The sequence below is a fragment of the Macaca mulatta genome, chromosome 12, assembly GCF_049350105.2.
Source record: "Macaca mulatta isolate MMU2019108-1 chromosome 12, T2T-MMU8v2.0, whole genome shotgun sequence".
NCBI lineage: Eukaryota > Metazoa > Chordata > Mammalia > Primates > Cercopithecidae > Macaca > Macaca mulatta.
The window spans coordinates 75,309,403-75,453,581 of NC_133417.1; the positions used below are offsets into that span (position 1 = coordinate 75,309,403).

General features: G+C 41.2%; 2 protein-coding genes and 1 long non-coding RNA gene across 3 annotated transcripts; all 3 read left to right on the top strand.

Moving 5' to 3' along the window:
• The first annotated feature begins 24,175 nt into the window (after positions 1–24,175).
• On the top strand, positions 24,176–28,826 carry LOC144333400 (myosin-IIIb-like). Its single transcript, XM_077957183.1, has 4 exons — positions 24,176–24,350; positions 24,858–24,962; positions 27,373–27,456; positions 28,277–28,826. Exons 2-4 carry the CDS (start codon positions 24,939–24,941, stop codon positions 28,481–28,483), a joined length of 315 nt encoding a protein of 104 aa, XP_077813309.1. The 5' UTR covers positions 24,176–24,350; positions 24,858–24,938; the 3' UTR covers positions 28,484–28,826.
• Positions 28,827–32,875: 4,049 nt separating this feature from the next.
• On the top strand, positions 32,876–108,474 carry MYO3B (myosin IIIB). The gene is made up of 10 exons (XM_077957182.1): positions 32,876–32,974; positions 33,677–33,791; positions 42,326–42,452; positions 43,529–45,005; positions 46,501–46,654; positions 47,830–47,918; positions 49,928–50,057; positions 87,381–87,460; positions 104,952–105,029; positions 108,142–108,474. Exons 4-10 carry the CDS (start codon positions 44,874–44,876, stop codon positions 108,451–108,453), a joined length of 975 nt encoding a protein of 324 aa, XP_077813308.1. The 5' UTR covers positions 32,876–32,974; positions 33,677–33,791; positions 42,326–42,452; positions 43,529–44,873; the 3' UTR covers positions 108,454–108,474.
• Positions 108,475–140,092: 31,618 nt separating this feature from the next.
• On the top strand, positions 140,093–141,276 carry LOC144333401 (uncharacterized). Its single transcript, XR_013402021.1, has 2 exons — positions 140,093–140,206; positions 141,151–141,276. It is a non-coding gene; the product is annotated as an uncharacterized LOC144333401 (long non-coding RNA).
• Positions 141,277–144,179: the final 2,903 nt, after the last annotated feature.

Sequence of the window (144,179 nt, forward strand, 5' to 3'; positions counted from 1 at the left end):
GGGATTGTGGGTCTCCAAGAATAGGGGTGGCCTTCTCCATAGTATGCAAATTCCCTCTATATTGCTTAATTTATACATTTGAGCTACTGGGCAAAGGCAGTAGTTATTCAGGAGCAAGTTCTAAGCCTGTGCGCATAAAAGCTGTCAGTTCTATTTTCACTTCTCCTTGTCTTTGCATACCCTATCTCCTCTGCCCTTGTCATCTTATTCCACCTGGTAATGAAAATAAATGAGCAAGAGTGGTCAGAAAAGTAAAAGAATAACTCAGAGATGTAGCATCACTACAGGCAATGAAACAGAATGTTTCAAGAAACCAGGGTAATAGTGGTCATTAGTGACCTCTTGAACAGAGAGGTTGAATACAATGAGAATTAAAAAGTGAACACAGAATCGGCAACTTAATGGCCTTTAGGGTCCTTTGAGAGAGGTTTTAGTTGGGTAGTGAAGATAAGAGATTTTTATGTTCACAGAGATTTAGCTACAGGCCCATCTATTAAATTTAAGTTTACCTAAGGTTCCGTTGGTAACCTCTTCTCTTTTCTTTCAACACTCTTGACTTGTCTTCAAGTTCCAGGGCTACAGTCATCATCTTTCCCTTTCCACTTCATTACTTCAGACTGTATTCTTCCTAAATGAAATCACTCCCTACCTCTAATCTACTCTCTAATGTGGTGCCAGTTTATTTTCTAAAGCAAATATCTAATTGTGTTATATCCTTGTTCATGAACCTTAGTTTAATGTGGCTGAGAAAGCCCAAACTTACCAGCAAGACCTAGGTTCTGAAAAGATGTTCCAGACAGACTCTCACCCCCATCTCTATTATAACTGCATTGTTCTGTTCTACTCATATCCCTAGATGAGCCTTGCATTTTATACCAATGAACTTCCTCAAAAGGCTACTGTACCCTCCACTTGGAATGCCTCTTCCCTGCATTTCCTGTCAATACCCCTTTTGTTCTTTAAGACCCAAGGATCATCTCTCATGTGAAACTCTTGCTCCTAGTTAGAATTATTTACTTCGTCTGAGCTATTCTGGTGCTTATACTTTTCAGCCTTAAATTATTATTATTTATGTCCATGTCTATTCTACTACTTCTTTCTAAATCCCATGAAAGCAAATGTCTCATTCCGGGCATTGTTTTCCCCAAGCATTTGCTGTAGCACCATTCACAGTAAATACCTAGTAAGTTTTTGAATGAATCAATGAAATCAATCTCATCTGATTCTCTAAATCTTTCATACATGTAAGTGTGGTATTACCCCAGAAGCTGATAAGTTTCTTGTGGATGAATATAATGTCTTTTGTTTGATTTGCACTCTCTTAGCCCCAACCCCAGTCCTGGTATAGTCCTGAGCATGTAATGATCATGCACTGTGGAACGGATTGTTCATTTCTGTTAGAGGATGGCTGGGTACTATCTATTCTTTCTTCTTGTAGGGAGAAGAATGCATACAAATGAGAACTGTGGATTTAATTCAGGGAAGGGTGGCAAGTAGGATCACGGGAAGAAATACAATTCATGTGTCCCTAGGCATTTAAGCCTGGACTAAGAAGCAGACCATGACTGTTTGTCAAAATGGAAATTGATTTTCGAATCAAAGAAATGAGCCAGACATTAAAAAAATTACCCAAAGGCATGAACTTGAAAATGCCAAAGTTCTTTGCTTTGGCTGAATTGCCAGACCCCAGAAATTCCCTTCCACTCAGAACTTTGAAAGTTCTGATCAGGACATCTGCTATCAAACAGAAATTTGTCCTCAGTGGTAGGAATCACACTGAGAGAAAGTAGCTAACTAATGAGCACAGTATTATTCAAATCTAACTCAAGGAGCCATTGCATGTTAACATTTCCTTGTTGCTGTGGTTTGAATGTGTCTCCTCCAAAATTCAGGTGTTGCCTTTGTGATAGTATTAAGAGGTGGGTTCTTTAAGAGGTCGTTAGGTCATGAGAGCCTCTCCATGGTAAATGAGATTAAGGATTAAGTACCTGATAAACAGGCTTGAAAGGGAGGCAGTTAGTATCTTCTTGCCTTTTGGCCTTCCACCCTGTGAAAACACAGCATTCCTCCCCTCTGAAGGAGCCATCTTGGAAGTAGAGAGCAGCCCTCACCAGACAACTGAACCTGCTGGAGGCTTGATCTTGGAATTCTCAGCCATCAGAACTGTGAGAAACTACGTATCTATTCTTTATAAATCACCCAGTCTTAGGTCATCTGACAGAGCAGTGCAAAATGGAGTAAGACACTTACATAGCACGCATACTGCTAATTATCAATAGGTGTACCACAGCTGTCTTCCTCCAGTGGACTGACTTACTGTATACCCAGCAACTAGTACAGCGTCTGGCCCAGGGAGCTGGCATTTATCAAGTGTTCACTGTGTACCAAACACTACACATGAATTATCTCATTTATTCCCCACAATAACCTTTCTGACCATTTTAGGTGTGATCTCCCAGGGACCACACCTTTTCCAGCTCTTTGAACTAAAGGGTGGCATTTGAACATAGACTAACAATCTGATAAGTTAGTTGCTAGGGCTGTGCAATGAAGTAATGGCTCATGTTTATCTGTTCCCTGACTGTGTCACATGGGTGGAGTTGCCTGGAGAAATATCTGGTTAATTGCAAGGTGCTTTTTATAAAGACTCAACCAAATAAAAAGAAAGCCAGGAGGAGGGAGAAGGTGATGACTCGGGGCCACCAGTTAACAATCCTAAAGACTGCCTTAGTTCTCAGACACAAAATTGACATCTTCTTGGCTGCCACCATGTCCAGCAGAGGGCTTCCTCATCCCCATTCTTTGTCAAATGCCGTATGACAGTTTGAAAGTGTCGCTTAAACATAAGAAGGAGGTGCCAATAACAAGAATAAAACAGCCACCTCAGTCAGTGTGCCTTCAGTGACTTTTTCTTGGAGATACCTCTCTTTACCTTGAACCTGTGCCCTATCTTGACCTGCTGCTTGGCTCTGGCCTGGTTCACTTGGCCCTTCTAACTTCATCTCATTTGTTTAGCACTTTTACATCTCTCTCCTTTTCCTCCTGCCAGACTGATTCTGCCTGTTGTCTATAGTATAGTCTCCTTTCCTCTGTTCCTCCTCACGGTGGCTCTCCACTTGTCCCCAGACAAGCAGGGCTTGAGGATATAGAATTTTTGTTGCCACATCTCCTTCCCTAAGAACATAGTCAGTTAGTCTGGGCTTTTCTAACTATTTCATATTGACCAAGGGATTAGTGTTAGAGGGTAAAGAGGTTCCTGGTTGACAGGTTTCACTCAGGCTGCAACCCTGGGGCATCACAGGGTTACACATTGCAGCTCTCTGCCTTAGTGGGGGTCTCTGATCCTGGGCCTTGTTTTTGCATAGGGACTCTCTCCAGCCACACTGGTGCATACTTCTTAACTCTAGAGGTAGATTCTGTCCCATTTGCTCAGAGATTTGATATTTTGACTTCAAACCACCCTATATGTTTTCTTTCGTCACCTTCTTTACTTTCTTTTAATGTTCTCTGGGTGAGAAAAGTAGATGTTCTTTATCCCCAAGTTTCCTGCCCAGTCTCAGGCTTCAGGAAATGCAGCATTCTTTCCTTTCCATTTCTATCCTATATTCACTTGAGCTCACTCTGGGCCATTGGTGCTGACAGCTTTGTCTAAAGATCAGGCTGACTTGCTTATCTTTCAAACCTTGCCCCAGGATCTCTGGCAAGATGGCAGCTGCCCTGTTGTCCAGTAGCCCTGTGGTCTCTTGTTTTTTACACAGACTCTGTTCCCATTACTCATTTCAAAGGGAGACTCAGCTTCCTGTTCTAAAACTCTCCATCCCACATTCTCGGGGCTTTTTGTTTTTTAGCAAATACTGACTGTTCTCCTCTGATTGATAACCATAGACCTGCGTAACTGAGTAATGCACTCCCAGTTCTCATTTACCTGTTTCAAGGGAGGACCCCACTTCCCCACCCCAAGTGTGAAGTTAGCATGCAATTTCAGTTCTCACCAGTGAAACTTTAAAATAGCATCAAATGTGATATTCAGACTTCAGGAAAGACTTCAGGAAAACTGAAATGCAGTTAAATATTCCAGCAAACAGGGGGGTGATGTTTCACAGAAATACCATGCACAACATCAGGTTTCTGAATCTGCCTTCTTTTGAGGCATTAGTCATTTTGGGAAAATGTCTGTTTGTCATAGTCTTGTCTTGCAGAATGGAAATTTTCTTCCGAGACAGAGTACTGTGGGCTCTGATATTTAACCTATAATTAGTGTATCCTCTGGAAGATTTTCTCCCCTTGATGTAGAGGCCTCTTTGTCAGTCAGCCTTCTGTTTGACGATGATAGCAACCACAGGGCAGCACAGTGAATCACAGGGCAGGGAAACGCTTGCTCAGATCCAAAATGTTTAGATCTTCTGTAGCAACGGGAACACGTAACAATTCAAGAAGCAGGCCTACAAAAAAATAGCAGGCAGTATAAAAGACAGAATATTTATAAAGAAATGAGAAGAGACATAAATCCTGAGTTTTGATCTAGTTTTGCCCCAGTGTATGGAATAAAATTGCTCACCCTCATGCTTTTCTTACCCAGTTCACTAGTATTTTTAGTTTTTGCCTTTTCAGCTGCTCTCTATCAAGTGTTTTATTCATTGGCAAACAACAGTCAGAGGCTCTTGACAAATAGCTCCCCCTTGCAGGCACCGGGTTTTTTGTTACGAAATGGCAGTTTACAGGCACAGAGTAGCTGTGTTCCCAGACAGCACTATTGTCTGGGAACGGAAAGTGCACAGACACCACCAGCTCGAGAGCCCGACCTTGCTTCTTGCTAAGAAATGTCTCCTTTTTGCCTGTTTTTGGCAGAAGCCAGACTGGGAGATTGCTGCAAATGGCTGCAACAACCTGTGTTTAATGTGGTGACACTAATAGATTCTGAGAATTAATCTTCAGCCAAGAAAGCATGATGGAAGGTACTAGAATTTCAAATTAGGTAGTGGATTGATTTCCTTCAAGGCTGAAATTTGCTTCCTTTATCTTCTGGTGGACTTTTCTATCATATTCAAACCACCCACCATAGCCTTATTTCAGAGTCTCTTGTATATATCTCATGGTATAAATAAATTGTTATTCTGTTGTTTTGTCTTTTAGCACAGAGAAAGCATATCTAAATCCAAATTTAAAGAAAAGATTTAAAAAATCCAGGAATGAATGAAAGAAAGAATTACTTATGATTTGGGGGAAAAGTAGTTTATCTCAATCTAGTCCTTGCTACTTTTTTTCTAGAATTAAGGACTCTGGAAAGAACTGAGCTCAGGAAAATGTCTCCCCAGGTTGAAACACTGTCTTTTGCAGAAACAATAGCCCACCAGAGTGTCTCAGATGTGGCAATAATTAAGGGTTCTTCCAGTCTCCCCTCAGTCCACTGAGTTGAGGACTCTGGTGTCCATTCGAAAATCATGCGACTAATTGCTTACAACAGAACTTCCAAGGATATCATTTGTGGGGCCCAAATAAAAGACAAAGCTCTCTGTGGCTGAGTAAGTTTGGAAACGTGGGCTCGAACAGAATTAAACTTTTTTTTACCCCAGCTCTTGTAAGAACCTTTAATAGGCTTGTGTGCATTATGAAACTCCAAACTTACTTGGTTTAGAGAATCACCAAAGTTTTCCAACCTCTTTTGACTAGGAAACTAGTTTCTTTTTTTGATGGACTGCTTTGTGTGTCTAGTGCTTCCCCTAATTCACCTCACATTGGCTGGCCCCCAGTCCCATACAGAGTTTAACATTGTGTGCATCCTTTTGTAAAAACTGTTCAGTCTCTGGCTGGGGGAAGACTGTCTTCATTTGGAATTTGCAATTCCTGGCTTAATGAGCAATGCCTGAAATGAATAAGTATATTAAAACTCCTTAATTTTACTTGTTTGTTCTCCAAATCACGTTAAAGGATCCTCTCTTGCTTTATAAAAGGACATGGAGGCTATCAGGAGTTTTAGGAATCCCAGCTGTCAGTTTCATTTTCATCCACTAAATCTCTGCTGACCAGGGATAGAAATGACAAGCTGACAAACTTAAACAGTAAGCATTTTGGTCAACAAACTACAAAGTCTTAAGCAATCACAATTATACCCTAGTTAAAGCTGGTGAAGGGACTAAAGGCAATAATTGTTCTTAGACATTCAAAGGAAGCAGCTTAGGCGGTGAAGGTCAGTATTCTGGTAGCCTCCTGACTTACTGGCTTTGCAGCTTGCCTAGTCTTGCTTCTTGCATTGCCGATCTGTCCGCAGTATGACTTCTGCCTTTGCTCCCCCAGTTTAGTTCAATTTCGTTCTAAAACTTCTCCCAAGACTTACCTAGCTCAGTTTGCACCAGCTCCAGGAAGTCTTCCCTGACTACAGTTCTTCCCTCTGGCCCCGAAGTATTGTTTTGTACATTGTACCTTTGCCATTTTTAACAACACGGAGCAGAGCAGGAAGGGTCCTCCTGTAGGAGTTGAGGAATTGACCTCATCACTGTCAGGACTTGATCCCGTTTCCTTACCTCTTAAAAGAGGGGCTAGAATCAAAAAATCTCAGTCTCTGAAGCCCTATGCTTTTGTGCTATTATTTCTTACCCTAAAGATACAAGCAAACATATAGCTTTTGCTGTTCCATGTGTTTCTCTTGTCCTTCCACCTTTCCAATTAGATTGTAGATCGTTGAGGAAAAGGGTCATAGTTTTTAATTAATTTATGTATTTCGGCTAATTCTGGTGCTGTGTAATAAACATTTGCTGAGTAAATGATCTGATGCTATGCCCTGGTATCTAGTAATGCAGGACTTTCTATCTGTTCTTAAGGAATAACTTTCCTCTATTTATCTGTAAAATAATAATTCCATTTCAGACTGGCTCTTTGCTCCCCATGAGAAAAAAATATATAGAGGAGTATTTTAGAATAAAGCTATACCTTCAAGTTCTTTATGCCCTTTCCCTAAAAATCCTCCAATGCAATTGGAGAGTCACCACTCTGCTTAGCATTCTTCCTCTTTACACTCAGGTTCAGTTTTGCTGATCCTGTGGCATGATGGTGTATGGGAGACACACCCGACAGCAATAATTTAACTTAAGAATATCCTGAGGATGACCCTGTATGGCAGTTGCACCTGAGTATGTGTTTGGAGTTCAGAGCATGCCCAACCCAGAGATCAATTCCTTGTCTGTGAGGAACATCTGAGCTCTGGGCCCTTCCTGTGGGACATCATCATACAAGGGAGTGAGGTTCTTTGTTTCGGGTTAAATGAAGGTTGCCAGGTGGAGGTTGTTAGGAGGAGGGAGTGAAGGGAAAATGCTATATAAACTGCATGCTTTTTGCATGCAGTGGTGGTTCTTCTGTCAACACACGGCTACTGCATCATCCCTGTATATCCTCCTAATAAAACCCAATGTCTCACTCATTGGTTTTGGGTCTCTCCTTCAGCCTCTTGAACCTGGTGCCATCCCTACTGAAGTTAATAGGGGTTTATCATGACAGACATTCAACCCACTTCAGTCTTTCTTACTTGGATGGAGAACTAACAAAGCCTTTTTTTTTTTTTGGTGACAGGGTCTCACTCTGTTGCCAGGCTGGAGTGTAGTGGTGTGGTCAGAGCTCACTGCAATCTCAAACTCCTGGGCTCAAGTGATCCTCCTGCCTCAGCCTCCTGAGTAGCTGGGACTACAGGTGTGCTCCGCTAATTTTTAAGTTCTTTTTAGTAGAGATGAGGTCTCACTATGTTGCTCTGGCTTGTCTTGAACTCCTGGGCTCAAGCAATCCTCCTACCTTAGGTTCCCAAAGTGTTGGGATTATGAGCATGAGCTACCATGCCTGGCCAACAGATCCTCTTGATCATTGCTTCCAGAAAGTAGAATGCTTACTATCTTCATTTTTTGGATCTTCAAGCAATAACAGATTTACTTGCTAGTTTCTTTGTCTAATTCTCTGACTTCATTGTTCACTCATTTCTTTTTTTTTTTTTTTTGAGACGGAGTCTCGCTCTTTCGCCCAGGCTGGAGTGCAGTGGCCAGATCTCAGCTCACTGCAAGCTCCGCCTCCTGGGTTCACGCCATTCTCCTGCCTCAGCCTCCCGAGTAGCTGGGACTACAGGCGCCCGCCACCTCGCCCGGCTAATTTTTTGTATTTTTTAGTAGAGACGGGGTTTCACCATGTTAGCCAGGATGGTCTCAATCTCCTGACCTCATGATCTGCCCGTCTCGGCCTCCCAAAGTGCTGGGATTACAGGTCACTCATTTCTTTTATTCCTCCATAATCTAGAGAGGGACCCTCTCCAACATATCAAATGATCTTGTGATCTTGTTGGAAGCCTTGCTTCTCCAGTGGATGCTAACATTGTGAAACAAGCTATACCACCTTTAATGGCATCCCTAGACGCCAGTGGAGACATATTTTCATAAGGCTGGATGGAGTATGGGTTTCCCAGTCTTTCTCAATCCCTGTTCAAGGAGCTTTACTCACTGAAGCACCCAAAGGACCTTGTTTTCAGGCCTCACCTGGAACACTGCCCTGAGGTACTTATCTTAAGGAGGAAGGTAGAGGCAGCTCCAGCTCACTTTCCCCTTCACATGCTATGAATTTTTTATTAATTTCCTCCTCCCACCTTCAGCCTCTGCCCCTGTGTTTACTAATTTGAAGTGTTGCCACCAGTCAATGGGCTATTGAGGGACCCCTGGTCCTTTTGTTCATTCTTTCTTTTCTTTTCTTTTCTTTCTTTTTTTTTTTTTCCTGAGACGGAGTCTCGCTCTGTCGCCCAGGCTGGAGTGCAGTGGCCGGATCTCAGCTCACTGCAAGCTCTGCCTCCCGGGTTTACGCCATTCTCCTGCCTCAGCCTCCCAAGTAGCTGGGACTACAGGCGCCCAGCTAGTTTTTTTTAATATCTTTTAGTAGAGATGGGGTTTCACCATGTTAGCCAGGATGGTCTCGATCTCCTGACCTCGTGATCCACCCGTCTCAGCCTCCCAAAGTGCTGGGATTATAGGCTTGAGCCACCGCGCCCGGCCTCATTCTTTCTTTTCAACAAGCATTTCCTAGTAGTCAGATGATGCTTCAACAATTAACACAGGAAGAAAGAAAAAAAAAATGTGGGGGATGGGTGGTGGGGTGAATATTATGTGAGGAAATAGGAAATTTCTCTTCCCAGTATGTTTGGGAAATACTTCAATACTGTATGCCTATTTGGTGATGAGAAACAGACATGATGTGACTTATTAAAAAATCACTGAGCAGGCTTAGCTTCAGATCCAGCAGTTCCCGGACTCCCGTCCTACCTGTCCCCTCTGAGGTTCCTGGGGGTGTGCAAAACTACCAGGTGCATCTTCAGTAGGAACTCTCAGAGGACATAGGGGCTAAGTTTACCTTAGGAGTTTTTATACACTATTCCTAATGCTAGGAGGACTGGGCCATGCACCTATGTTACTGACAGTATAACTACCTCTCGGATTTCCTCTTTTTTCAGGAAACATGGTTATTAGCATTTTTGCATAATATCAAAGCGTATTAACTTTGATAGTTACATATAGAGATGAATATACAAGGAATCAAGGGAAGATTGCTGATGTAAAGACATGAACATAGTCTTTTTAAAGCATATGCACTGATTTTTGATTTTTTACAGAAAAATAATAGATTATACCAAAGGCCCTGAACCTATAAAAGTCAAATGATGTATTTCTTCCCATGGCAAGGCAGAGGTGGTATTTATAGTCCTGCAAGCAGCCGAATGGAGATAATTTAGGTTCTGTTGGCTTTTCTGGCTGAAAGCTCCAGTTCCAATAGATAGGGAATCCCCTGAATCAATTCTAAAACAGACTGGGAAATTTACCGAACATCTTTTCAGGACTAGAAGGTAAGGGATATGAAAGTGTTTTGAACTGAAAACTGCAAAGGCTAAAGCTTTTTTTGTAAATTTAACTGTTGTGGATTGTTTCAAGAACTCCGCTTAAATGTTCTAAAAAGATGTTCAAGGTGAGGCTGAACTTTTTTACCATTTGTCAGTGAATTTCATTAAAAATATGTTGTATGTTAGATGTTGCTGGCATGCCACTATTGAGTAAACTAAAGACGTTTATTTCATGGAGTGGGCAGAATGGCATCCATTTATCCTAAGCCTCCAATGTGGGCTAAAGACTGATAGCTTAAAAGGGTGGATGTTAAAATTTCTTCCTCTCTCCAAGGGCAGCTATGCAGAATAGAAATGTGATGGCAACTGGAGGGGTATTCGTCAGATTCAATTTCACTAGAAATTTCCCTGTGTCAAAATCATCTTGAATAACACAGAAGGTGCAGCAAAATGTACTAAATCATTGTTTGCTTTGAAAAGGATTTTGAATCTAAAACAGAAAGTAGTTATGCCGGTATGATTTTAACCAATTAACCACAGAAGAGTTTAAATGCAACCCAATTTTTACCATTTTGAATGGACTTTTTGTTCCCTGTTTGTATAATTCTATCCCAATTCATCTGAATTGTACTGTAGTCACTTCCTGTTCTGTGGTGCTTCTGGTTCTTCAGAAGACATTAGAAATCAAGCGCCAAACTTTATGTGAAGGTTTCTTTATGATTAGTTTCTCTCCTTTTAACTCCTAAATGCCTTTTCCCTACCATTAAACAAGCGACATTTCATCTATTAGGATTTAATTGAGGTGGTAGTATTTAATTCTATATATTTCTAAAAGAAAGTGTATTTTTTATATATATATATATATATATATATATATATATACACACACATACACACACACACACACACACACACAAATCAACTTGACTCCACTGAAAATATTTTTCTGTAATGAAAATGCAGGTAGAAAATTGTCTGAGCAGTCTATATTTTCAGTGTTTTGAGTACTTCAAATTGATGGTAAAAATTGTGTTTTCAACTTTGCTTAAAACAAACTAAGACAGATTTCTGATGTTTTAATTAATTCAACTAATAGAGAATTACTATTTTTTCTATTTTCCAGTACATATTAATAAAGGAGCTGTGTATCATTAACCAATGATCAGGTTTTATAAATGAGCTTTTACCTTCTCTCTCTCCCCCATATTCATAGGTGAACAGGGTGTCTAAGATTGTACTTTGGATTGTTTGTTGGTTTTTGCAAACAGGTGTCTTATTAAGGATTTTGAAAGGCGACCTTCCGTCACACATCTCCTTGACCACCCATTTATTAAAGGAGTACATGGAAAGGTTTTGTTTCTGCAAAACCAACTGGCCAAGGTTCTCCAAGACCAGAAGCATCTAAATCCTGTTACCAAAACCAGGTACTGTACTCTCTTTCTTCTTTCTCCCTGTGGTTGTTTATAAAAATGTCATGTCATGTGTTTTGACTTGCCCAGCATTATTACTGGTAATTATCACATCCCTGCATTTTTAAGAGTTTTATTTACATGCCATTAAGTACTCCATGCCCAGTGGATGAGAGCAGGAGAGCTTCAGAAACAAACTGCCCATTTGTGCTCTTATGGCCAATTTCTCTCAAGTGGCTGAAATCTTACTCTGCCCTGGTGTTCAGTTAGCTCTAGTTAAAAAATCAACAAATATATATATTTACATTTAACAGAAATTTGGATTTTTTTTTTTTTTAACCAATAAGGGTAACTGTGGGAAAGCAACCATGGCTGACATTGTGTGAAACATCTTTACTTGGCTGTGGTAGACTGAAGAGCAGTCATGTAGGCTGTAAAGTGAGTTTTGGAAAGATTCTGAGCTAAACACTGGAGGCTGTTTCTCTGATGTGCTCTGAGACCATTTTCTCTTTAGTTCCAAACTCCTTAGGGTCGATTTAGTATTTTTAAGTAAGATTTTTCAGGTATTGTTTATTCTATCTAAAGCAGCCGTGATTCCTACCCTACCTCATCCTCCTTTTTTTTTTTTTTTAGAAGGTAGATTTTTATAAAAATGTTTATTTTCAGGGGCAAGTGCTTTAAACAGTATTTCTTGGTGAATTGCTAAGAAATAGATCTTTGATTTCTGTCCAGAGGGTGGCAGAATTTCTCTTTAAAAAAATTAAATGCAAATAAACCTGCTTCCTAGGCTCAGCAATTATTTGGTTTTATGAAACCATCCAGGATGTAGATAAGCTCCAGTCCATTATTATTAAAAGAACATTTGAAGCACTGGAGGTGAAGAAAATAAAATATCATAAGTTGCAAGTTCCGGAAATACTCACGTATTCTGCAGAAAGCTGTTTAGTAATCAAAAAGCCAAACACTGGCCTCAGAACTCTTGGAGCTGGAGGCGGAGTTTCAAGGTGACTATATTTTGCTGATTTTTCTTCCCTTTTGGATAGCTCAGAGTGGATTTTTTTTCCTACTTGTTTCCTTTTTCCACTGCCATTTCTGTTTCTATGGCCTCCCTACAGAGTAGAGAAATGCAGAGAAATTCTTGTGACTTGGGGTCTTTTTGAAGCAGTAGGAACTTGTGTTTAAACCCCAGGGAGCTGAAATCTCTTGTTTTGTTCCTTTACAGCAGCCACCACCCCTACCAGCCACCTACACACACACACACACACACACACACACACACACACACACACACACACACAGCACCACCACCACCAAAAATGAAGACGAAGTAAAAGAAAATACAAACTAAGCAAAAAACAAACCCAACATTTAAAGGGTATGAGTCAAATTCAACATCTCCTCCTTGTCTCCCTGTTCTGGGATTTGCCACGGAATGATTTCTAAGACTTCATTTGCCAAATTATCTGGATTTTCACATTTGCCTGACTTTCCCTGTCTAGATCTATGCTCTCTCTCTCTTTTATTCTTTTTGAAGAAAAAAGGTGCGGTGGCTCATGCCTGTCATCCCAGCACTTTGGGAGGCTGAGGTGGGCAAATCATGAGGTCAGGAATTTGAGATCAGCCTGACCAACATGGTGAAACCCTGTCTCTACTAAAAATACAAAAAATTATCTGGGCATAGTGGTGGGGGCCTGTAATCCCAGCTACTCGGGAGGCTGAGGCAGGAGAATAATCACTTGAACCCGGGAGGAAGAGCTTGCAGTGAGCTGGATCACGCCACTGCACTCCAGCCTGGGCGACAGAGTGAGACTCTCTCAAAAAAAAAAAAAACAAACAAACCAAAATCTTTCTCCTTTTACCATAGAAAATTGTAGCACCAGCCTCTCTCATCCCCTTTCTCTAATTTCTCTTTATCTTTGTTAACTCCTTTGATGTCAGAAGCCTCATGTAGTGGCAAAGGCTTCTCACAGGGTCTTTGTAATCTCGAGTTTCACTCAGTGGTTTGTGTTTCTTTGAACTATCATTAAAAAAAAAATACAACCTCACAAATAGGTATCAACACTTTAAACAATCACTTCCTTAGGATGTAGGAAAATTAATTCCAAAGGAAACACAGTGTACGTAATTGACACTTAACCTGCCACCTCTCTTGTACTATTACTTCCTCTTGCAACTGGCAAAGAGCTGGCTACGTAGATGTTTTTCAGCCCACCAGGAAAAACCCTCAAATACCATTCCATGCTGATAAATCAATATATTTAAAGTTGTGATTTTTCAAGTTAAAGCAGACAAAAAAAAAAACAAAACAAAACACACACACAGAAAAATTGAGGTGAGTGTATAGATGATTGAGGCCAAATTACCCACTCATCATTTTTCTACACAGTTATGGCCACCGGGCAGGCAGTGCAATGTGGTGGTTAAAACCACTGGCTTGGCAGGGTGTGGTGGCTCACACCTGTAATCCCAGCACTTTGGGAGGCTGAGGTAGGAGGATCACTTGAACCTAGGAGTTTGAGACCAGGCTGGTCACTGTAGCAAGACCTCATCTCTACTAAAAAGTTAAATAAATAATAAAAAGTAAAAGAAAAATTAGCCATGCATGGTAGCACATGCCCGTAGTCCCAGGAGGCTGACGTGGGAGGATCACTTGAGCCCAGGAGTGTGAAGGTGTAGCAAACTGTGATTGCACCACTGCACTCCACACTGGACAACAGATAAAGACCTGTCTGAAAGAAAGGAAAGGAAAGGAGAAAGGGGAAAGGGGAAAGGGGGAAGGGGGGAGGGGAAAGGGGAAAGGGGAAAGGGGGGAGGGAAGGAAGGGAGGAAGGGAGGGAGGAAGGGAGGAAGGGAGGAAGGGAGGGAAGGAACCTATTCCTCTGCCAGGTTTGGGTCTCAGGCCAGCCACTAACTGGATATGTTTTTAATCTTTCTCTTCCAAAGTTTCTTCTATAAAATGGGGATTATTTTGAGGGTTAAGTGAGTCAATACATGTAAAATGCTTAGAATAGGGCACCTTCCATAAATGTTAGTAGTAGAAGTAGTGTATAAGGCCTATTTAATTCTGAGTCTTTCATTTCTTTTTAACACTAACTACCTCTTGCTCATAATCTGTGCAAATTCATCTTTTTACTTACTGTAAAAGATCATGAAAATAAATAGTACTGAGGTGCTGAATGTTAAAAATATCCCATTTTATCTCTTATTCAATATCTAATTTAATCATTCAAGAGGCATTTATACCTGTGTATGTGTCAGGCCCTGTGCTGAACAGAGGGATTACAAAGGCAAATCAGATGCAGTTCCTGATAAAGAGCTAATCTGGTGTGTGATAGAGACAAGAATCAGGTGAGAACAGTTCAACATGAAAAGTACCTAGATAAAGGAATGCCTGGGATACCTCCCAGAGCACCTGGGAAAGACACCTAAGTCAGTCTGGGGTTGGGATGGTGGGGGAAGATGCCCTGGAGCTTCTGGGAAGATGATCCTTGAACTGTCCTGAAGAACAAATCGAAGATAGTCAAGGAAAGGGGGTTATTCGGGGTAGAGGGGAAAGAATGACCGATGAGCAAAGGGCAAGGCACAAGGGCTAGAGAGAGCTTGGGGAATCTGGTGAACAATTAGTTGACATGGCTGGAGCTTGGCGTGGGGTAGGTGGGAGGCAGAGACAAGGTAGACAGCAGCCAGGTCATAATGGGCCTAAGGAGGTTGAATTTGTTTCTTAGGTGCTAGGGAGCTATTGATGAGTTCTAGAAAGTTGTTCTGATTGCAGTATGGAGAATGAAGCAGGGCAAGGCTGCAACTAAGGAGGCTAGTGAGCAGATCATAGTAATTACAAATGGCAGAAGATATTAAAATAATGGTATTGTCAGGACTTAGTGATGGACTGATTGAGGGAGATTAGGGAAAGAGAGAAGTGTGATGGGGCCTCCCCAGACTGGGCTGCCTCCCTGGCCTGGTTCACAATACAGTCACATAGAAATTGCAAGACACGTCTTCATAGTCTATCAAATGCAATGCTGAGTACTTCCAGATATTACACTAGGCTTCCAGCTTTCTGCCCGAAAGAGAGTTCTTCAACGGTCTAACCAGTCCTGGGCCCTCCAGCTGGAGCAACTCTTTTGGATTTGAGAGCTGATACAGAGTAATGAAATGTATAACCTACAGGGAAAACTTTCTTACTATTCCTGCAAAGGTAAGGAATATTCTGTCCACTTTAGTACTTTTCCCAGGGGAGAGAGAAGTTGGTAGTTTCAGCGGGGCTGCAGGGAAGAATGCGAGTTCTTAAAGGATTGGGGAACACTTGGACAGGTGAAGGGGAAGGATATATATAGAGAGGGAGACATTGAAGACAGAAGAGAGAGGAAACAATGGAGGAAGCAAGAGGGAGTGGGTCAGGGGCCTAAGAGGAAAGTTCACCTTAGAAAGAGAGAAACGCTAAGTTGGGAAAGACACAGAAAGGTTAGATAAAAGTACTCAGAAAACTTAAGTGAGGAGAGGAGGCATTGTGAGGAAATTCATGTTGAATGGCCTTTATCTTTCAAAAAAAAAAAAAAACAAACTTAGCAAGGTTTCAGAGTTGGGAGTGGAATGTGTACTCCAGGGAAGTGTCAAATCTTTGAGATAGTCACTATGAGGAATATGATAAAGGGTCAATTAAAGATAGACATCATGATTGCTTAATAGCATAGAAACCCCAGGTGGAACATAACTGAACAGCATCCTATTGTAGTGAAGTTAATCCGTCTCTAAGATAATGCATGTAGAGCATTCAGGACAGCATTTGGCACTAGAAACTCTCAGAAAATGTACCATCACCACTGCCGCCTTTCTCATCTGTCATCTTGATTAACTCTTAGCAGCAAGGAGTTAGGAGTAGAGAAAGCAGACATTATGGTCTATGGTCTTCTTCAGGCTGGAGACTGACTTCAGTGGACATGATGAGTGGGTAAGGAAGCAAGGGAATCGAGGTTAGTAGAAGAGTGGCCTTGGGATCTTTGGGGGTAGGGAAGAAAGTGACACCAGACTGGCTTATTGACTTTGAGACTGATCTAGTTCGGGGACTGGCTATTACAACAAAGATGAAGAGCAGATTCAGTGAGGGGATGATGAGGAAAGGGATTGTAGAACTGAGACCCTAGGAACTTTTGATAGATAATTAGGAACTAGGGGTAGCTGAACTTGTGGGCAACTTCAGTGGAATAGAAAGAAATGTTTTTTAAGTGTTGACAAGTTGAGGAACTCTTAGATCAGAATGTGGGAAGAGTTAACAAAGTGATTGGTGGGACATGGGGAAACCAAAGACTGATACCAGGGGAAAGGATAGAGAGAAAGGAAAATTGGGGATCACTTGCCGAAAAGGATGATATCAGAGTGTGATGTGAACTTTTAAAAGGGATTAAAAGAGATTGGTTAGGGAGAGCAATGGTTGGGAAAAGACAGAGGGGAGCAAGGAGAATACACAATACCCCTACTCTGTCACAGTGAGGGGGTGGAAGGTAGTGCTGGGAGAAGAGTATTACAGGAAGTGATCCATCTCAGTTATGGCACATATTCAACAGTATTCAAGAGCAAGGCTAAGGATCATGGAGGGCTTGTTCACATAGAGCAGAAGCTGTACTGGGCATGGAGAGCTTGAGTTTGTTAGGCCCCTGTCTCACCTTTCCTGGTGTAACCATTCAGGCTTTTCTGAGTGCTTTTTTGGAAAGCCGGGATGTGATTCATCCCTATTTCACTATATATACATACATACATACATATACATATATATACACACGCACACATACATATACATACACATACACACCCCCCCACACACACTATAGATATAGATACAGGACAGCAGAGGCACCTGTGGAGAAGTGACATTGTACTATTTGAGATTTGATAGATACCATTACCTGATGCTGATTACAGTGTATGTATGACACCATTGGAATTTAAGTTTTTCCAGTAAATTATAATTGTGCCAACACATATATTTGATTCAGGTACAATAGAGCGGTTATGAATCCAAGTCTTACTCTTTTAAAGGAGGTTAAGAAGCCCTAAAACTATGTGAACAATGAGTTGAGGGTACATTGTTACTTAATCTGTTGGGGGTGTTTTTAAACTATTTGGTCATTTCCTTTATATCAGCACCTATTTCCTTGATCTGCAAAAAGGCTTCTTCCCCAAACCAGTTTCCCTGAATTCATTAGTATCATCTGGTATGTCATCATACTGTTAAGGTTCAGAGAAGTAGATTGAAAACATGCTTTTTATCACTTTACAAGGGTTATTGGGAGAAGAGTGAAACCACTCTGGAATGTGAGTGGAGGCAGGGAAAGGACGCGGTTGTCTCTGCCACTACCATGAACTCAATCGTGAACCTCAGTAAAATTACAAGATCCAGCCTGCGGTGCCCCTGCAGGTGGCTTGGTACTAGCTGAAACCACAGATGTTAAACCCTAAATGCCAAGGGTCTGTTCTAAGTATTACTTGGTAGAAGAATTGAGTTGCTGGGGTTTGGGTTTTTTTTCTGCTCTGTTTAATGGATTGTAATTCTGCCCTTGCAATTTGCCTGAGGCTGATTAAAACAATGACTTCAGCTTTTGATTTCTTTTCAACCTGCAGCAATGACCTTTAAAAACAGATTTCTCACTATTTAACTGCCGAGTTTTCCCCAGTAATCCTTGCTCACTCTCTCCCTCTTCTACCTTCAAATGTGTGCATGCATGCAATCACATACACACACACACACACACACACACAAAACACCACATATTATATACACTAATGGGTTCTTGGGTTCTTATGTAAATGAATAACTCCAGAAAGATTACTTCGTAAAGTGCTGAAGAAGCTTGACACATAGGAGGTTAAAGATCCTTTTACCTTCCTAACAGAAGAAATAAATCTACACCTTGCTATAATTAGTATCTGCTATCTATGTATACCTATATCTATCTATCTACAAATGAGCAAATAAGTTCGTTAATATTAATTTTATGCTGGTGTTACTGATTCTTGCTGCTTAGAGAAGTTGGGTATATCAAATACTGTTTAATATGATGAATGATAAGATGATGATTTATTGGGATTCTGGCCAAAACTGTGCTTAGATGAAAAATGGACAGATACTAGAATAAGTTCCACCCAAACAATTATCCTATTTTAAAATCTATGCATGGTATTGTTTGATAGATAGAGCCTTAAGTTCAGGGACAAGATACAGCTCACGTAGTTAAGGGTATCCAGCTGGTATCTCTGTCCATATTTGACTCTCAGTAGAATAACGTCACTCCTCAATGGTGTGCTATTGTTTTTCTCATTCTAGGTCCATTATTATAGAGTTATAGTAAAATAAAAGTTTCTCTTTCATTGTCTCTGTTATCAAAGGGTGTATTGAATGGAAATAAAGATTTAGAAGAAATAGTCAACATCACTGACCTTCGTGTAGTAACAGTACTCCGTTCTCAGTTTTGAGTAATGTTTTCATTCTTTTATGGAATCCATTGGATGTAGTGATAAGGGAGTGATCCCTGGGTTCTCTCTATGGCCATAGAGGCTTTTGTCCTAGATTCTTGAGGACTGACATCTTCAAGCCTGCACCTTTTCTTCCTCATAGCTGGGGAGTGAAGTGAAGAACATATCCTGTCTCACCTACATGAAGTTCTTGCAGCCCTGTTTGTACCTACCTCCATGGAAGCCTCCAATTCCACAGGTGTAATTGGCAGACAGAAAGAGGCTAATTGATTAATGAGTCACTTTTGGGCAAAATATGTTAGTCAATATAGTTCATAGGACTAGCAGCTCAAACAAAGAAGCTAGCAGGCCCAGTGATGGGATATTAGAGAGGATTGACACAGAAATGGTTTTAACCATAATGCAGATATAGAGATTAAACTACAGTGAAAGCTACAACACTTTAGGAGTTTATTTCTTGAGAATAATTCCTCTAGTATTTGAACCAGTTTGGTGCCCTCTGAAGCTCCTTTCCCACTCACTGGCTGGGCCAAAGATTTGAACAAAGACCCTCATCCTCTACCTCATCTATGCTCACTGTTGTCTTAGGGGAACTCCCAGCCTCTACCTCTGGCTCTGTCTTTCCCGTTCTTCCGATTCTATTCTTACGCTGCACCCATTTCCTTGGACTTGATGGTACAGGATTGCCCTCATTCCCACCCTACTTGATCCGTGGATTCAGGCACCAGTTTCCCCTTTACCTGATCCCTGAAACCTAAGACCAGTCCTGCTCTCCACACTCTCCCGCTCCACTGCCTCACCGAAAGCAAACTCCAGGAACCAGTCCAAGCCAAGACTTTCCCTTTAAACTCCAACTTGCAAACTCTGTTTGTCTAAGAAGCCAGCCTTGGCAGCCAACATACTTATAGACTCATAACAACAAGTAGGAAATCTGGGAAGAGCAATATAAACTTTACTGGAATTTGAAAACATCTGAGCCATTAAAACTACAGTGCCTTACCACATACTTTTGATTTAGTAGAATGTTTTTTGCTATTTATCCATTCATTTATCTATGTCTTCATTCCTCTGAGCTTTGGAATACTCAATCCAAGTAGCTTTTAGTTGGACATCTGTAATTTTCACATTAAACGAGGAATTCTTCAGCAAAAATTGATAATAGATGCTATTCTCAAGTGGCGCACTAGGTGGAGCATGTGAATTTAAAGGAAATTAAGATCTATAGTTACTAATGACACAAATCACTTAATAAAATTGAAAAAAATTAAACCAAATTTATTTTTATTAATTTCAACTAAAAATAGAGAAATATAAAACAATGTAACACTTTTGTAAGCTTATGTAAAGTCTAGGATAATGTTTTTAAAGGAGATAAAAATTGAAATAAATAATGCTTTTTCTCTACAATAGACCCTCCAGACCCCATAGCCAGAGGAGGAAAGTTAAGCAGGCAGCAGTTTCCAAATAACACTAGCTGGGGAAAGCAAAAATAGTGTTACACATACATATTTTTTTTTCTGGTTGAGAGAATGAAGTGGTCTTTATCAGAGTAGAGAAGTCTTGCCTCTACATCCACTTCTAGATTGCCTATTTCACTTTTAGGAGCAAGTATTTCTAAAGAATGTGATCGCCTGTAAGTAAGGAAAGAGGCAGTTAAAATATTTTAAAAGTTATTTTTTGTTAATACAATATTATTGGAGAAGATTTTTTATAGGAGTCAAGCTCAGATTTACAGACAACATCTGCATGATTCTTGGAAGTTATATCTGTGAGACAGATTGGCATAGCATACAGTCTGCTTCAGGCTCAGAAGATACCAGTTTTGATCCTAGTGATATTGCGTTGTGTATATTCACACTGAAAATTAAAACTTTCTACTAGACTGCATCTGTTTGTGAGACTGCAAGGAAGGTTTTGTCCACGCTTCCATTTTTAGTTGGCTATAACAATGTCATCCAATGTGAAGGTTGGTACTCCTGAAGGAGCTCAGGCTGCCATTAAGTCCAGGTCAGGTTACTGAAGGAAAAAAAAACCCTGGAAAACTCACCACTGGTTCAGTGGTATTTTGAACTCTGACTTCTTTCCCCAATCTGCCTGTTACAATTTACTTCTCAGAGTCTTAAGATAGCTACTCCATGCATTCCTTCCAGGGTATTTGGTTATCTTCAATGAGGAGACAAGAGTGGAGAGTGCTTACTCCATCTTGACCAGAATCAGATCTGAGGAAATTTTTTAATTATTGATTTTCTTTTCTTTTCTTTTCTTTTTTTTTTTTTTTTTTTGAGACGAAGTCTTGCTCTGTCGCCAGGCTGTCATGCAGTGGCTTGATCTCGGCTCACTGAAACATCCATCTCCCGGGTTCAAGCAATTCTCCTGCCTCAGCCTCCTGAGTAGCTGGGGCTATAGGCGCAAGCCACCATGCCCAGCTAATTTTTGTACTTTTAGTAGAGATGGGGTTTCACCATGTTGGCCAGGATGGTCTCAATCTCTTGACTTTGCGATCCGCCCGCCTAGGCCTCCCAAAGTGCTGGGATTACAGGCGTGAACCACCACGCCCGGCCAATATTTTGTTTTTTGAGTAACTTCAAGCAAAATTATTCTTAGGTTTTATGTGAAGGGGATTTTGATCAGAAATATGTTTCCTCCTGCTGTTTTATTTAACAAAATGGCTAGCTAGAGGCAGGCAGCAGCTCTTGAGTTTTTGTAAAAATCTGTATTACAAACCAATTTGATTTTTCTTTGCCATCACCAATATGTAAAGACACAGATAAATAATTATGTTTAATAATTTTAAAATGCTTAGGTTATAAATTTGATTTGATTAAATAAAAATTAAGCTTCATTCTACTTTGGACCTTTATATGAATTAGCAGCAAAACTGGTTCTAGGACTGGAGATGACTAATAGCATGCTTCAAATATCCCTTTTCAAATTTATCAGTGATGGAGATTGAAAAGTAAGATTTACTGTAATAGGCTAGAAAGAGAGAAATCAGTTTTATCTGGCCATTTCTATTTCATTATAAACTCAAGACTCAATATGAAGAGCTGATAAGTTTGCTTCTTCCTCTTTACCTACTTCTGTGAAATGCACGCCAAAGGGTGGGGTGTGCATCAAGATTCCATGACTTCTAGCTGGTACTTACCATAAAACTTTCAGTCAACACCAGCTTCTAGGATCTAGCTAGATGGTGGGTGATATCCTCATAAGCTGTGATGATGATGGGCATAAAAGTGACAGAGAAGAACCAAGAAGTTATGCTTCTGGGCTAGTGAATTTACAGTATGTAGGAGGACAGTTTATGTATGATTTTGTTTAGTCAGTGATATTTGGAGTAATGTGTGTAGTTATGCAAATCGATTCCAAATTTTAACAAGGATGTAAGAATAATAATTAGCACATGTTTTCAACTTTATTGCATTTTTATATCCATGACTATATGTGCTTTCATAGCTACCTGGGAGATAGACAGATCAGTCATGAGTAATTCTATTTACAGATGAAGAAAACTGATATACTGGCTGTTAAGGGATTTGCTGAGTGTCTCATACCACAATGCTCGCAACTCTGAAACTAGGGTCCAGAGCTCTTCTAGCCAACGTGATCCCCCCCCATAGGACTGAGTAAATAAATAGGTACATATTCATAAAGCATAATACTACCCAGTGATTAAAGTGACTGAACTAGGTAGGTAGGTAAGTGGGTAAGGTAGACAGGTAGATAGATAGATAAATAGACTTTACAAATCATCATGTTTAATGAAAAAAGTAAGCTTACATTATAAAACCTAAGTATGATATCATTTTTATAACTAAACATACAGAACCTGTATATTGCTGATGGGTACGTATATGCCTCTGACTAATATTTGAAAATAGACTGGAAGGAAACCCATCAGATAGTGGTCACCTCATGAGAGAGGAGTGGGATGGGACAAGGGTCACAAAGGGATTTCAAATAAATAAGAAAAATCATAAACAATGATCAATTATTTGTTGTTTACTATATTAATCTCTGGAAGTGTTATGTAGGTTAAAAACTATCACAAAAGTTGGGGGTGGTACTGGTAGATAGAGCAAGGGGACCTCAAGGGAAGTAAGGCATTTAAGGCTGTACCCCAGTGAGAACCTGACACTGAGCAGAAATCAGAGGTGTTTATTCTGGAAGTGCTGTCTTTGGCATTTAAGAAAAGCAAATACGTGTATTAGGTGAGCCCATTTGGTAACACTCCTCACTCTGGCAGAAAATAGACCTGAACTATGGAGATCACTTTATCCCAACAGTTCTACAGTGGCAGGAGAAGCTTGCAGACCTGGACCGGACTTCCTGTCCCTGTCGCTGACGTCTCTGAACATATCATGTGATAAGATTGTGAATGAGCCATCCTTGCTGCCCACTTTCTGCTACATTATTTGCTGTCTTAATGCTTAAACTCTCTTGATAAATTTCTAGGCATGAGAGGATGCATACCAGAAGACCTTATCATGTGGAAGATGCTGAAAAATACTGCCTTGAGGATGATTTGGTCAATCTAGAGGTTCTGGATGAGGTACTAAATATTTAGTAGACAATTCTCATTGCAGACATTTGTTTCATGTGGTCTGACCTTTCTGTTGTAGAGCATGTCCTCCTCAGGTCATTTGAAAATGTAGTGGTTTGTGTAGCCATGGGATGAAGCTCAGGGAGCATTCAGTCACTGTGACCATGATCCTGTGCTATGTTTATTTAGATAGCCCCTAGAATCATGAAGAGAAAAGGATTTGGATTTTTCCAATAAAGCTCTTTATAGTGTAGCCTTAATGGTGGGTTATATCAGCTGAAAATATTTTGTTTGATAAAATTTGACAAAATATTTCAATTAACCCTTAAGAAGTTGTTTGTTCTTCATAAGAAAGAGCTTCATTTAGGGAAATCATGAAGTTAATATAGCTTGAATTCTAAATTTGAAGTCTCTGATAATCCCTACTTAAAATATGCATGTTTAATAGTGCTGTTAATTGCACTGGACCTGTTTATGCTGAGTCTAACTCTGGGGATTCTTACTTTCAATGTCTAAATCACTAAAGTGTAATAAAAAGTGTTTAATTCTGTATTTATGCCACCTAGGTTTTTAGTGCAGTGCTTTGAGAAATTAACTTACCGTTTTGTCTGTGCTCTATCAGTAGGAACAGCCCATTAAATAAAATTTTAAATAAAACATTTTGACTGGTTGAGATTAGTTCTTTTCACAATAACAAGTAAAATCTTTCTTGGATATCTCAGTGTCTTTTAGCAAGTCCTAAGTAGGCCTAATTCTTTCAATGTATTCCTATTTTTTCTTTCAAGGCAAATATTGGCATTGTTTTAATGAATTAGGATCGTTAGGGTCATTGTATGATTTAAATGAACTACTTTCATCTTTTAAAGAAAGATGTTCTTGGAAGAATAAATTTGTTGTCATTTTTAGAATCTATCCCTTGATTGGAAATAATATTTACTCTCAATACCATTTATCCTCTTCTTAGGATACAATTATCCATCAGTTGCAGAAACGTTATGCAGACTTGCTAATTTACACATATGTTGGAGACATCTTAATTGCCTTAAACCCCTTCCAGAATCTAAGCATATACTCTCCACAGGTAAGAGATGTTTTAAGAGCATACTGCTCCTTCATAGGAAATTAAAACTCACAAGGGCAAATGAAAAGAAATAAAAAGTAAGAATAAAATTATGCTACCCTAGATGCATATACTCCAAACTGCAGATAGTAATGTAATACAAATAGAATTTTTACATCTTGAGGATACCTTTTTAAAGCAAACTATAACAATCTTTATTGAGTGCTTACTGCATGTTGGACACTGGGTTACCTCACTTTTCACACCCTGTGGGACAGGTACTGTTGTTAAACCTAGTTGGCAGACGAGGATACTTAGCATAGAGTGGCTCCCTCTTACTAGCTCACGAAGCAGTAAGTACAGAAGTGAAATTTGAACTCAGGCCTGCAGGCTCCAGAACCTGTACCCTACAGTCTTCCTAATGCAACAAGTCCCCTAATAAGTGACAGAGTCTTGGTTTCATGGGCAATAGGTAGTGGAGTATTAGATGGTCCAGGGGAAAGTTTCCTTTAATTATTTTTCCTTCAGTTTTCCAGACTTTATCATGGGGTGAAACGTGCCTCTAATCCCCCCCACATATTTGCATCAGCAGATGCTGCTTACCAGTGCATGGTTACTCTCAGCAAAGACCAGGTAAGAACTCACCTTCCTTTCCTGTGGAGTCACACGGTTAAGACATGTTCTGTCTTCCTCGTCAGCTCCTAAGTCTTCCTGAAACCTTTCCATTCTGGTTGCTGGTGCCGACCCAAAGAGACAGATGAAATGGCAGCTCTGTGGAACTTGTGCATAGATAAAGCCATAGCATCAGGAGAATGTGAAAATGCTTTTCAAGAAACATAAAGCATTCACATCAAGAGCACTCATTTTCTCTGATAAGATATAATAAAAATGTTTCTAATATGAATATGATGAGAACAGAGCAAACACAACCTGATTACACGGCAATGATTGTAATAAAAATAGCATATAGAATGGCATAAGTGAAATTCTTTCCTATTAAGGTCTTAGAATTTTCATGATTCTGTCTTTTTTGTATGAAATATTGCACAGAGGTTGACAGCGACCATGCACCACACCATTTAGCTGCTGAAAAATTGTGACAGATTGGGTAGAGAATGAACAAACCTAAACTCAATGCTAAGCACAGGCTCATCCATTTTACCTTTCTAGCCTTCTAATTCACAGTGCTGATATATCTAACCTTTCATCCCTCCTTTACTTTCAATAGGTGTATTTTTCTTTGTTTCTTTATTCTGTTTGAAATAGAAGTAGTCTAATTTGGCAAGCAAATTTCCTGAGAGTATCACTGTGTGGATTTCCTAAGACCTGGGAAGTCCCAGCTTTGGGGTTTGTTGAGTAATAGATGACATTATAAGAGTGTAGATTACAAAATGGAATACATGGATTCACTGTAGCTTAGAAACTTAGCTCCTCCAAATTCTTGTTGTTCCATTGTACAGATGTACCATAATGTATTTAATCAGTCCAAGATTTACAAGTCCCAGAGACTTGTAAAATGTCGATAGATTTCATAGGGAGGAAGTAAATGGAGAGAAATATATATTGTTTTTAAGTTAAAAAGTCACCTCACTGCGTTGTCTTTTTTGACACCATTTCTGACACCAAATGTTGTATTTTTTCCAACACCAACCAATTCTCCAAGCCCAGCTGGGTGCCCGACGATTCAGTTCAATTCTGACACTACCTGGAGTTAGCACAGACTCCACAGATTAAGTGATTAGTGCTACAAGAAGGTTCCCACTTGAGATGCCAGCTGCAAATGGAGTACCTAGGCTTCTCACACTTCTGCCTGGCCGAATACCAGTCCAGGGGTTCTTGTGACTCTCTTTAGGTTTGATGATTCACTAGGAATGACTCAAGGAACTAAGGAAAACACTTTACTTACATTTACCAGTTTATTATGAAGGGTATAACTAAGGAACAGCCAAATAAAAGAGACATATGGGGCAGGGTATATGGGGGAAGGAAGGGGATGTGGCATACAGAGCTTCCATGCCTTTTCTGGGCACATCCCCCTCCCAGCACCTCGATGTGTTCACCAACTCAGAAGCTCTCTGAATCTCGTTGTTCAAGAATTTGTATAACTTAATCTTAAATTCCCCTCTTCTTTCTAGAAGTTGGGAGGTAGGGCTGAAAGTTCCCACACTCTAATCACATGTTTGGTCTTTCTAATGACCGGTCTGAAGCTATCTAGGGGCCTCACCTTGAACCACCACCTTGTTAGGAATAAACTGAGGTATGGTTGAAAGGGGCTCCTTGTGAATAACAAAAGATACTCCTACCACTGCTGGAAATTCCAAAGGTTTTAGGAGCTCAGTGCCAGGAACCAGGGACAATGCCCAATATCTAATTTTTATTATATCACATCCACTAATTTCCTTTATACATAAAGAGTTCCCTGAAATGAATGATAAAAATATCAACAATACAATAAAATATGGGCAAACAATATGGACAGGTCACGTAAAAAAAAGCCTCTTAAGCAAATGGAAGGAGGCCTCATTCGTAATTTTTAAAATGCAGAATAAAGCCACACTGAGATACCATTTTTTAAACCTATTAGATTGTCAAAAATCTAACATCCTGTTGGTGAGGCTACAGGAGAGCAGGCACTTTCATATATTGGAATAGTCCCCAGGAAAGCAATTTGGTAATATGTATCAAACTTACAAATGTATTTACCTTTTGATCCAACATCCCCATTTCTAGGAATTTCTCCTGCAGATGAACCTGCATAAAAATATGAATTATGTATAAGGTTATTCATTGTAATATTATTTATAATTACAAGGAAAAAACTCAAATATCCCAAGATGGACTGATTAAACAGATTATGGTACATCTGTACAATGGAACAACAAGTAGCTATACAAAAGGTTGAAGAAGGTCTCTTAAATAGGAAGATTCCTAAGATCTATTTCTCAGTGAAAAATTAAGGTGTACAGTAGCGGATGTTATATGAAGCACGCAAGTTGCTTCTGTGCTATAAATTCTTCACTTGACGGTCCATTTTCTGTGCCAGTGCATTGTCATCAGTGGAGAGAGTGGCTCTGGGAAGACAGAGAGTGCTCACCTGATTGTTCAGCATTTGACTTTCTTGGGAAAGGTATGGACTAATCTGCTTTATGTATTGTGGCGAGAAGTTCCTACAGAGTAACTGCATATTTTATAAATGATGGAAGTACTGTTTTTTTTTTTTTTTTATTGAGGCTTACATAAAGACATTCCATCTTTGTTATGTTTGCCTCCTGATAGCAAGGCCTCTTAAGATGTCAGCATGCTATCCTTCTTTCACACCGGGAGGAGAATAATGCCAGCGCAAATTTACTAGATTATTGGCAATTAATTTTCATGTTTTCAATGTAATAGAAACATTCAGCCATTAAGTAGTAAGAGTGGTTAAGCACTAGGAACAGGATCAGGGAAGCCACTATAGTGATTAAAAGGACGGAAAATAGAAGCCTTTGAGCAAAAGTTGAGGGAAATGAAAATTTTCAGCTTGGTGAAATCGATATTGAAAGAATGACTTCAAAAATAGTCTAGTAGTTACACTCTGAATTAGTGTACTAGGTGACTAAGAATGTATGGAATTTTTATACATAAGGTTTATAGACTATTATGATAAATGCCAGAAAAGTTGCGGGATCTATTTAAAAATCTTTCTAAACTGGTTAGGCGTTTTATCTGTCAAGGGTTTTAAATGAAATATAGCTGGATTTTAAAAACTGCTGTACTAATCTAGCCAAATCTGATTCATATGCAGATCTGGGGGGTTGCTCATATGAGAAAATGATGCTGGTGGTTGATGCTAACGTCTCTTTATAAAAGGGCAATGTGGATTTGGGTGGGCAAGGGATGGGTGCCCGGCAACTTTGCTGGAGTAATGTTTCTGGAGTCTCTTCTTGACTGTTCTCTGTTTGGCACAGGCCAATAATCAGACCCTGAGAGAGAAAATTCTACAAGTCAACTCCCTAGTGGAAGCCTTTGGGAACGCATGCACTGCCATCAATGACAACTCCAGCCGTTTTGGAAAATATCTGGAAATGATGTTCACACCAACTGGAGTTGTGATGGGGGCAAGAATCTCTGAATATCTCCTTGAAAAATCCAGAGTGATAAAACAGGCAGCGTAGGTGCACTACTTTGTCACTGTGTTTTTGCCCTGCAGTAAAAACCGGGGGGCGGGGGGGGCTTTGGGAATTTTAACAGTTAAGTTTTCATCCTTGTTCTTAACATTCCCCTACCCTCCCAAGGGCAAAGAATGATTTAAGCAAAGGATCAGTGGTAGATTTTAACCTGAAAGAAATTAATGGAAAGGGTACAAAGGGCTGGGGTAGGTGTGCTTTGGGGATGGGTATGCTTGTTTCTCCTGAGCTGGTTGTGTCAGGTAGAATTTAGCAGCATTGCAGACATTTTTTAAGACCCTGAGGCCCCTTAAAATTGAAATTGTTTGTTAAAAAAAAAAAAAAAAAAAAAGACACCAAGAATATTTCACACGTTAATTTTGTCCTTAGATTGAGGCAGAGAAAACAATTATTCTGTTTTTAAGGAAAGCATTTGGTAATAGAAATCAATAGCACAGACTTTGATCTGGGTTCAAATGCAGGTTCTGATACTCACTGTGTGACTTTGGGCATTTCACTGACCACCTCTGTGCCTCATCTGTGAAATGGAAATGCTACTAGTGCTGACCTCATGGGTTTGTTGTGAGGATTAACATGTTCATTTATATAAAATTACTTAAAAGAATGCCTAGTGTGGTACATCCTATCAGAGTATTAGCTACTCTTCCTATTATAATAATATAACCACTAGTGTGGTACATGCTATCAGAGTGTTAGCTACTCTTCCTGTTATAATAATAACTCTTCCTGGGGAACATCACACACTGAGGCCTGTCGTGGGGTGGGGGGTCGGGAACGGGGGGGAGGGATGGCATTAGGAGATATACCTAATGTAAATGACGAGTTAATGGGTGCAGCACACCAACATGGCACATGTATACATATGTAACAAACCTGCATGTTGTGCACATGTACTCTAGAACATAAAGTATAATAAAAAATAACAATATCTTCCTTTAATAATAATAGCTATTATAATTATTAATATTAGTAGCTATTATTATTATTGTAGGACACCAGAGCTTCTCAGGAGCATGGTTCCGCACTTCAATATTAATGCATTATTGAATCCCTGCTGTTTGCCAGTGCTGTGCTTTGTGTTGGCTTGTAAGAGTAAACTAAATACAAAAGATTCTTGTATTCACGGGGCTTGGAGTATGCGGTATACAAGGAAGGAGTAGGGGAGAATCATAGGCATTAAACAAGTAAACTTAAATGTAGAACAATTGTAATAAGCACCAGAAAGCAAAGTAGGTGCTATTAAGGTGAAACGAGAGAAGGGAAGGACACATAACCTAGTCTAGGGAGAAAGAAGGTCTCCCTGTATGTGAGATCACAGGATCACTAGGAGTTAGGCAACGAGGTGGGGACCAGAGTAAGGAGGAAAAGTGGCAAAGATAAGGCTGAGACCAAATCATGCAGAGCTTTGAAACCAGGATGAGGATTTCAAACTTTTTTCTAACGGCGATAGGAAGCCACTTAACGTTTTCAAGCAGGGGAGTCACCAAACCAACTTGCATTTTGAAATGATCACACTAGCTTCAATGGGGAATGGATTGGAGGAGATGCAAGGATTGTGTTGATATGATTAGGATGCTGTTGCCAAATTCATGTGAGAGAGAACGCTGGCCTAGACTAAGGTGGTGGCAGTGGAGATGGAGAGAAGTTGAGGAGTCTGAAAGATACTGTGCAAGTAGAATTTACAGGAATTGTTCTGGGCTGAGAACCCAAGCATCTTCCTCTATCAGGTACTTGCAGTTTCCTCACACAGTAGGGATTGGCATGAACATTAAACAAATGAAAGATAGAGTCAGAGTCATTTATGCTTCCCTGTGGCTTTCTGATTAATTTTTATGAGGTCCCCTGCTTCTGTCTCCCCAGCTTAGGATTGTTTTAAAATTTAGGGAGCTACCTCTGACAGAATGGAAAGCATAGTGTTCTGTGTTCAAATGTAAAGTGGTCTTTTACCAAGATAGTGTGAGGAGAGTTCTCGGTCACTTAATGTGATATGTTGCTTGTTAATGTAAATATTCATATACCTTACTTTCCTCATATGCAACATGGGCATAATAATGTCAACCTCACAAGGCTCTTACAAGAATTAAGTGAGAGGAAGAGAAGATGGGGCCTGTGCCAGTCCTGTTCATCCAACTGTTGGGGTTCACCCCCTTCTGGGCACACTGTAAGGTTCCTGTGTGGCTGGGTGTGGTCACATAACTGGTTCTGGCAAGTGGGCATGTAACGGCAACCCTCCAGAGTCTGGCAAAGTGTAAGGCGGGGACTGCTCTGCCAGCCACGGCTCATGAGTGACTGCAGTGAGCACAGCCCCACCACTGACCTGCCATGGACAGGTACTCTGAGCAAGAACTAAACCTGTGTTGAGTTAAGCTACTAAGATCTTGGGGTGTTTATTACTATAACAAAACCTAGCCAATCTTGACAGATAAAGGGATGGAAATCAAACTGAATTGATGCTAGCGATGGATATCAGCAGGAAAAGCTTGGAAGAATTGAGAACTAGATGGATCTGTAGAAAAACTGTAGGAAGGTAAGACTGAGATAGGTCAGCCAAAGCCTGCACATGTAACAGAGATTAAAGAACAAGTGACATTCATCTCAGGCCTTTCGGTTCCTGTCTCAGTGAAGGGTGCCACCATCACTAGATGCTCACGCTAGAAATCTAGGAGGCAGTCTCTAGGTTTCTTTCCCTCACCATCCTCATTCAGTCTATTAGGACGTTCTTTTGGTTGTTTCTCCAGAATATATATAATATTTAAGCTTACTCTTATTTTCCATCACCACTACCATTACCCTATCTGAGCTATTATGCTTTCTCACCGGGACCCCCTGACTGGTTTCCCTGTAGCGATCTTGGCTTCTTATAATGACACTCAGAGAACATGAATCCCTTTAGTCCTGTATCCCTGGTACCTGGCGCAGTGCCTACCATGACTGGCAATTAAGATGTTTATTCATTGAATAGTCACATTTTTCTATTTATATGTATATCCTATAACATCATGTTGTACATCTTAAATATACACAATAAAATGTATTTTAAAAAAATAAAAATAGGGGCTGGGCACAGTGGCTCATGTCTGTAATCCCAGCACTTTGGGAGGTCAAGGCAGCCTCGGCAACATAGTGAGACTGTCTCTACAAACACAAAAACATTAGCGGGGGATGGTGGTGCCTATAGTCATGGCTGCTTGGGAGGCGGAGGAGCAAGAATTGCTTGAGCTCAGAAATTTGAGGCTGTAGTGAGCTACGATCACACCACTGCATTCCAGCCTGGACAACAGAGTGAGACCCTGTCTCTTAACTAAATTTATTAGTTAAGAAGTCACAGAAGAGCTTTGACAGGATAAACAATCAAAGGAAGATGAGGATACCCAGGAGAGGCTGAACAGAATGAGGGCCATGCCACAAAGGGGGATAAGGGGAGAAGAAAGACAAGATTTCTTCCATGGAGCTAGGTTGACCAAAGAAAAGATTTGCCAAAATCCAAGGGTATCTGCAGAAGAGACTGTTCTCCTCCAGAGGAAAGAAGGGGATGTGGAGCAGTGCTTTTCAAACTCTCTGTGCTAAAGGATCAGTTTTGTTTGTTTGTTTGTTTGTTTTAAATATCCCACCCATTTTGAACTAATACCTTTGTAAAATGCAGTGAAAATTAATTATCAGAAAAATTATCATGCTCTTGGATGTCATGGCAATGTCACTTGCTATAAAATGTCTAGGCATGTACTTTCCAGTTCCTTCTCTTGTTATAAACTGACAGCTGTCCACAGACTATGCTCAGAGCTGACAGCAGTCCACAGACTATGCTCAGAGTAGCACCTATCTGAAAGGACCCTGGCCAGGGTAGCCTAAAAGAGGTGGATGGCAGGAGACCAGACTAATGAATGACATGTTGAGTAGTATTTTTAAGAATACCAGCTTGGGAGAGTGAAGACTTCAGTTCTGGACCAATCCTGCTCCCTAAACTGCTGTGAGACTTGCAGGCCGCTTTCTGTCTAGGGCTCCAGTAAAGTAGAGGATTTGGCTGATGTCTGTAAGCTGGACCTCACTGTCTCTGAAGCAACATGTGGTACAAACAGAAGGCAGTAGGCATTTGGGCTGCAATAGAAAGATTTCAACATACACAACCTGAGCTGTTTCCTGTAAATGTCCCATTCTTTGAAACCTTTTGCTTGTAGTAAAGTGTGTTTAATAATGCAACATTATGACAGTTACTATACTAATCCTATCACTGTTCTGTAAGTGGGATTTATAATATTTAATTGCCTGAAAATACAAATTTGCCGTGGGATAATTTTTTGCACAGAAAGAAGATGGTGTAAAATAATTGGGATGGGGAAGCCAGAATACATTATTACTAAAGTCTCTTTTTTTTTTTTTCAGGGGAGAGAAAAATTTTCACATATTTTACTATATTTATGCTGGTCTTCATCACCAAAAGAAGCTTTCTGACTTCAGACTTCCTGAAGAAAAACCTCCTAGGTAAGTGTCAGGGGGGTTGGTTGTTAATTTTTGATGAATGTCCATTTAGCAGTTGACAAACTTGGAAGTAAATGGAGCTGTTTTCCTAACTGGAAACTCACAGTGTATTTAACTAAAGTGCCCAGGATGAGGTGGCAGGAACTATCTCACCATTTTCATTGTCTAGAAAGTTCAAAAACTCAACTGCACAGGGTTTATTTTTTCTCAGCCATTTGCATCATTTGGCAAGCTGAAGTGGGAGGATCACTTGAAGCCCAGAGTTTGAGACCAGCCAGGGCAACATAGCGAGACCCTGTCTCACTGTGTTTTTTTTTTTTTTTAAGTAGCTACTCAGGAGGCTGAGGTGTGAGGACTGCTTGAGCCTGGGAGGTCGAGGCTGCAGTGAGCCAAGTTTGTGCCACTGCACTCCAGCCTGGGTGACAGAGCAAGACCCTGTCTAAAACAAATAAATAAAATAAAATAAAATTAGCTGGGTGTGGTGGCATACACCTGTAGTCGAAGCTACTCAGGAGGCTGAGGCAGGAGGATCACTAGAGCCCAGGAGTTCAAGGCTGCAGTGAGCTATGATCATACCAGTGTACTTCAGGCTGGGCAACAAAGTGAGATCCCATCTTTAAACAAACAACAGACAAAAAATGGAAATGCCTGCACCACTTTCCAAGTCAATGCTCATTCTGTTTGGTCATGCTCCCCTTCATTTAGGTACATAGCTGATGAAACTGGAAGGGTGATGCACGACATAACTTCCAAGGAGTCTTACAGAAGACAATTCGAAGCAATTCAGCATTGCTTCAGGATTATAGGGTTCACGGACAAAGTAAGTGATCAAGAGAGAAACTCAAGTGGCAATATTCTTATATGAATGTGAGTAAAGATGTGGATATTTCTCACTTGGGACAAGTATTTCTCACTTGCTTTCAAATGCCATGTTGGTCGTGTTATAAGGTCTTGCTACTCAAAGTGAGGTCCCAGGACCAGAAACATTGTTATCACCTGAGAGCTTCTTAGAAATGCAGACCCTGAGGTCTATCCAGGGATGACTGAATCAGAATACAACCATTTTAACAAGAAGCCCAGAGGAACATCAAACTAGGAGAGCACTGTTGTGAGGACCATGTGTTGATAAATTGTTATCATTGTCATCAATTCATTACACATGTAATAACAAACACCAAAACAATACTGTGGTTTGTTTTTGTGTTTGTTTTCTGATTTAGGGTTGTTCCAACCATTAAAGTGAATGGGGGGTAGGAGTACAGGAACATGTAGATTACGTCCAAGTCACAGAAATATATTTATGCAAGTAGCTCCTTAGGTAACAAGACAAATTAATTAAAATCCTTTCAACTTTCTTGCAGTTACTTCCTTCTCCATGGTACACAGTTGCACATTATTAACTATAGCTCTAAGTACTGTACTACCTTTTTTTTTTTTTTCTTTTGAGACAATGTTGCTGTGTCACCCAGGCTGGAGTACAGTGGCGGGATCTCAGCTCACTGCAACCTCTGCCTCCTGGGTTCAAGTGATTCTCCTGCTTCAGCCTCCTGAGTAGCTGGGATTACAGGTGTGTGCCACCACACCCGGCTAATTTTTGTATTTTTAGTAGAGACAGGGTTTCACCATGTTGGCCAAGCTGGTCTTGAACTCATGACCTCAAGTGATTCTCCCGCCTCGGCCTCCCAAAGTGCTGGGATTACAGGCATGAGCCACCATGCCCGGCCAATACTGTACTACTCTTATCATCCTTGATACATCCTAGATACAGGCTGTTTGTATTAAATATATGCTAGGGGCCGGGCGCGGTGGCTCAAGCCTGTAATCCCAGCACTTTGGGAGGCCGAGACGGGCGGATCACGAGGTCAGGAGATCGAGACCATCCTGGCTAACACGGTGAAACCCCGTCTCTACTAAAAAATACAAAAAACTAGCCGGGCGCGGTGGCGGGCGCCTGTAGTCCCAACTACTCAGGAGGCTGAGGCAGGAGAATGGCATGAACCCGGGAGGCGGAGCTTGCAGTGAGCTGAGATCCGGCCACTGCACTCCAGCCTGGGCGGCAGAGTGAGACTCCGTCTCAAAAAAAAATAAAAAAAATAAAAAAAATAAAAAAAAAATAAATATATGCTAGGGGTGACAGACAATATTTATAACCCTGGGCTCAAATATTATTCTGTGATACATTATGTCATAGTTTCTGGGCTTCATGCCATCAATTTTGTAAAATATATAGATTCTTTTGCTTTTCCAACAAAGGGGGTGAATGATTAGGAGGTAGGTGAGAGTGTTAAATCTTAAGGGATTAGATTAAAAGACACTCCAGTTACCCTGGGATGGCCACTCCAGATAAAGGATTACTTCTGTGTAATGCAGTGTGATGGCTAGCCCTTCCCTCCCCTGCATGGTTGATTTTAGTCATAATAGCACCCTTTTTTTTTCTGTCTAGCCAGCTGTTAATTTTCTCTGTCAGCCTCCCACAGACCTTAAACTGACAGACAGTGGAAAATCCCAAAGGTCAGATAAAAATATAAATATATCTTCCTTGGCTCCTTAGAGGGGAGCAATTAAACAGGTACCAGCATTGTTAAAGGACCTTTGTGGTTATTAACTTATAGAACAGGCTTTTTAAAAATCAAAGATGCATCCCCAGAAGAGTTAAAGCATGGTAGGAATGGCAGTGGAGCAATTTAAAGTCACCTGTGTCATGCCAAAGTATGCAGGGTCACATGTCCTTAAAAGGGTACAGGAACCATAGAGAAGTCAAGGTTAATAATCATTAATAGAGTTAATGTTTTGTTTTGAGTACAAATATAGTTATAGAATACCGTGAAGAGATTGATCCTAGCTGAACCCATTTATGCCTAGTGTTCCATTATTGGAACGCTAACCATGTGGTAGTTATTTATACCCTACTGTTCAAGGTCATCACCAAGGTCTGATTGCAAAAATTCAAAAAATTGCAACCTCAGGCTTAGGTGGGTTAAAAGAAAGTATATAATGGTGCTGTTCTAATAACAGCAATGTACTGATAATAATAATAAAACAGATGCTATCTGTTTCAGGATAAACAACATTGAAAACTGTTAAAATCTGTTTTAGTACAACAACACTAAAGCATTAAAAACAGAAGAAATTTAGAATGTTAAGTATATGTCCTTGAAGTAAGCCATCCCTAGCCTCTCTGGGAAAAAAGGTGCAATAGAAATAAATGAATGACTGTATGAATAAACATGAAAAGAAAAACATGTAAAAGATGGTGAACATTTTTAATTTGTGCCTGGTCTGTACTGTTAAATGAATAACCAGAATGTAACGGTGTCATGTGTGTATATTTTCACCATGTCCCACATTAATTCATACAGGAAATAAACCAATTTATATCAGCTGCAACCTTAGAAATGAAAGGAAGAAGCTGTATCTTATCTCTCTGACTCTGAATTCTGTAGTTCTATCTCTGCAGACAACCTGTTTTGCTGAGTTAACTCAGTTCACTTTATGTTTATAAATTCAAAGTAGTATGACTAAATTCAGAAAGATCCAGTTGAATGTAGTCAGGAAACAGATGCCAAATGCTGATGTAACAGAACTTTCTTTTAGGTTTTTCTGGCAGACATTTCTAGATAAAGCGTAAATGAACTGGTCAATTCAATCAAAATTATGGTTCTTCTCCTTTCTTATAATGTCACTAGTTCCCTGCAGGAATCCCTTAATTTTTTCTCAAACCCTTAAAGCAAAATTATGAGTAGCAAACCTTCGTGTGGAGTCAGGAGCATGAATTTTAAATCTGGGACACCAGCCAAAGTATCTGAAAGAACACTTGACCCTGAGTTTATTGTAAAGAAATTGCCCTGGTGGAGGAGTCTTCCACTAATGATGATGACTTCTTGTGGAGGGTTGGGGGATTATCCCTAAGACCTTATTGTGAAGATTGTGCTTTTCAACTCTTATTTCTGGAGCCAAACCATACAATTATATACTTGTCTTGCTGGTAGTAATTAACATATTCAATCAATAGGGTTTTAGAGATGTTTCTATTTAATGCTACATGAAAACTTTTTGGGCAGATGATCTATGTGATGGTCAAAACTGGACGTACACTATAGATCCCCGTTGGAGAGGTTAGGGAGAAGCCTTTGAGATCGGCACAAAATTTCTTCCCTTTCTTCAAAATAGATTATGAATTGAGAGAGTACTGCTCTGAAGGATTACATGTGAAAATATGACTTGGGAGTCTTGAGGATTTCTAATGTCTTGATGACAGACAATAGGATACCATTGGCTTTTAAGATGCCAGATGTTGTAGAGCCTCTGCAAAGGAGACCGAGAAGTGTTGGAACAGAGCCTGTAGATAGGCCCTTCAGCTGGTCCTGATGCAGTGCTTAGGGAAGAACTGATGAAAAACTGAAGAAACTTACAAAAAAGAAAGAAAGGAAAGAGAGACTGGGAAGGGAAGTAAATTCCTAGGGATATACCAGAGAAACAACTACCAGAGATGCTTATGAGCCAGGCCAAGGGGGATTTCCTTAGAGTAGCACCAGGCTAACAGAGAAAACTAAGTTTCCTCTCAACTTTTCAATTAGCCTCAACTCTGTCAAGAGAATATCTACATCAGTAAAAGAAGTGTCTTACGAGACAAGATAAGAAAATATCAGATATCCTGCAGTGGGGCTTTGATGGAGAAACGCTCTCTCTTCCCCACTTTTGCTGATTGGTAGTGAAATAGTTTATACTCATCAACAATAAATTGAGAAACCCAGTTGGAGGACTTGGTCTTCTTGAATGAAGCTATTCCACTTTATAATATAGAAAGTTGGAAAGTGGTAGAAATAAAAAGAGATAGCAGCATAGCAAAAGTCTGCAGAAAAGGCAGAGATGCCAGGAAAAGCTCTGTAGCTGGAGATGAAGCAAGAGAAAATGGACAAGGTAAAGAAGGTGAAAAAACCTTCCCTGGCTCTCTGTGGGGAGACAATAAGAAAAATTTGATCGAAAAGGTTTAGGACAGGAAGAGTAATCCCACAGGTGGACATACAACTGATTGAATTTTGCCATGAGTGTACATGATGTTTTGACCTGAACGCAGAGGCTCCTAGATCAGAAAGGGAGAACTAATTAACCCAAGGTTATAGGACTGATGGAGTCAAGTGGGTGGAATAGCCCAAAAATATAAACTCCTTGATAAGGTGAGCATTGGTTACCCCTCTGTAGTTCTCACTAAATCAAGGAAGGAGACCCAATCGATCATTAATTTCAGTGATTCACACAGTGTTTGAACCTAAATGTTTTTGCTCAGGGTCATAGATAGTTTTTCACTTTAAATGGTTGTCTAGGCACTATGCTGAAGAGGATATTGCCAGAGAAGCAACAGGGCAAGATGCTGGTTTCAAGGGTATAGCCTTTGACAGTCATTTTCTTTTCTTTTTTTTTTTTTTTTTTTTTTGAGACGGAGTCTCGCTCTGTCGCCCAGGCTGGAGTGCAGTGGCCGGATCTCAGCTCACTGCAAGCTCCGCCTCCCGGGTTCACGCCATTCTCCTGCCTCAGCCTCCCGAGTAGCTGGGACTACAGGCGCCCGCCACCTCGCCCAGCTAGTTTTTTTGTATTTTTAGTAGAGACGGGGTTTCACCATGTTAGCCAGGATGGTCTCGATCTCCTGACCTTGTGATCCGCCCGTCTCGGCCTCCCAAAGTGCTGGGATTACAGGCTTGAGCCACCGCGCCCGGCCTGACAGTCATTTTCTATGGTGATTATCTCAGTGGTGAAATGCCTGGAAGTCTTATTTTGGGAGGTTTCAGAGCTTGTACTGTAATACATGAAGAAAGAGAGAGAGAAAGAGTCTTTGTGTGATGCGTGTTTTAATTACAGGAAATACATTTATTTTTTCTAAGAGTACTGAGAGTTTCAGATAACCTCTTGAGATAACTGGGTATAGAAACAGCTGATGTAGAACTCACTGCAAGAGTCTCTGTTTTACCCCCGGGATCTGCCTCTGTGGGAAGTTGCTCAGTGTAGTGAGCAAGCCTCACACTGTATTGATCTAAGTAATGAGGTGCTGTCATGTTAAATCCAAGCAAGTCCCAGAAAACCTATTTAGTAGGTGTTCTCCTTAGCCACTCTTAAGTTGGGTGATTAAACAATGATTCTTAGAGTAAAAAACATGACATATTGCCTTTGATTTAGAAGTTGGAAGAATAACATTTATCCATTGTAGAAGCCTAGTTTAAAATCTTCATTTGTCTTTGTAGCATTATCAGGTATCCAGCAGATGTCACTATTATAGTCTGTGTTCCTCTTTTTGGCCTTACTGAGTAATGTTTACAGGAAGTTGTAATCTGTGAGGCAATGCTTTATCAGTGGTCTAGTGACTGTTCCTATTCCTTTGCTGCTATGTAGAGTACTAAATCAAGTTACCTACCTGAATATTTTTGTGAAAGTACTTTTCTCTAAGCATAAAATGCAAAATTTTCCTATTTCATTGTTTCACATATAGAAAATGTAAGTTTTTAAATAAGTAAATATACCCTTTAATTTTTTTTTTTTACTATTAATGATACATATGTATTCAACTTTCAATATAAAAATAGAGCTTAGATAATCAGAACTGTTTTTACTCACATTTCTGACACCAAATATGTGGGGTTTTCTCCCCCATACCAACAAATTCTCTGGCACCAGCTGAGTGTCCTACAATCCACTCAATTCTGACACTATCTACCTGGAGTTAGCATCAGATCCCACAAGCTAAGGGCTCAGTCCCACAAGACTACCCTGACTCCAAATACCTATGCTACTGTCTTCTATACTTCTGACTGACTGACTATAAATTGAGAGTCCCCACAACTCCCTCCTCAGGTTTGATAATTTGCTAGAACAGTTTATAGAACGCAGGAAAACACTTTACTTACCATTACTGTTTTATTATAAAGGATACAACTCTGCTGGGCACGGTGGCTTATGGCTGTAATCCCAGCACTTTGGGAGGCCAAGGTGGGCAGATCACCTGAGGTCAGGAGTTCAAGACCAGCCTGACCAACATGGTGAAACCCCATCTCTACTAAAAATACAAAAATTTATCCGGGCATGGTGGCAGGTGCCTGTAATCCTAGCTACTCGGGAGGCTAAGGCAGGAGAATCGCTTGAACCCAGGAGGCAGAAGTTGTAGGAGGTTCCATTACATTCACATGATTGGTTAATCATTGGCCATTGGGAATTAACTCGATGTCTAGTCCCTCTGTGCTCCCAGAGACTGGGCTGAGGGGGACCCAAAAGTTCGAACTCTCTAATCACATGATTGGTTCCTCTGGCAACCAGCTCTCCATCCTAAAGTTAACTAGAGGTCCACCAAGAGTCACCTGCTTGGCTGGGCGCGGTGGCTCAAGCCTGTAATCCCAGCACTTTGGGAGGCTGAGACAGGCGGATCACGAGGTCAGGAGATTGAGACCATCCTGGCTAACACGGTGAAACCCCGTCTCTACTAAAAAATACAAAAAAACTAGCCGGGCGAGGTGGAGGGCGCCTGTAGTCCCAGCTACTCGGGAGGCTGAGGCAGGAGAATGGCGTAAACCTGGGAGGCGGAGTTTGCAGTGAGCTGAGATCTGGCCACTGCACTCCAGCCTGGGCGACAGAGCGAGACTCCGTCTCAAAAAAAAAAAAAAAAAAAAAAAAAAAAAGTCACCTGCTTAGTATAAACTCAGGTATGGATGAGAGGGGCTTGTTGTAAATAACAAAAAGACTCCTAACATTCCTATCACTCACTTTCAAGGGTTTTGGATGCTTTTGTGTCAGCAACTGGGGGCAAAGAACAAATACAATTGTCCCTCGGTATATGTGATGGATTAGTTCCAGGAGCCTCCAATTCATATACCAAAATCCAAGCATACTCGAGTCCTGCAGTCAGCCCTGCAGAACCCACATGTATGAAAAGTCAGCCCTCTGTATATGTGGGTTTCACATCTTGTGAATACTGTAGTTTTGATCCATGTTTGGTTGAAAAATATCTATGTATAGGAGGACCTGTGCAGTTCCAACCTGTATTGTTCAAAAGTCAATTGTTGGCCGGGCACGGTGGCTCATGCCTGTAATCCCAGTACGTTGGGAGGCCAAGGCAGGTGGATCATCTGAAGTCAGGAGTTCGAGACCAGCCTGACCAACATGGAGAAACCCCGTCTCTACTAAAACTAAAAAATTAATTGGGCATCGTGGCACATCTACTCAGCTACTCAGGAGGCTGAGGCAGGAGAATCACTTGAACCTGGGAGGCAGAGGTTGCGGTGAGCCGAGGTAGCACCATTGCACTCCAGTCTGGGCAACAAGAGCGAAACTCCATCTCAAAAAAACCAAAAAACAAAACAAAACAAAAAAAAGTCAATTGTTGGCCAGGCACGATGGCTCACGCCTGTAATCCCAGCACTTTGGGAGGCTGAGGCGGGTGGATCACCTGAGGTCAGGAGTTCAAGACCAGCCTGGCCAACATGTCGAAACTCCATCTCTACTAAAAAATACCAAAAAGAGCTGGGTGTGGTGGTGCGTGTCTATAATCCCAGCTACCCGAGAGGCTGAGGCAGGAGAGTCGCTTGAACCTGGGAGGCAGGAGTTGCAGTGAGCCGAGATTGCGCCACTGCACTCCAGCCTGGGTGACAGAGCAAGACTCTATCTCAAAAAAAGGTTAGTTATATATATTTCTTGTTATATAAAAATATAATTTCATATACAATTATCACAGATAATTTCTAGTGACTCTCAAAATATTTCCTGACTTCATAACTATATAGTCCATCATTTAACTTTAAAATATTCTAGGAGCCATGAATGAATGTCTTCCCAACTGCTTCATAAAAGCGATATTCCAAAGAGGTTAAGGAAACAGCTCCGCTCTTGCTCTGAACAAAAGATCATACCTGAATTTGGGAGCTGGTATTAGTTAGGGTAAAAGGCTAAAAGTGGCTTAAAGAACAAAGAAGATTAGTTATCTCTTATAACTGTTTCCAGATAAGAGGGTCAGGTTGCAGGACAACTCCCTTTATGCAATTGTTGGTCTAAGGCATCCTCATCAGTGGCATGGTTAAGGCTGGGTTGCTGGGAGTTCCAGCCAGCAATAATGAGAAGGAAAGTATAGAGGAGGTGTGCTCATGCCCATAAGGCCTGGGCCCAGAAGTGACCCACATCATTCTGCTTGCTTCATTGTTAAAATGTGGTTATATGATGACCTCTAACTGCAAAGGAGTTTGGGAAATTTGGCTGTGTGTCCAGGAAAAGAGGGAGAATGGACTTTGGTAAACAACTGGTAGTTTCCACTACAGGTCTAGTGGTTCATTAGTTTGATTGGCAATGACCTTCATATATGGTTCTTGATGTCCTTTTCAGGAGGTGCACTCAGTGTACAGAATTTTGGCCGGGATTTTGAATATTGGGAACATTGAGTTTGCAGCTATTTCCTCTCAACATCAGACTGATAAAAGTGAGGTGCCCGATGCTGAAGCTTTGCAAAATGGTAATTATTTGATATTTGTGGGCTGTGTTGCTGCCAAAGCACATGCTTCTTTAGGCTCTGTAAAATATAATGCAGCGTTTGCTAGTCTTTTTTTTTTTTTTTTGAGACGGAGTCTTGCTCTGTCACCCAGGCTAGAGTGCAGTGGCACGATCTCCGCTCACTGCAACCTCTGCCTCCTGGGTTCAAGCATTTCTTTGCCTCAGCCTCCAGAGCAGCTGGGATTACAGGCACCTGCCACCACGCCTGGCTAATTTTTGTATTTTTAGTAGAGACGGGGTTTCACCATGTTGACCAGGCTGCTCTTGAACTCCTGACCTCATGATCCACCCCCCCCCACCATCGGCCTCCCAAAGTGTTGGGATTCGCCCAGCCTGCTGGTCCTTCTAACAGCTCTGGATGTTTTCATGAACTAGTATTTCCCCAAGGATGTCCTGTGGAACACCAGTGTTCCTTCCATAAGCTGCAAGAGTTCTATAGAAAATAATTCTATGGCAGGTAATTTTGGGTATTGGTTTTTAACCTTAGTTGTTTTTGAAAAAATCATCTACAAACTGAAAAAAATACAGGAGGTTGGGCCCATTCTGAATCCACTATATCAGCATATACAGGAGAAGAAAGCAGGCACCTGTTTATTTTTAAAGTTCCACAGGTAATTATGGTGGCACAAGGAGTGAGAATCCTCAATTATGAAAAACAAACAAACTGATTTAAATGAAGTAAAAACCTTTTTTGTGTTAAACTGTAGGACATTTTAGGGCCTTTACTATAAGAGTATATTTTGTGACTGTCTAAGGGTAAAATACAGTCTGCAGCTATTTCCCCAATTTATTTGGCAAAAGACCACCTCCTCTTCCTTTTTTTTTTCGTCAAGCATCTATGAAGTAAGAGCTTTCAGAACAGTTTGGGAGATACTGTGTCAGTCTGGAAGCTTCTTGGAGTTAGGGACCTAGCCTGTTTATCTTTGAGTGAAAAGTACCAAAATGGAGTCTGGCACATAGTGGATGTTAATAAATGCTGACAGACTGAATGAACGAAGGTCTGGCTACATTCTGTGTTATCCTTACTCTTTGTTTCAGCTGCCTCTGTTCTGTGCATCAGCCCCGAAGAGCTCCAGGAGGCCCTCACCTCCCACTGTGTGGTCACCCGGGGCGAGACCATCATCCGTGCCAATACCGTAGACAGGGCTGCGGACGTTCGAGACGCCATGTCCAAAGCCCTGTATGGGAGGCTCTTCAGCTGGATTGTGAATCGCATTAATACACTCCTGCAGCCAGACAAAAACATATGGCAAGTTCCTCGGAGAGCAGAGGGCTCAGGAGAGCTGCCATTGACCCCGCCGTCCCTTAGCGTTTGCAAAAGGAAGCATTTGGTCCTCTCTGGGATTTTCTTTCTTTTTTTTGTGGAGTCAGAGTATCACTCTGTCGCCCAGGCCGGAGTGCAGTGGCAAGATCTCCGCTCGCTGCAACCTCCACCTCCGGGGTTCAAGCAATTCAACTGCCTCCGCCTCTGAGTAGCTGGGATTACAGGCGCGTGCCACCACGCCCGGCTAATTTAGGCCTTCTCTTTTAGAAGACACAATGAGATCCAGGAGAGTTGAAGCGTTTGAACCCGAGAGGCAAATGACTGAAGGAGCCACTAAAGTGTAGTATTTGAGAGAACAGTCTTGGCTGGGAGCTGGACAAACTGGGTTCGCACCCAAACTCTACAACTTAACCCATTTATGCCTGAGGTGGCAATTTTTTGAATTTTTTCAATCAGACCTTGGCGATGACCTTGAGCAGTAGGATGTGAATAACTCCCATATGCTTGGCGTTCCAATAATGGTTTTAATCAGCTTCATGTTCTAAGTCAGTTTTCTCACCTGTAAAATGAGGAATATAATATCCTCTTCATAGTGTTGTTTTTAGAATCAAAGAGACATTTTATGAAAAATTTTAAAGCACACTATCTTACATTATTATTCCTACTTCTTCGACTACTTTTCCTTGCTCTTTCCTTAAACATAGTGGTTTCCCATATTGTGGAGGAGTTCACCACATCCAATTCTGAAGAGTACTCTTCCAGTTACCTTTGTGGGTAGATAGGTGGGAGAATAAATAAGCAACAGCTTCAACCCCTTCAAACAAAAGGACTTTTAAACATCTATTTTATATATGGAGTTCCTGAGTAAGATTCTAAAGGATTCTACTGCTTAAAAAAAAGAAGTTGGAAATGCTGTTCAAAGTCCGAAAGAACAAATAGTTTAAGACACAAACTGCTTCTTTTCTTAGGGGTGGCAGGATGCTGCTTTCCATGAGTGGCTGAATTGGGTACTTGAGTTGATAAACACTTGGGCACATATATTCTCATCATCTTGAGGTGGGTGTTTCCTCCTCTAAATAGTTTTGTTCTTCTCTCTCACGCAGTAGTGCAGAAGATGGGATGAATGTGGGGATCTTGGATATCTTTGGATTCGAGAATTTTCAGAGAAATTCATTTGAGCAGCTCTGCATAAACATCGCCAATGAGCAAATCCAGTACTATTTCAATCAGCACGTTTTTGCTCTTGAGCAGGTAATAGTGAACTCTGAGGTAACTAAATTTGATGGGGAAAAGGTGTCTCCAAGCTGCTCACAATTTGTAGCAGAAACCCTGTAGACTAACTGGCAAAAGACCCTAGAGAGAAAACAGGGTAAGGCAGTCCTGGCTAAATAGTCTAAATTTATCTGAAAAAGGTCTTGATTTCTGTGGAAAGGTACATTTCCTCACTTGAGTGGAGCTGGTGATAAGTCACTCATTTAAATCTTGCGTCAAAACTCTTTTGTGCATATTGCTCAAAATGCTGTATCTCTTCTACTTTATTTAACTAAAAATATTTATAGTTGTGTTCAAAATGATACAGATGACCTGGAATTCGGGACATAGGTTCTTAACTGCTATACTAGCCCTCGCTATCCCCTATCTGCTATGTACCAGATCCCTCAGTAACTGGAGAGGTATCTCCAGAGAAGAGTAGGATGTGTTCTTGTTTTTCTAGAAATGGAAATTGTCCCTCTGTGAGTTTAATAATAAATTGTGAAGACAGAGTGAGAAACTAGTGGACCCAAGGGATGGAGCTCTTTTCCTGGGGCAGCAGCCTACATAGCAGTCTGCTCAGCCCCAACCTTTACTTAAACCCTAAGACTCTCTTCTGTGTGAAGTAGTTGCAATAATGAAACATTCTGGCTAAGCCTCTTGGATGCAGGGATAATTGTTTTAGTGCAGGCATGAGGACACACAAACTAAACTGTGATTAGATACACACAAAGACATTTCGTGAAAATACCAGCATTGCTTTTATCTCTGAAGCTGGATAAATCTGTGTAGCACTCCTCTCCCATCCACTCTTGTTTCGGTCCAGGTTCCTTCCACTTATTTCCCTGGCAATCTGGAGTGTTTTTTTTTTTTTTTTTTTTTTTTTTTTTTTTTTGAGACGGAGTCTTGCTCTGTCGCCCAGCCCAGGCTGGAGTGCAGTGGCGCGATCTCGGCTCACTGCAAGCTCCGCCTCCTGGGTTCACGCCATTCTCCTGCCTCAGCCTCCCGAGTAGCTGGGACTACAGGCGCCCACAACCGCGCCCGGCTAATTTTTTGTATTTTTAGTAGAGACGGGGTTTCACCGTGGTCTCGATCTCCTGACCTTGTGATCCGCCAACCCTAGATGATTCCCTTATAGAATTCCTTGCAGAAGAGAATTCTGTTTTCTTGGTTTAAACCACATTTCTCACTAAAAAAATTTTTTTTCAGCTTTACTTCCTTGTACATTAGTTTCTAAATGATAAGTTACCAAGTCCACGTTTGATAGAGAGATTTTACTGGGTTTAGCTGCCTGCCAGAGGCCACTTGAAGTCAGATTTAAATGCACAGCTTTAATGGTGTTATATGCAGAAGATTCCTTTACTATACACATAAAACATATCCTGCTTTCCACATGCATTCAGTGTTGCTAGACCCAGAAAGTCCACGTCAAAGTATCCTGGTGGTACCAAGGCTGGTTTTGGGCTGGAGAGAATCACAATCCATTTCCCTCCAGATGGAATATCAGAATGAAGGCATTGATGCTATACCTGTGGAATATGAGGACAACCGCCCGCTCTTGGACATGTTCCTCCAGAAACCCCTGGGACTACTTGCACTTTTGGATGAGGAAAGTCGGTTTCCCCAAGCAACTGACCAGACCCTGGTTGGTAGGTACCTTCTGAGAAAAAGGCATATACACTTAGAACAAAACTTGGTTCGTGTCATCAATTGAGTGTACTTTAATGAATTTACCTTACATATTTTGTCTATGTGGTGGGTTGTAAGAATATAGGCCTTCTTTTTAATTGAATTGAAATGTAGTCGTAGAATTTGAATCTTAAAGCAAACCCATCATTATTCCTAACCCTTCCCACTTTCCTATTCCTGCCAACATGATTAGCATTACCCCATGTTGATTTCATTTTTACGCCTTCCTCTCTCTTCTTTCCTATAGCCAATGTTTGCTTCCCATCCTTTGTGTGCCCCCCTCTCATGTCTTCCCCTGGACTCACATCCACGTCTAATTTGATTTCGTGTAGAAGCCCTTTCCAGTCTCCTTGGCTTCCAGGCTCCTACCTTCCCCATCTACCCTGGATATCGCAGCTAGTTTAGTCTTTCTAAAGCCACCTTCTCATTAGGTTGCTGTTATCTTCGGGATGAATACAGGGCATCTCCTTCTGATGTCAAAGGCCCTCTATTCTGTACCCTATTCCTCTTGAATCTTCAGTGTTTTTCACAACCTTTGTTCCTCACTTAGATTGTGAGGTGCTTGGGGCAATGAAGCCTCAGTCTTTACGTGCTTTTAGCGCTTAACAGTTTCTCACACCTAGTAGGCTTTCAACCACAATAGCAAAGATTGTGTGTTAAAGGAGGAATAAAAAGTTTCAAGCCTTTTCCCCAGAGGGAAAATTGATTTGTGGCAGAGATTCACCTTTATGAGTTGAAATTGTAACCCTCAGTGGCTTTCTTTTATATATAACATTGTCACAAGTTGCCCAGATGAGTTTAAACCAGGGTCATCTGCCTTCCATGGGATACCTTTATGGTTCTAAAACTAACTGGCAGGGCCTCTGGTGTCATCAATGTCCATGCTAGGAGTTCTTAGAAAGAGCAGGAGAACATACGACCTTAGAGCACAGGCTGACACTAAAGACAACGCTACACAGCTAAGCAAGGATGTGACAAATGCCCATCGTATCGGTGATCTTTCTCCACCCTTGTTAATATCAAGGCCTTATTCTGAAAGCCCTTATTCTGAGTCACTCATGGCTCAAGGAACAAGTTTTTGTTTGAAAGAGAGAATAATTCACATTGTAACTCTCCAACATAAAAATCCACACAGATAAATTTGAAGATAATCTACGGTGCAAATACTTCTGGAGGCCCAAAGGAGTGGAGCTGTGCTTTGGCATTCAGCATTATGCTGGAAAGGTGAGAGCAGTGTGATAGTTACTAGACCTGAATTTGACAAAGGGTAAGTGTCTGTATTACCCTGTCTGTGCTGCTCATGAAATTGCTTACAGATTTCTTTCCCCTTTTAATTCTTCCTGAATACCTAATCATAATTCTTAAAGTTTCTCAGTGGTGCCACTCACAGAAAGTTGCCCCTGGCATAGAAGCAATTTCTTACTGGGGTGGCCCACAGAGTTGCCATCTGCTTCTCACCTGAGGTTTGGCCTAGAACTGACAGCTCTCCAGAGAGGAAACATATTACAGCTTTTTGCGGTGTTTAGTGGTAAATGTTCACATTCTAAAGTCATTTGGAGACATGTAGGTAATGGAGGAAGGTTAATATCACAGTGGGACTCAATTTTTAGTACTTTAATTATATGTCTAAGGGCCCCAAAATGCCCAGATGAAAAGAAAAAAATCCACGTTATTATCCAGATGTTAAGCTTTTACAACTTAACTGAAATTTCCACTTTTCATACATTATGCCTCAGTCTGAATTTCAAGTTCCTGAAGCAGATTAGTGACTGATTCAGGAAATTCCCTATCTTATAACCACAAGCTCCTTGCTTATGTTACTCCCAAAGGAGCCATTTGAATTATGGCTGATTCGTTCCTCTGGGGTCTGATGAGCTGTAGGTCCAGAAAATTGGTAGGAGTTCAATAAAAGGCATTTTTGATTATTTTATTGATTTAAGATGTATTGAAATTGTCTTTCATATTCATATCATGCCGTTGTAACTGATTTTCCTGACTGGATGTTGGGAAATTCTAGTACAAGGGAAGGGGATTGTTTTTCTCTCCAAATAGTACTTTATGGTGTCTATTTTGGATCTTTGTTAGAAATTGCAATTCCGTTTTTGACCTACCTCAGCATATTAATGTCCTCCTCAGAGTCTGAAATACTGGCATCTACCCTGATTCCCCTCCTCATTCCTCTTTTTTGCCTCCCATTCCTGTCCTTCTCTTCTCACCTCTCTCTGTCCTTTTATACCTATGTCCTACCCACCCCTCTTCTTGACTCGTTCTTTTCCTTTCCTGATTTTAGGGGAAAAACTTTTTTTTCCCCCTGGTCTCTGTGTCCTTTGCTGCATCATTTGCCATTCAAAGCTTATTTGTAGAGAAGGAATTCTCTGAGGGTGGTCCTTACAATTTATATGAACTGGATCCCCTCTGTTCTGAAAACCAAGAACTACTCAGCATCCTTGAGTGATCACTCAGATCGCATGAGGACCTACGGAGGCAGTGAGAGTGCTTAAAGTAGTTGTGAGCATAGAAGCAAACTGCCTGAGTTTTGATACCTACCTACCACCTGTGAAATGTGTGACCAGGAGCACATTCCTCAACCTCTTCCTAAGTCTCTGCCTGTCTACCAGTAAAATGGAGATAATAACAGTGTTTAGCTCATAAGATGGATGCTTTGCACATGGCATCTAATATATTTTAATAATTATTCTGATGTGATTTATCTTCAAAAAGCAACTAGACAGGCCAGTGCGGTGGCTCACGCCTGTAATCCCAGCACTTTAGGAGGCTGAGGCAGGTGGATCATGAGGTCAGGAGGTCAAGACCATCCTGGCTAACACAGTGAAACCCCATCTCTGCTAAAAATACAAAAAATTAGCTGGGCGTGGTGGCACATACCTGTGGTCCCAGCTACTCAGGAGGCTGAGGCAGGAGAATCGCTTGAACCTGGGAGGCAGAGGTTGAAGTAAGCCGAGATCATGCCACTGCACTCCAGCCTGGGTGACAGAGCAAGACTCCATCAAAAAAAAAAAAAAAAAAAAACAAACTAGACAATAAGTTAAGATAAACTGGTCTGTCAAAAATCCTAATTTTTCCCTTTATCTGGTGCTGTGCATATAAAAGCGTGGCTATGTCAAGATTAGTTCTATATAGAGGTCAATTAATGACTGGCTAAACAATTTGCCAGAGTCACCAATGATGGACAGCTGACTTGGCTAATTTGCCGTTTGCTATTCATGTTACAGGTATTATATGATGCTTCTGGGGTTCTTGAGAAGAATAGAGACACTCTCCCTGCTGATGTGGTTGTGGTCCTGAGGACGTCAGAAAACAAGCTTCTTCAGCAGCTCTTCTCAATCCCTCTGACCAAAACAGGTACCTGAGAACCCTCTGATAGCCCTTCTCCCGAAGCTTTTGCAAGACCAGGTGGAATTTTTCAGTTAGTGTCTGAATACTGCTAGGGCTGCACCACTAACGTTGAATTTCTTTAAGCAGAAGTAAGGGTCAAAATTCAAGAAAAGGAAAGTGATTGTTTCTTTTGTAATTTAATTATGCAGCATCAGTGTGTACACAGACATGTGTGCACGCACACATAAACATACATACACTATCCATAACATGAACTCTTAGACTTTCTCGTCCTTCTTTTCATTCTTCCCTTTATAAAGCCATACGATATCATTAATTCATGCTAAGCACTCTAGGATAGTCTCAGTTTACCAAGACTTATCAGGAAGATTATTTCTATTTGTGTGTGATTCCAAGTGAAAAAAGGAGTATGCTGAATCAGAGGTCAGGGGATCCTCAAAGATCACCTTGGTCCAATTTCTACCCAGTTATGACCCCACCCCACCTCTCTCCTAACCAACTTGAAACAGGTCCATCACTGGCCTATGTATGTGGCCTTCGCCTACTTACAGTTACCTTCTCTTTAGTTGCTGTAGTCCTCATGCCAAAAAAGCAGGAAACTAGGGCCAAAGAACAGAACTTCCAGGTCTTAACTGTTTTTCCAAATGGATTCTAATTGAGTCAGCCTTTTAGAATGTACCTGGGATTCTGCTGCTTTTAGCTGGGTGGCCAACTCAGCCTTCTCACAGCTCTACTCTCAAAGGCTTTGTGTTTTTAGGCTAGGTCTGGAAATAGCAGTGGGCATGCTTTTAAGAAAAAAAGGAAGAGAAACCTCTTTATCACTGTTCATTGTTCACTATTTCCTCTTCTTTTCTTCCCACATCCCTCTTAACTGGTTGCCAGATCTGATTTTTAGCAACTTGCAGAGGAATGAAAAGCCTGGCTAAGAAAAAAAAAAAAAAAAGCCACACTCTACAGCCTTTGCTTCATCTTAACTTGGAAGGAAAGTTGAAATCCGGCTGTTTCTTCAGACATGCTCCTGTAAACAGAACTAGTAGCAGTGCCCATCGGAAGCCTGCCCTACAGCTTCCATTCCATGCCTTCCTTGGGGCAGCCAGGATTTAATTCAGTATGGACTCCCGGGAGCTCGGGGCAGGTGTGGAAAGGGCTGGCTGGTGTTTCCTTACCAGAGACCCAGGGATGTAGATTCCTCATCAGGCGACTTCAGCACAGAGGTGAAGAGACAACCGTTATTGATAGGGGACATACTCTCTGGGAGAAAAATCTATCCAAATAACTCTTCAGCTGGCATTTACATCCTCCCACAAATATTAATAACGGCTTGTCAAATCTGTTCACAACTTTGGAATTTCCGATTTTTCAACCTTTGGCAAAATAAAAACCATTTAACAGCCTGGACCACTAGGTGGCGCTATGGAGAAAGTAAGGCCCTGCAGCCAGTCTCTTCTCCCCTGATTCACCCAATTGTGGGAGGAACAGGAACAAAGAGATAACCTCCGCTGCTGCTGCTTTTTCACTCCCTCCGGAAGAGCTTTCCTCTTGTCTTGTAACTGTTAATGAATCTTGTTTTGAAACTACACTCCACACCACTTGATAGAAACGGAAGTGAAGAATAAGACTAGAAACAAACGTGATGCCCCAATAGGCTTCCCAGTATTCCTGAGGTATATATATGCGTAGTAATTTCCTTTGAGATCCTAAGCTTGAGTATAGCTTAGGATTCTCCACATTTTGAGTATAACTAAGAAGCCACAAACATCAACACTTATAAGCATGATTCTGTTGTCTTTTCCCGGAATTATTTATGTAGGAATGAATTCAATCAACAAACATTTATAGAACAGCTTCTAGTAATAAGGTCCTTTTTAGGCAGTGAGGGAAACACAGCAGTAAAGGTAATATGGCTTTGCCATACGCCAACTAGAATTTTGTTTTACCTTCATTTTCTATATAGAATTTTCTGTACAGAATTGGGCGCTAATGTATCTCTTTATGACAATAGTTGCCCTCAAACCTCAATTCTAACATGATTGTGCATCCTGTGTTGAATGTCAGAATATTACTTTTCTAATTTTTAAAACACTCATAATCTATATTTTTGGGGGCTATTATGTTACAGCCTTTGAAGATGGGAAACCTCACAGGACAGAAATAAGTTATGCTGTTCGTTGCCAATGCTTGTTTCAGGCATGTCCCTCTCATGAAGGGGAAGGTGCCTACATATCTTGACATTCCCACTAGAAGCAAGATCCCACACCATCCTGGCACTTTGAAAGAGAATATACTAATATTTTCAATGCATAAGAAACCATTTTCTTGTCATTTTTATTTTTCCTTGCTTTAATTGTTTTATTGAAATTAAATGCAACACTAGTTCAGTAAGCATAGATATTATGGGCAATTACTTCACAAACTCCTTTTGAGGAATGAACTACAGGGAGGAAGGAAAAAGATCAAAGTTGAGGCCAGACACGGTGGCTCACGCCTGTAATCCCAGCACTTTGGGAGGCTGAGGCAGGTGGATCACAAGGTCAGGAGTTCCAGACCATCCTGGCCAACATAGTGAAACCCCATCTCTACTAAAAATACAAAAAATTAGCTGGGTGTGGTGGCGGGCACCTGTAATCCCAGCTACTAGGGAGGCTGAGGCAGGAGAATCGCTTGAACCTGGGAGGCAGAGGTTGTGGTGAGCTGAGATCATGCCATTGCACTCCAGCCTGGGCAATGGTACAAGAATCCTCTCAAAAAAAAAAAAAAAAAAAAAAAAAAAAAAAGATCAAAGTTGGCAAGCCTTGGAGGCAATTAGCCCAAAATGTAAAAGGAGGTCCAGTGCTGGACTCCTCAATTTTGAAAGAGGAAAGTACGTTTGTTGGGAAGACTCCTAAGAGATGTTGGCAGTGGTCTGGTTCCTGATCTTAGTGGTGGTTACATTATATTTATTGTGTGGATGCTTGCATTATATTTATTATGCTGTACATTTATGTTTTTCATACTTTGTGTGCATTCTGTGTCACAGTAATGTTGGTTTTTTTTTCTCCAAAAGATAGAGAAGACCCCTTAAAATGCAAAGAAAAAAAAAAAGCTTGACGTAGTAGCACATGGCTAGAGTCCCAGCTACTCAGGAGGCTGAGGCAGGAGGATCACTTGAGCCCAGGAGTGCAAGGCCAGTCTGGGCAACACAGCGACACCCCATCTCTGAAAAAAAAAATTAAAATTAAACTTGTTTAAATGCAAAGAAAAACTTTAATTTCTTTATCAAAGGATTCCTGACAGTTAAGTTGAGGTTTTCTGGTAGCTAGATTGCCACTGTCCTTTGCTTTCAACAGAGCCCCAGGATCACTTTCCTATTCCTTCAAGTTGCCTCCTCTCTGGGCTGCTGGGCAGGTAACAGTCCTTCATTAGTATATATCAAAAACAGTGTAGTCACGCATAGCTTAATGATGGGGATGCATTCTGAGAAATGCATTGTTAGTTGATTTCATCGTTGTACAATCATAGAGTTCTTACACAAACCTAAATGATATAGCCTATGATACACCTAGGCTATATGTTGTAGTCTACTGTTTTGGGGCTGTAAACCTGTACAGTATGTTACTGTACTGAATGTTGTAGTTAATTGGAAGACAATGCCAAGTATTTGTGTATCTAAACATATCTAAATATAGAAAAAGTAGAGTACAACTATGGTATAATAATGTTATGGGACCACCAGTTTGTATGCAGTCCATTGTTGACCAAAATGTACATGGCACATGACACTACTGGGGCTTGATTTAATTTCTTGTCAAGGTTGAGAGGATCAACCTATGTGTTTATATGTGCAATCGTAATATAAAATCATAGATAGTAATCCAGTTGGCATTTTCTTGTTTCCAGCTCCCATTTTCCAGAGTGCTGAAGAGATTAAAAACCATGAGGAGTAGAATAATGAGGCCCAAGGTCACCAGGAGACAGGGCTTCTCCCAGGTTTCTGCGGCCCCCTTCTGCTGACACCCGGTTGCATCTGGTTGTGGAGGTGCCTGTGCCTGAGAGGCACATTCTCACTGCAAGGTTCTCAGTGACTTTCTGGTAAAGGGAGGCAGCCACAGTCAATATGAATTCTCTCTGTTCTCTTCTCATGCTTCTGCAACCAGCCTTCTGCCTGCAGATGGGCCACTTCAGACATGATGACATGTTCTTTGTAATACTTCCTATTGATAGGAAATCCTCTGAAGATTTTAGGTGTGAAAATTTGAAGTAGCAGCAACACTGCTTTCTAATCCTTCAGCTGGAACTTTTCACACTGAATAATCTAAATAGAAAAACATTAAAAGGAAGGATGTTATAACAGGGTTTCAAGGCATATTTTCCTGTTTGGGGAATGTTCCACTTGCTACTAGTAAACTGAGAGAAAAGCTTAAAAGGCTCAGGGGAAGAAAGAAAGAGGATTTCAAAAAGAACTTGAAAATTCATTTTTGTCTTTGAATCATGAATTCTGACTTCCAAATAGTAGTTTGGGGTGTTAAAGAAGATGTGAACTTGGGAGAAACTAGGAAAAATAAGAATAGCACCAGAGGGAACATTCTCTGAACCTCAAAGTTTGATTTTTGCTTCAGAACTAGAACTGAGTTTTACGCTCATTGCCTTCTTCTGTCTGAAAACTCAGGTCTCTTCCGTGGAATTTGATTTGCAGTGAAAATCAACAATAAAGTATCTCTTTCTTGACTTCTATTTGCTCCTCTTTTTCTGGATGGGGGGGACAAGATGAGTCCCCCCATTGTCATATCTATAAAGCACTATAGCACCTTCACTGCTGAAATCCTTGCTGTCAATTTTCTGAGTCCTGATTCTGTAATGCCCAAAATGAATTAAGCTCTTAAGAGAGCACCTTTTGGTATCCATCTCTCAGTTTCCATTTTCCACTTATGGCTGTTGCTCTATCCTGACAGTTTAGCAAAAGGGTCTGGCAGATGAGCTGAATCTAAGTGATGAAATTTCAAGGCCACAGACATGGATAGTGCTGGCTTTTCCTGAAATGGAGGCTCTGATGAGCCAGTTCCATCAGGGAGCCCTGGGGAGTGATTCCTCCTTACAAAGAGACCCACCTCTTTCTATTTAATTTGGGAGTGTATCTCAGTCAATCAATAATTATGTATTTGGAATCTATCTAGATATGGTGCTGTGCATAGATTATTTCTAAAAGTAACACAACAAAGTCCCAGCTAGAATGGCCAGAGATCAATAGTGCCAAATCCCAAAATGTATAAAAGATGAACAAAAAATCTAAATTCTGAACAGGCATGTAAATCCATAAGTGAAGCAATATAACAACTATATCCATACAAATAAAAATAGAAGGGAAAAGTCAGGGAAATGTCATGGGTCAACATGAAGAAAGACTTCTTTTAACTAAGAAAGGCTTATTGGACTGGTGTTTGTTGTTTGTTTGTTCGTTTGTTTTTAATAGGAGACTAGAGAAAATTGGACAGTCTGGGAGTAATGAGGCATTCTAAGCCAGGGCCTACAGCCCTGGAAAGGAGAGGGAGGTGGAAGTTAGATGATTAAATGAATAGGACGAGGAGGAAAGAACTCTTTGGGCAGAGGGAGGTTGTGTGGAGGAAGAAATGATGGCAGGCTGCTGAGCAGAGGATGGCTCATGATGCTGATCTGAACTGCTGTGAGTGGATGGGCTGGGCTCTTGAAGAGAGTTTTAGGGCAAGAAAGGAAAACTTGAACAAGGGTGTTAAAGACTGACCAGTGAAAGCCAGGGTGCACCAAGGTATTGTGTGTATAGCTGTGTATGAATAGATGCTCAATTAATACTTTTACATTCTAGATTTAGATTTAGGGTCCAGTTTGAGTAAATTTTTGTATGAAATGTAAGGTTAAGGTGTTTTGGTTTTTTTCTTCATAACTATGTCTAGTTGTTCCAAAACCATTTGTTGAAATAACTATCCTTTCTCCATTGAATTGCTTTTGCACTGTTGTCAAAAAGCAATTGGTTATTATTTATGTTGGTCTGTTTCATTGATCAAACTATCTGCCTCTTCACCAATACCACACTATTGCAGATTCATAGTAAGTCTTTTTTTTTTCTTTTTTTTTTTTTTTTTTGAGATGGATTTTCACTCTTGTCTCCCAGGCCAGAGTGCAATGGTGTGATCTCAGCTCACTGAAACGTCCATCTCCCAGGTTCAAGCGATTCTCCTGCCTCAGCCTCTTGAGTAGCTGGAATTACAGGCCCCCGCCACCATGCCTGACTAATTTTTTGTATTTTTAGTAAAGATGGGATTTCACTGTGTTGGCCAGGCTGGTCTCAAACTCCTGATCTCGTGATCCACCCGCCTCAGCCTCCCAGAGTGTAGGGATTACAGGCATGAGCCACCACACCCAACTATAGTTAAGTCTTTTTTTTGAGGTGGAGTTTCACTCTTGTTGCCCAGGCTGGAGTGCGGTGGCACAATCTTGGCTTACTGCAACCTCCGCCTCCCAGGTTCAAGCAATTCTCCTGCCTCAGCCTCCCGAGTAGCTGGAATTACAGCCATGCGCCACCACACCTGGCTTTTTTGTATTTTTAGTAGAGACAGGATTTCTCCATGTTGGTCAGGCTGGTCTTGAACTCCCGACCTCAGGTGATCTGCCCGCCTCAGCCTCCCAAAGTGCTAGGATTACAGGCTTGAGCCACCATACCTGGCCCAACTATAGTAAGTCTTAAAATCAGGTAGTATGATTCCTTCAACTTTATTCTTTTTCAAAATGGTTTTGGCTATTCTAGCTCTTTTGTCTTTCCATATAAATTTTGAATGCAGCTTGTCTGTATCTATAAAAAGTCCTGCTGGGATTTTGCATTGAATTGCACTGAATCTACAGACAAATTTAGGAAGAATTGGCAACCTTGCTGTGTTGAATATTCCATTCCATGAACATGGTATATCTATTTATTTGGATCTTCTTTGATTTATTTAATCAATATTTTGCTGTTTTCAGCATACAGATCCTGTACATGTTTTGTTAGATGCAAAACAAAGTATTTCAGTTTATAGAACTAGTATAAATTGTTTGTTTATTTTGATTTTAGTTATTCATTGCTAATATGTAGAAATACAGATGATTTTTGTGTACTGACTTTGTCACTCACAACCTTGCTAAACTCATTAGTCCTAGAAGTCTTTTTGTTTTTGTTTTTGTAGATTCCTTGGGATTTTCTGTATAGACAATCATGTTGTCTGTGAATGAGAACTCTTTTGTTTCTTCCTTTCCAATCTTAATGCTTTTTATTTCTTTTTCTTGCCTTATTATACTGGTGACTTCCAGTATGATATTGGATAAAAGTGTTGAGAGGAGACATATTGCTTTGTTCCTGATCCTGAGGAGAAGACCTTCTGTCTTTAACCATTAAGTATGATGTTAGCTGTGGGTTTTATGTAGGTGCCTTTGCACTTACTGTTCCCTGTATCTGGAACATTTTTTTTTTTTCCTAAGACATACCCATGGCTAACTTCTCTTTATTCAGATCTTTTTTCTAAACCCACCTTTTCTGGCTATCCTATCTAAAATTTCAACCTATTCAACATTTTATATCTGCATTCCTGTTTTATTTTTCTTCTTAACATTTGTTATTACCTTACATATTATATACATTTTACTTACGTATCGTGTTTATTGTCTGTCTTCCTTCACTATAATGTAAGCCCCAAGAGGGTAGGGAATTTTTATCTCAGTTGTCCATTACTGTGTCCTCAAAGCCTTAAAATACATCTGGCATATAGTAGGCATTCAATATATTTTTGCTCAATAAGTGAATAGATAGATGAGCCAAATCTACACATCCACTTGCATTGTTCCTGTTTGCTCTATCTTCCCTGTATGTATTTTTTTTCACAAAGATACCACATGATCAATGTATCTATCTTCCTTCTGGTCTAAGGGCTTCTGAATCATCCCTGCTCTTCTTACAGATAAGATGCTCCCTACTTGTATGCAGCATCCCTGCCTCTCTTACCTCCACAAAGATTTTGATCCTGTAGGTATTTCTCATTTCTTCTGCATATCTGTTTATTCCTCTTAATGTGATTGTTCTTATCAACATAGTCTCTTTCATCTTTTCAGTCATTTCTTATGGGTTGAATTGTGTTCCCTCCAAAAAAAGATACATTGGCCAGGTGTGGTGACTCACGCCTGTAATCCCAGCACTTTGGGAGGCCGAGGCGGGTGGCTTACAAGGTCAGGAGATTGAGACCGTCCTGGCTAACACAGTGAAACCCCCTCTCTACTAAAAATACAAAAAAAATTAGCCGGGAGTGGTTGCAGGTGCCTGTAGTCCCAGCTACTTGGGAGGCTGAGGCAGGAGAATGGCCGGAACCCGGGAGGCGGAGCTTGCAGTGAGCCAAGATTGCACCACGGCACTCCAGCCTGTGTGATAGAGTGAGACTCCATCTAAAAATACATTGAAATTCTTAGCCCCAGTACCTCAGAATGTGACCTTATTCGGAATTAGGGTATTTACAGAGATAGTCAACTTAAAATGATGTCCTTAGGGTGAGCCCCTAATCCAAGATGAATGATGTTCTTATAAAAAGGGGAAATCTGAACACAGAGACACACACAGGGAGAACACCCTGTGAAGCTGAAAGCAGAGTTCATGGTGACGCAGCTACAGCATCACTCACCTGAACCTGCTAACTGAACTCTGCTTCTCCACTTGCCTCATTTGGCCCAATAGCCATCTTAAAAGATACAAACAAGCCAGATGTAGTGGCTCACACCTTTAATCCCAGCACTTTGGGAGGCCGAGGCAGGTGGATCACTTGAGGTCAGGAGTTCGAGACCAGCCTGGCCAACGTGGTGAAACCCTGTCTCTACTAAAAATACAAAAAACTTAGCCAGGCATGGTGGTGCATGCCTGCAATCCCAGCTACTTGGGAGGCTGAGGTAGGAGAATCACTTGAACCCAGGAGGCGGAAGTTGCAGCTAGATCATATTATTCCTCTGTTTAAAGTTTCCACTGGATCCTCATTACACCTAGAATAAAATCCAAACTCCTTTTTTTTTTTTTTTTTTAACCTACAAACTCCTATGAGATCTGTCCCTGCCTGTCTGTCCTCACTTCTTTGAAGTCTTTCATTTATTCTGTTTTCATTTTGTTCCTTAAGTATTCCAAGCCTTTTCCTGACTCTGCTCCAGCTGCTCACTCTGCCTGGAACAATCTTTCCCCAGATCTTTTTTTTTTTTTTTGAGACAGAGTCTCACTCTGTTGCCCAGGCTGGAGAGTGCGGTGGCATGATCTCGGCTCACTGTAACCTCCGCCTTCCGGGTTCATACCATTCTCCTGCCTCAGCCTCCTGAGTAGCTGGGTCTACAGATGTGTGCCACCACACCTAGCTAATTTTTTTTTTTTTTTTTGTATTTTTAGTAGAGACGGGGTTTCACGGCGTTAGCCAGGATGGTCTTGATCTCCTGACCTCGTGATCTGCCTGCCTTGGCCTCCCAAAGTGCTGGGATTACAAGCTTTCCCCAGATGTTTATGGGTCCATCTCTTTCTTGTGGGCCAGAATTTAAGCTCAGATGTCACCTCCAAAGAGAGGTCTTCTCTGTCTACCCAATGGAAAGTAGCCCCTCTCTTCCCCACTCATTCTATCACATCATCTGTTTAACTGTATCCTTCAAGAGCCAACATACGTCTATCTCTATTCCTGCCTCTACTCCATGCTAGCTGGTAAACAGCTTGAAGATAGAGCCCTTATTGGTCCTGTTTACTACTGTATGTCTGTGACCCAGAGCAGCGCCCAGTGCATAGAAAGTTTCAATAAATATTTGTTAAATAACTCAGTTAACTACTGCAAGATAGAAACTAAAGTTGAAGTCCAAGTCTGGACTGCCAATCTAAGGCTCTGTATTAGTATACTAGGGCTACCACCTCAAAGCACCACAAACAACAGAAATGTGTTGTCCTCATTCTGGAGGCTACAAGTTCCAGATTCAGGTGAAGGCAGGGTTGGTTCTTTCTGAAGGCTCTGAGGGAGCGTTTGTTCCAGGTCTCTCTCCCAGCTTCCAGTGGTTTTCTGGCAATCTTTGGTGTTCCTTGTTTCTGCACCAACCCTCTGTCTGCCTTCACCTTCACAAGGCGTTCTCCCTCCACATCTGTGTTTAAGTTTCCCCGTTTTATAAGGACATCAGTCATAATGGATTAGGGATCCACCCTACTCCAGTATGACCTCATCTAAACTTATTAAATCTGCAAAGGCCCTATATCCAAATAAGGTCACATTCTGAGGTACTTAAGGATTAGGACTCCAACATATGAATTTTTTAGGGACACAATTCAATGTATAACAGGCTCTTTCTGAGTGGGAGGGAATGGGGGACTGGGAGAGCTTAAGGTACTGAGGCATCACCAAGGAGGAGGGAGTGGGGCTGCCAAGCCCTAGGCCTGGGTGAAGTTGGGACCAGATTCCTGAGTTTAAATCGCCCAGTCCTGTGGGTGTGCAGGAGGCTTCAGTGAGGTCAGGTCCTAGTTTGACCTTCATGTCATTGCCAGCATATTGTCCCTAGTGAGTTGAGATTGCTCTCATTTGGGCTGAAAGAGCTAGGGAGCCCTGGTTTCCATGGCTGAGGGGGCCTGTGTGTCTGGCTTGCAGGGCAGAGGAGGGCCTATGCACCCCATACTTCCCTTGCCCTCCTGTGTTATTTCTGAGTCTGACAATAGAGCATCGTCGGTTTGTCTTTTAAAATAACTAAGCATACCATTAAAATGCATCTTTTTATTAGTAGAGGCATTATTGTATTAATATCATCACTACTAAATTTTCTCTTTGCAAAACTGTAATTTTAAGCTGGAATCTGGAGAGGTGTGGTTTCCCTGGAAAAGAGTTTCTAGACCTCTTTATTTGGGAAAAGTGCATCCCTAGATGTTCATAAAAACTCTAGCACCTAACTGAAAAATACAGGAGCTCTTAACAACAGCCAATGTTTACAACAGGGTGGAGTGTGGTGCTCGGTCCAGACCTGTTTTCCTGGAAATAAGGTCCATGAATATGCACCTCATATTCTAAGTTCAGGAAAGGTCTAAGAGTTGTTACCTCCATCCCCTGGCCCTGGGCCCCTGGGGGCAAAGGGAGAGTATGCTTTTCCTCCCCCAAACTGGGGGAAGGAAGCAGTTCTCAAAAGAATCACTGGTGAAATTTGGAGGCAATTACTTAAAAAAAAAAAAAAAAAAAAGATGCTTACAATTTCATCCCCTAACTGGATGCTTGCTTAGCTAGCAAAATACATAACCTTTCTCTTTGTAGAGGAAAAGGTAACTAGAGAGCAAGAGATGTCATGATGGGGAACTGTCTCAGTTCTTCAGAAAAATGGAGGGATCCTTTGTGAGCCCACAACCCTACCATTGTCTGAGGGCACAGGAGAAATCAAGGGCTTCTGTCTCATTGGGAACCAGATAGTGCAAGGCAAAAAGATGCACACATCAGATAAATGTACTGTGAGTGTTGAGCTCAGGGTCAGTTAAAAGACGTAGCCAGTCTGGCAAGGAATCATATATTAGTTTGACATGGTGCTGGAGGAAATCCCTAGCTAGTGCTAGAACCTACCAGCCTCCGAGGATCAGGATGCACTCTTCACAGATAAAGAGGTCTGGGAAACTCTTTATTTTATCTAGGGCTGCCAGAACAAATTAACACAGACTGAGTGGTTTAAACAATCGGCATTTACTTCTCACAGTTCTGGAGGATAGAAGTTGGAGATCAAGGTGTCAGCAGGTTTGGTTCCTTCTAAGGCCTCTCTCCGTGGCTTGCTAATAAGGGCACCAGTCATAATGGATTAGGACCCACTCTTACAGCTGCATTTTAATTTACTGTCACCTCTTTAAAGACCCAATCTCCAAATACAGTCACATTCTGAAGTACTGGGGGTTATTAGGGCTCCAACATGGGAATTTTGGAGAAGAAACAACTCAGTTGATAACAGATCATTAAGAGCTTGGGCAGCTGTTGAGTGTGAGCTCCTTAATTGTGGGGCATGTAGGGACTACCACCTTTCCTTATAAAGCCCAAGGACCATTGTGGCCATTCAGAGCGGAGTGGGTCTGCAGCATCCCCAGTCAGAGAAGGAGAGCTCTGTTCCTCTCATCCCCACTCCCTCCGCCACACCCAGGGAGCCAGCCTAGAGATGAGGGGAGAGAAGAACCCTCCAAGCCATGAAAGCCATACATCCAGCCTGGGGGCAGAGGGAGAGTGGGGGAAAAGCAGTGAATTGATGTAATATTAAAGGTTAAAAACAAACAAGAATGAGTCCTGGTGGGGTGGCTCACGCCTGTAATCCCAGCACTTTGGGAGGCCGAGGCGGGTGGATCACAAGGTCAGGAGTTCAAGACCACCCTGGCCAACATGGTGAAACCCCGTCTCTACTAAAAATACAAAAATTAGCTGAGCGTGGTGGTGCATGCCTGTAGTCCCAGCTACTCGGGAGGCTGGGGCAGGAGAATTGTTTGAACCGGGACCCGGGAGGTGGAGGTGGCAGTGAGCCAAGATCACACCACTACATTCCAGCCTGGGCTACAAGAGGGAGACTCCATCTTAAACAAACAAACAAACAATGAATTGTCAAAACCATACTATTTAATAGCTGAAAAATCTGTGAAATGGGACTGTGATGCAGTTAAGGAGCTGCCATCTTCACAGAAAGCTGAGTCCACATGGGTGAGGGAAGTTAGAGGGAAAAGTGAAAATGTTTCTGGATTACCCCCAGAGAACTGACATGTCTCAGTGTGCTGATTTCATGCGTGAGGCACAAGAAGAGAACCACAGAGCTTTTGCAGACCTGATCCTGGGAGGCTGGCAGTTCTGTCACTAGCTGGGGATTTCTTCCAGCACCAACCTGGAGTGGGTGACAGATTCTTGTCTCAGGGAAAGGGCAATGACACAGAGAGTCCCTTGTGAATAATGGAACTAGCAAATGTTAATTACATGGGCTCCTCAACTCCATCAGTTTGCAGCTGGAGCTGTGCAATTCAGCACATTGGTCTAGCCAGCTGCACAGTCCTGTCTCATGTGACCATCTTATCTGATTGACAAGAACGTAAGTGCCATGAGAACAGAAACTTGGTCCCCTGTTTCATTTATATACCAAACATGTAGTCAGTACTGGTCACATTACTTCACAGCTCCTTGCTAATTCTGCTTTTTATAATTACTTCTGCTCCCCACCCCGACCCCTCCCTCATCACCACAGCTTCCAACCTTGCCCTTCCTCTGCCTCCCCAACCTGTTTGTGTTCAAAACTCGGTCCTAGCATCACCTCTTCCAGGGAGTTTCTAGCCTGGGTTGGGTAAAATTCCTGGTACCACTAGAATGTAAGTTCCATTAGGACAGGGATTTTTGTCCATTTGGTTGGCGTCTCTTTCCTTTGTCTAGAAAGGAGTGTGACAGGGGTTGCTCAGGGAGTCTTTCTGTCCAGATAGAGAGTGCGATTTGTGGACAGTTTCCTGGCAGTGCTGGGAACGCTTTGAAAGCACATCACAAATGTGGGTCATCCTGTGATTTATGGTGCTGGCTGGAAGCCCACCAGAATCAGATCTATTTTAACAAGTTGTGCAATTCAGAAGGAGCTCCATTCAGAACTTCATATTCTGAATGGAGAGAGATGAGTATGAAGCCCTTATTAGGACTCATGCACCAGAGGAGTGCAGATGTAATTGCAATGACTTCTGGCATCTGAAACCAATTCCTGGCCCCCTTCCTGGACTGGGCGGGGTGGGGGCTTTCCCAGAAGCAAACAGTACACTTGTGGCTAAAGTACAGATCTTGAAGCATGAGAACCACGTACTCCCCTCGCATCACTTCCCTCTGAAATGTGGCTGTCTGGGGGTTCCACCCAGCCCTCTCCAGCGCCCTGACTCTGGGTGGATGTGTGAGGGTGAGTCCCACCTTACTGCCACAGCGTGCCGGGAGGACCAGAAGCTGCGTCTGTGAGATGTTGTGAGGGCTGTGCTCTTGTCCTGGCCTCATCTGGACAGCCCCAAGAGGAACGTCACACCTTCCTGGCTCTTCCCCGTTAATAGTTTTCATCCCTTGTTTAGAAGCATCTGATTTTCTTTGTAAAGTTTATTGAGGGTAAAATATGTGTGTGATGTGGCTGTGGAGTGAAAAGAGCATCCCTTGAAATTATTGTTGCCTTTTTCCCCCATCCCTGAATGCTTTTAGGTTTTAATTTGGACTCTGCAAGTGCTGTTTTGTTTTTTGTTTAAGTGTACGTGGCTTAAGTGTTTCTTTCGTTTTTAAAATTCTCCATGCAGTTTCTCCTACCCTATCAGCTATGGTGGAATGAAGAACTCTGGACTGTAAGTCAGGGGACAAGCTAAGAGCTACCTGAACTGGTACTTTGCATCTGGAAGATTTGATTTAAAGTTCTGAGCAGCTTCCACATCTGCAAAGTGAGGGATGTGCATTAAGAAGAGCCTCCAAGGCTGGGCGTGGTGGCTTACGCCTGTAATCCCAGCATTTTGGGAGGCTTAGGTGGGTAGATCAAGAGGTCAGGAGATCGAGACCATCCTGGCTAACACGGTGAAACCTGTCTCTACTGAAAATACAAAAAATTAGCCAGGCTTGGTGACGGGCGCCTGCAGTCCCAGCTACTTGGGAGGCTGAGGCAGGAGAATGGCATGAACCTGGGAGGCGGAGCTTGCAGTGAGCAGAGATCACCCCACTGCACTCCAGCCTGGGTGACAGAGTGAGACTCCGTCAAAAAAAAAAAAAAAAAAGCCTCTAGATTAGATGGAACCTTAGAATTGAACAGACCAACCCCTAATATCTCTAGATCAAATGTTCAGTCTTGAGTTACTTTGTTGTTGTTGTTGTTGTTATTTAAGGAGATGGGGTCTCACTCTGTTGCCAAGGCTGGGGTACAGTGGTATGATCACAGCTCACTGCACCCTGGAACTCCTGGGCTCAAGTGATCCCCTGCCTTAGCCCCCCAAGGAGCTGAGGTCACAGGCGTGAGCCACTGCACCTGCCTGACTTACTCCGGTTTGGAAGTTTTTACTTGGCTCTCTTTAGAATACCTTATGGGACAATGCTGTACAATGAAATGTAAAATGTTCTATTAGCCACTTTTTTTTTTTTTTTTTTTTTTTTTTTTTGAGATGGAGTCTCTGTCTGTTGCCCAGGCTGGAGTACAGTGGCTCAATCTTGGCTCACTGCAGCCAAGGTTCTCCTTCCCAGGTTCAAGCGATTCTCCTGCCTCAGCCTCCCAAGTAGCCAGGATTACAGCCATGCGCCACCATGCCCAGCTAATTTTTGTATTATTGGTAGAGGCGGGGTTTCACCGTGTTGGCCAGGCTGGTCTCGAACTGACCTCAGATGATCCACCCGCCTCGGCCTCCCAAAGTGCTGGGATTACAGGTGTGAGCCACCATGCCCGGCAGTCACATTGTTTTAATTAGCCACATTTTAAAAGTAATAAATAACAAGTCATTGAAATTAATTTCAATAATAGATCTTCAACTCACATATCAAAAGTATTATTCAACATGTAACCAATATAAAAGTTATGGAAATAGTTTACATTTTTTGGTACTAAGTCTTCAAAATCAGATGTGTATTTTATATCTATGGCACATTTAAATTTAGACCAGCCATATTTCTTTATTTTTTTCTTTTTCCTTTTTTGTTTTTTTTGAGACAGGGTTTCACTCTTGTTGCCCAGGCTGGAGTGCCATGGCATGATCTCGGCTCACTGCAACCTCTGCTCCCTGGGTTCTAGTGATTCTCCTGCTTCAGCCTCCCAAGTAGCTGAGATTACAGGTGCCCGCCACCACACCCGGCTAATTTTTTGTATTTTTAGTAGAGATGGGGTTTCACCATTTGGCCAGTCTGGTCTTGAACTCTAGACCTCAGGTGATCCACCTGCCTTGGCCTCCCACAGTGCTGGGATTACAGGCATGAGCCACTGCGCCCAGCCTAGTCCAGCCACACTTCATATGCGCAGTAGCCACCATATTGAGCAGCATGACTGCAGAGAATCACTGCATCGGCCACAGAAATGCCTCATTCCTGCTCTCGAAGAGAAATGCAGAAATGCCAAGGAGCCCTTCTTGTTGATCCTCCCAAAGAAAATAAAGTGAGGTGGGAAAGGACAAAATAATTATGCAGATTGGCTTCTTCATAAAATATTTGTTTTCTTGTGTGCAGACTTGACTTCAGATTATCTCCCAGTGTGTAAGAGACATTATTGTTCCCAGATTTTCAGAGTTTCAGCAAAAGCTTTTGTTGTTGTTGTTGAGACAGAATCTTGCTCTGTCTCCAGGCCAGAGTGCAGTGGTGTGCTCTCAGCTCACTGCAGCCCCTGCCTCCTGGGTTCAAGCGGTTCTCCTGCCTCAGCCTCCTGGGTAGCTGGGACTACAGGCGTGTGCCACTACACTCAGCTAATTTTTGTATTTTTAGTAGAGACAGGGTTTCACCATGTTGGCCAGGATGGTCTTGGTCTCTTGACCTCGTGATCTGCCTGCCTTGGCCTCCCAAAGTGCTGGGATCACAGGCGTGAGCCACCACACCAGGCCCATAGCAAAAGCTTTTTAGCAGTTTCCTTGGGTTTTTTTTGGAGAGAGAGAGGTGTTCCATATTATCAGTACTGAGCAATGTTTTCCAGAGTGTTTTTCTTGAAACACCAGATTTGTGTGGTGTGAAGAGGTGTGAGCTGAGTAAGATTTCCATGACCAAAAAGTGTGGGAAATATTGATTACGAATATCCAATAGGTATCTTTATTGTGGAAATACCAAGAGATGGCTCCCGTGTACCAGACATCCAAAATCAGTGAGATCCTTTTTGGGAGAAGCACCTTGAGGGTCAAGAATCATGTGGGACCTGCTAAGGCAATGTTGATCAGATGATCTCCCTAAGTCTTCTTTTTCCAGGACATCCTGCCAGTGTGGATCTTAAATCCATTTCCAAAAGTTCCTCTTGCCTTCCTGGCTCTAAGGCCCTGTTGCTACTGTGTCTTTGAAAAAGAAAAACTAGGCCAGGCACGGTGGCTCACGCCTATTAATCCCAGCACTTTGGGAGGCCGAAGTGGGTGAATCACAAGGTCAAGAGTTCGAGACCAGCCTGGCCAACATGGTGAAACCCTGTCTCTATCAAGAATACAGAAATTAGCTGGGCACATTGGTGCGCGCCTGTGGTCCCAGCTACTCAGGAGACTGAGGCAGGAGAATTGCTTGAACCCGGGAGGCAGAGGTTGCAGTGAGCCGAGATTGCACTCCAGCCTGGGCAAAAGAGCAAGACTCCGTCTCAAAAAAAGAGAAAAACTAAAATAAACTTTAAATAATGAGTTATGATAATGACTCTAATCTTGGGAAAATTAGTGTCTGTTGTGAATCAGATTCACCATCTTCCCCCAACACATTTTAATAGTTCTTTCATAGGTCCTGAATAGGACAGTGAATGTATATTTAAGTGGAAGTTCAATTTAGAGCCATTTTGTTTTATTTCTTTAATTATCCTGCTAAGTATAGCAAACATAGCAGCTTTGATTTTTCAAATGGTCAGAATACAAGAAAAAGGAATTCTGCTTCTCTCTGCCAGCATCCTTCTCATTCAGAGAATAGAAAAATGTTCCCATTTGAGATGAAAGATTCTTTACTTTTTCCATATTTATTTCATATTTCAATAGCTCATATTGGAGAAAAGGTGTCAAAGCCATTTATAGTTTATTAAGTCATCCCACTCTAAAATCTTTTTATAACGGGGCTTTCAGGTCATTTCCCTGCCTTAGTAACGGATACCTCCTGGCACTTTAAATCAAATAAATTAGAAACAAAACCATTATAATTATCTCTCTACTTCAAGATGGATTAAAACTTCACATTTTTCCCCAGGAATTTAGGTCATGTTAATAGAAACTGTATTTTTCTTTTTAGAACACAAGACCGCCTTCTAACAGTCTGGTCCATATGTTAGAAGCATATAAAGTTAATCATTTTGCGTTGGTGCCAATGTGTTGTGTGCAGAGAGAAGCTGTAAACCACAGCTGTGTGGAGTAACAATTGTGAACTTTACTGGCTTGCACATGTGAGTCATCAGTAAACTAAATTAAATGTTGCTTAACTGAACTCGAGAGCTGGAGGTTGCAAGGGAAGACTGCTAAGATTTTATTAAGTTTTGAATTTAGTAGAGTGGTTCCATTCTTTGCATTTCGCAAGGGACTTCAAATTATACAAAAATCAAATCAACTGTTTTCCAGATGATTAGGTTTGGCTTCTCCATAACAATAGTGATTGCCTGGTAATCAATGGGAATCACTGTTCAGTTGACCTAGTTTGGTGTGTGAATAGCCAAAAATCCAGACATCCTCTAAAGTCAGTTGGGCCCAATCAGTTTGGCCAGGCAGCAATCCTGTCAGCTACTCAGTGGTCTTCCTTGAATAAGATCAAAATCCCTGAAATGACTACGTTGTGTAATGGCAGCATCTTGATAGGTTCTCTGAGGGTTATTACTTAGTGCTATGACCTTGGGCAAGAGGCTTGAACACTCGGCCTCAGTTTTCTTTCTTTGTGGACTGGAGACATGGCTCACAGGGTTGTTGTATTAAGTAATTCATTTAAAAACACTTAGCACAGTATCTACCACATTGTACACCCTCAAAAAAGTTAGTGTTTAAGTATTATTAAATATTTTTTGATCTGGAGCAGAGTGATAAATATGAGACAAAAGTAAGTAGATTTCCCCATTTATTTTCTTAATCTCTGATTTTTTTTTTTTTTTTTTTTTTGAGACGGAGTCCCGCTCTGTCACCCAGGCTGGAGTGCAGTGGCCGGATCTCGGCTCACTGCAAGCTCCGCCTCCCGGGTTTACGCCGTTCTCCTGCCTCAGCCTCCCGAGTAGCTGGGACTACAGGCGCCGGCCACCTCACTCAGCTAGTTTTTTTGTACTTTTTAGTAGAGACGGGGTTTCACCATGTTCGCCAGGATGGTCTCGATCTCCTGACCTTGTGATCCGCCCCTCTCGGCCTCCCAAAGTGCTGGGATTACAGGCTGAGCCACCACGCCCGGCCTTTTTTTTTTTTTTTTTTTTTTTTTTTAACAATAAAGCAGTAGATAACATTTGTTTATCCTCTTTTTTTCTTCCTCTGTCTTTTGTTAAGAGTTTGAGATTTCTGTGTTTACCTTAAGATAAACAGGGGATGCTGGGGCTTGTGCCTGTAATCACAGCTACTCAGGAGGCTGAGGTGGGAGGATTGCTTGAGCCTAGGAGTTCGAGATGGCAGTGAGCCATGATTGTGCCACTGCACTCTAGCCTGGGTGACAGAGTAAGACCTCATCTCTTAAAAAGAAGATATAAAAGAAAGAATAAAATAAACCTCCAAACCTTATATTATTCAATTTATTTACTTTTTTCCTAGTCATCCAATTCAACATTTAAGGAGGCTTTAGGCAGTAGAAAATTGGATGGTCTGTAAAACTCTGATTAACCAAAGCTCCTAATTAATAGCAGTTTTATAAATTTCAAAATATATGCTGAATTCCATAAATTTGTATAATTATTGTGTCAATTATTAATAAAAATAAAATACATATGTACATATGCTGAAGAGATCATTACTTAGCTGAGCCAACTGATTTAGCTGGAACTAAAATTCCTTGGCTAACTAGCACCTCTAAAGGTTCCATGTGGCTCCAATCAAATTCTCTGCACCATCAACATCTGCATCTCCACTCACCATTGAAAACTCTGTTAACTATAAATTTTTAAATTTTTTTTGAGATGGAGTCTCACTCTTGTTGCCCAAGCTGGCGTGCAGTGGCTCAATCTCGGCTCACCACAGCCTCTGCCTCCCGGGTTCAAGCGATTCTCCTGCCTCAGCCTCCTGAGTAGCTGGGACTACAGACACGCGCCTCCACACCGGGCTAATTTTTGTGCTTTTAGTAGAGACGGGGTTTCACTATGTTGGCGAGGCTGGTCTCGAACTCCTGACCTCGTGATCTGCCCGCCTTGGTCTCCCAAAGTGTTGGGATTACATGCGTGAGCCACCACGCCCGGCCTAAACTCTGTTAACTATAAATTTAACAGGAACACTTTATTCCTCACGCTCAGTAAACAATCATCCAGTCCTCTGTGGTGGATGAAACCCAGGTACTAAGAAGGCAAGTAAAGTCACCCAAGCTGTCCTAACAAGTATGTGACAGAGCTGAGACAAATCCCCAGTGGCTTGACCCCAGAACATACATCCTTTTTTCTTTTAATTGTTTTTAATTCTTATGTTTAAGTTTTGTAGGTACTTACTGGGTATATATATTTATAGCGTACATAAGATATTTTGATACAGGCATTCTCTTTTTTGGAGTTGGAGTCTCACTCTTGTTGCCCAGGCTGGAGTGCAATGGCATGATCTCAGCTCACTGCAACCTCTGCCTCTTGGGTCAAGTGATTCTCCTGCCTCAGCCTCCTGAGTAGCTGGGATTACAGGTAAGCACCACCACACCCGGCTAATTTTTGTATTTTTAGTAGAGACAGGGTTTCACCATGTTGGCCAGGCTGGTCTCGAACTCCTAACCTTGTGATCCACCCACCTCAGCCTCCCAAAGTTTTGGCATTACAGGCGTGAGCCACTGAGCCCAGCCGATACAGGCATTCTTTTTTTTTTTTTTTTTTTTGAGATGGAGTCTCGCCCTGTCGCCCAGGCTGGAGTACAGTGGCGCAATCTCAGCTCACTGCAACCTCCGCCTCCTGGGTTCAAGCAACTTTCCTGCCTCAGCCTCCTGAGTATCTGGGATTGCAGGCACGCACCTCCACGCCCAGCTAGTTTTTGTATTTTTAGTAGAGACAGAGTTTCACCATGTTGGTCAGGCTGGTCTCGAATTCCTGACCTCGTGATCCACCCACCTTGGCCTCCCAAAGTGCTGGGATTACAGGAGTGAGCCACCGCGCCCGGCCCCAGTACGGACATTCTTAACCACTGACTGCACCTCTGCAATCCAGGCATCAAATAGCTTGAGCAAAGAGTCTGAAATATGAAAGGATCTGGCCAGAGACCAGTAAAGAGTTCATGGTATGTGGAGGGAAGTGGAGTAAGCTAGTGTCTCCTTTTAGAGGGCTTTGGATGTCATGTTAAATTTAAAAATTTTTAAAAATATTCAGTGCCACACCATTCATCCACTCATTCACTCACAAATAATTATTGAATGCTTACTGTATGCTAGGTATATTGTACTAAGCACTAAGTATGAGGTGGTAAGTACAATAGACTTAGTATTTGCCCTCATGCAGCTTAGAATGGGGAGTCATAGACAGTGTTCGATTCATTGCATCATTAATTAACATCTTTGCCTTTGATGAGACTTTCTCTAGAAATATTTAAACCATAAATCTATTTCATTCAAGTTTGTTTTTGTCTGTATGTTTTGTTTTGTTGAGATGGAGTTTTGCTCTTGTTGCCCAGGCCGGAGTGCAATGGTGTGATCTTGGCTCATTGCAACCTCCGCTTCCCAGGTTCAAGTGATTCTCCTGCCTTAGCCTCCCGAGTAGCTGGGATTACAGGCATGCACCAGCACACCCTCCTAATTTTTTTATATTTTTAGTAGAGACAGGGTTTCTCCGCGTTGGTCAGGCTGGCCTCAAACTCCCGACCTCAGGTGATCAGCCTGCCTTGGCTTCCCAAAGTGCTGGGATTAGAGGCATGAGCCATTGCGCCCGGCCTTCATTCAGTTTTATCATTTATCCATGGTGCTACACTAGCCCTGCAAAATGGTTCACAGTCAATTGCTCACCTCCTCAGGATAATGAGCCATAAGTGTTCTTGGGTGATTGAAAGAAGAACCTGTGATACTGATGTTTGCCAAGAGATAGTAGATATAATCTGTCTCTAGGCAGCAAGGATAGAAACACTCTAAAATGTTCTTCTAGTTCATTGTAACTTTTTCTTTTCTTTATTGTCTATGTGAAGGCTTAGGAAAAGGGCACTTTGCAAGTCTTATAGCAGTTGTTGAAGAAATATTTTTTGAATTAATGAATGGGAGTAGAAATAGATACTTAGTACCTGGCTTCAAAGAGGTTGTAACCTTTATAAGAAGCCAAATCATTTCTAAAGATTAATACTAACATAAGATAGCATGTTTGCATCGATTTTAAAGGACTCAGACACAATTGTACTGACTAGCTACAACCTCTAGAATTAGTGTAGAGTTGTGATGCTTGTAGATTTCCTTCATCAGATAAATAATCTTTGTTGGCCTTTATTCTCATTAGGTTTTTGTCTTTCAAAAAAAAAAATCAGTAATTGCATCACAAGTCTGTCAGATAATACTTTAATTTAGAAAGTTTTTTTGAAATCAGTTGTTTTGGATAATACACTATTACAGTTCTATAAAGCCAAGGTCTCCAAAAAACAATGCCTGTACTTAAGAATATAAGTTATATTAACTTCATTCTTCAACACCATGAAACATATAAGGTTCAATGGAAGAAGTGTTTCTGGGTACTGGCATTTTATGAATGGGTTATACATATATCTATGAGAAATGTGTGTGCATGGGTGTTCAGAAACATTATGACAATGTAGCTTAGATATGAGTGATGCTGGCCAATTGGGCACATTGCAAGTTTGGTTTCCTGTAGAATACAACCTGTTTCGGTATGCCTCTCCTTATTTTCTGGATTCTCGAGTCGCTACAGTTTTTCCCAAGGATATACACATACACATGGATGTTTATACTAGGTCCTTTTATAAAAGAGCTAGTGACATGGAATAGTCATTCTTTAAAATATAGCAAAAATAACTGGTAAATGTGAAAATTAGACTTGGATACCTATATATCAAAAGCTAACCTTGAGTACTTTCAGAGACCCAATAGAAAAACAAAGCTCATTTAAGTGATTATTGCCTTCACATTAGCACCCAGTTTTTCAAAATGGCTGGTATTTGCCAGTATGCAAACAGAAGCATCATCTTTTACTAGAAGAATAGATGCTATAAAGATGTTGATAAATGAACACCTCAAATTCATTAATCTTAAAAACATTGAAGAAAGGGAGCAAAAAACCGTACCTCTGTCTCCTCTCTCATGGGCTAAGAAACAAGAATGATACTAAAACATCAGAGAACTGAATAAGCTCACTTGAGCCACAATAGCAAAGTAAAGAAGGAGGAATAACTGAAGAGATCATAGCAAAGAGCTGTTGCTGATTGCCTGTGTTAGCTGTGAAGAGAACACTGGCAAATTAAACATCCAGACCTCTGTAAAACCACTATCTAAGCTTCCTCCATTTATCTAAGCCAGGCTATCATCAACACCCACTTCTTCTGTTGCTTACTGAACTGCTAAGAAATAATACATTTTGCAGATTTTAATTTTATCATCTTTATTTTGTTCTTATTTCCCCCACTTCAGGGGTCTTTTAGGATATATTTCACACCTATAGATATAATTTCAGAGCTGGATCGAAGCTGAACACTGCTTAATTTTTTTTTACTCCAACTTGCATCTAGTTATTGCACTTACTTGTTTGCTTGTTGTTCAGCATGTTGTTGATTTTTGAACAATACTGTTTACTTCCTTGATTAGCTCTCTGATTTATAACTTAGGTAAAGCTCACACATGTCCTGGCCACAGATGTCACACAATCTTTTATTTTGGCGCCAGGTTGATATGACACACTGTTGTAGTTCCCTTTCAGAGAACAGTCCACCCCTGTCTACACCACATGCCTGGCACTGATCTAGGTGGAGCTACGTAGCCACAAAGCGTGTCCATTATGGGCACCATGACGGAATGCCATGACACACACATGCAGAACCACTGATCTTCTCAACCTCCTCATTTGACAGATAATGCAAGTGGGTCATAAAGAGTAGACGTGATCTCCTTAAGTCAGTGGCAGGTTTGGGATAGGAATCCTCGTTTCTCACTTTCCAGTGTCCTGTTCATTGCTTCCATGCTAAAGAGGGAAACTCAAAAAAAGCAGTTATAGTTCTAAGCACTGAATCATACTCCTGCACAATGGGAAGTTAACAGCGTCTTGTTTGCTGAAGCCCTGTGTAACTTTCTCAGGCTTAAAAACACAAGGAAGCATAGGTGTTGTGGGAAATTATATGACTGACCTGCCATCAATCGATAAGGTATATTGCGTAAATCTTCTAGGGAGGAATTTTTAAATTTGAAGTAATTAGTTTATTCGCTCCTGCCTGAGCATTTTATTTAGGATTCTAAGACTGTGGAATGTAACTTCTCTATAAGAAACTGCCTGACCCATATGGGATTTTACTTAAGACTTTGGCCATATCAGTACTATACTAACTGGAATGAGTCTCCTAGTAGCTCGTATCCAAACCATCCACCTTTGGCCACACAGATGAATGGGCATTCTACCTGAAGGCCACCTGAAGAGCAGAACAGACTTCTGTTCACAGTCCCACCAGGGACTTATGATACCTTAGCAAAGCCTTCTTACCCATATTTTCTTCCCCCAAAACTGTCCCCATAGGTAGTATTTTTACTGTAAGGGAGTGGTGAGTAACTTGTTCTTATGTTTGCAAGGGTAAAATAATAAATGTTTTAATGCTATTATTAAATGTGTAATTTTAAAATAAGCCTCCTGGAAATTTGCCTTTCAAGCTCTCTGGAACTCTCTGGAACCCTCAGGTTTGCATTCTGTATCTGTCTTGCATGTGTCTTCCAGATACAATACCCTCCATTTCCTGTCAAACTCATGTTAAGCTTTCAAAATCTAGTTCATTCATTGCGTACTCTGCAGTGTTTGTTTTCCTTATTCTCTCATGAAAACTTAGTATCCTGTCCCCTCGTGTCACTTTATTCAGAGATTTATTCTAACACTCACCAGTTTAAATTGCAATGAACTGTTTATATGTCAGCCTTTCCCCTTCCCCCCAAGAGCGTCTCTGGGCTGTCTTCTCCTTAAAGAACTGCATAGTTGGCTCTTGAACAATGTTGATTTGAACTGTGCAGGTCTACTTATACACGGTTTTTTTTTCAACCAAATGCAGATAAAAAAATAACAGTATTGGTTGGATGCAAAACCGCATAAATGGAGGGCCAACTTTTCATATATGTGGGTTCTTCAGGGCTGACTGTGTACATTTTGGTATACTCAGGGGTACTAGAAAGAATCCCTCATATATACTAACTGCATTCTGTTCATCTTTATAAGACCCATAGAAGGGCTTTACTGTATTATTTCAAAGTGTGAATAACTTGAGCATCGTTAAACGAAAGGCCCCCTATTTCAAAAATGTCCCCCTTACCTGGACACTAGATCATCTACAGGTTTTCAACATTCCCATCAATAGATTCATTCCATAAAAATTTTTCTTTCTAGATAGCTTTTTTTTTTTTTTTGAGACGAAGTCTAGCTCTGTCACCCAGGCTGGAGTGCAATGGCACGATCTCAGCTTACTGCAATCTCCGTCTCCTGGGTTCAAGCAATTTCAGCCTCCTGAGTAACTGGTATTACAGGCGCACTTGTAATACCTGCCCAGGTTATTTTTTTATTTTTAGTAGAGATGGGATTTCACTGTGTTGGCCAGGCTGGTCTTGAACTCCTGACCTCATGATCCGCCCGCTTCAGCCTCCCAAAGTGCTGGGATTACAAAGGTGAGCCACTGCGCCTGGCCTAGATAGCTTTTTATACCGTATAAACATCTCACCTGAGTGAATTAATGCATTCATTTGTCCATTAACAAATTACGCCTGGATTAAGTGTCAGACGAATAGTAACCTGAAGATTTGGAACAAAGACAAAAGGAGATTTGATGGGAATATGGAGGAGGTGTGTGCTGCATTGAAAAGTTCAAGGGTGGGACAATGAAGTAGGGGGAATTGGATATTGGGATAGGGAGGAGACAGCATTAAAGCCATGTTGCACCTTCAGAAGTGGAAATAGAGAGGTAAAAAGGAATGTGGGGAATTTGAATACATCCTTTGCCTAAATTGTGATTTTGCCCACGACTATCCCTGATTGTTCTGAGACTAGAATAAGCCGTTCTCACACTTCACGTCATGGGTGCTGACAGACATGTGTATGTGGCTTTTATTTTATTTTATCTTTAAATGGGTCAAGTCGTCTTGGGTAGATATTGGGTAGATGTCAGCAGTACAGGCTCTTGTAGTTTTTTGAACACACATCAGGCCATGTGGCAGCCATGTTATTTTCAAGCGAACTCCACCAAGAAAATATGGGAAGAGCTTTCTTTATCTGGCTCTAAGAGGAAATTCCTGTCTTTAAAAGAGACCTTCTGCTAATGTGGCAGTAAAGTGCAGAAAACAGAGTAACTCCACTATTGACTGTGTTAGAAGCCTTGTTAGCTCCTTGAAACAGTCTGGGATTCAGTATAGGTGTTTGCTGGACTGACATCCTGTTTACGAGTTTTAAAGCTTAAGGAGAGAGGAAGGAGTTACTATTTTTTCCCTAGCTCTACAATGTGAGATCTCTGGGTCACAAATCTTTAAAGCTGTAGTTTACATTCTAAAAAAAAAAGTCAGTGAAAACATTGGTTTGGCTTTCTTCAAGCAAATAGTGTACAGGTGTTAATTATGCAGAAATTCCTTAAAATGTCAGACAATTGCCAATTAAAAGTCAATACAGGAATACGGAAGGGGTTTCTTTGGGGCTTTGAATTTCCCACATGCACGATAAAATTGTATATTCAGAAAAGAGTGAATTTGTTATCTGTGCATACCTTTCTTCAATAAAACAGATGGGAGGACGGTCTCCTCTCTTATTTACTCTTGATTCCTTCCCTCCACAAAACTACAATCCCTTCTATATACAGTCATGCATCACATAATGGCATTTCAGTCAATGACAGACTACATATACAACTGTGGTCCCATAAGATTACAATGGAGCTGAAAAATTCCTATCGCCTCGTGATGTCCTAGCCTTCCCAATGCATTACTCAGGTGTTTGTGGTGATGCTGATACAACCAGCCTACTGCTTTGCCAGTTGTATAAAATATAGCAGATACAGTTATGTGCGGTACATAGCACTGAATAATGATAATAAACAACTATGTTACTGGTTTATGTATATGCTATAGTAGGCTTTTAAGTTATTACTTTAGCATGTACTCCTACTTATTTTTTTTTAAGTTAACTGTAAAACTGCCTCAGGCAGGTTCTTTAGGAGGTATTCTAGAAGAAACCATTGTGATTCTAGGAGATGGCAACTCCCTGTGTGTTACTGCCCCGTAGACCTTACAGTGGGAGAAGATGTGTGGAGGTAGAAGACAGTGATATTAATGATCCTGACCCTGTGTAGGCCTCGGCTAGTATGTGTGTTAGTGTCTTTGTTTTTAATTAAAAAATAAAAAATAAAAAAACATCTTAAACATTTAAAAAGGTTTATAGAATTAAGATATAAAGAAAATATTTTTGTACATCTTACAGTGTGTTTGTGTTTTAAGCTAAGTGTTATTTCAAAAGAGTCAAAGTTTTTAAAAATTTTAAAGCTTGTGAAGTAAAAAAGTTATGGTAAGTGGTTAATTTATTATTGAAGAAAGAGAAATATTTTGTATAAATTTGGTGTAGCCTAAGTGTGCAGTATTTATAAAGTCTACATTAGTGTACAGTAATGTCCTAGGCCTTCACATTCACACATCATTCACTCACTGACTCACCTAGAGCAACTTCCCGTCCTGCAAGTCTCGTTCATGTTATGTGCCCTATATAGGTGTACTGTTTTTTTTACATTTTATACCATATTTTTACTGTACCTTTTCTACGTTTAGATATACAGATACTTTCCATTGTGTTATAACTGCCTATAGTACTCCATATAGCAACATGCTATATGGGTTTTTAGCCTAGGAGAAATAGGCTATACTATATAGCCCAGGTATGTCAACCAAAACAAAAAACAAAAACACAGAGAAAATTATCTATAAATATGCTGGGTTTACTTAGGAATAAAAATAAGGGTTATAATCTGGAATAGTATAAAATGGCAAGGCACCAGTGCATTCAGTGAGGGAAGGGTAAGGGGAGCTTTTATTAGCAAAAAGAGATTTACATAAGCTGCTTAGAAATAGAGTTCATTGGTTCCAGAGGTTCAAAGCCAGAGTTGTCAGTTCATTGGTGGAGATACTGTTACTGGGCAAGTGTTTTTCTGAGAACATCTTCACTGAATTACTTCAGTCCTATAGAATGCCTAGTGATAAACCTTATCAAAGCAGGAGATGCATGAAGGATGCAAAAGGGTTTTTTGTGGGGTTTTTAGATAGTCCTTGGAAACAGTTCTTATCTCAGACATGTAAGCATGAGTCTCCTCTTTTTCAGGCCTTCCCAGCCCTATCTTGTCTGGGTCTGACAAAAGTGATTTCATCCTGTGTCTGTAACTTTCACAGTGTGCAGAGGCTATAGTAAGTGCACTCTATGCTGTTCACATAATGACAAAATTCTCTATGACTCTTTTCTTAGAATATATCCCTGTCATTAAGCAGCACAGCACGTGACTGTATATAAATTATCCATGTTCTTTTCATAAGACATTAGCTCATGTCCAAGTGGGCTGGGAACTCTCCCATCCTGCTCTGCCCATTTATTGATATTAACCTGAAAGCTGTAGATAAATGCTAAGGGAGAGAGTAAAAACTGCAGAACGAAATTTAACATCACACATGATCTCCTTTTCTTGGCTTCCTACAGCTGTGTCATATTTTGTGGCTATCTTAAGTTACTTCAATTTATCACATCCAGAATAAATCCTTGTTATAAATTTAGGAGAGATGGTTATGTAAAGATGAACCAAGTTTTTGTATCATACAAAATACTATAGGTTTGTGTTTTTTTGAGATGGGGTCTTGCTCTGTTGCCCAGACTAGAGTACAGAGGTGTGTGGTCGTGGTTCACTGCAGCCTCAACCTCTCGGGCTCAACTTGTTATATATAAGGTTTTGGTGCCGCAAAAGGAACAGCACTCGAATATAAAATTTTCTTTTTAATTCTCAGCAAGTCAAGGTCCTTCGTATAGAAGGGTGCGCCCTTACAGATGGAACAATGGTGAGCACATACTCGGACAAGGGAGGGGAAGGGGTTCTTATCCCTGAGGCACGTGGCCCCTGTGGCTGTGTCCTTCCCCTATTGGCTAGGGTTAGACCACCCAGGCTAAGCTAATTCCGATTGGCTGATTTAAAGAGAATGACGGGGTGAATGCTTTGGCGGAAGTCAGGGCAGAGCAGGTAGCAGGTAATTGGAATGAGTTAGGGTGGAGCAGGTGATCAGAATGAATCAGGATGGAGGAGGTAATCAACAAAGGTTGCTTTACAAGGACATTTAGAAGGCAAAGAACTGAACATCCTGACATATTAATTCTTTGAAAAGAAATTTAGAACTTATATCTAACAAACTGATCCTACCACTTCAGCCTCCTGAATAGCTGGGACCACAGGTGTGTCACCATGCCCAGATAATTTTTAAAACTTTTTGTAGAGATGGGGTCTCACTATGTTGGCCAGGCTGGTCTCAAACTCCTGGGCTTAGGCAATCCTTCCACTTGGCCTCCATAGATGCTGGGATTACAGGTGAAAGTCACTGCACTTAACTACTATAGTATTTTTTATAGTATGTTTGTATACAACTATGTACTGAATTTAACTCCTTGCATGTTGTTAGCTACAGTGTTATAAACTGAAACTGGAACATGTTAATTACTGCAAGTATTGCCCTAGCGTAGGTCTGTCTCAAGCTTGTTCCCAAACATTACTAGCACAACTCACTGACAGGACAAAGTGGAGTTTATTGCTTCCCACCACATCTCAAAGCTTTGGCAATGTGTTGGAGAAGGGAAGTCAAGGTCAGAGTTTGTTGAGAAATCGTTTATTTTTAGGAGGGTCTTTCAAAGTGAGGGCCTTTGATTAGGATTGGGTAAGGATCACAGTGCAGCAGTCCAGTGCTGGTGGAAACAGCAAGGGGAGGACTTTGAAAGGCGAGATTATAGGAATCATAGGGAATGAACTGTCAGGTTGGTCCTTTCCATGGAAGAGCTGATGAGTCTTTCAGGAAGTTTCTGTAATGAGCAATCTAACCGTTTGCCTGGGCTTGGAGACTCCTGAAAAAAGAAAGTCATGCTAATGGAGACAGGAATTACACAAAGTCATTGTATTGTAGACAGTAAGATGTGGTTTCAGTTCTCAGTATCTAAGCTGAATGTGGGGTACATGGTTTCAGTTCTCAGGTCTACTGAGATAAAACTTAATCTTGAAACAGATGAATTGAAGCATCTGATTTTTTATTTACAGCTCCTTATATTTGTAACTATTTGACACAAACAGCTTTTTACAATTCAGCATTGCTTTGCAATCATTTCTTAGTTTATTAGCCTATTTCTTGTGTTTGGAGAGAAAATTAAAATCGGAAAATTTCTCAAACAAATGCCCACCAACAAGAACCAATGAAATCCTGCAACAAGTCCTATAAACCCAGAGGGTGCAGCAGAGGGAGACTGAATTCTATGTTTGATTATTTAAAACAACAACCTGTCCTTCGGGGCAGTTAGTAAAAGATGACTACAGATGAAACCCTGGGTTCTGGGTACTTTCCAAGCAAGGAAAATCCTCTGAAGCAGGCGGAAAATTGCCATCTTTTAAAAGTTCCAGCTCTGTCTTCAGACCACTTGTGTCTTTTCGTTTAAGTTGGAAGCAGGGAAATTGTGTGAGATCTTTGTAATCTCCAATTCAGATTCTCTCTTAACACAGTTCCCGCATAGGATATAAATTCCATTAGATGCCTCTGACTTCCATTTTCTCCTTCCAACACAGGACACATGTTGGTAGTTGCAGTTTTGAGAAGCACAGGAGGGTGTTCTGGGGCAATGAGCGATGCTTAGCTGGGAAGAGGCTGTCTAGGGGGTGAAGCACTGAGGATGCTTAACATTTGAAAGAAGTGTGAACACTGTATTTACATTTAAATTAAAATGGAAACTTTGTATAGGTTATGTTTCTGAAAGGTGTGTGTGGCGCATCTGCTGAGGTCTATTGTTTATTCATGCTGTAAATCCTTTGAAATGTGTTAAAATGCTTCCCACTCATTATAAAGCTCCTGCCACCCCTGGATTACGACTTTGATGTCACCAATCCTGCTTCAAAGGGTTCTTTCTGGGCTATTAATCACAGTTTAGCCTCTGAAGATATCGCCAGAGAAAACATTTGGACATCTTTGTGCTAGACTTGCTGAAACTTTGAAATCTTGAGCATCTTGCATGTGCACAAATTGCAGCACTTCCTTTCATTAACAACTTTTTATTTTGCTACAGAATCAAATGACACTGTAGGTAAAAATGCAAACAAATCTCTTCACACACTTGGTTTGGGGCAAGAGGAATTAGAGAAGTGGTGAAGGGTGGATCTTCAAAGGTAAAAAGTGGGAGGAATCTGAGTGGCCAAGAGTTGTCCTATCATTTTTTCTCACCTTTCATAGTTTTTTTTGACTAGCCAGTGATCACACAGAGATTTGGTGAGATTTCCTGGTCTTTTCTTTTCTTCGAGACAGAGTTTCGCTCTTATTGCCCAGGCTGGAATGCAATGGGGCGATCTCGGTTCACTGCAACCTCCGCCCCCTGAGTTCAAGGGATTCTCCTGCCTCAGCCTCCCGAGTAGCCGGGATTACAGGCATGTGCCATCACACCCTGCTAATTTTGTATATATAGTAGAGACGGGTTTCTCCATGTTGGCGAGGCTAGTCTTGAACTCCCGACCTCAGGTGATTCGCCGGACTCGGCCTCCCAAAGTGCTGGGATTACTGGCATGAGCCACCACTCCCAGCCATTTTTCCTGGTCTTTTCTTGCTCTCTCCTTTGATACCTTTGTGAACAGTTCACAGAAAATAATAATAAAATACTACCTAATGTGAAATGAATAGTTGCCTTCTTGCTCTAGTCCTGTGTTGACAGTGTTTTTGTGAGTTGTCTTGCTGAGTCCCCATAATAACTCTTATGGGAGGAAAACAGGTGGTGCTGTTTTCTTGTTATGGACTAGGAAACTGAGGCTTTGAGAAGTCAACTTGTTCAAGGTCACGCTCCTGACAAATGCAAAGCCCTGCAAAACTTCACTGGCCCCCAGGACTCAGAGGCTGCTGTCTCCCACTCCCTACCCCACTGACTCACTCGGGGTGGCCAGGTTTCTCCTTATGTGCGGAGGGATTGATGGGGTTCAGGGCTCACTATCCCAAAATATGGCCCCTTGACCTACTGAATAATTTAAGCTAAAGGAATGTGAGAAACTGGCAGGCGCAGGAATGTCACTCTTAACCCCCACCCCCTTGTCCCTTGAAGCAGGTCATAAAATCTAGGAGGGATTTTTCTGACCTTCCACTAAAGCAGGCTGTGAGACTGTCGTGTAGGAGCTGCTCTTCCTATACCCACAGAAAAGAAGGATCCTTATCTCTGCAGACACAAGGACACAGAGAAGAATCTGAATGAATAGGCCTTATTAAATTTCATCAGTTTCTTACCCTTAGAGGATACTTTTTCCTGTCATATTTCTTTACTACTCTCCTTTTATTTCCTTATAAAGGCTCCAGTGTCACCTAAAACTTACATTAAGTAAATTTTTATCCTTTTCACTTAGTAATCTGTCCTTTGTTAAAAGGGCCTCAACCATGAACCTAGAATGAGTAGAGAAAAAGATATTTTTCCTCCTGTGAAGGATCCTTACTGCCCGGTCTACTAATCAGTGTCTGCGTCCTCAATCTTCACAATGGTGTGCTCTATTGTCTAACTTCCTTCTCGGGTAAACTTCCTTTGGCACCTTTTTTCTTCCATATTCATCTCTTCCAGTGATTAGCAGTGTCCCAGTTGGAGACTTTTTCTTGTAGTAAAAAAAATATGTAACATGAAATCTCTCTTTTTAAGTATACAATATAGTATCAAATATGTGCACATTTTTGTACAGCAGATCTCTAGAATTTTTTCATATTATGCGACTAAAACTCAATACCCGTTGAATAGCAGCGCCCACTTCCTCGTGCCCCCAGCCACTGACAACTACCATTCTACTCTCTGCTTTTGTGAGTTTGACTACTTTAGATACCTCACGTAAGTGAAATTGTGCAGTATTGTGTTCCTGTGACTGGCTTATTTCACTTAGCCGAATGTCCTCCAGGTTCATCCATGTGGTAGTGTATGGCAGGATTTCCTTTTTTTTTTTTTTAAGGCTGGGTATTCAATTGTATGTATATACCAAATGCTCTTTGTCCATTTACCTGTCGATAAGCATTTAGTTTGTTTACACTTCTTGGCCCTTGTGAATAATGGTGCAATGAACACAGGAGTGCAAATATCTCTTGGAGATCTTGTTTTCAATTCTTTTAGGTAAATACTCAGAAGAGGGATTGCTGTGTCATATGGCAGATCTATTTTTAATTTTTTGAGGGACCTTTATGCTACATTTTCCATAGCAGCTGCACCATTTTATATTCCTGCCAACAGTGCAGAGGGTTCGAATTTCTCTGTATCCTCTTCAGCACTTGTTTCTGTTTCTTTGATGATGACCATCTTAATTGGAATGAGGTAATATTTCATCTCATTATAGTTTTGATTTTCATTTCCCTAATGTTTAGTGATACTGAGTATCTCTTCATATACCTGTTAGCCATTTGTATGCCTTCTTTGGAGATATGTGTAATCAAGTCCGTATTTATTTATTTATATATTTATTTATGTTATTTGGCTTTTTTACTATTGAGTTGTAGGAGTTCCTTATATATTTTGCATGTTAATCCTGTATTAGCTATATGGTTTGAAAATAATTTCTCCTATTCCATAGGTTATCCCTACAATCCATTGATTGTTTCCTTGGTTGAGTAGAAGTTTTAGTTTTGTGTAGTCTCATTGTCTATATTTGCTTTTATAGTCTATGTTTTGGTTTCATATCCAAAAAAACTTGTTGCCAAGACTAATGTTGTGAAGTTTTTCTCCTACGTTTTCTTCTAGGAGTTTTATAGTTTCAGTTTGTTTGTTTATTTATTTTCTTATTTTTTGAGACGGAGTCTTGCTCTGTCGCCGAGGCTGGAATGCAGTGGTGCGATCTCGGCTCATCGCAAGCTCCCCCTCCCGGGTTCACGCCATTCTCCTGCCTCAGCCTCCTGAGTAGCTGGGACCACAGGTGCCCGCTACCACGCCCAACTAATTTTTGTATTTTTAGCAGAGACGGGGTTTCACCGTGTTAACCATGATAGTCTTGATCTCCTGACCTTGTGATCCACCCACCTCAGCCTCCCAAAGTGCTGGGATTACAGGCGTGAGCCACTGCACCCGGCTATAGATTCAATTCTTACATTTTAATCTTCAATCCATTTTGATTTGATTTTTGTGTATGGTGTAAGGTAACAGTTAAATTTTATTCTTTTGCATGTGGATATTCACTTTCCCTAACACCGTTTGTTGAAGAGATTATTTTACCCCATTATATAGTCTTGGTGATTTTATCAAAGATCATTTGATCACGCATCTCTGCGTGTTTATTTCTGGGCACTCTATTTTGTTTAATTGGTTTGTCTTTATTTCAGTACCATATGTTTTGATTACTGTCGCTTGGTAATATGTTTTGAATTCAGGAAATGTGAATCCTCCAGCTTTATTCTTTTTCTCACTGTTGTTTTGGCTATTCTGGGTCCTTTGTGATTCTATATGGATTTTAGGATATTTTTGCTATCTGCAACAGATGCCATTGGGACTTAATAAGCATTACACTGAATCTGTAGAATGCTTGGGGTAGTATGAACATTTTAACAATATTAAGTCTTCCAACCCATGAACAGTGATGTGCGTCAGTTTATCTGTGCCTTCTTTAATTTCTTCCAGCAATGTTTTGTAGTTTTTGGTGTCAAAGTCTTTTGCCTCCTTGATTAAATTTATTCCTATTGTGTTTTGATGCTATTTTAAATGGAATTATTTCCTTAATTTCTTTTTTGAATAGTTCATTTTTAGTGTATAAAAATGCAACCGAGTGGCTCAAGCCTGTAATCCCAGCACTTTGGGAGGCCAAGACGGGCGGATCACGAGGTCAGGAGATCGAGACCATCCTGGCTAACACAATGAAACCCCGTCTCCACTAAAAATACAAAAAAATTAGCTGGGCGTGGTGGCGGCGCCTGTAGTCCCAGCTACTCGGCAGGCTGAGGCAGGAGAATGGCGGGAACCCGGGAGGCGGAGCTTGCAGTGAGCCGAGATCGCGCCACTGCACTCCAGCCTGGGCGACAGAGCGAGACTCCGCCTCAAAAAAAAAAAAAAAAAAAAATGCAACCGAATTAGCCAGGCTTGATGGTGGGTGCCTGTAATCCCAGCTACTCGGGAGGCTGAGACGTGAGAATCACTTGAACCTGGAAGGTGGAGGTTGCAGTGAGCTGAGATCACACCACTGCACTTCAGCCAGGGCAATAGAGTGAGACTTTGTCTGAAAACAAAAACAAAAATGAAAACAAAAACTGATTTTTGGGTGTTCTTTTTTGTTTTGTTTTGCTTTGGTTTGGTTTTTTTTGTTGTTGTTTTTTGAGATGGAATCTCGCTCTGTCCCAGGCTGGAGTGCAGTGGCATGATCTTGGCTCACTGCAATCTCCGCCACCCAGGTTCAAGCGATTCTCCTGCCTCAGGCTCCCTAGTAGCTGGGATTACAGGCGTGTACCACCAAGCCTGGCTAATTTTTGTATTTTTAGTAGAGACGAGGTTTCACCATGTTGGCCAGGCTGGTCTCGAACTCCTGACCCAGTGATCCACCTGCCTTGGCCTCCCAAAGTGCTGGAATTACAGGCGTGAGCCACCACGTCCGGCCTGGACGTTGGTTTTGTATAAGTATTATTGCTAAAGTTAGTTCTAACATTTATTAGCTCTAACACTTCTTTTAATGTGGAATCTTTAGGGTTTTCTACATGTAAGATCGTGAACAGAGATTAATTTTACTTCTTCCTTTCTGATGTGGATGCCTTTTATTTCTTTTTCTTACCTAATCGCCCCAGCTAAGACTTCTAGTACTATAATATATTGAATAGAAGTGGTGAGTGTGTGAATCCTTGTCTTGTTTTTGGTGGTGTGGAAAAAGCTTTCAATTTTTCACTGTTTGGTATGATGTTAGTGTTACCAGAAAGGGGTCCCAATCCAGATCCCAAGAGAGGGTTCCCGGATCTTGCACCAGAAAGAATTTGGGAAGAGTTCACAGAGTAAAGTGAAAGTAAGTTGATTAGGAAATAAAGGAATAAAATAATGGCTGCTCCATAGGCAGAGCAGCCCCGTGGGCTGCTGGTTGCCCATTTTTATGGTTATTTCTTGATTATATGCTTAATAAGGGGTAGATTTGTCATGAGTTTTCTGGGAAAAGGGTGGGCAATTCCTGGAACTGAGGGGTCCTCTCCCTTTTAGACCATGTAAGGTAACTTCCTGATGTTGCCACGCATTTGTTGTCATGGAGATGATAGGAGTGTCTTTTAGCATGCTAATACATTATAATTAGCATATAATGAACAATGAGGATGACCAGAGGTCACTTTTATTGCCATCTTGGTTATAGTGAGATTTGGCCAGCTTTTTCTTTTTTTAACTGCAACCTGTTTTATCAGCAAGGTCCTTATGATCTGTATTTTGTGCCAACCTTCTACCTCATCCTGTGACTAAGAATGCCTAACCTCCTGGGAATGCAGCCCAGTAGGTCTCAGCCTTATTTTACCCAGCCCCTATTCAAGATGGAGTTGCTCTGGTTCAAATGCCTCTGACATTTCGCTGTGGGATTTTCATAAATGGCCATTGTTATGCTGAGGTAATTTCCTTTTATTTCTAATTTGTTCAGTGAATTTAATACTTTTATGTTATTTCTTTTTGCTTATAAAACTAATATAAATTGAATTTATTTACAAGTTACTTACAATTTTTTTTTTTTTTTTGAGATGGGGTCTTGCTCTGTCACCCAGGCTGGAGTGCAGTGGTGCGATCTCCACTCACTGCAAGCTCCGCCTCCCGGGTTCACGCCATTCTCCTAACTCAGCCTCCCAAGTAGCTGGGACTACAGGCTGCTGCCACCACGCCCGGCTAATTTTTTTTTGTATTTTCAGTAGAGATGGGGTTTCACTGTGTTAACCAGGATGGTCTCTATCTCCTGACCTCATGATCTGCCCACCTCAGCCTCCCAAAGTGCTGGGATTACAGGCATGCGCCACCATGCCCAGCCACTTGCAAATTATTTTAAACTTTTAAATATTATAATTTATAATTTATATCATCAAAGTTTCAAAATTTTCCAAATTTTAAAAATTCAAAGCAGATTATTTTGAAAATTCAGAAAAATCCAAGGATACAAAGGGAAAAATTACTCGTGATCCTATTCCTTAACTTTTCCTTAATTTATGTTCCTTGTGGTCTCTTTCTTAGGTAATTTGGCCCAGACAAGAGCTAGGATAACAGTGGCCTCAAGATCTTTGCCTCCACATTTCAGTGCTGGGAAAGCCAAGGTGAGTAACAGATTTGCACCAAATACGGTATGGACTTGCAGGTACTCTTGACCCAGGGGTAATGTTAGAGTAGGCAGCATTAGTTCCCTTCATGCAGCCCTCTGCCTGGGTAGTCTAGTAGAGAGATCAAAGGCATTTAGGAAGTCAGGGGTTAGGAAATTGGAAACTTCATGAAATCCTTACAATCCTGATTATCAGAAAGAGCACGTAAGAACAATGCTACCTGAAAATAAAGTCTGTCTAAGAAAAGATAAAGCATTTCTCTGAAACTACCAGCAAGCTAGTGGACCAAGTGGAATCAGGGAGGAAAGAAACTGCAGTGTTTCCTATTGCTCTGCTTTGCCCTCTGAAAAATAAATTGTACACTCATCTGTGCAAAGGGGTTATTAGAAGGGTTAAAAATATCCAGCTGTAAAATATGTCGTTAACTGTTCTATTCTTCCAGCTAAAGTTTAACAAGAGTCTTAAGGACTGCTTGGTTAATAGTCACTGTAAGTGATAACACGGAAACACAATTATCGTGAAGGTGTTGGAGTTAAAGCTGGTCACATTTCTGAATTTTCTTAGCTGTTGGTTTACACTGAAAATTTATTTAATAAAGAACAAACAATTTGGCCACACATTAATACTGTTGAATAGTATTCCAAAATTGATACAGATATACATATTTATACTTACTTTGCTTGAGAATAAAAGACTTATTTGCACAGAGTAGGAACTCAAATCATTTGTTAACAATAATTTTTACACCAATATTGCTATTATAATTCATTGTAATACCCTACATTTCAACTTTGCTACTTCATGGCAAGACATTAGAACTATCTGGGCCTCTAGAAGAGATTTACACATGAATTTCAGTGGTTCTGAGGGCCTCTTAATAATGCATGTAAAATTCTATCTGTATTTAATACAGTTGGTTCTCATTATTGGTGAAAGTTGTGCTCACTAAAGTTGCTGCAAACTCTGAATCAGCAAATACTGAACCATTGCTTCTAGGAGGAAATACAGGCTCAATACTTAGGCCACAATATTTTTGTGAAGTGATCAATGCGTAACCTCATTTTACACATTTCTGTTAAAAGACACCTTGTTTAATATATGTTTCTCTAAATAATTATAGTCAGTATTTTAAAATATAAAACAGTATGTCAATTGCAGCATTTGTGTCATTGAACTCACAATCAAGAGCACTGTAACACATGCCTGAACAATAAGTATTTTCTCGGCCGGGCGTGGTGGCTCAAGCCTGTAATCCCAGCACTTTGGGAGGCCGAGACGGGCGGATCACAAGGTCAGGAGATCGAGACCATCCTGGCTAACACGGGGAAACCCCGTCTCTACTGAAAAATACAAAAAACTAGCCGGGCGAGGTGGTGGGTGCCTGTAGTCCCAGCTACTTGGGAGGCTGAGGCAGGAGAATGGCGTAAACCCGGGAGGCGGAGCTTGCAGTGAGCTGAGATCCGGCCACTGCACTCCAGCCTGGGCGGCAGAGCGGGACTCCGTCTCAAAAAAAAAAAAAAAAAAAAAAAAGGTATTTTTTCCATGAGGCATATCACAACCTTCTTGTGCTTAGAAACACTAGACAGCACCACACTCGTGGGGATACCTTTTTTTTTTTTTTTTGAGACAGAGTTTTGCTCTTGTTGCCCAGGCTGGAGTACAGTGGCACGATCTTGGCTCATCGCAACCTCTGCCTCCTGCGTTCAAGTGATTCTCCTGCCTCAGCCTCCTGAGTAGCTGGGATTACAGGCATGCACTACCATGCCCAGCTAATTTTGTATTTTTAGTAGAGATGGGGTTTCTCCATGTTGGTCAGGCTGGTCTCGAACTCCCAACCTCAGGTGATCTGCCCATCTGGGCCTCCCCAAGTGCTGGATTACAGGTGCTCGCCACCACACCTGGCCCATTTTTTTTTTTTAGACAAGATCTCACTCTGTTGTCCAGGCTGGAGTGTAGTGGCATGATTATAGCTCACTGTAACCTTGAATTTCTGGCTTCGAGGATTCTTCCACCTCAGCCTCCGGAATAGCTAGGACTATAAGTGGGCACCATACCAGGCTAATTAAAAACAATTTTTTTTTTTTTTTGTAGAGATGAGGTTTTGCTCTATTGTTCGTGCTGGTGTTGAACTCCTGGCCTAAAGTGATCCTTCTGCCTTGGCCTCCCAGAGTGCTGGGTTTGCAGGTGTGAGCCACCACACCCACCCTGGGTTGGGGAAGAGGGCGGGCAACATTTTAAACAGCAAAACTACCATTGGAAAACCACAAAAATGCAAAAAAAAAAAATTTTTGGTACTTAAACAGACCTCAAAAAGGACACCTGTTTATAATATGAGAGCTGAAATGAGAAGGCAGAGCATCATCCTCTTTGACCTCAGCTAGAAATGTGTGCATCAGGGGACTGAGCATTTCTGTGAATGACTATGAAAGCATTGCAGGTATTGACTTTGGGTTACAAATAAATTTTAGCAAGTAGGCAAATCCTCAGATAATGAAGATGGATTGTCTATGTGGTTTTTTTTGGAGTCACTGACTTCTACCAGTTTTAAAAGGGATTATGACACAGAAACATTAAAGAACCCCATGTCATGTTTTCTGTCAACCCACATTCCTCTCCTTTCCTCTGTTTGATTTTTGACTGTTAGATTAAGGCATATCCTTTGCCTTCTATACCCACAGTACCAGTGCAGTGTTGCCTCCTTCCCTGTACTATCTACATGGCTCAGACCCTGCCCACGTGAAAAGTGTGCCTTCTAGTGTGTGGCATATATTTACATCATTAAAATAATAATGTGTATGGGTCTGATGAAAATGACTAAAGATTTGTTTTCACTTAGAAAATGAATTGAAAATTCTAATCATTAAGGCATCAAAAATATGAAGTGCAAGAATAGCAATAAAAAATGAAACAAAACCAACTCCAGTTACTATCTGACTTATCCAAGGTAAAATTACAGAAGTGGCCCTAGATAAAGCTGGGCTGTATAAGTGTGGCGGAAAAGTAATATTGTTTCCTCACCCATCAAAAGGTTTATGGCTGAGACCTCTTATAACAAAAAACAGATTAATGAGAGAAAAGCATAAATTTTATTTAATATAAGTTTTAGATGACATGAGAGCCATCAGATATGAAGACCTAAAGGAACAGGGAAATCTGTGTATTTTTATGGTCAGTTGTGCAGAGTTATGACTGAAAAACAAAAGGGTGTGATTTAGTGGTAATAAACTGGGGCTTACTTAGCAAGGTCTGTTTGCTCAGATTCTTCTTGGTGTCCCTATGTGACATTCCTTACCTCTGGGTATTCCTTACCTCAGGTCAGGACATCTGTCACATGAGGGTCTTCGGGGAGGAGAGAGGGAAAATAGCAGAGAGTGACCTTCCTAGGTATTCTGGCCTGCTTCAGAGAAGAGCTGAGGGAAGCTGAGAGTGGCCTTCCTGCCTCTGCTGTTTAAATGCCAAAGTTCCATATATTTGGGGATAGCATGTCCTTAACTCTGTCAGCTTCAACACATGGAGCGGCACTGCACAGAGCCAGTTTTCAGTGTGTCTTGCTTTCTACTCAGTACTCTAAAGATGTTTGAGATCAGTGGTGCTGTAGGGTTTTTTTCTTCTTCTTAAGGGATAGATACATCACTTGATAGCAATAAAAATTCTTCTGAAGAGGCTTTGTCAAGAAGATAATAAATATGAGCACTTCTGAGGCTTCAGGATGCAAATAGTGAGCACTTACTAAGAACAGGAGGAAATTCTTCAGTTTTCATTTATTGCCAAAATCTAGAGGGTTATGGGATTCTTTGGAGTCTGTATCTTTGTCTAAGAGTAGATTTAGTTGACAAATGAGGCAAATCTTTTTACTGATACCATGCTTTCAGACTTTTATTTTGTAAGTTATATCAAACCACATTGGGTGGTATAACCACCCAGTGGGTTCACTTTGCCTATTGCCTAGACAGAACCAGTTGATCAAGATGGGAATTACAATAGAGAAAGAGTAATTCACACAATTCTGGCTGTGAGGAGACCAGGGTTTTATTATTACTCAAATCAGTCTCCTCAAGTATTCAAGGATTGGAGTTTTGAAGGATAGTTTGGTAGGTAGGGGGCAAGTGAATCGGGAGTTCTGATTGGTGAGGTCAGAGATGAAATCATAGGGAGTTGAAGCTGTCCTCTGGCACTGAGTCAGTTTCTGGGTTGGGGCTATAAGACCAGATGAGCCAGTTTATGGATCTGGGTGGTGCCAACTGGTCCATCAAGTGCAGGGTCTGTAAATATCTCAAGCACTGATCTTCAGCCTTACAATACTGATGCTGTCCCCAGGAGCAATTTGGGGAGTTTTAGAGTCTTGCAGCCTCCAGCTGCTTGACTCCTGTACCATAATTTCTAATCTTGTGGCTAATTTGTTAGTCCTGCAAAGGCAGTCTAGTCCCCAGGTAGGAAGGGGATTTATTTTGGGAAAGGGCTGTTATTGTCTTTGTTTCAAAGCTAAACTACGAACTAAGTTCCTCCTACACCCAGGAATGAACAAGGACAGCTTGGAGGTTAGAAGCAAGATGGAGTCAGTTACATTAGATCTCTTTCACTGTAATAATTGTCTCAGTTACAATTTTTGCAAAGGTAGTTTCAGTCCCTTCCTTTGGGTTTTGTAACACCTTATTCTATGAAGATGGAAAAAGGATGAAGACCACTCTAACATCTTCCTGCTGAACAGGGGGCATGGTGGGGTTAGGTACTGACCCCAAGGTAAGAGGAGTAACACTGCTTTGCAGCTGTCTGCACGTACTTATAGGCGCCTGGTTGGGGTTTCAAGGCTTACATGACAAGGGTGTTAGTGTTCTCATCTATAGTTTTAATGCAGCATTTATAGAACAGCATACTATAAGGTAAATAATGTGTTCTGGGATAAGCAGTGCAATTCCAAGTTTTAAAAGTAAAGATTTGAAAGCATTAGTTTGGGGACTTGTAGCCCACAGATAATTTAGGATTTAATCCACATTGCAGAAAGTAATAAAAACTCGAGAACAACTAACAAGTGTGCTATAGTTGTGTGTTTTTTTTTTTTTGGAAGTATAATTTTTCTCTCACTAGTCCCCAATTTTATTAAAGATAAATCATAGTAGGCCAAATTTACTTGCAAAATAAATTTTAGTCCTATTATGCTTGGCTTGATTATTTGCATAAAGTCCAGTAGGAATAATTATTTGCCATATAGGCTCTTTTAAAATTGGCTTTGCTGAAACTTTGTTCTATAGAGAATCTCAGATTGTACTTTTAAAGCCTTGAAGCCCAGTTACAGATTTATCTATATCTGCACATACCTGTATGAGTTGAGTGAATTTTCCTCCTCTGAAGGTCCTAAGATAACTTGGTGCTCCTGGGCCTGTCAGAAAGTAACATTCTTTATTTAGTACAGGTCAGGAACCCTGTACAGGGAATGTGTAGACAAGGCATGAGGCCAGCTTTCCCTTTATTGGCTCTATAAGTCAACTTTGATTATTTAAAGAAAGCATGCCATTCCAGTCAAAGCCTTGGTAAAATAACCAGTTTCTCCAATTGTGTCCTGTTACAAAAGAAAAGAGATTCTTATTGCACTTATGCAAAAAACTAGACTGCCATAAATTGAGAATACTCACAAATAGTTTCTAAATTCTGGAGGAATCAGGTGGAGAGAAAGCAATATGCTCCAAATTTCCTTCATGGGAGTATACTTTACTCAATTGCTAAATGTTCTAAATAGCTCAAAAGAAAAAGTTTTCTTGACTCTGAAAAACAAAAGGATTAGCAATGTTTATCACATCAGCTCTCCGTGAGTCCTAGAAGTTTGTTTTGTTTCCTCTATTCCAATAACACAATATCTAAAGTTATCAGAGACCTACATTCAAGAGAACTCATCAGAGCCCTATATCTGATTATAAACTGCCTACTGGAAAGGATCAAAACAAGACAGTTTGTCTGTGGATGACAAAAGTCTTAGGCAGCCACTATTAAAGCTACAATTGACTAGGAATTTTGATTACTTCTGTGGCATACAACAATTTTACATAATAATTAAAGGCTTAATATACATTAAGTTATGTCAGAATTATAGAAGCTTCCTATAATTTTTGAACACATACAAATAACATATTTATAAAAATACAGTCCAAAGAAAGCCAAACATCATTTCATAGTTGACAATGTTTCCTGTGTGATTTTTATGTAAAATAAGGCAAATACATCATTTTTGCACTTTAGGGGACCTAATATCTAAAAGATTAATTAGGTCAGAAAAAGACATACTTTATAATTTGACTTTGGAAAGTTTGTCAAATATCGAAGGTCTACAACACTGGATATCACTAAATAGAATCCCAGGTCACCATAAGTCATTCATATAGCCAAAATGATAACCCAGAAATTTTAAAAAGGAAAAAACCTTTACTCTGATAGAGAGGAGACTCAGCTTTCTAGACAATAATATCTGATGAAGACAGCATGAGGTCAACTGAATCTGTCTCTTCTCTCTCCCCTCCCTTTTTTTTTGTAGTTTATTCAAAAGGCAAACAAGATTTGTTTTAATTGCTCTTAATATTACATAAAAATATTTTTCAAAAGAGAAAAACAAGTTTCATGTTTGCTTTAGGGCATCTTTAATGCTAAAGCTAATTTTTAATACAATTTTATAAATTTATGTAGTTTTAATTAGTTTGACTATAAGGTAAGATACTCATAAACTTCTTATAACTATTTACAATTTTCTGTTAAACAGATCAATTTTTTAAAAAAGAAAACCCTGTTACTCAGACACATAGGACCAGATTCTGGCTCCACATCAGTGTGCTTTTATTTTACTGTTCGATATACAGAAAATTACAAAAACAGTTCCCCTCAACTCTTAGCCAACTTGCTTCTTTTCACAGAACTTCCTTTACAAGATCAACCCTTCACAAACCTTTCCAACTTGCTTAAACTTCAGTTTTGACCCTTTACTCTTTTAGGTTAAGACATTCTTTAAAACCCTCTGAACTAGACAAAATTACGTTCCCTTTAACAAAAACCATATTCCCATGCCTTCTTATAATTTCCCACCAAAACCACATTCTACTTTCCTTCTATACCTTGCAACCTTGCATGTAAAACTCTTTTTCCAGTGGACTCAAGTATGTGTTATACTGTTAACTTTTAGAATCTTTCATTTCTTGTGAAAAGTCTGATAGGTAAATGATTTTAATATATACTGGCTGTGGAGCCTAGGACACCAGACAAAAGTGCAAATAAGGTCTGATTCTTCCTAGTACAGTCAGGGGGTGTGGCTTATGCCATATGTCCCCAGGCCTTATCTAGAACCTAATGGCTCCAAAGTAGGTAAGTCAAACAGTTTTCAAAAGTCAAAGAAGCAGTTTATTACCTTAAAGCATTTAGCAAACCTAATATCTGACCTAATTTAGACCAAATGTCTTGATCAAATGTCTAAATTTTGAAGACATTTTTATTTTACCAATAATCTTTAAAGTTGTCTTTATTTCTGAAAGATTACTAAAGTCACATGAACAAAACGGCATTAAAGTTTCTATTTTTCTGACAAAATATTTTATTTAAGCCCTTATTTTGCCCCCAGTTGTTCAGAGCTCTTTCATATATAAACATCACACAAACAGATATAAATATACAGAGAGAAGAAGATCCAGTAGTTGTCAAGATTTTCGTTTGTCAATAATTGGATTATTGGCTTCAGGGTGGAGCCCTTGGAGGAATAGGGTCAGGAAAGCTTGCTGTTTCCAGGGCCTAATAAGCAGGCACAGCTGGAAGGCAGAAACAGATCACCAACATTAAGGGTCCCTTTTTTTTTTTTTTTTTTTTTTTTTTTTTTTTTTTTTTGAAACGGAGTCTTGCTCTGTCGCCCAGGCTGGAGTGCAGTGGCACAGTCTGGGCTCACTGTAAGCTCCGCCTCCCGGGTTCAAGCCATTCTCCCGCCTCAGCCTCCCGAGTAGCTGGGACCACAGGTGCTCACCACCATGCACGGCTGATTTTGTTTTTTGTATTTTTCATGGAGACAGGGTTTCACCGTGTTGGCCAGAATGGTCTCGATATCCTGACCTCGTGATCCACCTGCCTCGGCCTCCCAAAGTGCTGGGATTACAGGTGTGAGCCACTGCGCCCGGCCGAGGGGTCCCATTTTTATATCACATCCTGGATCCCCCAAAAGAGGGAAATACTATGGAAGAAGACAGTGCAATGCTTTTACTGTGCATTTTATTACAAGGCAACCCAAAGCCGATCAGCCCATTTTGTAATCAGCCCATCCCCACGGGAGTCTCATCTCTCAGTGGAAGAGGGGGATGTTTGCATACTTTCCAGGTGACCAAGCATGCTTCTCTAATCCAAGCACGCAAAGAGCCAAGTATTCCTCCATAACAGCCAATATCCCTTAAAGTTGCTATACACCAAGGCTAAAGGCTTTCCCATAATGTAAAGTAATTTCTGATGCCCCCAAAAGTCAAAAAAAAGGTCAGGTAACACAATGAAAAACCAAAGACAGCCTTAGATTTTGAGAGGTATTTATCCACTTTCAATTCCTGGGGTTCCATGAGGAAAATAGGTTTTTTCCAGAATGGGGTCTGTGGTGCCACCTCTGTTTTTTCCCAGGAGTCCAGGCTGTTTGAAATTCTTAGATTCTCTCATGTGGGCATCAGGAGCGGGAAGCAGACAAATTGGAGAAAAATAATTCCGTCAACTGAGAAGAAAAACCTGTTTCAGAAAAAAGCAATTCAAGAAGAGGAAAAAGATAAAGGCCTTTTAAATATGTATAGCTTGGATATCCATTTTAATTAAGCTGATTTTAACAGTAGAGCTCTTTTGTTTTTTAAAAAACTTTTAAAATCTCATTCAAGACTCCAGTCAGGAAAGCCAATATTTTTTACTTTTGAATTCTACCACAGGTAACCTCCCAGTGAAATTAATAAGTTTTAACTAAGGTTATAACTTGACCATGGATGCATAAGGTGTCTCAAAGAGACAGTAAACAGTTTATTTACAAGATTTAGAATCTACCCAAAGGTAATTCAGAGAAATAAAAAATTAGGAAATCAGAAGCAGTCCCTGGGGGAAAAGAATAAATGGCAAAAAGTTTCACAAATTACAAAGCAGAAAGGACTGATTTCCTAAGCCAAGAATTGAACCTAGGCTGCCATTGTCAAAAAACAAAGCCTTAGCTATGAAGCTACAACATTAAGCAGTTTCTATTGTTCTTCCCAAAAGAGGCCTAGAGTAGCCAATTTTGAGCTTACAAAGGCTTTAAACTGCTTAAGATAATTTTTAGGGCTAGCTATGACATGAACCCCAAAATGCTTGTCCTCTGGATGGCAGAGACTAAAGTATCCCCACATGGTCACAAGGTTAAGATTTTAAGGACATAAAACAACATGAGAGAGAAGCTTCATCCAGTATTGGTTTCAGGGGCCTGCAGCAAAGTTTGTAACTGACAAGCCTGCCAGGCTGGCTTGAAAAGTAGGCATTTAGGGGTTCAAAGCCTGTGTTCTGTCCTGTGACACTGCCTCTCCATTACAGAAAGACAAATTCTTAGCACAAAGTACACCAGATTTGCGGCATCCTAATAAGACTAGTCTCACAAATCCTTTTTTTCTATTAATCAAACCTTTGCAGAAGAGACAGTGATGTTTACCATTCACACACACACACACATGAAAGAGAGAGAGACAGACAGACTGACCAACCGACCAACTGACCAGAAACCTGGCTGGTAAGAAATTCTTACCCTTTTTGCCAGCATACCCGGTACCAGGTTTCTGGGTTCCCTTTCTCTGCAACTTTCAGAAGAACAGAGCAGCTTTTGATGACCCCGCTCACGGCACCAAGCTGTGGCGACCCATTACAAAAGAAAATGACCACTTTCTGTTTTATGGAACCATAGGCAAAAGCTTTCTAGTTTTGCAAGATGCCACCCAATGGGCTGCATGAGGAACCGAATTAACGTTTTCCATCCCAGCCAAAGCAAAATACACGTAACAAAACAGACACTAGTAGCCTCATTCCACACCCAAAATTGACCTAACAAGGCTCAGACTTTCTCCCGCTGGTCTCTGTCATCTTTGATCCACTTAAGGTGGGGAGGGATGACCTCCAACCAGGAATTCGATGAGTGGTCTCTTGGCAAGACGAAGAGTGGAGAATCACAGAGTCAGGCCTGTTGAGCTTTCTTCAGGGCTCACCGAATGTGATTACACTTACAGAGGGTTCTTCAAGTTAGGCCTGCTGGACTTCGGTCAGCAGTTTCTTCAGAGATCCCTTCCACACATACAAACACACACAACAAAGACAAGATGGACAGAAGGCCTTTCAAATCAAGATCCCTTGCCAAGAATTCCAAGAGTATTCCTTCCAAACTAACCTCCTATTCCCCATCTGAGAAATCTCCCCCAAATCTTCCTGATTGAGAAGAAATCTCCGGAACCAAGACTCTTCCTACTCATTAGGTAGGGCCAACTGAGACTTTGAAGGAGCCAAAACTATCAGCAGAAGGGAAGAGGTGTTGGCAGCTCCTAGAATACTCACCAAATCAGACACCTCATAATGGGGCTACAGCTACAGACACTCCATGATTTTGCTACAGACAGAGACACACCCTGCAGTACGACTCCAGTTACAGACATCCTGTGGAGGAGCTACAGACAGACGTCCTACCGTGGGGCTGCAGTTATGAAATGTCTCCCCAGGACTATTTCTCTATTGCAATTAAATTCATGAACATTGGGCTGGCACTGACCTGCCAGTACAGACAGTGTCAGAGTCATCCTCTAATCCAAGAGAACTAGGTGGCTGCTTGGGCTGGCCTCTGGATCCATCAAAGGAGAGGGGCTACCGAACCATGGGCAGGTAGCTACAAAGGCAATCCCAGACCAGCCTCCAAATTTGTAACCACCCAACGGGCTCACCTTGCCTGCTGCCTAGACAGAGCCGACCGATCAAGACAGGAATTGCAATACAGAAAGAATAATTCACATAGAGCCAGTTGTGTGGGAGACCAGAGTCTTTTATTACTAAAATGAGAGAATTTGGGGATCTGAATTTTTAAGCATAATTCTGTGGGTAGGGGGGACAGTGCATTAGGAGTTCTGATTGGTCAGGTCAGAGATGAAATCATAGGGAGTCGAAACTGTCCTCTTGCACTGAGTCAATTCCTGGGTTGGGACCACAAGACCAGATGAGCCAGTTTATGGATCTGGATGGTGCCAGCTGGTCCATCGAGTGTAGGGTCTATAAATATCTCAAGCACTGATCTTAGGCCTTACAATACTGATGCTGTCCCCGGGAGCAATTTGGAAAAATGTAGAATCTGGCAGCCTCCAGCTGCATGACTTCTAAACCATGATTTCTAATCTTGTGGCTAATTTGTTAGTCCTGCAAAGGCAGTCTAGTCCCCAGGCAGGAAGGGGATTTGTTTGGGAAAGAGCTGTTGTTGTCTCTGTTTCAAAGCTGAACTATAAACTAAGTTCCTCCTAAAGTTAGTCTGGCCTACACCCAGGAATGAACAAGGACAGCTTAGAGGTTAGAAGCAAGATGGAGTCAGTTATGTCAGGTTTCTTTCAATGTAATAATTGTCTCAGTTATAATTTTTGCAAAGGTGGTTTCAGTGGCAGTATATAATGTTTAAGAAATATGGTTTAGGAATCAAAGTGGGTTCAGATATAGGCATGGCCGTCTACTGGCTGTAGGACTCTGGGAATTTTACCTAAAATATGTTAGTCTTAACTTCCTCATATGTAGAATAGGAAGAATAATGTTATTTACTTCGTAGGTCATTTTGAGAATTTAGTGACATAACATAGGAAGTGTTTAGTACAGTGATTTCAGATAGGAAACACTCAATATATACTATATTACTCAAGTTTTGATAATCATTTAAAATTCCACGTGTGGAGCCCATATGTATATAGAAGTTTGCTCAACTGCTGTGGCTTGGGGACTGTAACACAATTTGTAAAACTTATTCGTGACCACTCTGAAGGCTAACCATTCACAAGGAACCAAGCAGGATGTTTATCATTGTGGACAGAAAGCACGCTTGCTCAGCTCCAGCTGACTTACATTGTTGTGTAAGTCTGTGTTATAGGAGGAAAGCATACTGGATTAGACAGACAATGGTTTTGTCCAGAATATGGCTTCTATTGATCATTTTGATATTGGTCTTATAGGGACCAAGGGAAAACTTCCTCACTCTCTGAAAGTTTGCTAAAAATAAACTGACAAGAGACAGATTAATAGGAGAAAAAGAATACAGATGTGTTAACGAGAATAGGGGAGAATCACAGAATGATTACCTATCAGACACATGGTACACAGATGGTTATATACCCTTCTTAAGGGAGAGGGAGATGGAGAAGCGTGGATGATTTTAGGGGTATGGTAAATGATTTTAGGGGAATTTAATGGCCTTGAAAAACATACAATGGCCTGGGACAAAGTCTGTTAGGTCTGCAAAACAAACAATGGTTTGGGACAAGTCTGTTCAGTTGTGTTGACAGACTGCAGCCTTTCTTCCTGTGATATGGGTTTAGTTAATGAAAAACTCAGGGAAGGGATCACAGATAATTGTTTTCTTTGGTGGCTCTAGACTTTAGGCAGATAAAGGAATTTAGAGAACAGCTTCATCCTGGGCTATGGGAGAGACAGAGGATTAAGAGATGGGGGTTGGGGGTATCAGAGAGACCTTGACTCTTCTTTAGTTCAACATGTCAAAGTACCATATTTTGGGGTATATGTTTCTGTACCCCAACAGTTTCACTGGAACTATTTTTCTTACCAATAAATATAAAGATCTCCTTGCTGAGTTGTGTGGTAGCAGAACTCTCCTTCTTCCACTGAACGCACTTTGCATCCTTGATATTTATCACTACACTAAAACTAAACCAATCACGGTAATGATGGAAGGAGAGCTAATGTTATTTGTTATATGTGTGCAAGGCAGCAATTTTGACTAACCAATTTTATTAATGAGGAAAACAGAGGCTTTTAAAAGTTAAATACAGTCATCAGTCACTTAATAATGGTGATATATTCTGAGGACTACATCATTAGGTGATTTTTGTCGTCGTTCAGTCATAGAGCGTGCTTACACAAACCTAGATGGCATAGCTTACTATGCACCTAGGCTATAAGCTATAGCCTATCGCTCCAAGACTACAAACCTGTGCAGCAGGTTGCTGTACTGAATACTGTAGGCAGTATAACACAGTGGTAAGTATTTTTGTATCTAAACATAGAAAAGGTACAGTAAAAATGTGGTACAAAGGATTAAAAATGGCACACCTGCGTAGTGCACTTACCATGAATGGAGCTTACAGGACTGGAAATCACTTGGAGTGTGTGGTGAGTGAATATGAAGGCCTGAGACATTAGTGTACACTCCTGTAGACTTTATAAATAACATACACTTAGGCTATACTAAATTTATTTTAAAATGCATTTTCTTCAATAATAAATTAACCTTAGTTTACTTTAACTTTTTTATTTTATGAACTTAAAAAGCCTGCAAAACAAAGAATGGTTTGGGACAAGTCTGTCTAAAAGACTTTTTCACTCTTTTTTTATAATAACACTTAGCTTAAAACACAAACACATTGTACAACTGTACAAAAATCTTTCTTTATATCTTTATTCTATAAACTTCTATTTAAAACTTTTTTACTTTTACTTTTAAAACTTTTTTTGTGAAAAACAAAGACACAAACACATACGTTAGCCTAGGCCTACACACGGTCAGGATCATCAATATCACTTTCTTCTACTAACCCCACATCTTGTCAAACTGGAAGGTCTTTAGGGCAATAACACGCATAGTGTCATCATCTCCTATGATAGCAATGCCTTCTTCTTGAATACCTCCTAAAGGACCTGCCTGAGGCTGTTCCATGGTTAACGTTTTTTGTTTTGTTTTTAATGTAAGTAGATGGAGTACACCCTAAAATAATGATTTTTTTTTTTTTGAGACAGAATCTCGCTTTGTCGTCCAGGCTGGAGTACAGTGGCATGATCGCAGCTCACTACAACCTCCGCCTCCTGGGTTCAAGTAGTTATCCTACCTCAGCCTCCTGAATAGCTAGGACTACAGGTGCCCACTACCATGCCTGGCTAATTTTTATATTTAAGTAGAGATAGGGTTTCACTTCATTGGTCAGACTGGTCTCGAACTCCTGACCTCAAGTGGTCCGCCCACCTCAGCCTCCCAAAGTTCTGGGATTACAGGCATGAACCACCACACCTGGCTAAAATAATGATTACTGGTATTGTAAATATGTAAACCAGTAACATAGTTGTTTATTATTATCCAGTGTACTGTACATTATTGTACATGCTCTACTTTGATATAATTGGCAGCACAGGTTTGTTTACACCAAATCACCACAAACACATGAGAAATGAAGTGCACTATGACATTATGATGTCTACAACATTACTAGGCAATGGGAATTTTTCAGCTCCATTATAATCTATGGTACTACTGTAGCATATACAGTTTACCATTGACTGAAATGTCCTATTTCTATGGCACATGAGTATAACAGGTGCGTGGCCACACAGCTAGCAAGAATTTCAACCAGGTGGGAGGCTGAGGCAGGAGAATGGCGTAAACCCGGGAGGCGGAGCTTGCAGTGAGCTGAGATCTGGCCACTGCACTCCAGCCTGGGTGACAGAGCGAGACTCCGTCTCAAAAAAAAAAAAAAAAAAAAAAAAGAATTTCAACCAGGTGTGTCAATAGCAATCACTCAGCCTAGGAAAGCTTTTCTGGTCTCTTTTTTTCTCCTAAGGTAAAAACATAAATACTTTGGAGAGGATTTCTTCTTTGTTAAATCCCCACTTTGGGGAAGAACTATTTGCTAGATGATGCCCTAATAGAATCCACTTTCCAGATTGTTTCTAAAAGCATTTTTGGTTAAAAAATTAAATGATGCTACCACTATTGTATTAATGAAATTAGCTCAGGAAGAAAATCTCTTAGGCTACACAACAGCCTTCTCAGCCCTTTTGGTTTGGACTTTAGGGGCTGGCTTTGGAGTTCCACGGGAGGCCTGATTCAGAGAGAGGTCTAGTTTAAAGGGTTGAGAGAAGCAACTTCTGGTTTATTCCTTGTCAGAAATTCTCTCTTTTAGATCCATTCCAAGTTCAGGAGAACCTTATGACTATGCAAATATACAAGAGACCCCTCGACAACCAAAGACCTTTCTAAATTCTTAAATTAGAAAATACCCCAATAACATATCACCTATTCTGTCAAACACAGTACTAAGTATGTAGGTGGTGAATTACAGATAAGCATTAGCATTTCCAGGTTGTATATATCAAAGAATAGGTTTTTACTTTATTTCCAAACATCACTCTGTATGTGATTGCAAGGACAGAATTTAAAGTTCTGTTGAAACACAGATGCTGTGCAGTTAGACGGGGCTGTCACTAGCTGGGAGCTACCTTCTGACCATGTAGCCTTATAACTTTTGGAGTACAAATTGGTGCTTAACTCTGCATTTTTCCAATTTGCTGGAGGGAACCAGTGCTGATCTTGAAAACAATACAGATTATTCCTTTGATTTATTTATATTTTATTTGTGCAGATTATGGGATACATGTGAAATTTTCTTACAAGAGTATTCCTTTTAAATTGTGTTTCAGCTGAATTAATACACATCAAGGATTTTTTGGTCACTAAACTGTTAAATTCTCAAATGCCAAGGGTCTGTTATAAGTTCTGAGGGAGGGTAATAAATCAATCCATAAACATCTACCAGTAGAAAAATATAAATGAGCTTTTCAGCTGCCTGGGGGGCCTGGTGCTCACTAGTTAATTTGAATAAAAAGGGAGGGAAATGAAGGAGGAAAAGCAGGTTCAAAGCTAGAGGTGCTTCTTCAGGGAGGATCTCTTAATAAAAAGAAGGGTTGAGGCCGGGCGAGGTGGCTCACTCCTGCAATCCCAGCACTTTGAGAGGCCGAGGCAGGTGGATCACCTGAGGACGGGAGTTTGAGACCAAGGCAGGTGGATCACAAGGTCAGGAGATCAAGACCATCCTGGCTAACACGGTGAAACCCCATCTATACCAAAAATACAAAAAATTAACTGGGTGCTGTGGCAGGTGCCTGTAGTCCCAAGCTACTCAGGAGGCTGAGGCAGGAGAATGGCATGAACCCGGGAGGCGAGGTTGCGGTGAGCAGAGATCCCACCACTGCACTCCAGCCTGGGCAACAGAGCAAGACTCTGTCTCACAAAAAAAAAAAAAAAAAAAAAAAAAGAAAAAGAAAAAATTAAAATGTCAAACCTACAGGCAGTTGTATCATTGTTTCAGCTGCATGTGAATGGACTGATGGCATCTGCTGTGCAGCCCATTAAAATAAAGCTGCGCTGTCTCTGATGTCTTCACTCAGGTCATAGACCTGCTCACTGTTTAGGTTGCTTTTCTAGGTTTTGAAAACTTAGCACCATGTTTTCTCTCCTTCTTAAATAAACCTATTTTCTTGACCCATCCCAATTGAAGCATTTCCTTCCATTTTACACACAGTCTCCCACATACTCCTTTAGGCGAGCCTCTTTATTCACCCCTCCTAACTCCCATCCCTTTTAGCACCAATTTTTCACTTTCATTGAACAAGCCTGCAGACATCCTTATCCCATGGGAAGGTGGCTGCCTGGATGGCAGTCCACCTCGCCTAACCCACATGCTGACAGCAGTGTCTTCCATTTCAAACATTTCTGCTTTATACCCTTGCCACCTGTTCAGAGCAGATGGGAAGCTGCCATGGCAAGGCCAGTGCTAAATGCCACTCATGCACTCTGCAAACGAAAGCAGAGTTTTTGTCGTTGCATTATAATAATGGAACGCAGGCTGCTTGCAGTCGGTCCCTACAATTGTTTTCATCAATAAATTCCTTCCAGTCAGCCCAGGTAGTTGGGATAGATATTGAGAACAGGTTCATTCCATTGGGTTTCCGAGTGATTTGGTGCCTGAGCTCCTATCTGCAGTGAGCACATGGGAACTGTGGGAGGTAGGAGGAGTGTTGCAGCATCAGAGTCTGATGACATGGAAGGCAACTGGTGCTGGCCTAATTCCCTGTGTTACAACCTGGCCTTTGGGGCCATCATGTCTTTATAATCATTTGGCCTCATGGCCCTTTGCCAAGTTTCCTTGTAGGCAGTAGTTTGGTCTCATGTGACCTTACTAGACAATTTAATGGGGGTTCATTAGAAGATGGAGAAGTATCGAAATAACACAGGCTTACACTGAGACCATATGGTATTTTACAGAGTGAGGTATTGTCAAATGAGTAAAACAATGCGTATTCTTTGTTTCTATGTTTTGAAAAATTCTCCCCACAGTAGGACACTATTGTGTACTAAATACCATGGCCCCTCAGATATTCGGCCAAACAGGCTTTCAGATTTTGGAAGACATGGAGCATGAGGTAAGTGCCTGGATCCCCAAACCACTTGCCTCCATCTTGCTTCCAGGTGGACACTCTGGAGGTGATACGGCATCCGGAAGAAACCACCAACATGAAGAGGCAAACCGTGGCTTCTTACTTCCGGGTATGGAGTCTTCTTGATCTGTATTCTGCCTACTTCCAAAAAGGACTATCCAAGCTTTCTTATGAGATGGCCAGGTAGAGTCAGTGAAACAAGGGCAAAGCACAGAGTCAAGAAACATCGGGTTGGGGAAGTGGTGGAAGCAGGGCGGGAAGAGAGCACTGGGCACACAATCCTCCTGCCCATTAAATGACTGATTCTGTCAGCATTCAAGCTGCTTCTTGGTCTTAAAGTTACTGGAGGCAGCCACTTTTCTAGCATACTGAATAGTAAAGTAGTTAATAAAGTTCCAGAAGTTGGCTTATTAAGTTCAGATACTAAGAGAATCTGTCTTAGCATTGATTTCATTTTGCTAGATTAAATTGACCCATTGTAAAATATACTTGTCTGAGCCCTATTATTTCCCATTTCTGCCATCCCTATTTCTGATACTTCATCTAGTTAAATGCCTCCTTTGGGTAAAAACACGGTCTCTAGAAGGGCTCTGTTAAATGCACATTATATAGCAAAGACAAGACACATAGAATCTTGCAGCAATTTGCACAGATTTGTTTGTCTTCAAATTACAAAGCATTAGAGTTGGAAGGCCTTTAGAGATCACGTACCACTGGAAGCTGAGATCCAGATAGTTTCACAGTAGAAATGCTGTTAGGCCAAGCACAGTGACTCACACCTGTAATCCCAGCACTTTGGGAGGCTGAGGCAGGCGAATCACCCGAGGTCAAGAGTTTGAGACCAACCTGGCCAACATGGTGAAACTCCATCTCTACTAAAAATGCAAAAATTAGTCAGGTGTGGTGGCAGATGCCTGTAATTCCAGCTACTTGGGAGGCTGAGGCAGGAGAATTGCTTGAACCTGGGAGGTAGAGGTTGCAGTGAGCTGAGATTGCACCATTGTACTCCAGCATGGGTGACAGAGTGAGACTCCGTCGCAAAAAGAAAAAAAAAGAAATGCTGTTAGATCAAATTTAGAGCTGATCTCAGGGGCAGCGGAATGAGGTAGTAAGGTGGGGTTGGCAGAGGAAAGGGCTTGGCAGGGATGAGAGGTCAGGTGGGTGGGAAGCCGGAAGAGCCAGGCAGGCTGAAGGGCAGGACTTGGGACCCAGCACTCTGGATAGAAGGCTCCATGGAAAGCTAGCAGGTGCAAGGATCTAAAGTGCAGAAGTCCAGCCTAGCCAACTGTGCTTCAGAGGCGGGTTAGAATTGGGCTCAGGGTATGAATTGCAGGGGCCCCAGACCTTTGAATCCCATACTCCATCATGCAGTGAGTCATGCTATAGCATCTGTGGCAGGTGGGCCCCTGCCTCATCATTCTGATGTTTGGTTATTTCTAATTGCTGCTTATTTCTTATATTGAGACATACCTGGTCCTATACCCATTAGTGGCTCTATCCTCATCTGTTAGTCCATTTTATGTTGCTATGAAGGAATACCTGAGACTGGATAATATATATATATTTTTTGAGACAGAGTCTCACTCTGTTGCCCAGGCTGGAGTGCAGTGGCGCAATCTTGTCTCACTGCAACCTCCACCTCCTGGGTTTAAGTGATTCTCCTGCCTCAGCCTCCCATATAGCTGGGACTACAGGCACGTGCCACCAAGCCTAGCAAATTTTTTTTTTTGTATTTTTATTAGAGACAGGGTTTTGCCATGTTGGCCAGGCTGGTCTTGAACTCCTAACCTTAGGTGATCTGCCCATGTCAGCTTCCCAAAGTGCTAGGATTACAGGCATGAGCCACCGCGCCCAGCCAAGACTGGAAAATTTATAAAGAAAAGAGGTTTATTTGGCTCACGGTTCTTCAGGCTATACAAGTGTGGCGCCAGCATCTACTTGGCTTCTGGTGAGGTTTTACTCATGGAGCAGGCATGTTACATGGCAAGAGAGGGAGGAATGGAGAGGGAAGAAGACAGAGGGGGGATCCCATACTCTTTTAAACAACCAGATTTTGCATGAAGTAATAGAGTAAGAACTCACTCATTGCCATGTGGACAGCACCAAGCCATTCATGAAGAATCTGCCCCCATAACCCAAACACCTCCCACTCATGAGGCATCTGCCCACATGATCCAAACACCTCCCACTGGGCCCATCTCCAACATTGGAGGTCACATTTCAAATGAGATTTGGAGGAAACACACATCCAAACCGTATCATCCTCCTGGTAACCCTTGGTGTCTGTGTGTATTTTCCCACTGGATTTAGTGGCTCTATTTACTCTGTGAAATGATTCTCAAGATCTTAGGGCCCCCCTATCAGCAGAAAAGCCTCTGGCTTATGGTTTTTCAGAAATATACCCATAACAACCAGTTTGGTGTTCTCAAAATACCGGTTCACAAATGCTAACCCTGAAAAACAAGTTACCTTGGTAAGCTAGGTAATACCAATTTTGATCTGTAGGAGCAGTGACTATGAAATAATGGAACTGATTTCCTTTGACTTATAATAGCCCCTGAAGGTGTGCCCAGAAGAGCTCCAGCAGAGGATGCTCTCAGAAACAACTGAGGCCATCCCCTTCACAAGCGCCCCTCTGATTTTCCATGTCCTTCCTCCCCTCTTGCTATGAGAGCCCTGTACCAGCTGCTTGGTATATGTTAGTTGATAGTCACCATAATCTTCATTTTGAATACTTCTCTTATTTTCTTTGCCTTGTTTTTGTATTTTTCTTTTCTGTCCCACTACCTTATTACCAATCGTATCAGTAGGATTTGCTTAGACTATCTGGTGGATCTTAGGCTGAAGAAGCAATTTGCCCCTTCCTCAAACGCTGGACATTTTAAATTACAGATACAGATTGTGGAACGTCACCTGAGAATACCAGCGACAAGCATTCTAGTTCTGGCAATGGAATTACAGGATAGCCTAGAGCATGTTCTTAGCTAAGTTTCTGCCATACGGGATATTGCTTGGCACTAGGTGATGTTTAAAGAATGTTTTTGAATCTGCAGATGGCTATAAGCAGGACTTATATTATTATCTCCTATTGCTGATTTCATGTTCTGCCTCGCAAAGGTCTGTAAGCCTCAAACTGCTCTAGAGGCTTCTGCAGGCCCATGTTGTAATTATCCATTGCATTGGTGGTAACCTCGTTCCTTGTGCATTTTTCTCCCTGGTAGTATTCTCTGATGGACCTGCTCTCCAAAATGGTGGTTGGACAGCCCCACTTTGTGCGCTGCATTAAACCCAATGATGACCGAGAGGCCCTGCAGTTCTCTCGAGAGAGGGTGCTGGCCCAGCTCCGCTCCACAGGGATTCTGGAGACAGTCAGCATCCGCCGCCAGGGCTATTCCCACCGCATCCTCTTTGAAGAATTTGTGAAAAGGTCAGACCATCACCTTTGGGAATGCATTCTTGTAAATGTAGCTCTACTCTGGCCATCCCTGTGTCCTAAGATTGTTCCTCCTGCCCACTCTCCTCCAAATATGTAATTGGCTAGTTGCCAGCTACCATTTAGTTCTTTGTTGAATTTTTATTGTGCTTCAACTAAACTGCAGTGATCCAGCAGTCACGTTAAGCTTCCTTCTGATCACATTATTTTAAATGTCCATATACATTTATATGTTATAAATCCTTAGGTCTCAAGTTCTCCAGGTATTTTGTTGTTATGATGAAAGTATCCCTCCATAAGTGGGCCCAGATTCTGGTGGATTGGAATGCACCCAAGCACCAGTTCTTCTTCCAGGTTCTGGCATGATATAATATAATAATTAACACTTATATAGCACCTAAAGTATCCTAAGAGTACAGGACATTTTAGGGCACTATTTAAAATGTATTTCATTTGATCCATAGAACAACCCTATAAGCTAGACTCTATTATTATCCCCATTTTACAAAATGTAAAGGTGAGAAAACTTGGGTATCAAAAGAAAGTAAGTGATTTTCCCATGGTCTCATGCTGGTCAATGTAGAGCCAGGATTTGAACCCAGGCAGTCTGGTTTCAGTATCCATGCTTTTAATCTCTTCAGTTCAGTGCAGTCAATCAATATTTATTGAAATAAATTGCATGGCACTTTCTTAACCCAGAAGTGCCTTTGTCTAAGAATGAAATGCTGCTCTTTTCTGAACAACTGCCATAGACATTATGTATGAATGTGATTACAAGTAGAATTTTCTGTGAAGAAATAAGGAAAACAATAACAAAAAAAAAAAAAAAACCCTCTGAGAAGCACTGCTGTCTGAGGATGCCTGGAGAGGAATATTGAAATCCATTGTATGCCTGACAAAGACAAGGCAATCAAGAAAAAAAAATACATTGTAGAATCTGCCTCACTCCTTAAGCCATCAGTTAGTGTCTTTTTACCTCCACTCTGAAACATGTGCTCAAGGTCATTTTTTCCAACTTTTTCTCAGGAGAGGATGGGTCCTAAATAAGGTAGCTTGCTTTATCAAGTCTCCCAAACTCTGCTAAATTCCATGGAAAAGATAAGGCCAAAAAAAAAAAAAAACAAAACAAAAAAAACACAAAAAACAAAGAGAAAGTTCCTTGCAATGAGAGCTTTTAAATTAAGAACAAAATGGCTTTTTTTTTTTTTTTTTTTTTTTACATGTTTTTGAGCTTCATTTTTCCTCTTAAATTTGGAGGTGAAACAAGAAAAAAAAATTTAGCACATGAATTTGACTAGTCAAGTATTTTTTGTAACAATGTTTGAATACATAAAAATATTTAAGAAAACAGGTCAAATGCTGAACAGATTGGCACTTCTTTGTTCATAATCAGAAAGTCATTAGGCAAGTATGAACAGGAGTTTCAAAATGCCAGTAAATCTGAGGGTATCAAAGATTTCTGAGCCAGCAAGTTAATTGGTATTTTGATCCTTTTGAACAACTTAACAAAATAGATGAGTTAGCAGTTTTCTCCCTTGATGTTATTCGACAAATAGGTACACTTCTTATCTTCCTGTTCAAGAGTGCTGTTTTGTAAACTCTCAGCAGGAAATATGCAGACAGGACAATCAAAGACAGGAAACAGAGCCATTCAAGGTTTATTAAATGGAGGTAAATAAAAGATAAAAACTCATTTAATGTTACTCTATACTTTTGTATTTTCCAGCATTCAGAACTGAAACCCCGAGTGTACACCTGGTGGTGGTCTTGGGATCATGTTGTTGGGTTCCAGAAAGGGGAAAGACTTCCCCAGTCCCCAGATGACCCAAGTCTGCAAGCTTGGCCAAACCTCAGATACTTTCTTTCCCCTATTCTCTTTGAGCTTTCTGGCAAAATGATTTGGAAGTGCCCTTCTTTATCTCCTACTCATACAGCCTTTGAGGAAGAGGGTGTCCCCAACATCCTCTCATCAATAGGCCCAGGTGAATTGTAAGTCTTTATGTTCTTGACTAGGCATGAAAGAGGCCACCTGGAAATGCTGGAGCCTTACTGTTGAGGGACATCATAGAAAAGCAATCTAAGCATTTATTGTTTTTGTGGTCAATGGATTCCGATGCAGTCTCTCAGAAGGTCTACAGCGGGCAAACACATAACTGCATGTATTGGGATGTGTTCTGACAAATGTCTAAAAAATAGGGCCGAGTCAGGCTGAGCACGGTGGCTCACACCTGTAATCCCAGCACTTTGGGAGGCCAAAGCAGGCAGATCACCTGAGGTTAGGAGTTTGAGACCAGCCTGGCCAACATGGTGAAACCCCATCTCTACTAAAAATACAAAAATTAGCCGGCTGTGTTGCACGCCAGTAATCCCAGCTACTCAGGAGGCTGAGACAGGAGAATCACTTGAACCCAGGAAGCAGGGTTTGCAGTGAGCCAGGATTGCGCCACTGCACTCCAGCCTGGGCGACAGGGTGAGACTTTGTCTCAAAAAAATAAAGAATAGGGCTAAGTCTAATTGTTTATTTATGAAGGTATTATAGTAAATAATGCAGTTTAGTAAAGAGACCTGAATTCTAGTCTCCTCTGGTATATAACATCTGGAAAGTAACCCAACATTCTTTAAAAGATGTTTCCTCACCCGCAGGACAAGAAGGCAGGAATATACAAAGCCCACATTCTAAAGATTTTCAAGGATTACTTGCAGATGCCCGGGGCTTACTTAGTTTCTAAGTCTTCTAGGGATTTTTGCCTTCCCAATCGAGCTCACTGGATGAGAGACCTGCATCTACCAGGCTGTGATTCATAACAGTTGTTAACCATTGAACAAAATGAAACTCTTCCCTTTTCTCTTTCATTGGCATCTTCCATTTCTTCTCATCATGATGGCGTGGAGAACCATGGTGCCTTGGTATCTCTTTCATCTCATTCTCCTTTCTATTCTTCTACTCTCTCTCTTCCAGAAACTAGGAATCACCTTTGACTTCTCACTTTCTTTAAATAATCCATCACCAGGTCCTCCAGCTGACCACCTGCTAAAGTTTCTCAAAAACGTCCCCTTGGGAATCTCTCATCCCTTCTTCCATAGCTTTAGTCCAGGCCTTTTGTTATTATTATTAACAGCTCAATTTAGATATAATTCATGTATGATAAAAGTCATCTTTTGGAAGTATACAATTCGGCCACGCACAGTGGTTCACACCTGTTATCCCAGCATTTTGGGAGACCAAGGTGGGCGGATCACCTGAGGTTGGGCGTTCGAGACCAGCCTGACCAACATGGAGAAACCCCGTCTCCACTAAAAATACAAAATTAGCTGGGTGTGGTGGTACATGCCTGTACTGTGGTGGTACATCCCAGCTACTCCGGAGGCTGAGGCGGGAGAATCGCTTGAACCCAGGAGGCGAAGGTTGCCGAGAACCGAGATCGTACCATTGCCCTCCAGCCTGAGCAACAAGAGTGAAACTCCCTCTCAAAAAAAAAAAAGAAAAAGAAAGTATACGATTCAATGCTTTTTAGTCACAGAGTTGTATAAACATCACCACCATCTTATCATAGAACATTTCATTACCTAAAAAGAAACTCCAAACTCATTAGCCATTCTCCCCTTTCTCCTCAATCCCACCAGACTTAGGCAACCAAGGGGGATAATCTAACTTCCATCTGTATGGATTTGCCTATTATTGACATTTCATGTAAATGGAATCATACAACATGGCCTTTTGTGTCTGGCTTCTTTCACTTAGCATGTTTTCAGTGTTGGATGAAATAAATACTGGTACTATGTACCAGTATTTTATTTTTTTTATAGGTGAATAATATCCCATTGTATGAATATATCACATTTTGCTTCCTCATTTATCAGCGGATGAACTTTTGCATTGTTTCCACTTTTTGGCTGTTATGAATAATGCTGCTATGAATATTCATGTATAACTTTTAATGTGGGCATATGTTTTCACTTCTTTTGGGTATATACCTATGAGTAACGTTTCTTGGTCATATGGCAACCCTCTGTTCCAAGTGGCTGCACAATTTAAATTACCATCACCAGTGTTATGAGAGTCCCAATTTTTCCACATCCTCCTCGACATTTATTATTTTGTCTTTTTTATTTTAGTCATTCTAGTTGATGTGAAGTGGCATCTCATTGTAGTTTTGATTTGTGTTTCTCTAATGACTAATGATGTTGAGCAGCTTTTCTGTGTTCCTTGGTTATGTGTATATCTTCTTTGGAGAAATGTTTATTCAAATCCTTTGCCCACTTTATGTTGTTGATGTTCATGTATTCCAAATATTGGTCCCTTATCATATAATTTGCAAATATTTTCTCTTTCTCTTTTTTTTAAATGAGCTACTGGTCACTTTGATATTTTCTCACTCTATGGGTTGTCTTCTTTTTTTTTTTTTTTTTTTTTTTTCTCACTCTATGGGTTGTCGTCTTCTTTTTTTTTTTTTTTTTTTTTTGAGATGGAGTCTCGCTCTGTCACCCAGGCTCAAGTGCACTGGCATAGTCTTGGCTCACCCAACCTCCGCCTCCCGGGTTCAAGCAGTCTCATGCCTCAGCCTCTGGAGTAGCTGGGATTACAGGCATCTGCCACCATGCCCTGCTAATTTTTGTATTTTTAGTAGAGATGGGGTTTCACCATGTTGGCCAGGCTGGTCTCAAACTCCTGACCACCTGACCTCATGTCATCCACCCACCTCGGCCTCCCAAAGTGCTAGGATTACAGGAGTAACCCACCGCGCCTGGCCTGGGTTGTCTTCTTGATGGTGTGCTTTGGAGCACAAAATTTTTAAATTTTGATGAAGTTCAATTTATGTATGTTTTCTTTTGTTGCTCATACTTTTGGTATTCTATCTAAGAAGCTATCACCTAATTCAATGTGACAAAAGTTTACTCCTATTATTATTCTAGGAGTTTTGTAGTTTTAGCTCTTATGTTTTAGATCTATGGTCCATTTGGATTTAATTTTTTGTATGGTGTGAAGTAGAAGTCTAACTTCATTCTTTTGTATGTGGATATCCAGCAGTTTCAACACCATTCTGTCGAAAATACTGTTATTTCCCTCCATTAAATTGTCCTTGGATTCTTGTCGAAAATCACTGGACCGGCCAGGCGCTGTGTCTCAAGCCTGTAATTCCAGCACTTTGGGAGGCCGAGACGGGCGGATCACGAGGTCAGGAGATCGAGACTATCCTGGCTAACACGGTAAAACCCCGTCTCTACTAAAAAATACAAAAAACTAGCCGGGCGAGGTGGCGGGCGTCTATAGTCCCAGCTACTTGGGAGGCTGAGGCAGGAGAATGGCTTGAACCCGGGAGACAGAGCTTGCAATGAGCTGAGATCCGGCCACTGCACTCCAGCCTGGGTGACAGAGCGAGACTCCGTCTCAGAAAAAAAAAAAAGAAAGAAAGAAAATCACTGGACCATAAATTTAAGGGGTTATTTCTGGACTCTCTATTCTTTTCTCTATATCTTTTCTGGACCTTTTAAAACTTTTTTGCTCACCCTCTTGCCAGTTTTCTAAGTGGACTTCCTGCCTATTTCATTCTCCAAAGAGAGAGTAGAATAGAATTTGTTAAATTCCTATCTGAGCATATTGTTTCCTTAATTAAAATGACCATCCAGGCCCCTATGGGGTGAGCTGCAGTGCTCTGGCCTGGTGTAGGGGAGTCCACCTGATTTGGCCCCTGCTTACTTTCCTAGTCTCTTCTTTCATTTCCCACATCTCAGATCACGCTCTAGCCAAAACTGAGTTACTTGGTGTTCCCTAACCACCCCAGTCTGTTCTAGTCTTTTGTGCTTTGCTCAGGCTATGTCGACTAAATCTCCCTTCTCTAAGCCCTCAGTCTGTTGTCTTAGCCAAGCTAACTCCTGCTCATTCCTTAGGCCTTTGACCAGGCATGAACTTTTCTGTGATACCCTCCTTGACTTCCCCAGGCTGGGTTAGGATCTCTTTTGATAAGCTTCTTTGGTAGCACTTACTACATTGTAGAGCAATTATCTACCTCTCATCACAACCTTAACCCGCTGGGAGGCAGGGATATTTTTCAGCGCTCTCTCTCTCTCTCTCTCTCTCTCTCTCTATATATATATATACACACACACACACACACACACACACATACAGAGGGTCTCACTCTGTCACCCAGGCTGGAATGCAGTGGCACAATGTTGGCTCACTGCAACCTCTACCCCCAGGTTCAAGCAATCCTCCCACCTTAGCCTCCCAAGTAGCTGGGCCACAGGCGTGCACCACCACGCCTGGCTTATTTTTTGTATTTTTAGTAGCAATGGGGTCTCACCATGTTGCCCAGGCTGGTTTTGAACTCCTGAGCTCAAGCAGTCTACCTGCCTCGGCCTCACAAACTGCTGCGATTATAGGCGTGAGCCACCATGCCTGACCTTCAGCTCACTTTATGTCTGTATTGTCCAATGCAGTGCCTGGCGCAAATTCAGTGTTTAATAAATATTTGTTGAGTTGAATCAAACTCTTACCACTTCTTTTTCATCACTATTTTCTTTTTTCATCCCTTGACTCACCCTTTGATCCTTGCTCTTTGAAATATATGACAGATATCTAGAACTGGCTTTGCTGAGGTTAAGTTTTACTTGTACTGTAATGTACAACCTAGACTGACAGAATGTAAGATTTCGGGTAAATCATAGTAGCTCTTTATCAATAAAAGGTAAGAAATCTAAAAAAAGTTGATTTAAAATAAGGCTCTAACCCAGTTTGATAATGCTATTATTAGAGGTTAATACATTGAAAGGCTAACTTTAAACAAATTTGCCCCCCTTCTCTCTATAACAAAAAATGATTTTTTTCCCGAAATCCAAAGAGATAAGCTTAATAGGACAAGGAAGACTCTTTCCTTTTCCAGCTTCTTCTTTCGCATCTCCCCACCTCTCAGCTCATACTCCAGAACAAAAAGAAACCACTTGGAGCTTCCTAACACAGCATACATACATTTTATGAAAGCACCGTTCTGTGAAAGCAGGCTGGTTACTTGGTATGTTAGTAAGGAACCTCTCAATAACAAGTAACTGAAACTCAAACTAGTTGAAGCAACAATTAAAAGGGAATGATACATTGGCTTATAAAACTAGGAAGTTCAAAGACATGTCCGGATCCAGGCAATCAAACAGTTTTACCAAGCCAGCGTCTTTTTCCTTGTATCAGTTTTCTTTTTCCCTCTTTTGAGTTTCTGATAAGGAGCCAGGTTAGCTCTCCTTACATGTTGGCAAAAATGGTCCCTGGATGCTCCTATAGAAAGCATTCTGTAGGCTTAGCAACAAGAGAGTTTCTACAAGTTCTTATGCAAGGAACTCTCTGATTGTCTGAGTCTGGATCACATGCCCCCCCTTGAACCAATTACTGTGCCCAGGGATATGATTGGCAGGGTCTTGGGTCAACTGCCAGGGATGGGGTCAGTCCCACTTGAACCATGGCCTAAAGGACTCTGTTAAAGGAAGGAGAGAGAGGGATGGGTAGGCTAAAACAATAGGCATCCATTACCCTTAGTTGTAACTATTCTGTGTCCTAGAATAAATGACAACAGTTCAGAAAGGTTCACCTTAGCCCAGGTATCTACCTACCTATAGGAGCCCTTTAATTTAGAATTTTGTAGGAACAAAAATTTTGTTGACAATAACTGAATGTTAACTTTGGAATAAGAACTAAATATGTATAGTTACTATCATTTTCACTTAAGGATGGTTATCTTGTTTGTTTTGTTCAAATATGACTTCACTTAGCATACTGCGGGTTATTTAAAAGTTTCCATCTCCACTTCACTAAGGGATCAGAGAAAACCCGGTCTATTCTGGCCCAGTTTGAATTCATCTTCTTGCATTTGACACAGTTCTCTGACTTTCTCACCCATGATATTCTTGTCCCACCTAGGACCCAGCCTAGAAGTGCTGGATGTCATTATGTCACTTCCCTTTCTCAGGGTCTCTTCTTCTAGCCTCTATTTGTGTTTTGTTTGTTTGAGATAGGACCTTGCTCCATTGCCTAGGCTGGAGTGCAGTGGCATGATCATGGTTCACTGCAGCTTTGAACTCCAGAGCTCAAGCAATTCTCCTGCCTCAGCCTACAAACAACCCGAGAGGACATGTGCAAACCACCATGCCTGGCTAATTTTTAAATTTTTTTGTAGAGACAAGATCTCATTATGTTGCCTAAACTGGTCTCAAACTCCTGTGCTCAAGCTATCTATCCTCCCACCTTGGACTCCAAAGTGCTAGGATTACAGGTGTGAGCCACCACATCCAGCTTATTCTCTTCTTTTGACTATTTCCTGCCATACTTTCAGAATACTAATCTTAATCTTTCAGCTGAATTTTTGCTTACACTTTGTGCCTTGCTAACTCTAGTCTCTGTTTACCTTACATGATCCTTTATACTGCCACCAGATTTATGTTTATAACAATATCAAGATGATCATGTCACTCTCAGGAATAAACTTCGGTGCCTCTTCTTCGTTGTCTGTAGCATAAAGTCTAAAGCCTTTAGCTAAGCAAAGTGAGGAGGCCAAAGCAATTCCATCTTGGACATTAACCTGCCATGTTGACTTTCGATTATCCCCAGTTCCAGTAATGCCTCTAAGATTTTTATTTCATCTACTGTTTCTTCTGCAAGAGCATCTACTTACCAGAAATCCTGCCCTTAGGTCAGAACAACCTTGACCATAAATCTTGCCCTGAGACAGATTTACACAGCATTCTTGCTTTTCCCTGGGAGGTTGACTTTGATTGTCCTACACATTCCTTTTGAAACAGGAGAGTTCCCTGACCCCCCTCACAGGATATGCAACAAGGGTGTGGCTCATCTGTTCAGTCACCACTGCTCAAATCACCTGCGGGAGGGGGAGCATGTGGATGGACAAGTGCAGGAACTGGGGCAAGTGCTTTGGGTTCCAGCCCCACTCCCCAAGTAGTGTCTATGGGTGGGGTGTCTGCAACTCCCAAAGCCCGAGTGGGCATGTTACAGTACACTCTTTCAGCTTTGCTGTCTGCAGATGGCTTAAGGGTTAACCAGCTCAGTGGACCCTCTGCCTTTTCCCAGGGGCAGTAGGCCAGTGTGACAGCTTTCTGTATCCTGAGCTCTTGTCCCATGTCCCAGAAGAATCAGGTCATACATGGACTTGAAGGATGAATGCAGGGGTTTTATTGAGTGGTGGAAGTAGCTCTCAGTGGGATGGATGGGGAGCTGGAAGGGGGATGGAATGGGAAGATGATCTTCCCCTGGAGTTTGGCTGTCCAGTGGCCAGACTCCTCTCCAACTGCCCCTAGCAGAACTCCTCTCGGCCTTCAGATGCTCCTTCTATCTCTCTTTCTCTGCCATGCTGTTCTGCCATGGTCTGCTTGTCTCCTCATCTGCTCTGGAGCCTGGGGTTCATGGTTTGCATGGGTACAGAATAGGTGATGTAGTAGGCCCAAAGGCAACTTTTTGGGTGCAAAAACAGGAATACCTGTCCTTATTTAGGGCCAGGGGTATCCAGACTTGAGGGTGGGACCTTTGCCAGGGAACCACCCTCTTCTACCTAGTGTTTCCCTGTCTCCTGTTCATATCACTTTCCTATGGTATATAAGCACTGGGTTAGGGGGTTAATGGACCAGGGATCCTCCATTTTGTCCCAGTGCCATCCTAGACACAGACATGGCTTCTGTTCATAAATCTCTATTAAATGTTTCTTTCTTTCTAAGGAACTGGATATGTTGGCCTCTTTCTTTGGCCTCTCAGCTTCCTTGGACCTCTGGGGGTAGGTTTGCCTAGGCCTGCCTACCGCAGAACACAAAGCTTTCCATGACTGGTCTCAACTGACTATTCTCATTTTTCCCCACCAGGCCCTCCAGTCCTATGCATGATGGTCAGCCTTTGTGCCTTCTCTTCACTGATGGAAAGCCTCTTCATCTGGCAGTCTTCTCTTCACCTTTTAATCCCCAGCCCAGGCACCTTCTCTATGAAGCCTGCCTGGACTCTGCCAAACTAGCGGTTGCTCCATCCTCTGTGCTCCCACAACTGGGTGTTGATATCTGTGTATTAGAACATATAGTCTTATTTTTATCTTAACATGTCTGTCTGCTCCACAAGACTGTGAATTTTACAGGGATGGAGTGGATCTTACTCATTTTTGTACCCCTAGCACTTCACATATTATAGTATCTGGCTCATTGTGTGTGTCCAGTGTTTCCTGAATGAAGGACTCTATTAATCAGGAATACGTTTGACTGTGAATAGCAAATAAACATTCTTAGTGGCTTAAGCCAGAGTTTCTCAACCTCTATGTTGTTGACATTTTGGACCAGATAATTCTTTGTTGTGAGCTATCCTGTGCCTTATAAGATGTTTAGTAGCGTCTTTCTAGATTCTGCATACTAGATACCAACACCTGCACCCCCAGCAGTTGTGACAATCAAAGGTATCTCTAGATGTTGTCAAATGTCTCCTGGAGGGGGAGGGGGGATTCACCCAAGTTGAGAACCACTGGCAAATAGGTTTGTTTATTTCTTCTCACATAAAAAAGAAGTTGAGAGGTAAGCTGTTTCTAGCATTAGTTCTGCTGTTCAATGATGTCATCAGAGACCTGGACACCTTCTGACCTTCTTTCATCCCTTTTGACCATCTTTAGTGTGTGAGTTGGCTTATAGTGTCATAGTCACAAGATGGCTGCTGCCCCTCCAACTATCATGTCTACATTGAAGGCAGGAAAAAAGGAGCAGGATGAATGGCTAAGGCAGCCACATCTCTACCTTTTTTATCAGGAAAGAAAAAATCTTTTCAGAATCCATTTTACATATACCTCATTGACCTGACCTGGGTCCCATGACCATTCCTAGCTGTGGGGAGAGGCTTAGAAAGTGGAGAACAGGACTGGGGCACATTGTCACCCAGAAAAAAACTGGTGTTCATTTAGCCAGGGAGAAGTGAGTGTGGAAATGGGGGAGACAGTTAATCATGTTTCTCTCAGAGAATAAATCTAATTAATTTAATTAATTGATTGAAAGAATAGGGGCTGAAAAGGCCAGGCTCGGTGGCTCATGCCTGTAATCCCAGCACTTTGGGAGGCCGAGGCAGGCGGATCACCTGAGATCAGGAGTTGGAGACCAGCCTGACCAACATGGAGAAACCCTGTCTCTACTAAAAATACAAAATTAGCTGGGTGTGGTGGTGCATGCCTGAAATCCCAGCTACTCAGGAGGCTGAGACAGGAGAATTGCTTGAACCCGGGAGGCGGAGGTTGTAGTGAGCTGAGATTGCGCCATTGCACTCCAGCCTGGGCGACAAGAGTGAAACTCTACCTCAAAAAGAAAAAAAAAAAAAGAAAAAAAAAAAAGAAAGAATGGGGCTGAATGAATATTAAGTAAATATTTTGAGTTCCTTACTACCTCATTTAAGAGTCAGAAAGTGCAGAAGTGCCTGACTAGAAGCAGGTGAGATCCTGAGAATCTTCTAATTCCATGGCCTTGGAGAAGGTGTGAGGGGTGTTATTATACATTATATATATATATATATACACACACACACACACACACACACACACATACACACACATACACACAGTTGGTTTTTTTTGGTTTTTCTTTTGAGATGGAGTGTCACTCTGTTGCCTAGGCTGGAATACAGTAGTGTGATCTCAGCTCACTACAACCTCCACCTCCCGGGTTCAAGTGATTGTCCTGCCTCAGCCTCCCTGAGTAACTGGGACTACAGGCGAGCACCACTACACCCAGCTAATTTTTTGTATTTTTGGTAGAGACAGGGTTTCACCATGTTAGCCAGGCTGATCTTGAACTCTTGACCTCAGGTAATCTGCCTGCCTTGGCCTCCCAAAATGTTAAGATTACAAGCGTGAGCCACCATGCCTGGCCCATAGATAGGTATATATATACACACATATGCATGTGTGTATATATATATACACACACACTAAACCTATATATATAAAATAGGTGTTATTACATATATGTGTATATATATTTTAAAAACCTATATACAAATATATATTATGGCTGGACATGGTGGCTCATGCCTGTAATCCCAGCACTTTGGGAGGCCGAGGCAGGTGGATCACCCAGGGTCAGGAGTTCAAGACTAGCCTGGCCAACATGGTAAAACCCTGTCTCTACTAATACTATGAAAATTAGCTGGGCGTGGTCGTGCATGCCTGTAATCTCAGCTACTTGGGAGTCTGAGGCAGGAGAATCACTTGAACCCAGGAGGCAGAGGTTGCAGTGAGCCAAGATCATGCCACTGCACTCCAGCCTGGGCAACAGAGTGAGACTCTGTCTCAAAAAAAAAAATAAATAAAAAATAATTTAAAAATATATATTAGATATGTGTGTAAGTATATAAATATATATATTATATATGTGTGTATGTATATAAAACCTATATATTTATATATAAATGTGTATCTATTATATACATAATTATGTATCTATTATATAGATGTGTGTGTATATATTTAAAATATATAAATATATAGGCTTGGCTAACACGGTGAAACCCTATCTCTACTAAAAATACAAAAAAAAAAAAATTAGGCAGGCGTGGTGGCAGGCGCCTGTAGTCCCAGCTACTCGGGAAGCTGAGGCAGGAGAATGGCGTGAACCCAGGAGGTGGAGCTTGTAGTGAGCCAAGATCACGCCACTGCACTCCACGCTGGGCAACAGAGCGAGACTCCATCTCAAAAAAAAAAGGCCGGGCACGGTGGCTCACGCCTGTAATCCCAGCACTTTGGGAGGCCAAGGCGGGCAGATCACAAGGTCAGGAGATCGAGACCATCCTGGCTAACACAGTGAAACCCCGTCTCTACTAAAAATACAAAAAATTAGCTGGGCGCGGTGGCGGGCGCCTGTAGCTACTCAGCTACTCAGGAGGCTGAGGCAGGAGAATGGCGTGAAACTGGGGGGCGGAGGTTGCAGTGAGCTGAGGTCATGCCACTGCACTCCAGCCTGGGCGACAGACCGAGACTCCGTCTCAAAAAAAAAAAATATATATATATATATATGTATAAATATATAGGTTTTATATATACACACATATATTTTAAAAATCTATGTATAGTGTACTTTTTTTATATATACATACATCTATATAATAGAGGTGTATTTTTATGTATTTATATATGAATATATAGGTTTTATATATCCACTATATATAAACATATAAGTATTATATATACACATATATAACACCTATTATATATAGGTTTAATATATATACACACATATATAGATTATGTGTATATAATATACATATACACATATGTGTGTATACATATTAATATACATATACATACATAGGTTTAATATATACACGTATATGTATATAATATACATATATACACGTATATGTATATAATATATATGTTATATATTATATGTTATATATGTATATATTATATACATATATACGCATATATATCTAATAACACCACACACATATATATATTTATTTATAGGCAGAGAGAGGTTTTCAGCATGGTTCCTGGCTTGTAACTCCCATAACCCTTATTACAGTCTTTTGTTTACAATGTTGGATGTGTCAGGCCTCGGGAAACAGAATCCTTCTGCCCTCCTTTCACATGCCCCAAGGCAAGACTTTCATCTTCCCCTTTCTGATTGTGGGTCCTAAGACCCTCCCCAGAGAGGGTCCCATCATGTATCGTAGGGGAAAGAATGCTGAAGTCATGAAGCTTCCGTGATAACCCAAGAGGTTTGGATTCTGCATGGTTGAACACATGGAAGTTCCTGGAGGGTGGCATGCCCAAGCGAGGCGTGGAAGCTCTGCGCCCTTTCCCCCATCACTTGTCCTACTCATCTCTTTATCTGTATCCTTTGCAATATCCTTTATAATAAACTTGTAAATGTGTTTCCCTAAGTTCTAAGAGTTGCTCCAGCAAATTAATTGAACCCAAAGAGGGTGTCATGGGAACCCCAACTTGAAGCTGGTCAGTGAGAAGTTTCGAAGGCCCAGACTTGTGACTGGCATTGGGGGGTGGGGAGTGGTTAGTCTTGGGGACTGAGCCCTCAAACAGTGGGATCTGACACTATCTCCAGGTGGACAATGTCCAAATTGATTTGAAGGATGCCCAGTTGGTATCTGCTGCAGAATTAACTGCTTGCTTGTGGTGGGGAAAAACTCACACACATTTGGTCATGGAAGTCTTAGTGTTGTTGAGTGTTTTTTGGTGTGACAGCAGAAGAAAAACATCATTTGAGAGTTTTTCCCACAACAGTGTGTTTGCAGTTTTAAGCCTACAACACATTCTTTAACTCTCGCAAAGTGAACTGAATATCATCAGTTAACGTTGTGAAAAGTTCACCTGTGAGAACATGGTCCACCATATTCCCTTATTAAGCCCTAAGGTTAGTGCCTACTCACAAGATAGTATTTAGAGAAATCAACAGCACAGAAGAACCCAGACATCTCGAGACAGGCTGAATGTCAAACTTCAATTTTCAATGAGTAAAAGCTTCTGCTTTTTTCTCTGGGTAGACAACAATGAATAAGGAACAAGAAAACAGAAATCCTCCAGGACATCATTAGATTTCTTTTCTTTTCACCTATAACTACATAGATGAGAGTCTGATATAAACAGATATTAATGTGTCATCCAGGTAAGCTAGTACATCCACAGCAAAGTGAACAGCATCCTCAAGACCTGGAAATTGCTAGATGCAGTGGCTCACGCCTGTAACCCCAGGAGGCCGAGGTGGGTGGATCACTTGAGCCCAGTAGTTTGAGACCTGCCTTGGCTACATGGCAAAACCCTAAAATACAAAAATGAGCAGAGTGTGGTGGCACATGCCTGTGGTCCTAGCTACTTGGCGGCTGAAGTGAGAGGATTGCTTGAGCCTCGGAGGTAAAGGCTGCAGTGAGCTGTGATTGTGCCACTGTACTCCAGCCTGGGTGACAGAGTGAGATTGTTTCAAAAAAATTTTTTTAAATTTTAAAAAGTAAAGACAAATATTCCAGGGAAATTAATTTACGTGGTGTAAGGAACCTGTTAAGACATAGTTAGGGAGGATGACAGCTTCAACATTGTGAGTAAAATATATTTCATGCTTGTGTGAAGTCTCCACATCTACCTTCTAGGGGCAGAAGTGGCATGGTGGCTTCTCTGGGAGGGCCTTTAACATTGCTGTCCTTGCGTACTATCATTTTCATCTGCTTTTCTTTGTTTAGTTGAGACGGTGAGTTGCTACCTGCTTTCCAACTGGGCGTGTCGGTGCCTTTTAGGTAGTTTATGTATTAGAGTATTAGGGAGGTGAAACCTTGAATGACTTCTTTTCTCTTCTTAATCCTTACATTACCAGTGTTATAACCTTGGTGATACGGTTTGGTTGTGTCCCCACCCAGATCTCATCTTGAATTCCCATGTGTTGTGGGAGGAATGCAGTGGGAGGTAATTGAATCATGGGGGCAGATCTTTCCCTTGCTGTTCTCCTGATAGTGAATAACTCTTGGGAGATCTGATGATTTAAAAAGGGGAGTTTTCCTGCACAAGTTCTTTTTTTTTTTTTTTTTTTTTTTTTTTTTTTGAGACAGGGTCTCACTCTGTCACCCAGGCTGGAGTGCAGTGGAGTTGCTCACTGCAACCTCTCCCTCCAAATTCAAGTGATTCTCCTGCCTCAGCCTCCTGAGTAGCTGGGATTACAGGCGTGCGCCACCACACCTGACTAATTTTTGTATTTTTAGTAGAGACAGGGTTTCACCGTGTTGGCCAGGCTGATCTTGAACTCCTGACCTCCGGTGATCTGCCTGCCTTGGCCTCCCAAAGTGCTGGGGTTATAGGCATGAGCCACAGTGCCCGGCCCAAGCTCTCTCTTTGCCTGCCGCCATCCACTTAAGATGTGACTTGCTCCTCCTTGCCTTCTGCCATGATTGTGAGGCCTCCCCAGCCATGTGGAACTGTAAGTTCAATTAAACCTCTTTCTTTTGTAAATTGCCCAGTCTCCGGTATGTCTTTATCAGCAGTGTGAAAGCAGACTAATACACTTGGTTAGTGCAGTAAACAAAAAACTTTCTTAAAATGTCTTTTACAATATCACTGAAAGACTCTAAGAGATGGCTTGTTCCAACTTTCTCATTTACAGATCTTTATTTTCAGATCAAATTTACAGAGTCTGAGGCAATAGAGGTGAAATCACTTCCCCAAGGTAGCTCTAGGGATAGGCAATATCAGTCTCTCCAGAATGTTATCGGCTAAAGAGAACTTCTGTGACCACCTCTACTCATTCTTATGGGGCAAGATGGGTTCAAATTGGCATTGTGGGCTGAGGACCCTTTCTTAGTTGCCTCAGGCAATTGGGACAGTATCCCAAAAGTAATTCTTTTAAGCCCTGCCTTTTTCATGGAGCCCACGCTGCTGGCAGCGGCTTTTCACATAGTCAATTAGAAAAACCATTTCTGTAGTTGATAGCTCTGCAGATTTAGCCAGGAATTTGTAGTGGTGATTTGAAAAAGTGGAGGCAAGAATTAATATTGATCTCACTGTTCTCCAAAATACTGAATGGTGGCAGAATAATAAGTCCAGGCTATCTTTCCTGATTTTCCAAATGTTCTGTGTTATAAGCAACCTCATGAATTAGTTCAGTTGTAGGAAAGAAGACATAATAAAGGAAAACAAGAAGAAAGACATTATGAGGCGTTAAATAATATCTGAACATTTGGATTTGCTTGGCCAGGTTACTCTGGAAATCAATGGCTGAATTAAAACTCCTTGCTTGGAGATCTTTAAAACAAATATCAGTGGGGCTAACTTATGTTAGATAATAACAATGAAGCAGCAAAAAGAAAAAGGAATGAAGAAAATAACAACATGGAGAAAAGGGGGAAGAGGAGAAAAGGAGGAAGGAGAGTGTGAGGAAACCTCCTGGCATGGGGATGGCAAATACATGGGTATGAAGACAACTTCACTCTTCAGCCCTAGCCGCAGACCCGGCTCTTCAGTCAAGGCATGTTTTCTTCACAGCCTCAATGTGGCCTTGGAATCCCTCCCAACGTGGTGCTCCAGGAGAACACTACCCAGTCCGTCAGCTGAGCAGTTGTCCTCTTAACCATTACTGGTATAGCATGCTCTAGCTGCTTATAGTAAATATCTGCCTACCCCTAGCACGATGGTTTAGGGATGACTTAGAGAAAAGATTGCTAACTATGTTTCTTCACACGTTTGGGTAGGGGAAGAGAAAAATAGATTTTTCTTAGAAGAAGACAGAGATGGACATTTATTGAGAACCTACTTGTGGTGGGCTTCATGCTAGAGTTTTACATATATCATCTCACTTAACACTGGTAGTAGTCCCCCAGATAGATGGTATTTATTCTGGTTTTACAAATGAGGAAACTAGCTCAAAGTTACACAGAGAGTATGTGGGTGATGGAGTCAGGGTGTGAAATCCCCACCATCCTCAAAATAAATACATACAGATGGTTGAACACATCTGAATATTCACTGTGAAATCAATCTGTAGAGTTCAATCAGAAAAAATACATTAATAATTTTTCTAATTGTAAATAATCAGTTTAAACTTAAGCTTTTATTACAAATTAATTTGAGCAAATCCAGCCTCAATTTCCAATTCCCAGTGTCATTGTGATTTTTCCCCTTTAGGGGCCTCTCAAAGTTTATGAGGAGGCAGCAGCAGCAGTATCAGAAACATTTATTAAGCACCTGTTGTATGCTAAGTGCTATCTATAGTAATACTGCATTAGAAAGAAGGAATCTACAATTTCAGGACCTTTTCAATCTAATAGCACAGATTAGTGCAATTTCTTAACCCAAGGCCCAAATTTAGGAGTCTAAGGATGTAATGAATATATGGCTTTTTTTAAGGCAGCAGATGGTGGCCAGCTGTTCTCTCTCTTTACTCAAGGCCAAACATGAAGGGAAAAAATTAAAGTAACAGGGATTATGGTAAATATAAGATAGAATTTAAACTAAATCTGAATTTTTATACACACAAAGGGAAATGGGCAATTGGGGGTAATTATCAAATTATCGAATCCAAAATGTTCTGCTACCTCTATTATCTACATAAGAGAAAATTATTTATATGGATTGAATTGTTCAGATAATTGTCTAGTATTTTGGGTCTCTGAGCAGACAGTCTGGGTGGTCATTGATATAGATTGAGGGTCCTTCTAGAAATATTTTAAAATGGGAAAAGCGTTTATTTCTTTGCCATATGACTGGGGGCATTTCTACTTAGATGCAAGTAATATTGATCAAATCTGTATATTCACAATTCCTTGACCAGGATTTGGGCCCATTACAATAAAACCATAACAATTTTTACCCAGTGTTTGAAGTCACTTTTTAATTATAAAAATAATGTATGAGCACCCTTTCCTCTAAAATTTTTAAGTATTACATATAAAGCTAAAATTTATTTTCCATATCACTAATTCCATTTCCCAGCATCTGCCCAACGATGTTCCCTCTCTAAAGTAACTTTAGTAGTTTTTTGTTTTTTTTTTTTTTGAGACGGAGTCTCTCTCTGTCTCCCAGGCTGGAGTGCAGTAGCTGGATCTCAGCTCACTGCAAGTTCCGCCTGCCAAGTTTACGCCATTCTCCTGCCTCAGCCTCCCGAGTAGCTGGGACTACAGGCGCCCGCCACCTTACCCAGCTAGCTTTTTGTAATTTTTAGTAGAGACGGGGTTTCACTGGGTTACCCAGGATGGTCTCGATCTCCTGACCTTGTGATCGGCCTGTCTCGACCTCCCAAAGTGCTGGGATTACAGGCTTGAGCCACCGCGCCCGGCCTGCTTTAGTAGTTTTGTCCTTTCAGGACACACACACACACACACACACACAAACACACACAAACACACAGAGATTTAGAGGAAGAGGAATTTGCACTTTTCGCTTGTGAACCACACTTTGAATACCATTTGGCAACTTGCTTTTCTACTTAATACGTGTGAGAGATAAAAACCATGTTGTTCCATAGCTCTAACAAATTCCTTTCAACCCCCTCATTGAAATTCATGATATTTATTTAGCTGTTTCTCTACTGGTGGATACCAAAATTGTTTCCAATTGTTTGCTAGCAGTGCTCAATAAACAATCCTAAATATTAAACATGTGTGAGGATTTATTTAGGGTAGATTCTGAACAGTTGACCTTTTCCAAGAGAAAATGATGTGCTCCAGAGACTCTGTAAGTCATTTAAGCCTAACGAAGAGAAAAGATGATGGAGAGACTTGGAAGCCAGTTTCTTTATATAAATAAACTCTGTCACTGGAGACAAGTCACTTAATTTCCCTGGGATTCTATTTCTCTAAGTCAGTGGTTCTCCAGCCTTCTCACACAGCAGAAACTCCTAGAGGGCAAGCTAAAATGCAGATTGGTGGGTCTCACCCCCAGAGTTTCTGATTCAGTGAGAGAGAGAGAGAGGGAGAGTGAGAGAAGAGAGAATGCATTTTTAACAAGTTTCCAGGTCATGCTGCAGCTGCTGATGAGAACACTACACTGACAGCCACTGTTCTAGGTGTATGCTGGGGAAACTATCCTGTGAAAGAGATCATAGTTGAGGTTTTAAAGTCCTTAATAGATTATCTAGGGATATTTTAGGAGGCTTCCAACTTATTATCCAAACATAAGACAATAACTGAAGATTTGTCACAGTGACAGTATTGGATCAATGATAAACACCTATTTTAAAAATCACAAAATCCATTCTTTTTAACCAAGAGAGAAGTCAACCTAGAATCTTTGTTAGAAGGAATCTTGAAGGGTCGCCCAGTCCAACTACCTGGCTAGGCTTTCGTCAGTAGCATTCTTGACCTCATCAACTAGTGTCCCATTGAACAGATTCAGGGTTTACGAATTCACTCCCTAGTTCCTGAAGTAGCCCATTCCATGTGTCGAGATATCTGATCACCATCATGTCCTTCATAACCCTGACCATAAGAAACCATCCTTCAGAAGCTTCTAAGCATCTACCCCAGTTCTACCCTCTGGGCTTTACTGAACAAATCATCTCCCTTCTCCACTTGATGGCAGTCAATTATCATGTTCCCTTAAGTCAGTGGTTCTCAAACTTTAGTACTCAATATCGCTGTAGGAGTTTATTAAAATATAGACTCCCAAGGCCCAGCCCCAGAGATTCTGATTCTATGTCTGGAGTGTGGCCCAGGAATCCATATCTTTCATTAAATCTCCAGGTGATTCTGATGCAGGTGGTCTGCATATGACTGTTTAAGAGACCCTGCTAAGTCTTTTTGTTTTTAAGCTCCATGTTCCCAGCCTCTTCATCAGTTTCTCATATGACATGGCTTGAGTTTCATCACTATCCTATTTGCTTAAGGCTGCCTGCCAAAATATACCCCCAAAGAATACTCACCTACCCTCCCACACTGATTTTTTATTCTTATCCTTATCCAAAATGATGTCCTTCATATTTTTGTTTATGTTTGTCTTCCCTACTAGAATATAAAGCTTCATGAGGGCAGGGAAATTGTGTGCATTGCCTACTCATATCATTCAGCACTTCTGTCCATGCCTGATACATCAGTAGATCCTACGTAAAGTTTTATTTAATAGAGAGGAAAAACCAATTTGATTTACAAAATGGTGAATGGTGACAGCATGGTTATACCAAAGCCCTAAAACTATACAGAGTGAATGACCCATTCTAAAAGAAGGACTTCGTTTAAAGTCTTGAGAAATAAAAAAAGTTTCAGTCTGTATAATTAGCCTTGAGATACATTTTCACATTGACTTAGGGTTGTACAAATCTCCAAGCTGGGTGCAGATGTTTCATATGCCTTTGAGTGCAAAACTCAATTGGAGGGATGAATCAAAGCAGAGCTCATTCATTATAGGTTAGGATTTCAAAGCCATCTTTAAAACATACAAATCCTTCCCTAGTGCAAAAATGCAGGAGCAGAATGACCAAAATGAGAGGTGCAAATAAAAAATGTAAGCAATCTCCCACACTAATATAAAATTTTTATCTAAAATGGTGATTCTTCTTTCTCCTCTCCCTTCCAGGAGTAAGAGTAACCATGAGGAAAAAATAGAGAAATAAAATTCATTGTTCATTGTGAGAGAACATCATTGAAAACAAAAGGAAAAGCCCAGCCTTTTAAATCAAGGAAATACAAATTAAAACCACAATTCAACACCATGTTATACCTATTTTGGCAGTAGCCAATAAGTCTGTTAATTCCAAGATTGTCACAGTTAGAGAGAAATGGGACTCTCATATTCTAGTGGTGAGGATATAAATTGGTGTAATCTCTTTGGGAAATAGTTTGACTTTCTTGGTAAAGTCCAACATGAACATATTCCACGAGTATTTTCCACTTCAAAGATTGTAAGTAGAAAAGTGGCAGTGTGGTTTTTTTTTTTTGTTTCTTTTTTGTTTTTTTGTTTTGCGCCTACTAGGTATGCCTTTTAGGATTGCTTGGTAGCATTAGGTCTACCCAGGTGTGAAGACTTCCTACCTCAAAACTTGCCCATTTGTGTGTGTACCTTTGTGTCAAACCGGGATCTATAGCCTAGATTTCTGCACTTCTTTCTTTCCCTTATTTAAAAAAAATGTTCAGAAGAAGATAAAATCATGACTGGCATACAGAAATAAAGATGAATGTGTTAAAAAGAATTTATTTTATTCACATGTTATGAGGGAACTAGGCAGATGTTATAATCAGTTCAAAGGAAGAGTCAAAATAGCATAGCTTATATGAAATAAAAGAATGTTGGGATGAATTGCAAATGGAGATAAAACTGGTTTTCTGCAGTGGGGAGGAAGTCAGTTAGAATCATTATCAGGCTGGACAGAATTTACATATCTATTTATTAGTTGGAATTTAGAAAGAGTTGCAAAATGGCTCAAAGGGGATGAACAGGACTCCAATAATCTGATAACCCAGAAAGGCATTTTAAAGACAATGTATATAGCTTTCTACTGAAACAGAAGCACCTTACTGATATACTAATCCAATAGAATATTCTTTGGGCCGGGCGCGGTGGCTCAAGCCTGTAATCCCAGCACTTTGGGAGGCCGAGACGGGCGGATCACGAGGTCAGGAAATCGAGACCATCCTGGCTAACACAGTGAAACCCTGTCTCTACTAAAAAAAATACAAAAAACTAGCCGGGCAAGGTGGCGGGCGCCTGTAGTCCCAGCTACTTGGGAGGCTGAGGCAGGAGAATGGTGTAAACCCGGGAGGCGGAGCTTGCAGTGAGCTGAGATCCGGCCACTGCACTCCAGCCTGGGCGACAGAGCGAGACTCCGTCTCAAAAAAAAAAAAAAAAAAAAAAAAAAGACTATTCTTTGGATCCCTCACATGTATGTTAAGGACAACCAGACAGCTGGTACTCAGATAGAAGAAATCAACACTTTAAGTCAAAAGCCTGATATTAAAGGTGCTGGAGCATCAAAAGTCCCTGCTAGAGAGTCAAAGATACCAGGTGCACACAGGAAGAGCTAGGAAGGTTTGATAAGTGTAGAGAAGCCTGAATTAAAAGACCTGGGTAAGCCTCAGATCTTCCACTTATTAAATTTCTCATCTTGGGCCAATTGCCTTCTCTCTGGCTTTCTCCTCTGTAGAAAGAAAGAGTTTTTATCAATGATTTTAAGTTCCCCCTCAGGATCTAAATGTTTACTAAAGGAGCCAGCCAGTCCCTTGCACAGACAGCCCTGTGGGAATGCCCAGACATAGAGAGTTTTGACACAGGGCAGGGAAGATCCGTTTGTGAGTGTGAGGAGGAACAATGAGATTGAGGTGTCCTAGATCCCCAGTGTGCGGTGTAGAAGCCCCCAAATCTGTGGGGAACTTGGGCAGTCAGTGAACAAAGAGAACAGAAATGATAGGGAAGGAAGTCACTAAAAACAACCTTCTACCATTTATGGTTTTGCACAGAACTTACCTCTACCTTTTGCAATATTGTAAGTTTATCACCAAGGTTGGCTCTGTGTCCTCAGTTTACCTACATGAGAGCAATCAGGGTTCTCCAGAGAAACAAAACCAGTAGGGTGTGTGTGTGTGTGTGTGTGTGTGTGTGTGTGTGTGTGTGTGATGTAGACTCAGTAAAGTCTAGAGACAGAATCCATTTCTTCCTTGTCACGGGACTTCAGTCTTTTCCCTTAAGGCCTTCAGCTAATTTTATGATGGCCACCCACATTATAGAGGGTAATCTGCTTTACTTAAGTAATAACAATATGAATTCTTCTGACCTATAAACATGATATCTCTCTCCATTTATTTAGGTCTTCTTTAGATTTTTTTAGCCAATGTTTTGTAGTTTTCAGTGTATAGGTCTTGCACATTGTCAGATTTATCCCTATTTATTTTACATTAAAATGCTATTATGAATATATTTTTTCATTTTCAGTTTCTTTTCTTTTTTGTTTTTTGTTTTTTTTTTTTTGAGATGGAGTCTTGCACTATTGCCCAGGCTGGAGTGCAGTGGCGTGATCTCTACTCACTGCAAGCTCTACCTCCTGGGTTCATGCCATTCTCCTGCCTCAGCCTCCCGAGTAGCTGGGACTATAGGCGCCCACCACCACGCCCAGCTAATTTTTTGTACTTTTAGTACAGACGGGGTTTCATCGTGTTAGCCAGGATAGTCTCAATCTCCTGACCTCATGATCCACCCATCTCAGCCTCCCAAAGTGCTGGGATTACAGGCTTGAGCCACCGCACCCCGCCAATTTTTTTAAATTTTTCTTAAGAATTAGATGTTGGATGTTGTCAAATGCTTTTTTTCATTTATTAGGATCATATGCTTTTTCTCTTTAGCTTATGGTATGGCATGAAGTCATTCATAATATTTCCCTGACTATTCTTTTAATATGTGTAGAAACTAGAATATCACCAATCTCATACCTGGTATTGGTAATTTGTTTCTTCTTTTCCTTTCTTTTTTTCTGATCTGTATGGCTAGAGGTTTACCAGTTTTATTAACTTTCTCAGAAAACCAGCCTTTGGTTTCATCAATTGCTTTCCTATTTTCTATTTCATTGACTTCTACTTTGATCTTTATTATTTCCTTTATTCTGCTTACTTTGGGTTTAATTTGCTCTTCTTTTTCTAATTTCTTATGGTGGAGGTGAGGTCATGTATTTGAGACCATTCTTCTTTTCTGGTTAAGTTTTTAACACTGCACATTTCTAGATACCTTGACACATTGTATTTTCATTTTTATTTAATTTAAAGTACTTTCCAATTTCCTTTTTGATTTTTTCTCTGGCCTCTGGGTAATTTAGAAGTCCCTTCATAAATATTTGGGAATTTTCCAGATATCTTTCTGTTGTTGATTTCTAATTTAATTCCACTGTGGCTAGAGAACATACTTGTGTGACTTGAGTATTTTTTAATTAATTAATTAATTTTTTTGAGATAATACTTGAGCTCTATTCCAGACCAATTTAAATCTGAATCTCTGTGAATGGGCATAAATAGGTTTTTTTTTTTTTTTTTTTTTTTTTTTTTTTTTTTGAGACAGAGTCTCACTCTGGTCGCCCAGGCTGGAGTGCAATGGCAATCTGGGCTCACTGCAAGCTCCACCTCCCGGGTTCACTCCATTCTCCTGCCTCAGCCTCCTGAGTAGCTGGGACTACAGGTGCCTGCCACCACACCCGGCTAATTTTTTCTGTATTTTTAGTAGACACAGAGTTTCACTGTGTTAGCCAGGATGGTCTCGATCTCCTGACCTCGTGATCCACCCACCTCGGCCTCCCCAAGTGCTGGAATTACAGGTGCGAGCCACCGTACCCGGCCATGTATTTTTTAATTTATTAAATCATGTTTTATGAACCAGAATATGGCGTATCATGGTAAATGTGTCATGTACACATGTCAGCACTTTGGAAGGCCGGGGTGGCGGATCACTTCAGGTCAGGAGTTCAAGACCAGCCTGGTCAACGTGGCAAAACCCTGTCTCTACTAAAAATACAAAAAGTAGCGAGGTGTGGTGGTGCATGCCTGCAATCCCAGTTACTCAGAAAGCTGAGGCAGGAGAATCGCTTGAACCTGGTAGGCAGAGACTGCAGTGAGCTGGATCTCGCCATTGCACCACTTCAGCCTGGCAGACAGAGATGAGACTCCATCTCCAAAAAAAAAAAAAAAAAAAAAAAAAAGATTTGTTAGGTAGAACCAGAGCTGTGTTAATGACTTATATTTCCTCACTATGAAGTAAGATCCTTCTGAGTACTCTATTGTCCTATGAATTATGAGGTCAACTGGTCAGGCTGGCATAAGCAGCTGGTATTGCCAGCCCTTTGTAAGCACCAGGCACTGTTCCCTCTAATCCTCTCAGATGGTTCTTTCCAGCCTTGGATAGTTTCCTCGTATGCATGTCCCAGTTAGTACTCTGCTGAATGCTTGAGGATATCCTCCACAGATCTCTTTCTCTTTAGCTCTCTCCTAGTTTTCTGTCCTATAAATTCTAGCTGCCTAGGTGGTAGCTCTCAACATGTGGTAGTAGAGTCTGAAGTCTGATAAGTTCAGTTCAGTTTTGCCCATGTTGTGTTGAAAGAGGTCAGGTACTAGTTCTTTACCGGAAAGAAAATAACCTGAGAAATAATCCGACAACTGATCAGGAATACACAAAGATTCCAAAATTTCTAAACACTTCTTTTCCTCCATAATTAAGTTGTCTTTCAGTAAATGCAGAGCTCATGTTGAATGGAGTCCAGGGCCACCTTCCCTCTTTACTCCTTCTCCATAGTGCCCTCAGTCTCTCCTACCTGTCTTCTCTTTAAGGTCCTGCTTCCTCTGGCGGAAAGCCTGGAAGTTCTTGGAGACCTGATCGACTTTGTTTCTGGCTCTGTCCTGGAGAAGCAATGTTTGGTTGTTACAATTTCTCAGACTTATGTCCTTCACATTCTTCTGAGTGGAGCCAGAGCAAAGACCACAAACCTTGTTTTTGCTGACATGGACCAGGTCTCATGGGACAACTGTGGTGCATTTAACAAAGTCTCTTTCTCTACTCTGTCTTACCAAAGATTTGTCTTCATTTGCACTAAAGAACATAAGAAAGGAGAATGTGGGGAAATGAAAGCTCCCTTCTACCCTCAAAGGTAATACTCTTCAAGTTAAATCAGTTAAATAGGCCAAGAAATTAACCACCATTGATTTGATGAGGGATGTGTCTACATTCCGAACAACAGCATTTTGTTGGGGCCTCTCTATAAAGAGCGTAATAAAGTGTAACATGGAAAACCCATTATATCTAAACAAACAAAAGCTAAAGAGCTAAAAGAGATCAATTCCTCCCAAATCTCCAATTTTTTTCAAGTAGAAAAATTTTATTTTTCTGTAGGCAAATTTATCAGTCTTTTCTTTTCTGGCAAGAAGCAGCATTTAACTTGATTCTTTCTTGTTTTTTTTTTTCCCCTTGCATCAAAAATTAAACTTCATTAGCTGGAGTCTTATCAGTTGTTTAAAAATATTAATGACCTGGACATCAGTAACCTTGGATAATAATTTTAGCCTCTGTCATTTAATCTGTCATCTTGGATAAGTCATTTTTTTTTTTTTTTGAGACGGAGTCTCGCTCTGTGGCCCAGGCTGGAGTACAGTGGCACCATCTCAGCTCACTGCAAGCTCCGCCTCCCGGGTTTACGCCATTCTCCTGCCTCAGCCTCCTGTGTAGCTGGGACTACAGGTGCCCACCACCACGCCCAGCTAATTTTTTGTATTTTTAGTAGAGATGGGGTTTCACCATGTTAGCCAGGATGGTCTCAATCTCCTGACCTCGTGATCCACCCGTCTCGGCCTCCCAAAGTGCTGAGATTATAGGCGTGAGCCACCGTGCCCAGCCCCAAGTCATTTTATATCATTAAGAGTGGTTTTTGTTATCATTACTAGCCAGAAGACTTGATGAGCTTGAGAGATCTTTTGTGGTGGCTTTAAAATATGTCTACAAATTATTTGATATTCCCCCCTTCATTCCTCTCCCATTGAATGTGATCTGGACTTAGTGACTCACTTCCAAGGAATAGAAGAATATAGAAGAAACGAGAGTATGTCACTTCTAAGCCTAGGTCATAAAACACATTGCAAATTCTTTTCTTTCTCTCCCTCTCTGCCCCCCACCCCGACCCTGAGACCCTTTGTTCTGAGGGAAGCTATCTCCTATTTAATGAAGCGACTCAATCAGTCCCCTGGAGAGGCCCATGTGGCAAGGAGCTGAGGCCTCCTGCCAACAGCCAGTGAGGAACGGAATCTTTCCACCAACAGCCATGTGAGTGAGTCACCTTGGAAATGGATCCTCCAGTGCCAGTCAGGCTTTCAGATGACTGCAGCCATGGCTGACATCTTGACTGTAATCTCATGAGAGACCCTGGGCCAGGAATAAGCTGCTCCTGAACTCCTGACCCTCAGAAACTGTGTGATGATAAATATCTGTTTTTAAGGCATTAAATTCTGAAGTAATTTGTTATGCAGCGGTATAAAACAAACATATCCTGGAATCTTCCAGATCCTTCCAGTTTATGATTCCATAATTTAAATGCAGGAGAAGGTATCTCTAGTTGCCTGCTACTTTTGCTAATACTCCCCAAACTGCTTTGCCTGTTATATTTAAAAATTCTTCCTTGAACAGCCTGCATTTCATGCAACAAAACATTTTAGACAGAAAATGAAATGATATTTTTTGAATAGAGATATTTTTCAACTGGATATATACTATTTTGATAGCTTGTATGTTTTAATAAAATGAAGCCTTGGGAAATTTATGTCTTCCATAAAGTTCTGCAGCAGGAAGTGCTCTTTGGTCCTTGAGGGCTGTCAGAAGTTATGTGGAGCCAGGTGCGGTGGCTCATACCTGTAATCCCAGCACTTGAGGTCAGGAGTTCAAGACCTGCCTGGCCAACATGGCGAAACCCCGTCTCTACTAAAAATGCAAAGGTTAGCCAGGTGTGGTGGTGCATGCCTGTAATCCCAGCTACTCAGGAGGCTGAGGCACGAGAATTGCTTGAACCTGGGAGGCAGAGGTTGCAGTGAGCCCAGATCATACTACTGTGCTCCAGCCTGGGCAACAGAGTAAAACTGTGTCTCAAAAAGAAAAAAAAGAAGAAAAAAAAAAAAGAAAGGTAGAAAAAAGAAGAATAAGTTATGTGGATTTCTTGACATTTTATGCAATGTGTTGTGTTAAGAGCATTTTCCAAGATAGAATGTGTATAACTTTTACCAGACTTTCATAGAGCGTTGAGCCCCATGTCCTTCTCCCTACTCAAGATAAGAGTTAAGAACCACTTATCTGGTTCCTATTCCCACCTGTGGAAAGTTAGGTACAGAGAGGTGAGTGACTCACTCACAGTTAGAGACAGAGATCTTCTGACTCTGAACTCAGTGCTCAGACTCCAATATGTAAAATCAATTCTACTTAGAAGAGGCAGCTCAGGGAAGTCTGGTTTTTGCAATACCCTCGAGTGTGCAGATTCTCAAGACTTTTACATTGATTATTTTGCTGTTGCATATCTTTTGCTTGATTAACTCATCATGCTGCTTCAGGAAAGGCGTAAAATGAATCTCTCCAGAAAACTCTGCCTTCCTGATGAACCTCTTGGCTTGGTCCCTTTCAGCTTAGCCTTTACATTGAAGTACACAGGAGCTCAAAGTGATTTATCACCGTGGTACCTGGTAGAATCCAAAATTATTCCATGAAGGAAATACATTATGCTTTTCTTACTTGATTACTATAGATATGTCACTTATATGTTTCTTCACTATATTTTGAAAACTACCTCTTTACATACAGTACTGTTACCCATCTCTTTCTGAACTAAGCTAGATATGAATATTATTATCATAATAAATTAAGATGTTTTGGTTGATGGACTGAAAACCAAAGTTAAGTTCTAATATTAATGTTCAGGATACATTCTGCCCATTTAGAAACTAACAGTTGCTAAAAAAAAAAAAAAACCCCACAGATGTCTGAAAAATAAGTATAAATCTTTGGTGAATTGGAACATATCTTGCACTCCTCTTATATCTTTCAAGGTGCTGGTCATTCATTAGATTCTTTAAATACTTAATCACCAGTAACATTGAGCATTCACCATAAGCAAGCCTGGGCTACTTAAAGCCAGTGGAGCCCGTGTTGTAAATGGCTGGTCCTAAAAGTATAGGAAATCCTGATTTTACCCCCACTTTTCTCACCACAATAGAGTTGCCAGCCATTCCCACCATCCCTGTGTGCTCCACGACACAATCTTTTTGCTGTAGCCAAAGCCAAGTCAGAGAAATCATAACGAAAACTACAGTCCTGGAGAACCTGGGGCTGAAGAATCTGTGCTGATGCCATGAACTGTCCAGAGAAAGGTCTAAGCTTGACTCCTGGCTGTCCCTCCTCCCACTTAGCTCCGGAAGATATCTGCTATGAGCTGGTTCCTGGGTTCTGCCAAATGATCTAGCATCATCTGGTCTTGGCCACTGTTCAGGTTCAGAGAGCACTGCCCTTCCTCCCCAAAGGTGGAAACAGATTTTCATAGCCTTGGAAACAGCCCCAGGGTTTCTGAATGCAAATGTTTCCAGAAAATTCAGCTTTATATCCTAACTTGAAAAATAATCTTGTAGCCGGAAGATAAAGTTGAATGAGTCAAGTACTGATTAGGTAGCCGTATTCTTCCGTAAACAGGAAGATATAGATATATTTGGCAGGGGGGAGGGATATCTTTCACATTTTGGTGATTATTTTAAGAAGTAAAAACAGCTCTATATTTAAAAGTAATTTCAAAATAGCAGATTAGTCTCATTTGAGGAATGGCAGGAAAATCCTTTGACAAAGAAATTAAATTTATTTCAAAGTTATCAAGGGGTTGAACTTAATTATAGATGGCAGCAAAGAGCAGAGGAAAAACTCCTTGCAAGTTTTCTAAAGAAAAACTAAGGTGAGATTTTCTAAAAGGATAATATATTTTAAAAGTTATATATAATATATATTATATGTATAATATATAATACATATTTATATATATGTATGTTTTTAAATTTTGAGACAAGATCTTCTTGTGTCACACAGGCTAGCGTGCAGTGGTATGATCATGGCTCACGCAGCCCCAGATTCCAGGCTTAAGCCATCCTCCTGCCTCAGCCTCCAAAGTAGGTGGGACTACAGACACATGTCACCATGCCTGGCTAATTTTTTAAATTTTTTGCAGAGATAGGATTTGACCATGTTGCCCAGGCTGGTCTCGAACTCCTGGGCTTAAGTGATCCTCCCACTTTGGCCTCTCAAAGTACTGGGATTATAGGAATGAGCCACTATGCCTGGTGCCTCAACAAGTTATATTTTTAAAAAACAGGGAGAATAAAGGAGAAGAAAGGAAAGGGGAGGAAAAGGCCCTTTTGGTAACGATGGACTTAAGGACACACTACCCCAAAATATGGCACTGTAACATTTGAGAAAATAGCAGAGGCAGTAAGGTCACTCTCACCTTCTCCTGCCCTTCGGCCCCGAAGCAGTTCATAAGACCCACATGTGAAAGCTACTCTTCCTATACCCAAAGAAAAGGAACATTCTTATCTCTGAAGACACAGGTACACAGAGAAGAATCTGAACAAACAGGTCTTGCTAAATTCCGTCAGTTAATTACCATTAGGGTAATAAACTCTTTTTTCAAGTCTGTTTCTCCACAATTATCTACTTCTTCATCAAAGCTGGCATAGAAATACACAAGTCTAATTGTTTCTTCAGGTTTTCATTTCCTCATGAAGGCTCCTGTGTCACTTAAAACTGACATTAAATGAATTTGTATGTATTTCTCTTGTTAATCCGTCTCTTGTTCTAGGGGCCTCAGCTGTGAACTTGGATGGGTGAGGAAAATATATTTTTCCTGGCTGGGCAAGGTGGCTCCCACCTGTAATCCCAGCATTTTGGGAGGCCGAGGCGGGTGGATCACCTGAGGTCAGCAGTTCAAGACAAGCCTGACCAACGGAAACACCATCTCTACTAAAAATATAAAATTAGCTGGATGTGGTGGCGCACGCCTGTAGTCCCAGCTACTCGGGAGGCTGAGGCAGGAGAATCGCTTGAACCCAGGAGGCAGAGGTTGCAGTGAGCCGGGATGGTGATGGTGCCATTGCACTCCAGCCTGGGCAACAAGAGCAAAACTCTGCCTCAAAAAAAAAAAAAAAAAAAGGATACTTTTCCATGCTTACAATGTTTTTCTTTGAAATTCTTTCATCTGAAAGTTTGGAAGTTCAGTAAAATGAAGTAATTTAAGAAAACAAATGTGGTTTTCATGATTGTATCAAGAAAACACACCTCCTCTATACGTTGAGTAAGATGAATCCCTCCGCAGCATCAGTAGTGTTAGGCTGTGATCACTTCTGCTATCTACAAATTGCTTTAGATGGGACTTTGCAAAGCAGAGTCAAAATATATACAATGGAATTTCTTTTTTATGATAGTGATACTAATATATAGGAGTACTACTTTCACTAGAGGAGTTGTCTACATTTCAGTTTTCTAAAAGGATTAGATATTTTGATTTTGCATGCATTAGACACCAAGTATGCACTGAATATGAATTACAAAGCAACATCAAAAGGGAAATAAATACACATTGCAGAACATGAAAGTAGGTAAGAGCCAAGTTAATAAATATAAATTATGTGTCTTTTACTACCTACTATGCTATTATTGGTGCTCGACAAATATTTACTATTAAAAAACAAGGTGTGTCAATGGTCCCGAGTAATTCTACTATGCTGACTCAAATGATGACTGAAAATGCTTCACTAAACTCTTTTATTTTGCAGGTATTATTACTTGGCATTCAGAGCACATCAAACACCTCTTGCTAGCAAAGAGAGCTGTGTGGCTATCTTGGAAAAGTCCAGATTAGATCACTGGGTGCTGGGAAAAACAAAGGTAGTTTATTCTTTATTGTTCAAATTGTCCCGTGTGATTTCTTTGTCTCTTGTCAGTGATGTCACTGGCATGAATGGCTCTGTAAGTTGTGTAGCTTAGCAAACAAGACCCCAGCCTAACAATGATCTTTGCTGGTCTTATGTCAAGAGGTTGGGGACCTTAGGGAGTAGAGGAGGAGGGTTTGCCTCCTGTTCTGTATGTAATTTGAGAGCCATTTAGCATTTCTAGAATGAAATCTTTGAGCTCATTTAAAAATGTTTCTTTTCTCAGTGCTGCTTATTCCAATACCACACGTAAATACACAAATCATATCAATGGCAGTGATGAGTTTCTAGTAGTGTTTTGTCCATTTTTTCACTGGACTCATGTTATTTGCTACATAGCCTGATTATTAGTCTCAGCATCTGTAGCTTTTCATTTGGGAGAACATCATGTCCCCATAGGATCCCAGGTTTTTATGGTCCATCCTGATTGCCTTAAAAAAAACAGCCTCAGCCTTATTGTCGATGGCAACACTGCTCCTACTCAGCAGAAATTAGATCACTGTGGATCATCCAGGTACCTCACCGTCTGAACTTCCACTGTTGGCTGGGTCATTCCTCTTGGTCAGCACCTTTATCAGAGGCTATGGGGAAAGAGAGTAGATAGGGCTCATACTGAGAAAATGAAACTCCTGACTGACATGAGACAGGCCTGGAGAGCGTTTGGAATCGCTAAAACCCTGTTGACCTCATCATCTGTTTACATCAATTATCAAGGATTGGCTCAATCTTAGAAGGAGAATTGTATTTACCCCCATGAAGTCAGTAACGTGAGCATAAGTCACATCGCTATAAACTTTATTTATATCATTGTTTTAATATTTTCATTTAGAATATGCTGTAGTAGAGTGAATTTCTGTTGAGGAACCCATATATAATGTTAAAAATAATGTCTCATTTCAGGTTTTTCTCAAATATTACCATGTTGAGCAATTAAATTTGCTACTTCGAGAAGTCATAGGCAGAGTGGTTGTGCTACAGGCATATACCAAGGGGTGGCTTGGAGCCAGGAGATACAAAAGAGTCAGAGAGAAGAGAGAGAAGGGAGCCATTGCCATCCAGTCAGGTAAATGGTCCAGTTCTCATTAATACTGCTCTGGCTCTGGGTATTGGCATGCCATTAAGTACTGGGGAATACTCAACTGTTTCTTTTCTAAGTGGGTTCCCTCCCTCCCTCCTTCCCTCCCTCCCTCCCTCCTTCCCTCCCTCCCTCCCTCCCTCCCTCCCTCTCTCCCTTCCTTCCTTCCTTCTTTCCTTCCTTCCTTCCTTCCTTCCTTCCTTCCTTCCTTCCTTCCTTCCTTCCTTTCTTCCTTCCTTCCTTCCTTCCTTCTTTCTTTCCACAAATGTGTATCAAGTGCAGGCTGGGCGCGGTGGCTCACACCTATAATCGCTGCACTTTTGGGAGGCCAAGGCGGGCAGATCATGAGGTCAGGAGATCGAGACCATCCTGGCTAACATGGTGAAACCCCATCTCTACTAAAAATACAAAAAATTAGCCGGGCGTGGTGGCAGGCGCCTTTAGTCCCAGCTACTCGGGAGGCTGAGGCAGGAGAATTGCATGAACCCGGGAGGTGGAGCTTGCAGTGAGTCAAGATTGTGCTACTGTGCTCCAGCCTGGGCGACAGAGCAAGACTCCGTCTCAAAAAAAAAAAAAGTGTATCAAGTGCCTACCGCACAGGTTCTGTGCTAGGTGCTGAAATCACAGCCATGAGCAAGACTGTGTAGGGGTGAAAGAAACTTTGTGTCCTGAAGGTTTGATAATTTGAGTCTATAAAACAAACTGATGAAGACAGATTAACAGGAGAAAAGACATACAAATTTATTAACATGCAAGTCATAAAAAGTATGAAACTCAAAGGCCAGATGGTTGAAGCTTAAATACCCTCTGTACAGGGGAGAGGGAAGTGGAGGATGTAGATAATTTTAAGGAAAGATTAAAAGATTTTCGGGGGAAATGAATGGGCCTAAAGAACAGGCAATAGCCTGGAACAAACTTCACCTGACCTCTGGGTGATATTTACTCCAGTTTTCCTTCCTGGGGTATGCATCAATTTCCCCTGGTTGACGAGCGATCTGGGGAAGGGATTCACACAGTTGAAAATCTTCTGGAGGAGCTAGCCTTCAGTAGATAGGGAGAGTTCAGAGGAAGCCCTTCCCTGCATTTGCTGCTACCCAGGTGCTCTAAGTTTGGAGTTCAAAGCAGCATATTTTGGGGAATTATTATCTGAGCCCCAACAACTGTCATGGTCCCTGACTTGCAGGTAAGCAAACATGTCTTTACAACAGAAGTGGCAGGATAGATAGTGGCAGTATCAATGGACCAATGATGTAAAGCCCCAGTCACACAGACATGTGCCGCATCTCCCAGAAAGACTGAGATAATATACACTTCAGGTCTGTGGTCAGGTGTTCAGTACCAGAGTTACTAATGCCATTTCCAGAAGGCTTTTCTAGTCCAGATGGAACTTATAAACCAAGGGGACAGGTTGCTAATCTCTTCATGTGCCCTGCCTAGTCAGTAACTCTTTGTTTACATATATGTGTCATTAGTGTTACACACAACATTTAAGTTCCTGTGCAATAGACAAATGATTATGAAAGCACCAGATCTTGAACAAACTGGATGATTTCCCTTATGATCTCATAACCCAGAATCCTAATGTGCCTCAGTCGATTTTGGACTTCATGAGCTCACCCAGCAACTTGGAGAGTTGTGATACTCAGAGATGGAAGGAACAAAAAGAGACGTTATGCTCCTCTGGGTGGCTTAATGCCCCAGTTTTGTATCTAAAAGACTTACCACCTTTGCCCCAGAGAGTCCCTTCCTCTTTTCTCTCTTTTTCTTCACCTTTCTTCCCTGCCTTTTCCCTTCCCACTGCACATCTTCCTCTCCCTCAGCATACCTCTCGGCACAGAATTCACTCACAGCAAATGACAATGTTGTGCTACTTATTATTTCCCTCTACTCCCCTCTTTCTCTTCTTCAACTTTCATGTTTATATTTTTCTCCCAATATAACAGATTTTGAAAGGGTCAGGCTATTCCAGTTCCTTTCTACCATCCCTCCTAAATCCCTCCCCCTGTATCATATCCCCAAGTCTTGAAGACAGGGCTTTCTCCAGGGATTAGAATGACAGGAAACCATCTCACCTGGGGTAGGGGTCCCACGTGATTCATCAGTGGAACCCAGAGTGTTCTGGAAATCACTGCCTGAACAAAAGCAACCCCTCAGAAGCATCTTCAAAGCCAAGCTGTGAGAACAGAGAGGCCTCTCTTCTTGCCATAGCTCATGTACCTCTGCTTATTTTGTTCAGTGAGAAAGCAGGAGGGAGGATGAGACGGGCAATAGATTGGAGGGGAAAACAGCTTATATCAATTCTCTGGCACATTCTTAAATTAATGTCATTCCTAGCACATGGTTTTATATTTTTAGCCTGGAGAGGATATGATGCTCGGAGGAAATTTAAGAAAATAAGCAACAGAAGGAGTGAGTCTGCTGCTCATAATCAAGCAGGTAATTAAAACATCATTTTCACAGTGTCCACTTGAATATATTCTCTGACTAACTTCCTACAAGTGTAGAAAAGCTGAACGGTTAATAATTCAGGAGCACTGGAATGAGTCAGGAGTTCTGGGAGACAGGAGTCCTAGTGTTTGTTCTGACCCTCCTTGTGTGATAACTTTGATGCTAACAGTGAGCATGAGCATTTGCTGTTTGCCATACTTGGCTAGGGATGCTCTGACTGGGTTCTCTTGTATTCCTGATATTATGGAGGAGGAAATTGAGGCACTGAGAAGTGAAGGGACTTGTCCACCCTCACACAGCTCATCAGTTGCAGAGCCAGCATTTGAACACAGGCCGTTTGGATAGAGGCAGCATCGCATGCTGCCACCTGAACAAAACCCTTTCCCTCTTGGAGTCACATGTCCCT

What these genes read in the sequence shown, in the direction of transcription:
- LOC144333400 (XM_077957183.1), top strand. Translation starts at nt 24,939, where the DNA reads ATGGTTACTCTCAGCAAAGACCAG. An exon ending in TTACTCTCAGCAAAGACCAG is followed by an intron (nt 24,963 to 27,372) that starts GTAAGAACTCAC and finishes TTTCTGTGCCAG; the next exon opens with TGCATTGTCATCAGTGGAGA. An exon ending in ATTTGACTTTCTTGGGAAAG is followed by an intron (nt 27,457 to 28,276) that starts GTATGGACTAAT and finishes TGTTTGGCACAG; the next exon opens with GCCAATAATCAGACCCTGAG.
- MYO3B (XM_077957182.1), top strand. Translation starts at nt 44,874, where the DNA reads ATGAATGTGGGGATCTTGGATATCTTTGGATTCGAGAATTTTCAGAGA. An exon ending in ACGTTTTTGCTCTTGAGCAG is followed by an intron (nt 45,006 to 46,500) that starts GTAATAGTGAAC and finishes ATTTCCCTCCAG; the next exon opens with ATGGAATATCAGAATGAAGG. An exon ending in TTCAGCATTATGCTGGAAAG is followed by an intron (nt 47,919 to 49,927) that starts GTGAGAGCAGTG and finishes TTCATGTTACAG; the next exon opens with GTATTATATGATGCTTCTGG.